This window comes from Pseudophryne corroboree, unplaced genomic scaffold, assembly GCF_028390025.1.
Source record: "Pseudophryne corroboree isolate aPseCor3 unplaced genomic scaffold, aPseCor3.hap2 scaffold_505, whole genome shotgun sequence".
In the NCBI taxonomy this organism is placed as follows: Eukaryota; Metazoa; Chordata; class Amphibia; order Anura; family Myobatrachidae; genus Pseudophryne; species Pseudophryne corroboree.
In genome coordinates, this window is record NW_026970110.1 from 158,941 (window position 1) to 303,119 (window position 144,179).

The window sequence follows — 144,179 nt, forward strand, 5'->3', positions numbered from 1 at the left end:
CCCTATCGACTATGTGTGTCATTACCTGAAGGTTGTAGAGATGAAGATAAGACATAATTATGGTAAATGCAGTGGTATTCTATGTCAGGTTAATGAACATTTGTCGGTTGAAGTCTTGTTCGGTGTCTGTTGAATGCAGTCTTCTTTGTGCTTTTGCCAAAAGGCGTGGGCAAAAAGCTTTGTCAATGTCCATAGACTTACAAAAAGTGTTGGGCTAGCGTAATTTTAAAATTTCTAGGGAAACTGGGGGTCTATGGCATAGTTCATCAAATCTCTGTGTATAAGGTTGTCAAAACTTCTTCTTTAATCCACCAGTTGTCTGTATACAGGATCATCAAATTCCTCGTCAAACGTAGGTCTTTTTACCTTGGAGAAACCGGAAAAACAGGTGAAAGAAACGGACCGTATAATCGCATTTTCATCACATCATTGTTTCTACAGTTGGGTCATAAATCAAATCCATTGGAATTACAATTTCCTCACTCCTTAGACTCATTACCCTGGTACTACGTTTGCACTTCATTAAAGCCTGACCGCATCTAAATATCAAACCAATCGTTATGACAACACCTAAGATACATAGGAGAAACTTCCCTACATCCATTATGACTCCTTGAGCCCATTCTCCTAAACCAGAGAACCAATTTCGCGGGTTCAACCATGACACCCAACTAGTCAGCTCATTACTCACAGCAGCAAGGGTGAGATTGTGTCTCCTGCGGAATTCCCATTTTAATTGGAGAATGTCGTCCATCTTTTGGTCTATGACCTCGACCGGGTCCTCTGTACTATTTGTAATATATGTGCAACATTTCACGCCGTACTGCGTTGCCAGTGTGACACAATATCCACCTGTTACTGCTGTGAGATAATTGAGAACCATTCTATGCTGAACTAGTTCTGTTTTATAAGCTTGAAGTTCTCTTCCAGTATACCTAAACGTGTCATCATACATTTCTGTGATATTATCTAACAAATTTGCAAGCGCAGAGATGTATCTATAGTTCAGCACTCCTCTAGCGGTGCGAGTGATATCTAACGCGATTAGAAACTGAATCCCGGTGGATTCATGGATCATGTCAGAGGCCGGATGCTCTGTTCTTTCTATCAGGTGCCGTTTAACTACGTGCTCATAATGAGTATGAGTATAAGGAGTTTGGGCACCACGGTGAATATCTTTCATTTTGGCATGTGATACAGTCATTACTTCAGGCAGTACTTTTCCAATATAACACAATCCTTCAGAGTTTGGGGCAAGCCACTTATACGCCTTCCTCCCGCATATGAAATATGCATCATCGGGGAGAACATATGGGACGGAGTAGGACATAACCATATTACACATCTTCCATGTGAAATCTCCTAACCCTAATTCTCCCATCTGTCTAGTACACGTACCAGTTTGTACGATATGTGCACAGTATCCTGGTGATACCTCTCCAACTCTCGTAATCCTATTTCCTAGGGTATACCTATATCGGAAAGACTTTTCTCTACTGGCTATGTGGCGTATAAGCTCTGTATCTGTAGGCATTCTATCTGCCCTATATGAAAGGGTCATGGTTTGGTTACTCCATGACACTTCCCAATTTCCCGGCTTTCGGGGATTGGTAATGTTAAAACATATTAGGGATCTATCCACATGATATTGGTGGAGCTTCAAACTAGGAGGACTGGAGATAAAAAACCTCCTGTCCACCGGTCTCCCACCCTTTAGCTCAAGTACCTCCCCTACCGTTAAAGGAAATGGTACTAGTCCTGATTTGCTATGACCTTGAGGTACTTGAGAGCATACCCAACAATCTGTTTGATTTAACGCACTACCCACTAAGGAGTGATAGTCACTCAAGGGATGCCGGTCCATGTGGATATTAAAACTGGATTGGCATTTCTTGATGCACCCATCCTCAACTACATTGTCACAGAGCCTACAGATACAGTTTTCTTCAGCTAACAATCCTTCACAATTCCTTCTATTGTCAATGCTATCGGATCGTTTTCTGATACTCGCCTTTACTTGTTGGTTAAGTTGTTCTTGGAAAACTACGCCTCCATCTCTGTCATCAGAACCCATTCCAGAACCTCTCTCGACCTCCATGGTACTCTCGCCGGAACAGACTGCTCTGGTCAACATCATGGTCAACAGGAAAATCCGGATCACAGTCTCTTGAGGCAAGTCCATCTTAGGAGGAAACGAAGAAGAATGAGAAGGGGGAAAAATAATTTGAGGGAGAGGGGATGGGAAGTGGAGAAAAACAATAAAAGGGAACAGGGAATCGACAACTGCTTTTGATCTTGTGATTCTCGATGCTCAGGTGCCGCCTCAGTCCTCCTGGAACAGACACTCCAGTGATACAACTTCCTCTACCGTCTGTTCCTTATCACGGGACCTCTCTGGATCAGCAACCTTCTTACAATGGGACAAATGAACCCAAGTCTCTCTCTCGGCAACTTTCAATGCTGTAGTGCTAGTCAATAAGACCTGGTATGGTCCTTCCCATCTGTCAATAAGGCAACCTGAGCGTAGAAAATTTCGTATCATTACATAATCCCCAGGTTCAATGTCATGACAATTACTATCTGGCAAATCAGGAATCACTAACTTCAAATTATCATTTTGATTCCTTAGCTGTTTACTCATGTTAACCAGGTACTTTACAGTCACTTCATTGTTACACTTCAAATCATCCTGAGGGTTAATCATAACATGCGGTTGTCGACCAAACAAGATTTCAAAGGGAGACAGATTAAGAGGGGACCTGGGAGTGGTTCTGATGCTGTACAGTACAATGGGTAAAGCTTCTGGCCATGTCAATCCTGTCTCTGCCATAACTTTGCTCAGTTTATTTTTAATAGTGCTGTTCACTCTTTCCACCTTCGCACTCGCCTGTGGACGGTATGGAGTGTGCAGCTTGCTATCAATTCCCATCAACTTACACATTCCTTGAAAGACATCACCTGTAAAATGGGTACCCCTATCACTTTCGATTATTCTAGGGATACCATATCTACATACAAATTCCTGCACAATTTTCTTAGCAGTAAACATAGCGGTATTTGTGGCCGCAGGAAATGCTTCGACCCAATTTGAGAATACATCTATACAAACAAGTACATATTTCGAATTTCGACAAGGGGGTAATTGAATAAAGTCAATCTGTATTACCTGAAAAGGACCGCCTGTAGGTGGGATATGAGATGGTTCTGTTGGTATTGCCTTTCCGATATTCTTTCTCAGACAGGTAAGGCATGACATTGCTCTCTTACTTGCATGAGATGAAAATCCTGGGGCGCACCAATATGCTCTTACCAACTTGCACATTCCTTCCTTGCCCAGATGAGTCAGCCCGTGAGCTGCCTCAGCTAAACATGGAAGATATGCTCTGGGGGCCACCGGTTTACCTTGTCCATCTGTCCAGAGTCCTGAGGACTCCTGGCCATATCCCTTTGCCTTCCAGACTGCCTTTTCCTGTGTGGAACACAAATTTTGCATCTCACACAACTTCTGTGTGTTGATGGTATTAAATACCATCAGTTGTGTGGTGTCTGTCTGTCTGGGGGTACCAGCTGCTAATTTAGCAGCTTCGTCTGCTCGGCTGTTACCAAGTGATACTGGGTCTTGGCTATATGTGTGTGCTTTACACTTGATAACAGCCACTCTGTCGGGTTCCTGTATCGCTGTTAGAAGCCTTTTGATGTGAGCTGCATGCGCTACCGGTGTACCAGCTGCCGTCATGAAGTTTCTGAGGCGCCATAGGGCTCCGAAATCATGGACTACCCCGAATGCGTATCTAGAGTCGGTGTAGATATTGGCTGATTTGCCCTTAGCCAATTCACATGCTCTGGTTAGGGCGACCAGTTCAGCAACCTGGGCTGAGTGAGGTGGGCCTAGCGGTTCCGCTTCTATGGTGCCTTGGTCATCTACGACTGCGTATCCAGTACACAAGTCTCCCGAGTCTGACTGTCTGTGACAACTACCGTCCGTGTAGAAAGTTAGATCTACATCTTCCAGTGGGTTGTCACTGATGTCAGGCCTTGCGGTAAAATTTTGGGTCAAATATTCCATACAATCATGTGTGTCCTCCTTTGTATTAAATTCTCCTTCCCCACCACTCTCATCCTCCACCCTTTGTGCCTGTCCAGGCACACCTGGGAGATATGTTGCAGGATTTAATGCACTGCATCTCCTTATGGTGATGTTTACGGGGGCCATTAGTGCCAATTCCCATCTTGTAAACCGCGCTGATGAGACGTGCCTGGTTTGGGCAGAATTTAGCAAGGCTGACACTGCATGTGGTGTATGAATTGTGAGGTTGTGACATAGCACTACATCTTCGCTTTTCGTTACTAGCAATGCTATCGCAGCAACGCTTCGCAAGCATGTGGGGAGGGATCGCGCTACCGTGTCTAGCTGAGCGCTGTAGTATGCTACTGGTCTGCTGGCATCACCGTGCTTTTGGGTTAGGACGCCTGCTGCGCAACCAGCGCTTTCTGTTCCGTACAGCTCAAAGGGTTTCCCATAGTCTGGCATACCTAATGCTGGTGCCTGCGTTAGGCACTGTTTAAGTCTCTCAAATGCCATCTCAGACTCGTCTGTATGCGAAATCCGATCAGGCTTGTTTGAGGAAACCATCTCCTGCAAAGGTAATGCTAGAATGGAAAATCCTGGGATCCAGTTACGGCAATACCCACACATTCCTAAAAACGTTCTGATCTGTTGCTGGGTTTGTGGCAGAGTCATGTCTCTAATTGCTTGAATTCTATCAGCGGTCAGGTGTCTCAGTCCTTGTGTTAGACAGTGTCCCAAATACTTTACCTTAGTTTGGCATAATTGCAACTTGTCTTTGGAAACCTTGTGTCCAGTGTCTGAAAGATGAAACAGGAGCTGTTTCGTATCCTTCAGGGATGCTTCCAATGAATCAGAACACAGTAGTAGATCATCCACGTACTGTATTAATACTGATCCACTCTCTGGTTGGAAAGACTGTAAACAATCATGCAAAGCCTGGGAAAATATACTTGGACTGTCTATGAAACCTTGTGGTAATCGGGTCCATGTGTATTGGACTCCTCTGTATGTAAATGCAAACAAATACTGGCTGTCAGGGTGCAGAGGTACCGAAAAGAAAGCGGAGCAGAGGTCAATAACAATGAAAAATTTCGCAGTGGGAGGGATTTGCATAAGGATGACAGCTGGATTTGGCACTACGGGGAACTGACTCTCAACTATTTTGTTAATCCCCCTTAGATCCTGCACTAGCCTGTAACCCCTCCCCCCACTCTTTTTAACAGGGAAGATGGGACTGTTGGCAGTGCTGGACGTTCTTACCAGGATGCCCTGTTGTAGCAAGCGCTCTATTACTGGGTAAACTCCTAACTCCACCTCTGGTTTCAGAGGGTACTGTGGGATTTTTGGAGCTATCCTACCATCTTTTACTTGCACAACTACTGGAGCTACGTTTGCCATCAATCCAGTGTCTTGTCCGTCTTTAGTCCACAGTGACTCTGGTATCTGGGATGTCATTTCTTCTACTTGGGATGGAGTCCTATTTGTCATAATGGTATGTGACATTAATTTTGATGGGGAGTCTAACATGTCTCGCACTTCCTGAGCGTGATTCTCAGGTATGTCCAAGAATACACCTTCAGGAGTACAATAAATGACGCACCCCATTTTACACAATAAGTCTCTTCCCAGGAGATTAGTCGGTGCCGATGCAGCCAGCAAAAAGGAATGCTTGGTATGTAAAGGCCCTACTGTGATCTCGGCTGGTTTGCTAACAGGGTAGTGCTGGACTACTCCCGTTACTCCCATGGCTGGAATTGTCTTACCAGTGGTTCTCATGCCCACTGTCGAATTTATCACTGATTTGGCCGCCCCCGTATCTACAAGGAAGTTTAATGTTTTACCAGCTACATTAATTGCAATTTCGGGTTCACTCCCAAGACTTGCAATCAATTTTACTGGCTGCAGATTACAGGTATGGCCACACCCCTATTGGGTATGGTGACCTCCCTGAATCCCGCTGGCAGCAACTACTTGTGAAGGGGTTAAATGGGAACTACCAGAGGCTTGCCAGTCTCTGTTCGGGGGGTATCTTTTTGTTTCCCCTGCATGTGGCTCATAACTCCGTTTCTGCGGACCCTGCTCCCAATGTCGTGTGTCGTGTCGTTGTCTAGGGGGTTGATATGAGTTTTGTGAATGTTTCACTCTACAGCAGGCATTCCCAACCACGCTCCTCAAGGCACACCAACAGTGCAGGTTTTAGTGATATCCAGGCTGCAGCACAGATGGTTAAATCAAAATAACTGAGCTACTAATTAAGTCACCTGTGCTGAGGCCTGGATATCACTAAAACATGCACTGTTAGTGTGCCTTGAGGACCGTGGTTGGGAATGCCTGCTCTACAGTCTCGTGCCATGTGTCCCTGTCTATGACAAGAAAAACAAGTTACCACATTTGACTTACCCACAGGGTTTGGTGATTTATACAAAGGCTGCCTTGTGGTCAGGGCCTGTATACTTACGGCCATTAACTTATCACCTTGTGATTCCCTGTGTCTGGTGATATTCCGATCGTGATCCACAGCTGCCTCTCTCAAAGTAGCCACCGACAGACTTCGCCAACATGGTTGCGTGGTCTGTACCCTTGTCTTTAATGTCTCTTTTAAACCATCCATCAGTACAGATACTGCTACTTCTCGATGGTTTATGTTTGTTTTAATGTCCTCTATACCTGTGTATTTTGCCATATCTAGTAATGCCCTGTGAAAATATTCTGCAGCAGTTTCTGACTCTTTCTGTTTAATGGAGAAAATCTTGTTCCATTTAACTACTGCTGAAAAATACTCCTTTAATTGTAAATTTATTCTTTTTACATAATCTTTGTTGTACACATCTGTAAGAGGTACATCCTGATCCAATCCACAGTCAGCTAAAAATTGAGCTGCGTCGACATTGGAGGGTAAACATGCCCTCAGCAATATCTGCCAGTCTTTGTTATTGGGCTCTAAAGTGTTCCCTAGGTCTCTGATGTATTTCTGGCTGGCAACTAAATCTTTCCTAGGGTCAGGGAATTCGGACACTATGGTTCTTAATTCCATTCGGGAAAATGGGCTGTACATGGCAATGTTCCTAACAGGAGTGATTCCTGTTGTGTCAGTTTTCCCATTTGGCACTGCTATTACCCTAACAGGATTAAGTCTACTAACATCATTCTGTGTAGATTCTACAGCCTGTGGTGAAATGGTTTCAGCATAGTGTATGGTGCCGTACTTACCCGTAGATACGACCTCACCTGTCCCTCCGCTAGGGGCCTTTGTTACTAATCTTAAGGGTTGGGCCGTGCCTACTGTTGTTTCTGATATGGTGGCTGCTAGAGAGAGCGCTGATATTGTTGCCGATTCGTCCTCTTGATCACACTCCTGGGGAAAGTTCAAAACAGGGTACAACTTGCACGGGTTAGTACTTGCATTGGTTAACTTATTAACATTTACGCAGTTGCTAAGTGTTTGTTTGTTACACCCTAATGCGTCATTCTCCGCAACCAATTTCTCTCCCGATATGTATGGTGGCGGCGGGGCCGTGGCTATCAATTTCTTGACAGGATTAGATCCCGCCGCCAGAGCCAATCCTCTCTGTATTTCACCCTCCTGTTGCCATAACTGCAAATAATCATAATGTTGGATTCGTCTCTTTGTTGATTTAATGAGACATATCCTCCTCCTTAAATTTTGTAACACTTCTGGGCTAAAGCTACCTACTCTTGGGAATTTCTCCCCGTCATGCACAGTCATTCTCTCCCATTCATCACATAAAACCTCTGTGTGTGAACCATATTTTTCACACATTACGTACCTTGCCGACCCGACTGGTCGGTTTACTGAATCAACCCGAACCGAGGTTGATCGCCCCCTTCCTGAACAATTGGCCCCCATAACTTGCAGGCGTTGCTTTCACCACCTCTGACCTTCAATCAGGGTCTTCAGCGAACCCTTACAATAACCAAAATGTTCACGATAGGCTGACGGTGGCGGTTTACCGAGTACCCCACTCACTCGCCCACGCCGACCAATACGACCTACACACTGCCCTAGTGCTGGCGTACTCGACCCAGGGCCCCTATGAACCTTCGTTTACTGGAACATGTGAGTGTGTTCCGCAGAGCATTGACCCTTTCCAGTAACTGTTGGTTGTTGGACAATTCCTGAGTGACCAGCGAACTTCCCTTCAGAAAATAAAAAATTACACAAATCACGTCAGAATGTACAAATAGTTTTATAACCGGTTGCGTACACAAATGGTACTGGTCAGATTAACTAATGCACACAATTACGTGCGGTACAATCGTTCAGCACATAAGCAACTAATCTTATGTACTGAGCGACCAGTGGAATCGAAAATTTCGGCTGCGAATTCCTTCAGCCAGAGCTTTATTGGCCTATATGGGTTTTGCACCAACCCCCTGGGTTGTGCCCTTTTCTCTTATTTATAGCGGACTTCTTTGTCTGCTGTACCTGGACCTCCTGGTCTGTTCTGGACCTCCTGGTCTGTGCTACAGTATGACCTCCTGGTCTGCTATACTCTACTGCTCAAATTTTATATTTAACAAGGGATGCCTCCCTCGCCACCATGTACGACACTTACATGCATGTACCTCTGCGAGAACTCGACTTCTTGTGGTTCAACCTTGAAAATTGTATAAACTTATATATACAAAAACACTCACTCACCACATATATACTTTTGTTTCTATTTCTATTTCTGCGCAGACATTTTCTTTAAACCAGATGTGTTGTGAATTTGGAGAAGGATCTGTTAGTCTAAATTTCGGACACTAAAATAAACTTGCGCCATTTATCGCGTTCCCACCTTTTCGCCTGTTAAAATAACACTACCGTGTGATTTGAGTTACGTGAGCGTGCCCGGATGCTCCGTTTGCGTAATATACGCTGCGTGCGTCGGCCTTTGAGTTGCGTACGCGAGTCTCACCCTTTGTTAGAGACACGTGTACGCAAAGCAAATCTCCACCGTAACACAACTAACACGTTTATCAATGTAGATGATCCTCGATCGTCTACCGCCCACCACACCAATCTCTCCTTGTACCTTTAGGTAGAGTTGCGTGTGTGCTTTTACACTTTATCCCTTAATATATTACTTTTACACTTTAACTATGAAATAGCGACAAATCTCTCTTAGCACGTTTTATCAATTATAAAATGGCAAACAGGAGAGTGATATGAAAATACACGAATGAAAAAGAAATGCAGATATGTGCGTGCGTACGCAAGACAGAAATAAACAGTTTTAAAAGACACTAGCTTTTGTTCTTACCTCCGGTTCCGGATTCCTTCAGCACCCTTTACTAAGCGAAGCAGACGCTTAGCCAGACAGCACTACGGGGAATATGATCTCCCGCCCTTTGCTGATGGATAATGTCTGCTGAAATTACCTAGCAGAGATATGTGAAGGACGGACGAGCCGCCAATTGATAAAGCTAAATATTTATCTTATTTAAAACCCTTTAAGAGGTCTAAGAACACTGTACGCTATTGACGTATGGAGTACCGTAAGGGTACACACGTTGCATAACAATCGCTTAGCCGTAGTCGAGACGCTCAAGCGTCACGTTCGCTTACGGCCAAGAGATCACAGGCAGGCACGCTATTGGCTGCCGACTAACGTAATGATTCGCTATAGCGATGCGAACGCTCAGGACCACGAGGAGATCACCAGCGGCGCAAACGCTCACAATGTTAAACCCTTATAACTATACCATAAAACAGTGTATTATGCAGTAAACCTTGGTGTAGAGATAGAGTGTGGATGCAACACAGTGTAACCTTATTAACTAAAAAGCGTTCTGAGAATACTTAACACTATAAGAAATACACAGATACCGTGCTTAGGGTCTAACGCCTTATATGAATGTTATACTTGAAAAAAGAATAATACAATACAAGTCATACACTACAATATAACATAGACTAACTAACCAGATAACTACACAGTAAAATACAATACAATACAATTACGTTTTAAGGGAAAATGAGAGAAAAAGGAGAAGAGAGAGAGAGAGAGAGATATGGCCCATAATAACGAGAAAGACAATATGATTGCGGAGAAAACTTACGCACAAAGGGAACGATCGCATGCGCCTCTGGACATCCAGCTCCCGATTATCAGCAATGAGAACCGTTGAAGAGTGAGAGCTGGATGTGGTCGGCTTGTCTATTTATGCCTCACACACAATACAATTCAATGGTCCCTACAATCTCATTGTTCATTGGACACAGGAATTCCTCTTCGCATTATAACAAAAGGTCATAGGTTGATTCATACAGGTGGGCTGTGACAATTTCCAACTGCTCAGGTGGGTGGGAAACTAGGTTTCCCGCCGCATGGATAAGTAAGTGCAAATAATAGTAAATGGACATAAACTTCTTATGTCCATAACTATTCGCACGAGCGATTAATCTGTTTCAAACCAACACCGGAATATTGCTAATTAAATACTCTTCCGATGGATACTAAACACCACTGTATTACTCCTGTCTGACCCTTCGTATCAAACAAAGAGGGATCTCTCTGTCCATGAACATGCTACATTAACCAAACTTTCAGATTCTATCAAAGGGACCATTATCTACAAAATACATTATATAGTTAAAATATGTTATGAACGAGTCGCCCGCTAGACGCACACGAACTCTACCGTAAATGCGCATACCGTGCGCCTGCGGGTGCCCGCAACAGCGAGTATGCGCACGCACGGGAGAGCGCACGCATGCGCAGCAGGGACACATATGAGGTGCAAATATGGCAGTGTGCATCGTGATATTTTTCTGACTTTGACAAACCCAATAAAGAGGCTTATGCCTCTGTGCTCGTCGGCGACGATATAACAACCACAACGCAATAATACGTTTGCGATCCATGTGATAATGCTGCTCAGTCACACACACACTGTGAAATGCTGCTGCTGCTGCTGCTGCACATGCCTACTTCATCCCAATTTAGAACCACAGCATTAAAACCGGCTAAAAGCTGTTGCATGTGAAAGGCTCAGCCGGCCGGCAAAAAACCGGACAGCTTTTGTCCGGCTTATTGCCGTCCGGCCAAAACCGGGTAGTGTGTTACAGCCCTTAGGCAAGTAAAAGGGTGTGGGCCCTGCAGCTCTACCTGTAGTTCGCATTGTGCGTTGGAAGGCACAAAGTAAGCAGACGGGAGAAGTCAGGATAGTGCGCAAGGGCATAGAAGGGAGCGGCTCAAGAAAAGAGAAGTGGAAACAGACAGCAAACTAGGCTGGAGAGAGACCTGAGACAAAGAGATCTGAATTATACGAGAGCCGACCAGGGGAAACACAAATTATGCAGTCAAGTTTCCCACATTTGGGGAAATCGCAGGAGCAGCACACCCAGAGTGCAATGGGTGAGCCTTGCCCTGGGAGAAGCACCTTCATGATCATAGTATCTCACGTGGCAGGTAAGCAGGAGTTGGGCAAGAGCTGAGGAGGGTCGCTGCTCGGGCACCCCCCTGTCAAGTGAAGGAGATCCAACTGAGGCAGCACAAGAGAACTCTCGAAAGAAGAACAAAGCTAGAGGAAGATCTGAGACAAAGAAATCTGGCTTTTACCAGAGCTGACCAGAGGAAAGCACAAACACAGTCCCCCACTACCACAAATAATGCAGTCGAGTTTCCCACATTTGGGGAAATCACAGGGGTCAGCATACCCAGAATGCAATGTATGAACCTCACCCTGGGAGAACAATCTTCATGACCATGGTATCTCCTATGCAAAATAAGTATGATTTGGGATAGGGCTGGGGAGGGCCGCTGCTCAGGCACATCTCTGTCAAGTAAAGGAGATTCAACTGAGGCAGCACAAGGGAACTCTCATCTGGGGACAATAACTGCAGGGAGAACACATATTTTCAGATGAACATGGGAGGGCAGAAGGCTGCCTAATACTGAAGCACCCCCAAACAACAAACCAAATGCAACAACTAGTACAAGCATTCCTGGGGGAAGGCCTGCAGCAGATGGATTTTCATATGGTGATGTCAGCCAAGCAGTGGGCCAAAGTTGTCTGGAACCCTCATCTGCATATGAAAAGAGAAAAGGGGTATGCAGGGCATGGCGGCCTTTTGCGGCGCTTGGATGACCCCTAGTTCGCATTAAACACCCCCACCCTCCTTCGGTGTGGGGCTCATGTTGGCCATGCCCCAGCCCCTGAAGCATTCAAGCTGATTTCTTGCAGCAGCTGGGCACTGTAACAGCTCCAGAGCTGCTCTGTAAGGCAACTAAAAGGGTGTGGGCCCTGCAGCACTACCTGTAGTTCGCATTGTGCGTTGGAAGGCACAAAGTACGCAGACGGGAGAAGTCAGGATAGTGCGCAAGGGCATAGAAGGGAGCGGCTCAAGAAAAGAGAAGTGGAAACAGACAGCAAACTAGGCTGGAGAGAGACCTGAGACAAAGAGATCTGAATTCTACGAGAGCCGACCAGGGGAAACACAAATTATGCAGTCAACTTTCCCACATTTGGGGAAATCGCAGGAGCAGCACACCCAGAGTGCAATGGATGAGCCTTGCCCTGGGAGAAGCACCTTCATGATCATCCAAGCGCCGCAAAAGGCCGCCATGCCCTGCATACCCCTTTTCTATTTTCATATGCAGATGAGGGTTCCAGCCAACTTTGGCCCACTGCTTGGCTGACATCACCGTATGCAAATCCATCTTCTGCAGACCTTCCCTGAGGAATGCTTGCACTAGTTGATGCATTTGGTTTGTTGTTTGGGGGTGCTTCAGTATTAGGCAGCATTCTGCCCTCCCATGTTCATCTGAAAATATGTGTTCTCCCTGCAGTTGTTGTCCCCAGATGAGAGTTCCCTTGTGCTGCCTCAGTTGAATCTCCTTTACTTGACAAGGGAGGCATTTTGGATTTTTTCTTTGGGTACCCTTACACCTGATGGTCTGAATGAGAGCATCGAACTTAACAACATTGGCAGTCTCTGAAGATTTTATCTATTGATTTACCTAATATATTATTTATTGAATATACATTTATTGTATGTTTAATAAATAAACAAAATTATTAGAAGTAGCTATTTTGGGAACAGCTTTCCTCTTAGGATGAAACTGTATAATCCTGTTGTGTGTGTTCCTTTAAAGTTCTTTAGTAAAATCCACTAGTAATGATGAACATCAGATTTCTTCCTCCATCCTCTTTTTACACTTTCTCTTGGTTCTATATATATATATTTTTATTTTTATTTTTTTCCCCTCCTTCTCCCAAAAGGCCCCCCTCCCTCCCCCCCCCCCTCCCTGTTTTAAATTTTAAAATCTTTAAATCTTTAAATCTTCGAATCCTTAAATTGTCTGTTTAATATTTATTTTTTATTCAATTCTTTTTGTTGTTTAAGCAGCAATGTAATTATTCCAGGGGTTAAAATAATGAAATATAGAAATAATATTAACAAAAATTAAAGGTAAAAATGAATTGATAGAATGATCCCATTAAAAGTAAATAAATAATATGGATGTTAAGCTGAGCCGGTTGGATTCTAACATGGGACTCGCTGCATAGAGTGCAGGTGATGTTTCCCCTGCGCCACAAGAGCAGCTTTAGTAGTGGCCTGGATTTATGTTACCCTAAAAGGTTTTATATAAGTAAATGGGGATCCTTAGTGCTGAGTCTCTGAATTATGTATATGTGATTATAGATATGAGGTATTGATTGAAAGATTAGAGGTTAATCTGTATATAGATTATATATTTTCTGTTATTTTTTAAACCACCTTGTTGCTTATTTTATTATTATTTTTAATCACCATGTTGCTTATTTTTATATTATGAAATGCCTTTATATGTGCAATTGCTATTAGAAAGTTGTTCCATATATGAGTCATTACATGTATGCATCCAATTAGTATATGTATGTATCCAATCAACTAATTAGTAATGCTATTGGTCCGGTGCATTTTAAAAAGAGCCTGCTAGGCTGCTGATGTATCCTCTGACGAAACCGCTCTTGGATAACAGCGGAGAAACGCGTAAGGAAGGTGACTACCGGACACTCTGATTGCTGAGATATAAGCCCGTTCATGAACGAGGTACATCACGGCGGACGTCTGATGCAAAGACAGCGGTGAAGGGGAAAAAGCAATTTGAGAGCGAGCAAAAGGAGGTCTCTACCCCACGGCAGGGAGGAATATCCCGACCGCAAGTGCCAATAAGATCCAGCCACGGTTAACGGGGGTCGTAGCATACCGCTGTGTTTCACCAACCATCACAGCGCTCTCCCCCTGTTTTCTTTCATTACTCACGTGAATTACATATGAACTTTAACTGCAGTAAATAAGAGGCGTTGGTTACAACTGTTGCTGTTCATCCACAAGAAGGAATTTAATGTATCAATTACAATTGGAAAGTAACGATTAAATTACAACAGCTGTATCCAGGAGGATTTTTTGGACACTTTAATAGACATTCCGTTGTCATCAAGGGCAATATGAAATAGATACTGATTACATTTAGATATGGATAGTGGTGCCTATATATGTTGACTCCATTGTATTTTATTGAATGTAGGTTTCTTCTGTCTATATATATTTTTTAAAAATAAAGAGCTTGTATATTTTATTTTTTGCGCTCCCTTGATAACAAGTGTGATTATCTTTAAAATTTGGTTTATTATTGGTAGAACAGTACTACCTATGGGAGCAGCATTTTATAATATATGGTGAAAATTAATAGATGTATAAAGATGAAATAAGCAACAAATTGGTGAAATAGATACGTTTTGATAGGAGCGCTGGGTTCTATATATATATATTGACATTTGGTTATATATATGTATAGACTTTATAAATTCTTGACAGAGATGTGCCTGAGCAGCGGCCCTCCCCAGCCCTATCCCAAATCATACTTATTTTGCATAGGAGATACCATGGTCATGAAGATTGTTCTCCCAGGGTGAGGCTCATTCATTGCATTCTGGGTATGCTGATCCCTGTGATTTCCCCAAATGTGGGAAACTGGACTGCATTATTTGTGGTAGTGAGGGACTGTGTTTGTGCTTTCCTCTGGTCAGCTCTGGTAAAAGTCAGATTTCTTTGTCTCAGATCTTCCTCTAGCCTTGTTCTTCTTTCGAGAGTTCCCTTGTGCTGCCTCTGTTGGATCTCCTTCACTTGACAGGGGGGTGCCCGAGCAGCGACCCTCCCCAGCTCTAACCCAACTCCTACTTACCTGCCAGGTGAGATACTATGATCATGAAGGTGCTTCTCCCAGGGTAAGGCTCACCCATTGCACTCTGGGTGTGCTGCTCCTGCGGTTTTCCCAAATGTTGGACACTTGACTGCATAATTTGTGTTTCCCCTGGTCGGCTCTCGTATAATTCAGATCTCTTTGTCTCAGGTCTCTCTCCAGCCTAGTTTGCTGTCTGTTTCCACTTCTCTTTTCTTGAGCCGCTCCCTTCTATGCCCTTGCGCACTATCCTGACTTCTCCCGTCTGCTTACTTTGTGCCTTCCAATGCACAATGCAAACTACAGGTAGTGTTGCAGGGCCCATGCCCTTTTACTTGCCTTACAGAGCAGCTCTGGAGCTGTTACAGTGCCCAGCTGCTGCAAGAAATCAGCTTGAATGCTTCAGGGGTTGGGGCATAGCCAACATGAGCCCCACACCGAAGGAGGGTGGAGGTGTTTAATGCGAACTAGGGGTCATCCAAGCGCCGCAAAAGGCCGCCATGCCCTGCACGCCCCTTTTCTCTTTTCATATGCAGACGAGGGTTGAAGCCAACTTTGACCCACTGCTTGGATGACATCACCATATGCAAATCCATCTGCTGCATGCCTTCCCCCGGGAATGCTTGCACTAGTTGTTGCATTTGGTTTGTTGTTTGGGGGTGCTTCAGTATTAGGCAGCCTTCTGCCCTACCATGTTCATCTGAAAATATGTGTTCTCCCTGCAGTTGTTGTCCCCAGATGAGAGTTCCCTTGTGCTGCCTCAGTTGAATCTCCTTTACTTGACAGAGATGTGCCTGAGCAGCGGCCCTCCCCAGCCCTATCCCAAATCATACTTATTTTGCATAGGAGATACCATTTTCATGAAGATTGTTCTCCCAGGGTGAGGTTCATTCATTGCATTCTGGGTATGCTGACCCCTGTGATTTCCCCAAATGTGGGAAACTCGACTGCATTATTTGTGGTAGTGGGGGACTGTGTTTGTGCTTTCCTCTGGTCAGCTCTGGTAAAAGTCAGATTTATTTGTCTCAGATCTTCCTCTAGCCTTGTTCTTCTTTCGAGAGTTTCCTTGTGCTGCCTCAGTTGGATCTCCTTCACTTGACAGGGGGGGCCCGAGCAGCGACCCTCCCCAGCTCTATCCCAAATCCTACTTACCTGCCAGGTGAGATACTATGATCATGAAGGTGCGTCTCCCAGGGCAAGGCTCACCCATTGCACTCTGGGTGTGCTGCTCCTGCGATTTCCCCAAATGTGGGAAACTTGACTGCATAATTTGTGTTTCCCCTGGTCGGCTTTCGTATAATTCAGATCTCTTTGTCTCAGGTCTCTCTCCAGCCTAGTTTGCTGTCTATTTCCACTTCTCTTTTCTTGAGCCGCTCCCTTCTATGCCCTTGCGCACTATCCTGACTTCTCCCGTCTGCTTACTTTGTGCCTTCCAACGCACAAAGGCTTGAATGGCCTTTTGCTGCTCCTCCATCCTCTGAAGCATATAGAGGGTTGAATTCCACCTCGTTACCACCTCTTGCTTCAGAGGATGGCAGGGCAGGTTCAGGAATGTTTGGTGGTGCTCCAGTCTTCGGCACGCGGTGGCTGAATGCAGAAAGTGGCCCGCAATTCTTCGGGCCACCGACAGCATCTCTTGCACGCCCCTGTCGTTTTTTTAAATAATTCTGCACCACCAAATTCAATGTATGTGCAAAACATGGGACGTGCTGGAATTTGCCCAGATGTAATGCACGCACCATATTGGTGGCATTGTCCGATGTCACAAATCCCCAGGAAAGTCCAATTGGGGTAAGCCATTCTGCGATGATGTTCCTCAGTTTCCGTAAGAGGTTGTCAGCTGTGTGCCTCTTATGGAAAGCGGTGATACAAAGCGTAGTCTGCCTAGGAACGAGTTGACATTTGCGAGATGCTGCTACTGGGGCCGCCGCTGCTGTTCTTGCTGCGGGAGGCAATACATCTACCCAGTGGGCTGTCACAGTCATATAGTCCTGAGTCTGCCCTGCTCCACTTAACCACGGACATGTGGACTAGTGGACCTTGGGTACAACTGCATTTTTTAGGACACTGGTGACTCTTTTTCTGAGGTCTGTGTACATTTTCGGTATCGCCTGCCTAGAGAAATGGAACCTAGATGGCATTTGGTACCGGGGACACAGTACCTCAATCAAGTCTCTAGTTGCCTCTGAATTAACGATGGATACCGGAACCACGTTTCTCACCACCCAGGCTGACAAGACCTGAGTTATCCGCTTTGCAGCAGGATGACTGCTGTGATATTTCATCTTCCTCGCAAAGGACTGTTGGACAGTCAATTGCCTACTGGAAGTAGTACAAGTGGTCTTCCAACTTCCCCTCTGGGATGACGATCGACTCCCAGCAGCAACAACAGCAGCGCCAGCAGCAGTAGGCGTTACACTCAAGGATGCATCGGAGGAATCCCAGGCAGGAGAGGATTCGTCAGACTTGCCAGTGACATGGCCTGCAGGACTATTGGCTTTCCTGTCTAAGGAGGAAATTGACACTAAGGGAGTTGGTGGTGTGGTTTGCAGGAGCTTGGTTACAAGAGGAAGGGATTTAGTGGTCAGTGGACTGCTTCCGCTGTCATCCAAAGTTTTTGAACTTGTCACTGACTTATGATTAATGCGCTGCAGGTGACGTATAAGTGAGGATGTTCTGAGGTGGTTAACGTCCTTACCCCTACTTATTACAGCTTGACAAAGGCAACACACGGCTTGACACCTGTTGTCCGCATTTATGTACAGGATGCATACCTTCATGTCCCCATTTATCCATCTCATCAGGCGTACCTCAGATTTGCGGTACAGGACTGTCATTGCCAATTTCAGACGTTGCTGTTTGGTCTCTCCACGGCCCAGAGAATTTTCACCAAGGTAATGGCGGAAATGATGGTTCTCCTGCGTAAGCAAGGTGTCACAATTATCCCGTACTTGAGCGATCTCATAAAAGCGAGATCAAGAGAGCAGTTGCTGAACAGCGTATCACTTTCACTGAAAGTGTTACAGCAACACGGCTGGATTTTCAATATCCCAAAGTCGCAGTTGGTTTCTACGACTCGTCTGTCTTTCTTGGGCATGATTCTGGACACAGACCAGAAGAGAGTTTATCTCCCGATAGGAAAGGCCAAGGAACTCATGACTCTTGTCAGGAACCTATTGAAACCAAAACTTGTGTCAGTGCATCACTGCACTTGAGTCCTGGGAAAGATGGTGGCATCATACGAAGCCATTCCATTCGGCAGGTTCCATGCGAGGACTTTCCAATGGGACCTACTGGACAAGTGGTCTGGGTCACATTTACAGATGCATTGGTTGATCACCCTGTCCCCCAGGGTCAGGGTATCACTCCTGTGGTGGCTGCAGAGTGCTCACCTTCTCGAGTGACGCAGATTCGGCATTCAGGACTGGATCCTGGTGACCACAGAGGCAAGCCTCCAAGGTTGGGGAGCAGTCACACAGGGAAGAAATATCCAAGGTCTTTGGTCAAGTCAAGAGACTTGTCTTCACATCAACATCCTGAAACTAGAGGCCATATACAATGCTCCGTCATGCGGAGACCTTACTTCGGGACCAACCGGTTCTGATCCAGTCAGACAACGTCACCGCAGTGGCTCATGTAAACCGCCAAGGCGGCACAAGGAGCAGAGTGGCGATGGCACAAGCCACAAGAATTCTTCGCTGGGTGGAGAATCACGCAAGCGCACTGTCAGCAGTGTTCATTCTGGGAGTGGACAACTGGGAAGCAGACTTCCTCAGCAGACACGACCTACATCCGGGAGAGTGGGGACTTCATCAGGAAGTCTTTGCACAGATTACAAGTCGGTGGGAACTGCCACAGATAGACATGATGGCGTCCCGGCTCAACAAAAAGCTACAGAGGTATTGCGCAAGGTCAAGAGACCCTCAGGCAGTAGCTGTAGACACCCTAGTGACACCGTGGGTGTTCCGGCCGGTCTATGTATTTCCTCCTCTTCCTCTCATATCCAAGGTGTTAAGGATAATAAGACAAAGAGGAGTGAGAACTATCCTCATTGTTCCAGATTGGCCACGGAGGACCTGGTATCCGGATCTGCAGGAAATGCTCACAGAAGATCCGTGGCCTCTTCCTCTAAGACAGGACCTGTTGCATCAGGGGCCCTGTCTGTTCCAAGACTTACCGCAGCTGCATTTGACGGCATGGCGGTTGAATGCCGGATCCTAGCAGTGAAAGGCACTCCGGTTGAGGTCATCCCTACGCTGATAAAGACTAGGAAGGATGTAACGTCAAAACATTACACCGTATATGGCGAAATTATATTTCTTGGTGTGAGGCCAGGAATGCTCCTACGGAAGAATTCCATCTGGGCCGTTTCCTTCACTTCCTACAAACTGGAGTGAATTTGGGCCTAAAATTAGGCTCTATTAAGGTCCAGATTTCGGCCTTATCCATTTTCTTTCAAAAAGAATTGGTTTCTCTTCCAGAAGTTCAGACTTTTGTAAAAGGAGTGCTGCATATTCAGCCTCCTTTTGTGCCTCCGGTGGCACCTTGGGACCTTAACGTGGTGTTAAGTTTTCTAAAATCACACTGGTTTGAACCACTTAAAACGGTGGAGTTAAAATATCTCACATGGAAGGTGGTCATGTTATTAGCCTTGGCTTCGGCTAGGCGAGTGTCGGAATTAGCGGCTTTGTCACATAAAAGCCCATATTTGGTGTACCATGTGGATAGAGCAGAATTGCGGACCCGTCCTCAATTCCTACCAAAAGTGGTCTCATCTTTTCATATGAACCAACCTATTGTGGTGCCTTTGGCTACGCGTGACTTGGAGGATTCCGAGTTACTTGATGTGGTCAGGGCTTTGAAAATTTACGTGGCCAGGACGGCTAGAGTCAGGAAAACTGAAGCGCTGTTTGTCCTGTATGCAACCAACAAGATTGGTGCCCCTGCTTCAAAGCAGGCTATTGCTCGCCGGATTTGTAACACGATTCATCAAGCGCATTCTATGGCTGGATTGCAGTTACCGAAATCGGTCTAGGCCCATTCCACGAGGAAAGTGGGCTCTTCTTGGGCGGCTGCCCGAGGGGTCTCGGCACTACAGCTGTGTCGAGCTGCTACTTGGTCAGGTTCAAACACCTTTTCAAAATACTATAAGTTTGATACCCTGGCTGAGGAGGAACTCATGTTTGCTCAATCGGTGCTGCAGAGTCATCCGCACTCTCCCGCCCGTTTTGGAGCTTTGGTATAATCCCCATGGTCCTTACGGAGTCCCCAGCATCCTCTAGGACGTTAGAGAAAATAAGATTTTAAACCTACCGGTAAATCTTTTTCTCGTAGTTCGTAGAGGATGCTGGGCGCCCGTCCCAAGTGCGGACTACTTCTGCAATACTTGTATATATATAGTTATTGCTTCAATAAGGGTTATGTTATAGTTGCATCGGTCCTGCACTGATGCTACAGTATGTTGTTTTTTCGTACTCATAACTGGGTAGTTTATCACAAGTTATACGGTGTGATTGGTGTGGCTGGTATGAATCTTGCCCTGGATTAACAAAATCCTTTCCTCATACTGTCAGTCTCCTCTGGGCACAGTTTCTCTAACTGTGGCATAGAGGGGCATAGAGGGAGGAGCCAGTGCACACCCAGAACTAAAGTCTTTCTTAAAGTGCCCATGTCTCCTGCGGAGCCCGTCTATCCCCATGGTCCTTACGGAGTCCCCAGCATCCTCTACGGACTACGAGAAAAAGATTTACCGGTAGGTTTAAAATCTTATTTTCTACTTTATTATTTTCTATCCTAGTTTATTACGACCAACTTTCATCCAAGGAGTTTGATATTCTACTACCTGCGTGCAATTTAAATTGCTTAAATTGTTTATATGGTTGATTTGTCCTTCACAATCCATAATCTGCAACTTGGATGTACTTGTGTCATTGAAAATCTTATAATAAAAATGTTTATATATTGAAAAAAAAAGTTATAAGACATATGCCTACCTACTAAATGGGGTAAAATTAGGGGATTCTGTACTGGAAAAGGACTTAGGTGTCCTCATAGATAGCAAGCTAAGCAGTAGTACCCAAAGTAGGACTGCAGCAAAGAAGGCTAATAAGATATTAGCATGCATAAAACGGGGTATTGATGCTAGGGACGAGAGTATTATACTCCCGTTATATAAATCACTAGTGAGGCCACACCTTGAATACTGTGTACAGTTCTGGGCACCGTACTACAAAAAGGATATCCTGGAGCTTGAAAAGGTACAGAGGAGGGCGACCAAACTAATTAAGTGCATGGAGATGATGGAATACAAGGAAAGGCTTGAAAGACTAGGCATGTTTACATTGGAAAAGCGGAGACTAAGAGGGGATATGATCAACATCTACAAATATGTAAGGGGACAATACACAGAGCTTGCGCTGGACCTGTTTCTGGTTAGATCAACACAGAGGACTCGTGGACACTCGCTCAGTTTTTGTAAGATGTTTCTTCCATCAACCAACGAAGAAACACATTGGTACTTTCCCATGATGAGTGAGTGCTTCAGGATCTCTTGCACTTACATGTGCAGCAGAGTACAGCAATGGAAGCATGCTGGGCCCATAACCCAGAGGTAGGCAGATTGAAACTATCCTTTGCTATATGCATTTTTTTTGTTAATTAAAGTAATCCAAAACTGGGATTGATATTTTGGCTCTTTTATTTTTACTTAAAGTACAATAACTTTTACCATTTTAATTTGTTTTGATAGTATATTGACAGTATTGTTTTCTTTCAAAAATCCACTTAATTTTCTTTACCCTATTATTAAAATGGTAATTGACAAAAACAAACTACATTGTCACCAGAAGAGCAATACAAAATGTACAAGTGATATATTAAAATCATCTTTCCAGCTTGAATTTCAATGATGCATTGGGGCAACGATTTTGTGAGAAACATCTTCCCCCTTAAATAAAGATTTTCTTAATTCCTTACCTGTGTGCTAATTAGATATCACCTTGTTTTCACATTAAACAGACTTCCACATGAGAAAGCAGCAAGGATGCATTGGCGTTAATGTTTCCTGGTGTCAACCTGTATTATTTCAGTAGACATTGAAATGAGGATGCATCTTGCTGCCTTTCCAATGAAGCAAGTTTAATTTAGTAATAGGTGAAAAACCATCCCTACAAAGGTGTTAATCAGAGACTTGGTTTTGTGGACACTTTTCAGAGAACAAATTTGTTAGCATAAAAATAAAGCCAGAAAATGAAGAGCTGTTTAATCACTCAATTGTATTTTTTTGCCAGCATATTTTTTTTATCTGCAACCCACTGCTAAATTGTGCTTCCTAGCTGTTTTTTTATAAAATCACTGAATCAAATCTAACTCTGATTACATCAGAGAAGGCCAGGTACCCTAAACCATAACAGGGGGTTTGAAATTTTGACTTGTCTACTTAAAGATCACCAAAATCTGATCACAAGGTCAATTACGTTCCTGGGTGTGATTGAACCACCAACCTTTTGGTTAGTAGCCGTACACACTAACTGATTGCGCCACAGAGACACTTTGCAGAAGTAGTTACTGACAAAGGCTAATAAGCATTCATCTAAAACGTTTCCTAGAAAAACTTTAAAAAGTCAATAATCTGGAGAGTTTTTGTAAGATGTTTCTTCCATCAACCAACGAAGAAACACATTGGTACTTTCCCATGATGAGTGAGTGCTTCAGGATCTCTTGCACTTACATGTGCAGCAGAGTACAGCAATGGAAGCATGCTGGGCCCATAACCCAGAGGTAGGCAGATTGAAACTATCCTCTGCTATATGCATTTTTTTTTGTTAATTAAAGTAATCCAAAACTGGGATTGATATTTTGGCTCTTTTATTTTTACTTAAAGTACAATAACTTTTACCATTTTTATTTGTTTTAATAGTATATTGACAGTATTGTTTTCTTTCAAAAATCAACTTAATTTTCTTTACCCTATTATTAAAATGGTAATTGACAAAAACAAACTACATTGTCACCAGAAGAGCAATACAAAATGTACAAGTGATATATTAAAATCATCTTTCCAGCTTGAATTTCAATGATGCATTGGGGCAACGATTTTGTGAGAAACATCTTCACCCTTAAATAAAGATTTTCTTAATTCCTTACTTGTGTGCTAATTAGATTTCACCTTGTTTTCACATTAAACAGACTTCCACATGAGAAAGCAGCAAGGATGCAGTGGCGTTAATGTTTCCTGGTGTCAACTTGTATTATTTCAGTAGACATTGAAATGAGGATGCATCTTGCTGCCTTTCCAATGAAGCAAGTTTAATTTAGTAATATGTGAAAAACCATCCCTACAAAGGTGTTAATCAGAGACTTGGCTTTGTGGACACTTTTCAGAGAACAAATTTGTTAGCATAAAAATAAAGCCAGAAATGAAGAGCTGTTTAATCACTCAATTGGATTTTTTTGCCAGCATATTTCTTTTTCTCTGCAACCCACTGCTAAATTGTGCTTCCTAGCTGTTTTTATAAAATCACTGAATCAAATCTAACTCTGATTACATCAGAGAAGGCTAGGTACCCTACACAATAAGAGGGGGTTTGAAATTTTGACTTGTCTACTTAAATATCACCAAAATCTGATCACAAGGTCAATTACGTCCCTGGGTAGGATTTAACCACCAACCTTTTGGTTAATAGCCGTACACACTAACCAATTGCGCCACAGAGACACTTTGCAAAAAGTACATACTGACAAAGGCTAATAAGCATTCATCTAGAACGTTTCCTAGAAAAACTTTAAAAAGTCAATAATCTGGAGAGTTTTTGTAAGATGTTTCTTCCATCAACCAACGAAGAAACACATTGGTACTTTCCCATGATGAGTGAGTGCTTCAGGATCTCTTGCACTTACATGTGCAGCAGAGTACTGCAATGGAAGCATGCTGGGCCCATAACCCAGAGGTAGGCAGATTGAAACTATCCTTTGCTATATGCATTTTTTTTGTTAATTAAAGTAATCCAAAACTGGGATGGATATTTTTGCTCTTTTATTTTTAATTAAAGTACAATAACTTTTACCATTTTAATTTGTTTTAATAGTATATTGACAGTATTGTTTTCTTTCAAAAATCCACTTAATTTTCTTTACCCTATTATTAAAATGGTAATTGACAAAAACAAACTACATTGTCACCAGAAGAGCAATACAAAATGTACAAGTGATATATTAAAATCATCTTTCCAGCTTGAATTTCAATGATGCATTGGGGCAACGATTTTGTGAGAAACATCTTCACCCTTAAATAAAGATTTTCTTAATTCCTTACCTGTGTGCTAATTAGATATCACCTTGTTTTCACATTAAACAGACTTCCACATGAGAAAGCAGCAAGGATGCAGTGGCGTTAATGTTTCCTGGTGTCAACCTGTATTATTTCAGTAGACATTGAAATGAGGATGCATCTTGCTGCCTTTCCAATGAAGCAAGTTTAATTTAGTAATAGGTGAAAAACCATCCTTACAAAGGTGTTAATCAGAGACTTGGCTTTGTGGACACTTTTCAGAGAACAAATTTGTTAGCATAAAAATAAAGCCAGAAAATGAAGAGCTGTTTAATCACTCAATTGGATTTTTCTGCCAGCATATTTTTTTTCTCTGCAACCTACTGCTAAATTGTGCTTCCTAGCTGTTTTTATAAAATCACTGAATCAAATCTAACTCTGATTACATCAGGGAAGGCCAGGTACCCACACCATTACAGGGCGTTTGAAATTTTGACTTGTCTACTTAAATATCACCAAAATCCAATCACAAGGTCAATTACATCCCTGGGTGGGATTGAACCACCAACCTTTTGGTTAATAGCCGAACACACTAACCGATTGCGCCACAGAGACACTTTGCAAAAAGTACATACTGACAAAGGCTAATAAGCATTCATCTAGAACGTTTCCTAGAAAAACTTTAAAAAGTCAATAATCTGGAGAGTTTTTGCAAGATGTTTCTTCCATCAACCAACGAAGAAACACATTGGTACTTTCCCATGATGAGTGAGTGCTTCAGGATCTCTTGCACTTACATGTGCAGCAGAGTACTGCAATGGAAGCATGCTGGGCCGATAACCCAGAGGTAGGCAGATTGAAACTATCCTCTGCTATATGCATTTTTTTTTAATTAAAGTAATCCAAAATTGGGATTGATATTTTAGCTCTTTTAATTTTACTTAAAGTACAATAACTTTTACCATTTTAATTTGTTTAATAGTATATTGACAGTATTGTTTTCTTTCAAAAATCCACTTAATTTTCTTTACCCTATTATTAAAATGGTAATTGACAAAAACAAACTACATTGTCACCAGAAGAGCAATACAAAATGTACAAGTGATATATTAAAATCATCTTTCCAGGTTGAATTTCAATGATGCATTGGGGCAACGATTTTGTGAGAAACATCTTCACCCTTAAATAAAGATTTTCTTAATTCCTTACCTGTGTGCTAATTAGATATCACCTTGTTTTCACATTAAACAGACTTCCACAAGAAAAAGCAGCAAGGATGCAGTGGCGTTAATGTTTCCTGGTGTCAACCTGTATTATTTCAGTAGACATTGAAATGAGGATGCATCTTGCTGCCTTTCCAATGAAGCAAGTTTAATTTAGTAATAGGTGAAAAACCATCCTTACAAAGGTGTTAATCAGAGACTTGGCTTTGTGGACACTTTTCAGAGAACAAATTTGTTAGCATAAAAATAAAGCCAGAAAATGAAGAGCTGTTTAATCACTCAATTGGATTTTTCTGCCAGCATATTTTTTTTCTCTGCAACCTACTGCTAAATTGTGCTTCCTAGCTGCTTTTATAAAATCACTGAATCAAATCTAACTCTGATTACATCAGAGAAGGCTAGGTACCCTACACAATAAGAGGGGGTTTGAAATTTTGACTTGTCTACTTAAATATCACCAAAATCTGATCACAAGGTCAATTACGTCCCTGGGTAGGATTTAATCACCAACCTTTTGGTTAATAGCCGTACACACTAACCAATTGCGCCACAGAGACACTTTGCAAAAAGTACATACTGACAAAGGCTAATAAGCATTCATCTAGAACGTTTCCTAGAAAAACTTTAAAAAGTCAATAATCTGGAGAGTTTTTGTAAGATGTTTCTTCCATCAACCAACGAAGAAACACATTGGTACTTTCCCATGATGAGTGAGTGCTTCAGGATCTCTTGCACTTACATGTGCAGCAGAGTACTGCAATGGAAGCATGCTGGGCCCATAACCCAGAGGTAGGCAGATTGAAACTATCCTTTGCTATATGCATTTTTTTTGTTAATTAAAGTAATCCAAAACTGGGATGGATATTTTTGCTCTTTTATTTTTACTTAAAGTACAATAACTTTTACCATTTTAATTTGTTTTAATAGTATATTGACAGTATTGTTTTCTTTCAAAAATCCACTTAATTTTCTTTACCCTATTATTAAAATGGTAATTGACAAAAACAAACTACATTGTCACCAGAAGAGCAATACAAAATGTACAAGTGATATATTAAAATCATCTTTCCAGCTTGAATTTCAATGATGCATTGGGGCAACGATTTTGTGAGAAACATCTTCACCCTTAAATAAAGATTTTCTTAATTCCTTACCTGTGTGCTAATTAGATATCACCTTGTTTTCACATTAAACAGACTTCCACATGAGAAAGCAGCAAGGATGCAGTGGCGTTAATGTTTCCTGGTGTCAACCTGTATTATTTCAGTAGACATTGAAATGAGGATGCATCTTGCTGCCTTTCCAATGAAGCAAGTTTAATTTAGTAATAGGTGAAAAACCATCCTTACAAAGGTGTTAATCAGAGACTTGGCTTTGTGGACACTTTTCAGAGAACAAATTTGTTAGCATAAAAATAAAGCCAGAAAATGAAGAGCTGTTTAATCACTCAATTGGATTTTTCTGCCAGCATATTTTTTTTCTCTGCAACCTACTGCTAAATTGTGCTTCCTAGCTGTTTTTATAAAATCACTGAATCAAATCTAACTCTGATTACATCAGGGAAGGCCAGGTACCCACACCATAACAGGGCGTTTGAAATTTTGACTTGTCTACTTAAATATCACCAAAATCCGATCACAAGGTCAATTACATCCCTGGGTGGGATTGAACCACCAACCTTTTGGTTAATAGCCGAACACACTAACCGATTGCGCCACAGAGACACTTTGCAAAAAGTACATACTGACAAAGGCTAATAAGCATTCATCTAGAACGTTTCCTAGAAAAACTTTAAAAAGTCAATAATCTGGAGAGTTTTTGTAAGATGTTTCTTCCATCAACCAACGAAGAAACACATTGGTTCTTTCCCATGATGAGTGAGTGCTTCAGGATCTCTTGCACTTACATGTGCAGCAGAGTACTGTAATGGAAGCATGCTGGGCCGATAACCCAGAGGTAGGCAGATTGAAACTATCCTCTGCTATATGCATTTTTTTTTAATTAAAGTAATCCAAAATTGGGATTGATATTTTAGCTCTTTTAATTTTACTTAAAGTACAATAACTTTTACCATTTTAATTTGTTTAATAGTATATTGACAGTATTGTTTTCTTTCAAAAATCCACTTAATTTTCTTTACCCTATTATTAAAATGGTAATTGACAAAAACAAACTACATTGTCACCAGAAGAGCAATACAAAATGTACAAGTGATATATTAAAATCATCTTTCCAGGTTGAATTTCAATGATGCATTGGGGCAACGATTTTGTGAGAAACATCTTCACCCTTAAATAAAGATTTTCTTAATTCCTTACCTGTGTGCTAATTAGATATCACCTTGTTTTCACATTAAACAGACTTCCACATGAGAAAGCAGCAAGGATGCAGTGGCGTTAATGTTTCCTGGTGTCAACCTGTATTATTTCAGTAGATATTGAAATGACGATGCATCTTGCTGCCTTTCCAATGAAGCAAGTTTAATTTAGTAATAGGTGAAAAACCATCCCTACAAAGGTGTTAATCAGATACTTGGCTTTGTGGACACTTTTCAGAGAACAAATTTGTTAGCATACTTCATTGGTTGATGGAAGAAACATCTTACAAAAACTCTCCAGATTATTGACTTTTTAAAGTTTTTCTAGGAAACGTTCTTGATGAATGCTTATTAGCCTTTGTCAGTATAGACTTTTTGCAAAGTGTCTCTGTGGTGCAATTGGTTAGTGTGTAAGGCTATTAACCAAAAGGTTGGTGGTTCAATCCCACCCAGGAACGTAATTGACCTTGTGATCAGATTTTGGTGATATTTAAGTAGACAAGTCAAAATTTCAAACCCCCTCTTATTGTGTAGGGTACCTGGCCTTCTCTGATGTAATCAGAGTTAGATTTGATTCAGTGATTTTATAAAAAAAAGCTAGGAAGCACAATTTAGCAGTGGGTTGCAGAGAAAAAAAATATGCTGGCAAAAAAAATCCAATTGAGTGATTAAACAGCTCTTCATTTTCTGGCTTTATTTTTATGCTAACAAATTTGTTCTCTGAAAAGTGTCCACAAAGCCAAGTCTCTGATTAACAGGGAGATAGTGGGCTGCATATCTCTGCCTCACTGCAGCAGCACATTCCTGCTTCAATGACAGCAGCACATCCCTACCTCACTTATAGCAGCACATCCCTGCCTCGCTGACAGCAGCACATCCCTGCCTCGCTGACAGCAGCACATCCCTGCCTCGCTGACAGCAGCACATCCCTGCTTCGCTGACAGCAGCACATCCCTGCTTCGCTGACAGCAGCACATCCCTGCTTCGCTGACAGCAGCACATCCCTGCCTCGCTGACAGCAGCACATCCCTGTCTCGCTGACAGCAGCACAGCACTGCTTCGCTGACAGCAGCACATCACTGCTTCACTACCAGCAGCACATCCCTGCCTCACTGGCAGCAGCACATCCCTGCCTTACTGACAGCTGTATATAGGGCCTAATTCAGACCTGATCCCTGCTGTGCATATTCACACAACAGGAGATCAGGTCTGAAGTGCGTGTGTGCTGGTGCCGCAGTGCACCGGCACATGCCAGAGATGCGATCAGCATCTCTGCCCAAGTGAGCGCCTCTGCCTGATTGACAGGCAGAGGCGGTCACTGGGCAGGAGGAGTCGGGCCAGCGGCGTTGTGCCGCCATTTTGGGGGCACAGTCAGGACAACGCAGACATGACCGGACCGTATGGGGGCGTGCCGTGACGGCTGCGTGACCCGGACAGCAACGGGCCTTATTTACTAAAATCTCAGATAAATTTTATGGCATTTATGTGCAGTCTAGTTTGCACAGTTGATAGAGTGTTGATCTTGCACTATCAATGTAAGCCTCACATAGGTTTGATACACATGTAAGTTTGTTTTTATTTTACTACATTGTGGTTTGTGGCTCTATACCATGTAATGCATGTCTTTTAACAGTAGTCAAGTCTTCCAATGTGCTTGTTAGTGAAACCCAATAGATAGCTTTATTTTATTTTGTTTCTTCAAATATTGAATGCATATGTCTTATAACTTTTTTTTTTTTCAATATACAGGTTGAGTATCTGTATATACATTTTTATTATAAGATTTTCAATGACACAAGTACATCCAAGTTGCAGATTATGGATTGTGAAGGACAAATCAACCATATAAACAATTTAAGCAATTTAAATTGCATGCAGGTAGTAGAATATCAAACTCCTTGGATGAGAGTTGGTCGTAATAAACTAGCATAGAAAAGAATAAAGTAGAAAATAAGATTTTAAACCTACCGGTAAATCTTTTTCTCGTAGTCCGTAGAGGATGCTGGGGACTCCGTAAGGACCATGGGGATAGACGGGCTCCACAGGAGACATGGGCACTTTAAGAAAGACTTTAGTTCTGGGTGTGCACTGGCTCCTCCCTCTATGCCACAGTTAGAGAAACTGTGCCCAGAGGAGACGGACAGTATGAGGAAAGGATTTTGTTAATCCAGGGCAAGATTCATACCAGCCACACCAATCACACCGTATAACTTGTGATAAACTACCCAGTTATCAGTATGAAAAAACAACATAGCATCAGTGCAGGACCGATGCAACTATAACATAACCCTTATTGAAGCAATAACTATATACAAGTATTGCAGAAGTAGTCCGCACTTGGGACGGGCGCCCAGCATCCTCTACGGACTACGAGAAAAAGATTTACCAGTAGGTTTAAAATCTTATTTTCTCTAACGTCCTAGAGGATGCTGGGGACTCCGTAAGGACCATGGGGATTATACCAATGCTCCAAAACGGGCGGGAGAGTGCGGATGACTCTGCAGCACCGATTGAGCAAACATGAGTTCCTTCTCAGCCAGGGTATCAAACTTATAGTATTTTGCAAAGGTGTGTGAACCCGACCAAGTAGCAGCTTGACACAGCTGTAGTGCCGAGACCCCTCGGGCAGCCGCCCAAGAAGAGCCAACTTTCCTCGTGGAATGGGCCTTGACCGATTTCAGTAACTGCAATCCAGCCATAGAATGCGCTTGCTGAATCGTGTTACAAATCCGGCGAGCAATAGCCTGCTTTGAAGCAGGGGCACCAATCTTGTTGGTTGCATACAGTTTTTCCTGACTCTAGCCGTCCTGGCCACGTAAATTTTCAAAGCCCTAACCACATCAAGTAACTCGGAATCCTCCAAGTCACGCGTAGCCACAGGCACCACAATAGGTTGGTTCATATGAAAAGATGAGACCACTTTTGGTAGGAATTGAGGACGGGTCTGCAATTCCGCTCTATCCACATGGAATACCAAATATGGGCTTTTATGTGACAAAGCCGCTAATTCCGACACTCGCCTAGCCGAAGCCAAGGCTAATAAAATGACCACCTTCCATGTGAGATATTTTAACTCCACTGTTTTAAGTGGTTCAAACCAGTGTAATTTTAGAAAACTTAACACCACGTTAAGGTCCCAAGGTGCCACCGGAGGCACAAAAGGAGGCTGAATATGCAGCACTCCTTTTACAAAAGTCTGAACTTCTGGAAGAGAAGCCAATTCTTTTTGAAAGAAAATGGATAAGGCCGAAATCTGGACCTTAATAGAGCCTAATTTTAGGCCCAAATTCACTCCAGTTTGTAGGAAGTGAAGGAAACGGCCCAGATGGAATTCTTCCGTAGGAGCATTCCTGGCCTCACACCAAGAAACATAATTTCGCCATATACGGTGTAATGTTTTAACGTTACATCCTTCCTAGCCTTTATCAGCGTAGGGATGACCTCAACCGGAATGCTAGGATCCGGCATTCAACCGCCATGCCGTCAAACGCAGCCGCTGTAAGTCTTGGAACAGACAGGGCCCCTGATGCAACAGGTCCTGTCTTAGAGGGAGAGGCCACAGATCTTCTGTGAGCATTTCCTGCAGATCCGGATACCAGGTCCTCCGTGGCCAATCTGGAACAATGAGGATTGTTCTCACTCCTCTTTGTCTTATTATCCTCAACACCTTGGGTATGAGAGGAAGAGGAGGAAATACATAGACCGACCGGAACACCCACGGTGTCACTAGGGCGTCTACAGCTACTGCCTGAGGGTCTCTTGACCTTGCGCAATACCTCTGTAGCTTTTTGTTGAGCCGGGACGCCATCATGTCTATCTGTGGCAGTTCCCACCGACTTGTAATCTGTGCAAAGACTTCCTGATGAAGTCCCCACTCTCCCGGATGTAGGTCGTGTCTGCTGAGGAAGTCTGCTTCCCAGTTGTCAACTCCCGGAATGAACACTGCTGACAGTGCGCTTGCGTGATTCTCCACCCAGCGAAGAATTCTGGTGGCTTGTGCCATCGCCACTCTGCTTCTTGTGCCGCCTTGGCGGTTTACATGAGCCACTGCGGTGACGTTGTCTGACTGGATCAGAACCGGTTGGTCGCAAAGTAAGGTCTCCGCTTGACGTAGGGCATTGTATATGGCCCTTAGTTCCAGGATGTTGATGTGAAGACAAGTCTCTTGACTTGACCAAAGACCTTGGAAATTTCTTCCCTGTGTGACTGCTCCCCAACCTTGGAGGCTTGCGTCTGTGGTCACCAGGATCCAGCCCTGAATGCTGAATCTGCGTCCCTCGAGAAGGTGAGCACTCTGCAGCCACAAGAGTGATACCCTGACCCTGGGGGACAGGGTGATCAACCAATGCATCTGTAAATGTGACCCGGACCACTTGTCCAGTAGGTCCCATTGGAAAGTCCTTGCATGGAACCTGCCGAATGGAATGGCCTCGTATGATGCCACCATCTTTCCCAGGACTCGAGTGCAGTGATGCACTGACACCTGTTTTGGTTTCAATAGGTTCCTGACAAGAGACATGAGTTCCTGGGCCTTTTCTATCAGGAGATAAACCCTCTTCTGGTCTGTGTCCAGAATCATGCCCAAGAAAGACAGACGAGTAGTAGGAATCAACTGCGACTTCGGGATATTGAGAATCCAGCCGTGTTGCTGTAACACTTTCAGTGAAAGTGATACGCTGTTCAGCAACTGCTCTCTTGATCTCGCTTTTATGAGATCGCCCAAGTACGGGATAATTGTGACACCTTGCTTGCACAGGAGCACCATCATTTCCGCCATTACCTTGGTGAAAATTCTCAGGGCCATGGAGAGACCAAACAGCAACGTCTGAAATTGGCAATGACAGTCCTGTACCGCAAATCTGAGTTACGCCTGATGAGGTGGATAAATGGGGACATGAAGGTATGCATCCTGTACACAAATGCGGACAACAGGTGTCAAGCCGTGTGTTGCCTTTGTCAAGCTGTAATAAGTAGGGATAAGGACGTTAACCACCTCGGAACATCCTCCCTTATACGTCACCTGCAGCGCATTCATCATAAGTCAGTGACAAGTTCAAAAACTTTGGATGACAGCAGAAGCAGTCCACTAACCACTAAATCCCTTCCTCTTGTAACCAAGCTCCTGCAAACCACACCACCAACTCCCTCAGTGTCAATTTCCTCCTTAGACAGGAGAGCCAATAGTCCTGCAGGCCATGTCACTGGCAAGTCTGACGAGTCCTCTCCTGCCTGGGATTCCTCCGATGCATCCTTGAGTGTAACGCCTACTGCTGCTGGCGCTGCTGTTGTTGCTGCTGGGAGTCGATCGTCATCCCAGAGGGGAAGTCGGAAGACCACTTGTACTTCTTCCAGTAAGCAATTGACTGTCCAACAGTCCTTTGCGAGGAAGATGAAATATCACAGCAGTCATCCTGCTGCAAAGCGGATAACTCAGGTCTGGGTGGTGAGAAACGTGGTTCCGGTATCCATCGTTAATTTAGAGGCAACTAGAGACTTGATTGAGGTACTGTGTCCCCGGTACCAAATACCCTCTAGGTTCCATTTCTCTAGGCAGGCGATACCGAAAATGTACACAGACCTCAGAAAAAGAGTCACCAGTGTCCTAAAAAATGCAGTTGTACCCAATGTCCACTTGTCTGTGGTTAAGTGGAGCAGGGCAGACTCAGGACTATATGACTGTGACAGCCCACTGGGTAGATGTATTGCCTCCCGCAGCAAGAACAGCAGCGGCGGCACCAGTAGCAGCATCTCGCAATTGCCAACTCGTTCCTAGGCAGGCTACGCTTTGTATCACCGCTTTCCATAAGAGGCACACAGCTGACAACCTCTTACGGAAACTGAGGAACATCATCGCAGAATGGCTTACCCCAATTGAACTCTCCTGGGGATTTGTGACACCGGACAACGCCACCAATATTGTGCGTGCATTACATCTTGGCAAATTCCAGCACGTCCCATGTTTTGCACATACATTGAACTTGGTGGTGCAGAATTATTTAAAAAACGACAGGGGCGTGCAAGAGATGCTGTCGGTGGCCCGAAGAATTGCGGGCTACTTTCTGCCTTCAGCCACCGCATGCCGAAGACTGGAGCACCACCAAACATTCCTGAACCTGCCCTGCCATCATCTGAAGCAAGAGGTGGTAACGAGGTGGAATTCAACCCTCTATATGCTTCAGAGGATGGAGGAGCAGCAAAAGGCCATTCAAGCCTATACATCTGCCCACGATATAGGCAAAGGAGGGGGAATGCACCTGACTCAAGCGCAGTGGAGAATGATTTCAACGTTGTGCAAGGTTCTGCAACCCTTTGAACTTTCCACACGTGAAGTCAGTTCAGACACTGCCAGCCTGAGTCAGGTCATTCCCCTCATCAGGCTTTTGCAGAAGAAGCTGGAGACATTGAAGGAGGAGCTAAAACAGAGCGATTCAACTAGGCATGTGGGACTTGTGGATGGAGCCCTTAATTCGCTTAACCAGGATTCAATCTGTTGAAATCAGAGCACTACATTTTGGCCGCCGTGCTCGATCCTAGATTTAAAACCTACATTGTATCTCTCTTTCCGGCAGACACAAGTCTGCAGAGGTTCAAAGACCTGCTGGTGAGAAAATTGTCAAGTCAAGCGGAACGTGACCCGTCAACAGCTCCTCCTTCACATTCTCCCGCAACTGGGGGTGCGAGGAAAAGGCTAAGAATTCCGAGCCCACCCGCTGGCGGTGATGCAGGGCAGTCTGGAGTGAGTGCTGACATCTGGTCCAGACTGAAGGACCTGGCAACGATTACTGACATGTCGTCTACTGTCACTGCATATGATTCTGTCACCTTTGAAAGAATGGTGGAGAAAAAGAGGCAATTTGGAGGCCCTTGCACAAACTGGCTTTATTCTACCTAAGTTGCCCTCCCTCCAGTGTGTACTCCGAAAGAGTGTTTAGTGCTGCCGCTCACCTTGTCAGCAATCGGTGTACAAGGTTACTTCCAGAAAATGTGGAGAAGATGATGATCATCAAAATTAATTATAATCAATTCCTCCGTGGAGACATTCACCAGCAATTGCCTCCAGAAAGTACACAGGGATCTGAGATGGTGGATTCCAGTGGGGACGAATTAATAATCTGTGAGGAGGGGGATGTACACAGTGAAAGGGGTGAGGAATCGGAGGATGAGGAGGTGGACATCTTGCCTCTGTAGAGCCAGTTTGTGCAAGGAGAGATTGATTGATTGATTCTTTTTTGGTGGGGGCCCAAACCAACCAGTCATTTCAGTCAGTCGTGTGGCAGACCCTGTCGCTGAAATGATGGGTTCGTCAATGTTTTTCTTTTCAATCTAAGCCCCTGCAGTTTTCTGTAAGCATCTGCTTCGCTATGATGATCAACAAGTCACAAGGGAAAACACTCAGGGCTGGAGGTGTAGATCTTAGGACCAGCTGCTACAAGCATGGCAGAGGTGTCACTATCACTGGTGACACCCAGAGAGGCGGCGAGGGAGATTGTAATGCAGTGCACGCAGATAAGCAGCGCAATGGTAAAAAGGAGGCATGGTCTCATAGGTAGGGGCGTGGCCTGAATCACCATTTTGTTGCTCCGGGTATCCCGGGGGTTGGGGGCTGTACCCGGGGACTAGTGTGTGAGTGGTGCTGGCTCCTGCACAGTGACAGAAACTGGGTGTTGCACGTAATGTCACAGTGAAACACCCATATTCTGTCACTGAAGAAGAGCCGGCACTTTGGTGTCACCCCACTTGGCGGGTGACACTCGGGTGTGTGCCGCAACCCCGTTGTGATGCCACTGACCCATGGGAAGCTTTACGTGGCTTACCCATGTGTTAGTAGCCCCAAGCATCTTTTGTGTTAGTCCCTGAAGAAAAACTTCAAATATTGTTTACAATTTTGTAATCAATGGCCTAATTCAGTAAGGATTGCAAATTCTGCTAAGTAACAGAATTTGCAATCCTTTGGTTCGCATGCTGGGGCCACCCATCACAGGGCATGGCCACCCAGCATGCCGCCTCCCTTCTTGACCACGCTGAAATTGCAGTCTCAGTGCAGTTCAGCGTGATCATAAAAAATGGGTTAGCCTCCTGTTGGTGCAGACTGTACGTGTGCGCAGGAAGCCGCCACCATTTTTGTGATCGCAACGGCTGCATGTGATGTCATGCAGCCGCTCTGACCACGCCTCCTGTTTCTCCGTTGAAGCCCTGCCCCCGCACCGCTCCATCTTCGACTTTGAAATGGAGTGTTGCTGACCACCCCCCCCCCCCCCCCCGCACCGATTGACAGTCACAGAAAATGCAGGCGCATGCGTATGCTCTTAGCAATTTTTGCAGTTGGATTGCTTATTGTGATTGCAATCCAACCTGAATCAGGCTCTATTACCTATCACAATGCACTGCAGGTAGTACAAAATGGGGTTAATATAGGAGAAAAAACCCCAGAGCTGTGCTCCTTAACTGTCCCTGGTGGCTAGTGGAGCGGCTGCCCAGTAATCAGTGTCCACGCCAGTGCGCACACGGCCCGCCCCCTACAGCCACGCTGGATCACGGTATAGTGTGGGCACAGAAGCCCCTTACCTCCCTTTCATCAGCGGCCTCGTGATCCCGGAGGGCGGTGTGTGTGTGACTGACCTTAGGAAGAAACCGGAGCCTCCGCTGCAGTGACCCAGCAACCAGGGCGCGGGAGTATACTGCGCCGCTGGGAGTGATGGAGCTGCAGTAAAGATGTCTATTAGACCTAGCCTGCTGCAGCCCTTGTACATTCTTATAAAAAAAGTTCTTCTTTTCTTGTCAAAATTAATAGCTAAGTATAGGCTGCCTGAGGCAGCCCCCTGTTAAGTGTCCTGCTACTGAAGGCACCAACTACAAACTGAGCTCCATGTTCATGGAAGCGAGGTTATAGAGCAGGGGGCGCTGAGCATCTTGGGAACAGTCAAAAGCTTTGAGCCTGTTGGTGCCTCAGATCAAGATCCTACTCTACACCCCAATGTGAATCCTTGTGGAGTCCAGTGTACCCCACAGAAGAAATGAATGTGTCACACCCATTGGCAGCAACATTAGAATAGCTGCTGATGGGCACAATTGAGAAAGGAAGGGGGGAAAACATTTGAATCCAGCACATATATGTAATTTGAATATGTAATTTGTACCTTCCTACTTTAAAATGTAATGGATGAACCTCACCCTGTGAGAACTATCTTCATGATCAAGAGATCTCATATGCAAGATAAGTATGTGTTGGCAGAGGCGCTCACTGGGCAGAGATGCTGATCGCATCTCTGGCATGTGCCGGTGCACTGCGGCACCAGCACACACACACACACTTCAGACCTGATCTCCTGTTGTGTGAATATGCACAGCAGAGATCAGGTCTGAATTAGGCCCTATATACAGCTGTCAGTAAGGCAGGGATCTGCTGCTGCCAGTGAGGCAGGGATGTGCTGCTGTCAGTGAAGCAGTGATCTGCTGCTGCCAGTGAGGCAGGGATCTGCTGCTGCCAGTGAGGCAGGGATGTGCTGCTATAAGTGAGGCAGGTATGTGCTGCTGTCAATGAGGCAGGGATGTACTGCTGTCAGTGAAGCAGGGATGTGCTGCTGTCAGCGAGGCAGTGATCTGCTGCCCACTATCTCCCTATCACCCCTGCCTGAGTCACACACTTTCCCTGTTACCCCTGCCCCAGTTACCCACTATCTCCCAGTCACCGCTGCCTCAGTTAACCACTATACCTGCGACCCCTGCCTCAGTCACCCACTATACCAGTCACCCCTGCTTTAGTCACCCACTATCTCTGTCACCCCTGCCTCAGTCAACCACTATCTCCATATCACCCCTACCTCAGTCACCCACTATCCCTGTCACCTCTGCCTCAGTCACCCACTGTCACCCTATCACCCCTGCCTCAGTCACCCACTATCCCTGTCACCCCTGCCTCAGTCTCCTACTGTCCCTGTCACCCCTGCCACAGTCATCCACTATATCCCTATCACCCCTGCCTTAGTCACTGACTATCTCCCAGTCACCCCGGCCTCAGTCACCCACTATCTCCCAGTCATACATGCTTCAGTCACCCACTATCTCCCAGTCATCCCTGCCTCAGTCACCTACTGACACCAGTGCAGACATTTCTGCTGCGGCCTCTCCACTCTCCAGCGTGAACGTACTGACGACTGAGGAAATCCGCTTCCCAGTTGAGGACTCCGGGAATGAACACTGCCGATATTGCTGGCAGATGACGTTCTACCCAACTGAGGATTTTTGATACTTCCAGCTTTGCCATGCAATTTCGAGTGCCGCCTTGATGATTTGTGTACACTACCGTGGTCTCGTTGTCCGATTGTACTTGAACAGGCCTGTTCTGTACTAGAGGCAGGGCCAGTGTCAATGAATTGAACACTGCCCGCAATTCCAGAATGTTTATCGGGAGGAGAGATTCCTCCCTGGTCCACCGATGGTGAAGGGTCGTCATCACGGCCATGACCTTGGTGAATTTCCGAGGTGCCGTGGCCAAACCAGAAGGCAGGACCTGAAATCCAAAAACTAACCAGGCACAACACTGCTTAGCTTCCAACATCAGATGAGATTGGACATATCCAGTGTGATGCGGCTGTAGATGATTTTTGCTGTTTCTAACTTCTACTTCTAACTACTGGTACATCAATGAATAAGTTTCAAAATATAATGCATCAAGAGAACGGTGTTGGTAGTATAAAACTACCTACAGCACCTGGTATTCCCAGGTGGTCTCACATCCAAGAACAAACCAGGCCTAAAATCAGGTGATATTGGGCATATACAGTGTGGTGTGGCTGTAGATGAGCTTAGTGGTTTCTGTTAGAGTTCTTCTACTTCTAACTACTCGTACATAAATGAGTAAGCAGCCGATTTATTAAACCTGGTGAAATGATAATTTGCATGGTGATAAAGTACCAGCCAATCAGCTCCTAATTGCCATGTCACAGGCTGGGTTTGAAAAATGACAGTTAGGAGCTGACTGGCTGGTACTTTATCACCTTGCACTTTATCAGTTCACCAGGCTTAATAGATCTGCCCCAATGTTTCAAAATGGAATGCATCAAGAGAACGGTGTTAGTATTGTAAAAATACACACAGCTCCTGGTATTTCCTTGTGGTCTCCCATCCAAGTACTAAAACCAGGACCAACACTGCTCAGCTTCCATGATCAGGAGAGATTGGGCAAATCCAGTGTGCTGTGGCTGTAGATGAGCTGGTGGTTTCTGTTACAGCTCTTCTACTTCTAACTTCTGGTACATAAAAGAATACATGTAAAAATTAAATGTACCAAGAAAATGGTGTTGGTAGTTTAAAAACACCTGACTTCTCCCGTCTGCTTACTTTGTGCCTTCCAACGCACAATGCAAACTACAGGTAGTGCTGCAGGGCCCACACCCTTTTACTTGCCTTAAAGAGCAGCTCTGGAGCTGTTACAGTGCCCAGCTGCTGCAAGAAATCAGCTTGAATGCTTCAGGGGCTGGGGCATGGCCAACATGAGCCCTACACCGAAGGAGGGTGGGGGTGTTTAATGCGAACTAGGGGTCATCCAAGCGCCGCAAAAGGCCGCCATGCCCTGCATACCCCTTTTCTCTTTTCATATGCAGATGAGGGTTCCAGCCAACTTTGGCCCACTGCTTGGATGACATCACTGTATGCAATCCGTCTTCTGCAGACCTTCCCCCAGGAATGCTTGTACTAGTTGTTGCATTTGGTTTGTTGTTTGGGGGTGCATCAGTATTAGGCAGCCTTCTGCCCTCCCATGTTCATCTGAAAATATGTGTTCTCCCTGCAGTTGTTGTCCCCAGATGAGAGTTCCCTTGTGCTGCCTCAGTTGAATCTCCTTTACTTGACAGAGATGTGCCTGAGCAGCGGCCCTCCCCAGACCTATCCCAAATCATACTTATTTTGCATAGGAGATACCATGGTCATGAAGATTGATCTCCCAGGGTGAGGTTCATTCATTGCATTCTGGGTATGCTGACCCCTATGATTTCCCCAAATGTGGGAAACTCGACTGCATTATTTGTGGTAGTGGGGGACTGTGTTTGTGCTTTCCTTTGGTCAGCTCTGGTAAAAGTCAGATTTCTTTGTCTCAGATCTTCCTCTAGCCTTGTTCTTCTTTCGAGAGTTCCCTTGTGCTGCCTCAGTTGGATCTCCTTCACTTGACAGGGGGGTGCATGTAGGGAGTTATTCGAGGAGATAAGCTGCAGACCTAGGTGAACCCCCTCACAATTCACCTGGTCAAAGCGTTTCCCGACTTGTTCGGACAATTACGAGCAAAATGTCCCTTACCCCCACAGTACAGACAAAGACCAGAATTTTGCCTTCTGGCTCTTTCTTCAGGAGACAGCCGGGAGAGACCCATCTGCATGGTCTCCTCTACGTCTTCAGGAATGGAATATACACACGGACTTGACCTTACAGGTGCTCCTTTTTCAGCCCTCCGCTCTCTGAGACGACGATCAATCTTAATAGAAAGCTCCATGAGTTTATCGAGAGTCTCAGGAGCGGGGTACTGAAGGAGACTGTCTTTTATAGACTCTGATAAGCCGAGGCGAAACTGACTGCGCAGGGCTGGGTCATTCCAGCCACAGTCGTTCGACCAACGGCGAAACTCCGTACAATAAACCTCTGCAGGATTTCTACCCTGTCTGAGAGCGCGCAACTGACTTTCAGCGGACGCCTCTCTATCAGGGTCATCATACAAAAGCCCTAAAGACTAAAAAAAAGCGTCAACTGACAACAATGCCGGATCCTCTGCTCTTAAACCAAATGCCCAGGTCTGAGGATCCCCCTGGAGCAAAGAAATAATAAACCCGACCCGCTGAGATTCAGTACCCGAGGAAGTCGGTCTTAAACGAAAATAAAGTTTACAGGATTCTTTAAAATTAAAAAACTCTTTTCTATCACCAGAAAAACGGTCAGGCAAATGCATCTTTGGTTCAGGGACTACCCTTGGGGAAGCTCGCAAAAGATCTTCCTGCGACTTCACCCGAAGAGAAAGATCCTGAACCATCTGAGTAAGTTCTTGAATCTGGCTGACTAAGAGCTGACCAGGATTTGGCCCTAAACCTGTTGGATTCATGAGGCCGATAAACTCTCACAAAACTGAATGAGAAAAAATTAAACCAGAGGTGACCAGAGGAAAGCACAAACACTGGAGAGTTTTTGTAAGATGTTTCTTCCATCAACCAATGAAGAAACACATTGGTACTTTCCCATGATGAGTGAGTGCTTCAGGATCTCTTGCACTTACATGTGCAGCAGAGTACTGCAATGGAAGCAGATTGTAGGCAGATTGAAACTATCCTCTGCTATATGCATTTTTTTTGTTAATTAAAGTAATCCACAACTGGGATTGATATTTTAGCTCTTTTATTTTTACTTAAAGTACAATAACTTTTACCATTTTAATTTGTTTTAATAGTATATTGACAGTATTGTTTTCTTTCAAAAATCCACTTAATAGTATCTCACCTGGCAGGTAAGTAGGAGTTAGGCTAGAGCTGGGGAGGGTCGCTGCTCGGGCACCCCCCTGTCAAGTGAAGGAGATCCAACTGAGGCAGCACAAGGGAACTCTCGAAAGAAGAACAAGGCTAGAGGAAGATCTGAGACAAAGAAATCTGACTTTTACCAGAGCTGACCAGAGGAAAGCACAAACACAGTCCCCCACTACCACAAATAATGCAGTCGAGTTTCCCACATTTGGGGAAATCACAGGGGTCAGCATACCCAGAATGCAATGAATGAACCTCATCCTGGGAGAACAATCTTCATGACCATGGTATCTCCTATGCAAAATAAGTATGATTTGGGATAGGGCTGGGGAGGGCCGCTGCTCAGGCACATCTCTGTCAAGTAAAGGAGATTCAACTGAGGCAGCACAAGGGAACTTTCATCTGGGGACAACAACTGCAGGGAGAACACATATTTTCAGATGAACATGGGAGGGCAGAAGGCTGCCTAATACTGAAGAACCCCCAAACAACAAACCAAATGCAACAACTAGTACAAGCATTCCTGGGGGAAGGTCTGCAGAAGACGGATTTGCATACGGTGATGTCATCCAAGCAGTGGGCCAAAGTTGGCTGGAACCCTCGTCTGCATATGAAAAGAGAAGAGGGGTGTGCAGGGCATGGCGGCCTTTTGCGGCGCTTGGATGACCCCTAGTTCGCATTAAACACCTCCACCCTCCTTCGGTGTGGGGCTCATGTTGGCTATGCCCCAGCCCCTGAAGCATTCAAGCTGATTTCTTGCAGCAGCTGGGCACTGTAACAGCTCCAGAGCTGCTCTGTAAGGCAAATTAAAGGGTGTGGGACCTGCAGCACTACCTGTAGTTCGCATTGTGCGTTGGAAGGCACAAAGTAAGCAGACGGGAGAAGTCAGGATAGTGCGCAAGGGCATAGAAGGGAGCGGCTCAATAAAAGAGAAGTGGAAACAGACAGCAAACTAGGCTGGAGAGAGACCTGAGACAAAGAGATCTGAATTATACTAGAGCCGACCAGAGGAAACACAAATTATGCAGTCAAGTGTCCCACATTTGGGGAAATCAGAGAAGCAGCACACCCAGAGTGCAATGGGTGAGCCTTGCCCTGGGAGAAGCACCTTCCTGATCATAGTATCTCACCTGGCAGGTAAGTAGGAGATGGGCTAGAGCTGGGGAGGGTCGCTGCTCGGGCACCCCCCTGTCAAGTGAAGGAGATCCAACTGAGGCAGCACAAGGGAACTTTCGAGAGTTCCCTTGTGCTGCCTCAGTTGGATCTCCTTCACTTGACAGGGGGGTGCCCGAGCAGCTACCCTCCCCAGCTCTAGCCCATCTCCTACTTACCTGCCAGGTGAGATACTATGATCAGGAAGGTGCTTCTCCCAGGGCAAGGCTCACCCATTGCACTCTGGGTGTGCTGCTTCTCTGATTTCCCCAAATGTGGGACACTTGACTGCATAATTTGTGTTTCCTCTGGTCGGCTCTAGTATAATTCAGATCTCTTTGTCTCAGGTCTCTCTCCAGCCTAGTTTGCTGTCTGTTTCCACTTCTCTTTTATTGAGCCGCTCCCTTCTATGCCCTTGCGCACTATCCTGACTTCTCCCGTCTGCTTACTTTGTGCCTTCCAACGCACAATGCGAACTACAGGTAGTGCTGCAGGTCCCACACCCTTTAATTTGCCTTACAGAGCAGCTCTGGAGCTGTTACAGTGCCCAGCTGCTGCAAGAAATCAGCTTGAATGCTTCAGGGGCTGGGGCATAGCCAACATGAGCCCCACACCGAAGGAGGGTGGAAATGTTTAATGCGAACTAGGGGTCATCCAAGCGCCGCAAAAGGCCGCCATGCCCTGCACACCCCTCTTCTCTTTTCATATGCAGACGAGGGTTCCAGCCAACTTTGGCCCACTGCTTGGATGACATCACCGTATGCAAATCCGTCTTCTGCAGACCTTCCCCCAGGAATGCTTGTACTAGTTGTTGCATTTGGTTTGTTGTTTGGGGGTTCTTCAGTATTAGGCAGCCTTCTGCCCTCCCATGTTCATCTGAAAATATGTGTTCTCCCTGCAGTTGTTGTCCCCAGATGAAAGTTCCCTTGTGCTGCCTCAGTTGAATCTCCTTTACTTGACAGAGATGTGCCTGAGCAGCGGCCCTCCCCAGCCCTATCCCAAATCATACTTATTTTGCATAGGAGATACCATGGTCATGAAGATTGTTCTCCCAGGGTGAGGTTCATTCATTGCATTCTGGGTATGCTGACCCCTGTGATTTCCCCAAATGTGGGAAACTCGACTGCATTATTTGTGGTAGTGGGGGACTGTGTTTGTGCTTTCCTCTGGTCAGCTCTGGTAAAAGTCAGATTTCTTTGTCTCAGATCTTCCTCTAGCCTTGTTCTTCTTTCGAGAGTTCCCTTGTGCTGCCTCAGTTGGATCTCCTTCACTTGACAGGGGGGTGCCCGAGCAGCGACCCTCCCCAGCTCTAGCCTAACTCCTACTTACCTGCCAGGTGAGATACTATTAAGTGGATTTTTGAAAGAAAACAATACTGTCAATATACTATTAAAACAAATTAAAATGGTAAAAGTTATTGTACTTTAATAAAAATAAAAGAGCTAAAATATCAATCCCAGTTGTGGATTACTTTAATTAACAAAAAAAATGCATATAGCAGAGGATAGTTTCAATCTGCCTACAATCTGCTTCCATTGCAGTACTCTGCTGCACATGTAAGTGCAAGAGATCCTGAAGCACTCACTCATCATGGGAAAGTACCAATGTGTTTCTTCGTTGGTTGATGGAAGAAACATCTTACAAAAATTCTCCAGTGTTTGTGCTTTCCTCTGGTCACCTCTGGTTTAATTTTTTCTCATTCAGTTTTGTGAGAGTTTATCGGCCTCATGAATCCAACAGGTTTAGGGCCAAATCCTGGTCAGCTCTTAGTCAGCCAGATTCAAGAACTTACTCAGATGGTTCAGGATCTTTCTCTTCGGGTGAAGTCGCAGGAAGATCTTTTGCGAGCTTCCCCAAGGGTAGTCCCTGAACCAAAGATGCATTTGCCTGACCGTTTTTCTGGTGATAGAAAAGAGTTTTTTAATTTTAAAGAATCCTGTAAACTTTATTTTCGTTTAAGACCGACTTCCTCGGGTACTGAATCTCAGCGGGTCGGGTTTATTATTTCTTTGCTCCAGGGGGATCCTCAGACCTGGGCATTTGGTTTAAGAGCAGAGGATCCGGCATTGTTGTCAGTTGACGCTTTTTTTTAGTCTTTAGGGCTTTTGTATGATGACCCTGAAAGAGAGGCGTCCGCTGAAAGTCAGTTGCGCGCTCTCAGACAGGGTAGAAATCCTGCAGAGGTTTATTGTACGGAGTTTCGCCGTTGGTCGAACGACTGTGGCTGGAATGACCCAGCCCTGCGCAGTCAGTTTCGCCTCGGCTTATCAGAGTCTATAAAAGACAGTCTCCTTCAGTACCCCGCTCCTGAGACTCTCGATAAACTCATGGAGCTTTCTATTAAGATTGATCGTCGTCTCAGAGAGCGGAGGGCTGAAAAAGGAGCACCTGTAAGGTCAAGTCCGTGTGTATATTCCATTCCTGAAGACGTAGAGGAGACCATGCAGATGGGTCTCTCCCGGCTGTCTCCTGAAGAAAGAGCCAGAAGGCAAAATTCTGGTCTTTGTCTGTACTGTGGGGGTAAGGGACATTTTGCTCGTAATTGTCCGAACAAGTCGGGAAACGCTTTGACCAGGTGAATTGTGAGGGGGTTCACCTAGGTCTGCAGCTTATCTCCTCGAATAACTCCCTACATGCACCCCCCTGTCAAGTGAAGGAGATCCAACTGAGGCAGCACAAGGGAACTCTCGAAAGAAGAACAAGGCTAGAGGAAGATCTGAGACAAAGAAATCTGACTTTTACCAGAGCTGACCAAAGGAAAGCACAAACACAGTCCCCCACTACCACAAATAATGCAGTCGAGTTTCCCACATTTGGGGAAATCATAGGGGTCAGCATATCCAGAATGCAATGAATGAACCTCACCCTGGGAGATCAATCTTCATGACCATGGTATCTCCTATGCAAAATAAGTATGATTTGGGATAGGGCTGGGGAGGGCCGCTGCTCAGGCACATCTCTGTCAAGTAAAGGAGATTCAACTGAGGCAGCACAAGGGAACTCTCATCTGGGGACAACAACTGCAGGGAGAACACATATTTTCAGATGAACATGGGAGGGCAGAAGGCTGCCTAATACTGATGCACCCCCAAACAACAAACCAAATGCAACAACTAGTACAAGCATTCCTGGGGGAAGGTCTGCAGAAGACGGATTGCATACAGTGATGTCATCCAAGCAGTGGGCCAAAGTTGGCTGGAACCCTCATCTGCATATGAAAAGAGAAAAGGGGTATGCAGGGCATGGCGGCCTTTTGCGGCGCTTGGATGACCCCTAGTTCGCATTAAACACCCCCACCCTCCTTCGGTGTAGGGCTCATGTTGGCCATGCCCCAGCCCCTGATGCATTCAAGCTGATTTCTTGCAGCAGCTGGGCACTGTAACAGCTCCAGAGCTGCTCTTTAAGGCAAGTAAAAGGGTGTGGGCCCTGCAGCACTACCTGTAGTTTGCATTGTGCGTTGGAAGGCACAAAGTAAGCAGACGGGAGAAGTCAGGTGTTTTTAAACTACCAACACCATTTTCTTGGTACATTTAATTTTTACATGTATTCTTTTATGTACCAGAAGTTAGAAGTAGAAGAGCTGTAACAGAAACCACCAGCTCATCTACAGCCACAGCACACTGGATTTGCCCAATCTCTCCTGATCATGGAAGCTGAGCAGTGTTGGTCCTGGTTTTAGTACTTGGATGGGAGACCACAAGGAAATACCAGGAGCTGTGTGTATTTTTACAATACTAACACCGTTCTCTTGATGCATTCCATTTTGAAACATTGGGGCAGATCTATTAAGCCTGGTGAACTGATAAAGTGCAAGGTGATAAAGTACCAGCCAGTCAGCTCCTAACTGTCATTTTTCAAACCCAGCCTGTGACATGGCAATTAGGAGCTGATTGGCTGGTACTTTATCACCATGCAAATTATCATTTCACCAGGTTTAATAAATCGGCTGCTTACTCATTTATGTACGAGTAGTTAGAAGTAGAAGAACTCTAACAGAAACCACTAAGCTCATCTACAGCCACACCACACTGTATATGCCCAATATCACCTGATTTTAGGCCTGGTTTGTTCTTGGATGTGAGACCACCTGGGAATACCAGGTGCTGTAGGTAGTTTTATACTACCAACACCGTTCTCTTGATGCATTCCATTTTGAAACATTGGGGCAGATCTATTAAGCCTGGTGAACTGATAAAGTGCAAGGTGATAAAGTACCAGCCAGTCAGCTCCTAACTGTCATTTTTCAAACCCAGCCTGTGACATGGCAATTAGGAGCTGATTGGCTGGTACTTTATCACCATGCAAATTATCATTTCACCAGGTTTAATAAATCGGCTGCTTACTCATTTATGTACGAGTAGTTAGAAGTAGAAGAACTCTAACAGAAACCACTAAGCTCATCTACAGCCACACCACACTGTATATGCCCAATATCACCTGATTTTAGGCCTGGTTTGTTCTTGGATGTGAGACCACCTGGGAATACCAGGTGCTGTAGGTAGTTTTATACTACCAACACCGTTCTCTTGATGCATTATATTTTGAAACTTATTCATTGATGTACCAGTAGTTAGAAGTAGAAGTTAGAAACAGCAAAAATCATCTACAGCCGCATCACACTGGATATGTCCAATCTCATCTGATGTTGGAAGCTAAGCAGTGTTGTGCCTGGTTAGTTTTTGGATTTCAGGTCCTGCCTTCTGGTTTGGCCACGGCACCTCGGAAATTCACCAAGGTCATGGCCGTGATGACGACCCTTCACCATCGGTGGACCAGGGAGGAATCTCTCCTCCCGAAAAACATTCTGGAATTGCGGGCAGTGTTCAATTCATTGACACTGGCCCTGCCTCTAGTACAGAACAGGCCTGTTCAAGTACAATCGGACAACGACACCACGGTAGTGTACACAAATCATCAAGGCGGCACTCGAAATTGCATGGCAAAGCTGGAAGTATCAAAAATCCTCAGTTGGGTAGAACGTCATCTGCCAGCAATATCGGCAGTGTTCATTCCCGGAGTCCTCAACTGGGAAGCGGATTTCCTCAGTCGTCAGTACGTTCACGCTGGAGAGTGGAGAGGCCGCAGCAGAAATGTCTGCACTGGTGTCAGTAGGTGACTGAGGCAGGGATGACTGGGAGATAGTGGGTGACTGAAGCATGTATGACTGGGAGATAGTGGGTGACTGAGGCCGGGGTGACTGGGAGATAGTCAGTGACTAAGGCAGGGGTGATAGGGATATAGTGGATGACTGTGGCAGGGGTGACAGGGACAGTAGGAGACTGAGGCAGGGGTGACAGGGATAGTGGGTGACTGAGGCAGGGGTGATAGGGTGACAGTGGGTGACTGAGGTAGAGGTGACAGGGATAGTGGGTGACTGAGGTAGGGGTGATATGGAGATAGTGGTTGACTGAGGCAGGGGTGACAGAGATAGTGGGTGACTAAAGCAGGGGTGACTGGTATAGTGGGTGACTGAGGCAGGGGTCGCAGGTATAGTGGTTAACTGAGGCAGCGGTGACTGGGAGATAGTGGGTAACTGGGGCAGGGGTAACAGGGAAAGTGTGTGACTCAGGCAGGGGTGATAGGGAGATAGTGGGCAGCAGATCACTGCCTCGCTGACAGCAGCACATCCCTGCTTCACTGACAGCAGCACATCCCTGCCTCATTGACAGCAGCACATACCTGCCTCACTTATAGCAGCACATCCCTGCCTCACTGGCAGCAGCAGATCCCTGCCTCACTGGCAGCAGCAGATCACTGCTTCACTGACAGCAGCACATCCCTGCCTCACTGGCAGCAGCAGATCCCTGCCTTACTGACAGCTGTATATAGGGCCTAATTCAGACCTGATCTCTGCTGTGCATATTCACACAACAGGAGATCAGGTCTGAAGTGTGTGTGTGTGTGTGTGTGTGTGCTGGTGCCGCAGTGCACCGGCACATGCCAGAGATGCGATCAGCATCTCTGCCCAGTGAGCGCCTCTGCCAACACATACTTATCTTGCATATGAGATCTCTTGATCATGAAGATAGTTCTCACAGGGTGAGGTTCATCCATTACATTTTAAAGTAGGAAGGTACAAATTACATATTCAAATTACATATATGTGCTGGATTCAAATGTTTTCCCCCCTTCCTTTCTCAATTGTGCCCATCAGCAGCTATTCTAATGTTGCTGCCAATGGGTGTGACACATTCATTTCTTCTGTGGGGTACACTGGACTCCACAAGGATTCACATTGGGGTGTAGAGTAGGATCTTGATCTGAGGCACCAACAGGCTCAAAGCTTTTGACTGTTCCCAAGATGCTCAGCGCCCCCTGCTCTATAACCTCGCTTCCATGAACATGGAGCTCAGTTTGTAGTTGGTGCCTTCAGTAGCAGGACACTTAACAGGGGGCTGCCTCAGGCAGCCTATACTTAGCTATTAATTTTGACAAGAAAAGAAGAACTTTTTTTTTATAAGAATGTACAAGGGCTGCAGCAGGCTAGGTCTAATAGACATCTTTACTGCAGCTCCATCACTCCCAGCGGCGCAGTATACTCCCGCGCCCTGGTTGCTGGGTCACTGCAGCGGAGGCTCCGGTTTCTTCCTAAGGTCAGTCACACACACACCGCCCTCCGGGATCACGAGGCCGCTGATGAAAGGGAGGTAAGGGGCTTCTGTGCCCACACTATACCGTGATCCAGCGTGGCTGTAGGGGGCGAGCCGTGTGCGCACTGGCGTGGACACTGATTACTGGGCATCCGCTCCACTAGCCACCAGGGACAGTTAAGGAGCACAGCTCTGGGGTTTTTTCTCCTATATTAACCCCATTTTGTACTACCTGCAGTGCATTGTGATAGGTAATAGAGCCTGATTCAGGTTGGATTGCAATCACAATAAGCAATCCAACTGCAAAAATTGCTAAGAGCATACGCATGCGCCTGCATTTTCTGTGACTGTCAATCGGTGCGGGGGGGGGGGGTCAGCAACACTCCATTTCAAAGTCGGAGATGGAGCGGTGCGGGGGCAGGGCTTCAACGGAGAAACAGGAGGCGTGGTCAGAGCGGCTGCATGACATCACATGCAGCCGTTGCGATCACAAAAATGGTGGCGGCTTCCTGCGCACACGTACAGTCTGCACCAACAGGAGGCTAACCCATTTTTTATGATCACGCTGAACTGCACTGAGACTGCAATTTCAGCGTGGTCAAGAAGGGAGGCGGCATGCTGGGCGGCCATGCCCTGTGATGGGTGGCCCCAGCATGCGAACCAAAGGATTGCAAATTCTGTTACTTAGCAGAATTTGCAATCCTTACTGAATTAGGCCATTGATTACAAAATTGTAAACAATATTTGAAGTTTTTCTTCAGGGACTAACACAAAAGATGCTTGGGGCTACTAACACATGGGTAAGCCACGTAAAGCTTCCCATGGGTCAGTGGCATCACAACGGGGTTGCGGCACACACCCGAGTGTCACCCGCCAAGTGGGGTGACACCAAAGTGCCGGCTCTTCTTCAGTGACAGAATATGGGTGTTTCACTGTGACATTACGTGCAACACCCAGTTTCTGTCACTGTGCAGGAGCCAGCACCACTCACACACTAGTCCCCGGGTACAGCCCCCAACCCCCGGGATACCCGGAGCAACAAAATGGTGATTCAGGCCACGCCCCTACCTATGAGACCATGCCTCCTTTTTACCATTGCGCTGCTTATCTGCGCGCACTGCATTACAATCTCCCTCGCCGCCTCTCTGGGTGTCACCAGTGATAGTGACACCTCTGCCATGCTTGTAGCAGCTGGTCCTAAGATCTACGCCTCCAGCCCTGAGTGTTTTCCCTTGTGACTTGTTGATCATCATAGCGAAGCAGATGCTTACAGAAAACTGCAGGGGCTTAGATTGAAAAGAAAAACATTGACGAACCCATCATTTCAGCGACAGGGTCTGCCACACGACTGACTGAAATGACTGGTTGGTTTGGGCCCCCACCAAAAAAGAATCAATCAATCAATCTCTCCTTGCACAAACTGGCTCTACAGAGGCAAGATGTCCACCTCCTCATCCTCCGATTCCTCACCCCTTTCACTGTGTACATCCCCCTCCTCACAGATTATTAATTCGTCCCCACTGGAATCCACCATCTCAGATCCCTGTGTACTTTCTGGAGGCAATTGCTGGTGAATGTCTCCACGGAGGAATTGATTATAATTAATTTTGATGATCATCATCTTCTCCACATTTTCTGGAAGTAACCTTGTACACCGATTGCTGACAAGGTGAGCGGCAGCACTAAACACTCTTTCGGAGTACACACTGGAGGGAGGGCAACTTAGGTAGAATAAAGCCAGTTTGTGCAAGGGCCTCCAAATTGCCTCTTTTTCTCCACCATTCTTTCAAAGGTGACAGAATCATATGCAGTGACAGTAGACGACATGTCAGTAATCGTTGCCAGGTCCTTCAGTCTGGACCAGATGTCAGCACTCACTCCAGACTGCCCTGCATCACCGCCAGCGGGTGGGCTCGGAATTCTTAGCCTTTTCCTCGCACCCCCAGTTGCGGGAGAATGTGAAGGAGGAGCTGTTGACGGGTCACGTTCCGCTTGACTTGACAATTTTCTCACCAGCAGGTCTTTGAACCTCTGCAGACTTGTGTCTGCCGGAAAGAGAGATACAATGTAGGTTTTAAATCTAGGATCGAGCACGGCGGCCAAAATGTAGTGCTCTGATTTCAACAGATTGAATCCTGGTTAAGCGAATTAAGGGCTCCATCCACAAGTCCCACATGCCTAGTTGAATCGCTCTGTTTTAGCTCCTCCTTCAATGTCTCCAGCTTCTTCTGCAAAAGCCTGATGAGGGGAATGACCTGACTCAGGCTGGCAGTGTCTGAACTGACTTCACGTGTGGAAAGTTCAAAGGGTTGCAGAACCTTGCACAACGTTGAAATCATTCTCCACTGCGCTTGAGTCAGGTGCATTCCCCCTCCTTTGCCTATATCGTGGGCAGATGTATAGGCTTGAATGGCCTTTTGCTGCTCCTCCATCCTCTGAAGCATATAGAGGGTTGAATTCCACCTCGTTACCACCTCTTGCTTCAGATGATGGCAGGGCAGGTTCAGGAATGTTTGGTGGTGCTCCAGTCTTCGGCATGCGGTGGCTGAAGGCAGAAAGTGGCCCGCAATTCTTCGGGCCACCGACAGCATCTCTTGCACGCCCCTGTCGTTTTTTAAATAATTCTGCACCACCAAGTTCAATGTATGTGCAAAACATGGGACGTGCTGGAATTTGCCAAGATGTAATGCACGCACAATATTGGTGGCGTTGTCCGGTGTCACAAATCCCCAGGAGAGTTCAATTGGGGTAAGCCATTCTGCGATGATGTTCCTCAGTTTCCGTAAGAGGTTGTCAGCTGTGTGCCTCTTATGGAAAGCGGTGATACAAAGCGTAGCCTGCCTAGGAACGAGTTGGCAATTGCGAGATGCTGCTACTGGTGCCGCCGCTGCTGTTCTTGCTGCGGGAGGCAATACATCTACCCAGTGGGCTGTCACAGTCATATAGTCCTGAGTCTGCCCTGCTCCACTTAACCACAGACAAGTGGACATTGGGTACAACTGCATTTTTTAGGACACTGGTGACTCTTTTTCTGAGGTCTGTGTACATTTTCGGTATCGCCTGCCTAGAGAAATGGAACCTAGAGGGTATTTGGTACCGGGGACACAGTACCTCAATCAAGTCTCTAGTTGCCTCTAAATTAACGATGGATACCGGAACCACGTTTCTCACCACCCAGACCTGAGTTATCCGCTTTGCAGCAGGATGACTGCTGTGATATTTCATCTTCCTCGCAAAGGACTGTTGGACAGTCAATTGCTTACTGGAAGAAGTACAAGTGGTCTTCCGACTTCCCCTCTGGGATGACGATCGACTCCCAGCAGCAACAACAGCAGCGCCAGCAGCAGTAGGCGTTACACTCAAGGATGCATCGGAGGAATCCCAGGCAGGAGAGGACTCGTCAGACTTGCCAGTGACATGGCCTGCAGGACTATTGGCTCTCCTGTCTAAGGAGGAAATTGACACTGAGGGAGTTGGTGGTGTGGTTTGCAGGAGCTTGGTTACAAGAGGAAGGGATTTAGTGGTTAGTGGACTGCTTCTGCTGTCATCCAAAGTTTTTGAACTTGTCACTGACTTATGATGAATGCGCTGCAGGTGACGTATAAGGGAGGATGTTCCGAGGTGGTTAACGTCCTTATCCCTACTTATTACAGCTTGACAAAGGCAACACACGGCTTGACACCTGTTGTCCGCATTTGTGTACAGGATGCATACCTTCATGTCCCCATTTATCCACCTCATCAGGCGTAACTCAGATTTGCGGTACAGGACTGTCATTGCCAATTTCAGACGTTGCTGTTTGGTCTCTCCATGGCCCTGAGAATTTTCACCAAGGTAATGGCGGAAATGATGGTGCTCCTGTGCAAGCAAGGTGTCACAATTATCCCGTACTTGGGCGATCTCATAAAAGCGAGATCAAGAGAGCAGTTGCTGAACAGCGTATCACTTTCACTGAAAGTGTTACAGCAACACGGCTGGATTCTCAATATCCCGAAGTCGCAGTTGATTCCTACTACTCGTCTGTCTTTCTTGGGCATGATTCTGGACACAGACCAGAAGAGGGTTTATCTCCTGATAGAAAAGGCCCAGGAACTCATGTCTCTTGTCAGGAACCTATTGAAACCAAAACAGGTGTCAGTGCATCACTGCACTCGAGTCCTGGGAAAGATGGTGGCATCATACGAGGCCATTCCATTCGGCAGGTTCCATGCAAGGACTTTCCAATGGGACCTACTGGACAAGTGGTCCGGGTCACATTTACAGATGCATTGGTTGATCACCCTGTCCCCCAGGGTCAGGGTATCACTCTTGTGGCTGCAGAGTGCTCACCTTCTCGAGGGACGCAGATTCAGCATTCAGGGCTGGATCCTGGTGACCACAGACGCAAGCCTCCAAGGTTGGGGAGCAGTCACACAGGGAAGAAATTTCCAAGGTCTTTGGTCAAGTCAAGAGACTTGTCTTCACATCAACATCCTGGAACTAAGGGCCATATACAATGCCCTACGTCAAGCGGAGACCTTACTTTGCGACCAACCGGTTCTGATCCAGTCAGACAACGTCACCGCAGTGGCTCATGTAAACCGCCAAGGCGGCACAAGAAGCAGAGTGGCGATGGCACAAGCCACCAGAATTCTTCGCTGGGTGGAGAATCACGCAAGCGCACTGTCAGCAGTGTTCATTCCGGGAGTGGACAACTGGGAAGCAGACATCCTCAGCAGACACGACCTACATCCGGGAGAGTGGGGACTTCATCAGGAAGTCTTTGCACAGATTACAAGTCGGTGGGAACTGCCACAGATAGACATGATGGCGTCCCGGCTCAACAAAAAGCTACAGAGGTATTGCGCAAGGTCAAGAGACCCTCAGGCAGTAGCTGTAGACGCCCTAGTGACACCGTGGGTGTTCCGGTCGGTCTATGTATTTCCTCCTCTTCCTCTCATACCCAAGGTGTTGAGGATAATAAGACAAAGAGGAGTGAGAACAATCCTCATTGTTCCAGATTGGCCACGGAGGACCTGGTATCCGGATCTGCAGGAAATGCTCACAGAAGATCTGTGGCCTCTCCCTCTAAGACAGGACCTGTTGCATCAGGGGCCCTGTCTGTTCCAAGACTTACCGCGGCTGCGTTTGACGGCATGGCGGTTGAATGCCGGATCCTAGCATTCCGGTTGAGGTCATCCCTACGCTGATAAAGGCTAGGAAGGATGTAACGTTAAAACATTACACCGTATATGGCGAAATTATGTTTCTTGGTGTGAGGCCAGGAATGCTCCTACGGAAGAATTCCATCTGGGCCGTTTCCTTCACTTCCTACAAACTGGAGTGAATTTGGGCCTAAAATTAGGCTCTATTAAGGTCCAGATTTCGGCCTTATCCATTTTCTTTCAAAAAGAATTGGCTTCTCTTCCAGAAGTTCAGACTTTTGTAAAAGGAGTGCTGCATATTCAGCCTCCTTTTGTGCCTCCGGTGGCACCTTGGGACCTTAACGTGGTGTTAAGTTTTCTAAAATTACACTGGTTTGAACCACTTAAAACAGTGGAGTTAAAATATCTCACATGGAAGGTGGTCATGTTATTAGCCTTGGCTTCGGCTAGGCGAGTGTCGGAATTAGCGGCTTTGTCACATAAAAGCCCATATTTGGTATTCCATGTGGATAGAGCGGAATTGCAGACCCGTCCTCAATTCCTACCAAAAGTGGTCTCATCTTTTCATATGAACCAACCTATTGTGGTGCCTGTGGCTACGCGTGACTTGGAGGATTCCGAGTTACTTGATGTGGTTAGGGCTTTGAAAATTTACGTGGCCAGGACGGCTAGAGTCAGGAAAACTGAAGCGCTGTTTGTCCTGTATGCAACCAACAAGATTGGTGCCCCTGCTTCAAAGCAGGCTATTGCTCGCCGGATTTGTAACACGATTCAGCAAGCGCATTCTATGGCTGGATTGCAGTTACTGAAATCGGCCAAGGCCCATTCCACGAGGAAAGTGGGCTCTTCTTGGGCGGCTGCCCGAGGGGTCTCGGCACTACAGCTGTGTCAAGCTGCTACTTGGTCGGGTTCACACACCTTTGCAAAATACTATAAGTTTGATACCCTGGCTGAGAAGGAACTCATGTTTGCTCAATCGGTGCTGCAGAGTCATCCGCACTCTCCCGCCCGTTTTGGAGCATTGGTATAATCCCCATGGTCCTTACGGAGTCCCCAGCATCCTCTAGGACGTTAGAGAAAATAAGATTTTAAACCTACTGGTAAATCTTTTTCTCGTAGTCCGTAGAGGATGCTGGGCGCCCGTCCCAAGTGCGGACTACTTCTGCAATACTTGTATATAGTTATTGCTTCAATAAGGGTTATGTTATAGTTGCATCGGTCCTGCACTGATGCTATGTTGTTTTTTCATACTGATAACTGGGTAGTTTATCACAAGTTATACGGTGTGATTGGTGTGGCTGGTATGAATCTTGCCCTGGATTAACAAAATCCTTTCCTCATACTGTCCGTCTCCTCTGGGCACAGTTTCTCTAACTGTGGCATAGAGGGAGGAGCCAGTGCACACCCAGAACTAAAGTCTTTCTTAAAGTGCCCATGTCTCCTGTGGAGCCCGTCTATCCCCATGGTCCTTACGGAGTCCCCAGCATCCTCTACGGACTACGAGAAAAAGATTTACCGGTAGGTTTAAAATCTTATTTTCTACTTTATTCTTTTCTATGCTAGTTTATTACGACCAACTCTCATCCAAGGAGTTTGATATTCTACTACCTGCATGCAATTTAAATTGCTTAAATTGTTTATATGGTTGATTTGTCCTTCACAATCCATAATCTGCAACTTGGATGTACTTGTGTCATTGAAAATCTTATAATAAAAATGTATATACAGATACTCAACCTGTATATTGAAAAAAAAAAAAGTTATAAGACATATGCATTCAATATTTGAAGAAACAAAATAAAATAAAGCTATCTATTGGGTTTCACTAACAAGCACATTGGAAGACTTGACTACTGTTAAAAGACATGCATTACATGGTATAGAGCCACAAACCACAATGTAGTAAAATAAAAACAAACTTACATGTGTATCAAACCTATGTGAGGCTTACATTGATAGTGCAAGATCAACACTCTATCAACTGTGCAAACTAGACTGCACATAAATGCCATAAAATTTATCTGAGATTTTAGTAAATAAGGCCCGTTGCTGTCCGGGTCACGCAGCCGTCACGGCCCGCCCCCATACGGTCCGGTCATGTCTGCGTTGTCCTGACTGTGCCCCCAAAATGGCGGCACAACGCCGCTGGCCCGACTCCTCCTGCCCAGTGACCGCCTCTGCCTGTCAATCAGGCAGAGGCGCTCACTTGGGCAGAGATGCTGATCGCATCTCTGGCATGTGCCGGTGCACTGCGGCACCAGCACACACGCACTTCAGACCTGATCTCCTGTTGTGTGAATATGCACAGCAGGGATCAGGTCTGAATTAGGCCCTATATACAGCTGTCAGTAAGGCAGGGATGTGCTGCTGCCAGTGAGGCAGGGATGTGCTGCTGGTAGTGAAGCAGTGATGTGCTGCTGTCAGCGAAGCAGTGCTGTGCTGCTGTCAGCGAGACAGGGATGTGCTGCTGTCAGCGAGGCAGGGATGTGCTGCTGTCAGCGAAGCAGGGATGTGCTGCTGTCAGCGAAGCAGGGATGTGCTGCTGTCAGCGAAGCAGGGATGTGCTGCTGTCAGCGAGGCAGGGATGTGCTGCTGTCAGCGAGGCAGGGATGTGCTGCTGTCAGCGAGGCAGGGATGTGCTGCTATAAGTGAGGTAGGGATGTGCTGCTGTCATTGAAGCAGGAATGTGCTGCTGCAGTGAGGCAGAGATATGCAGCCCACTATCTCCCTGTTAATCAGAGACTTGGCTTTGTGGACACTTTTCAGAGAACAAATTTGTTAGCATAAAAATAAAGCCAGAAAATGAAGAGCTGTTTAATCACTCAATTGGATTTTTTTTGCCAGCATATTTTTTTTCTCTGCAACCCACTGCTAAATTGTGCTTCCTAGCTTTTTTTTATAAAATCACTGAATCAAATCTAACTCTGATTACATCAGAGAAGGCCAGGTACCCTACACAATAAGAGGGGGTTTGAAATTTTGACTTGTCTACTTAAATATCACCAAAATCTGATCACAAGGTCAATTACGTTCCTGGGTGGGATTGAACCACCAACCTTTTGGTTAATAGCCTTACACACTAACCAATTGCACCACAGAGACACTTTGCAAAAAGTACATACTGACAAAGGCTAATAAGCATTCATCAAGAACGTTTCCTAGAAAAACTTTAAAAAGTCAATAATCTGGAGAGTTTTTGTAAGATGTTTCTTCCATCAACCAATGAAGTATGCTAACAAATTTGTTCTCTGAAAAGTGTCCACAAAGCCAAGTATCTGATTAACACCTTTGTAGGGATGGTTTTTCACCTATTACTAAATTAAACTTGCTTCATTGGAAAGGCAGCAAGATGCATCGTCATTTCAATATCTACTGAAATAATACAGGTTGACACCAGGAAACATTAACGCCACTGCATCCTTGCTGCTTTCTCATGTGGAAGTCTGTTTAATGTGAAAACAAGGTGATATCTAATTAGCACACAGGTAAGGAATTAAGAAAATCTTTATTTAAGGGTGAAGATGTTTCTCACAAAATCGTTGCCCCAATGCATCATTGAAATTCAACCTGGAAAGATGATTTTAATATATCACTTGTACATTTTGTATTGCTCTTCTGGTGACAATGTAGTTTGTTTTTGTCAATTACCATTTTAATAATAGGGTAAAGAAAATTAAGTGGATTTTTGAAAGAAAACAATACTGTCAATATACTATTAAACAAATTAAAATGGTAAAAGTTATTGTACTTTAAGTAAAATTAAAAGAGCTAAAATATCAATCCCAATTTTGGATTACTTTAATTAAAAAAAAATGCATATAGCAGAGGATAGTTTCAATCTGCCTACCTCTGGGTTATCGGCCCAGCATGCTTCCATTACAGTACTCTGCTGCACATGTAAGTGCAAGAGATCCTGAAGCACTCACTCATCATGGGAAAGTACCAATGTGTTTCTTCGTTGGTTGATGGAAGAAACATCTTACAAAAACTCTCCAGATTATTGACTTTTTAAAGTTTTTCTAGGAAACGTTCTAGATGAATGCTTATTAGCCTTTGTCAGTATGTACTTTTTGCAAAGTGTCTCTGTGGCGCAATCGGTTAGTGTGTTCGGCTATTAACCAAAAGGTTGGTGGTTCAATCCCACCCAGGGATGTAATTGACCTTGTGATCGGATTTTGGTGATATTTAAGTAGACAAGTCAAAATTTCAAACGCCCTGTTATGGTGTGGGTACCTGGCCTTCCCTGATGTAATCAGAGTTAGATTTGATTCAGTGATTTTATAAAAACAGCTAGGAAGCACAATTTAGCAGTAGGTTGCAGAGAAAAAAAATATGCTGGCAGAAAAATCCAATTGAGTGATTAAACAGCTCTTCATTTTCTGGCTTTATTTTTATGCTAACAAATTTGTTCTCTGAAAAGTGTCCACAAAGCCAAGTCTCTGATTAACACCTTTGTAAGGATGGTTTTTCACCTATTACTAAATTAAACTTGCTTCATTGGAAAGGCAGCAAGATGCATCCTCATTTCAATGTCTACTGAAATAATACAGGTTGACACCAGGAAACATTAACGCCACTGCATCCTTGCTGCTTTCTCATGTGGAAGTCTGTTTAATGTGAAAACAAGGTGATATCTAATTAGCACACAGGTAAGGAATTAAGAAAATCTTTATTTAAGGGTGAAGATGTTTCTCACAAAATCGTTGCCCCAATGCATCATTGAAATTCAACCTGGAAAGATGATTTTAATATATCACTTGTACATTTTGTATTGCTCTTCTGGTGACAATGTAGTTTGTTTTTGTCAATTACCATTTTAATAATAGGGTAAAGAAAATTAAGTGGATTTTTGAAAGAAAACAATACTGTCAATATACTATTAAACAAATTAAAATGGTAAAAGTTATTGTACTTTAAGTAAAATTAAAAGAGCTAAAATATCAATCCCAATTTTGGATTACTTTAATTAAAAAAAAATGCATATAGCAGAGGATAGTTTCAATCTGCCTACCTCTGGGTTATCGGCCCAGCATGCTTCCATTGCAGTACTCTGCTGCACATGTAAGTGCAAGAGATCCTGAAGCACTCACTCATCATGGGAAAGTACCAATGTGTTTCTTCGTTGGTTGATGGAAGAAACATCTTACAAAAACTCTCCAGATTATTGACTTTTTAAAGTTTTTCTAGGAAACGTTCTAGATGAATGCTTATTAGCCTTTGTCAGTATGTACTTTTTGCAAAGTGTCTCTGTGGCGCAATCGGTTAGTGTGTTCGGCTATTAACCAAAAGGTTGGTGGTTCAATCCCACCCAGGGATGTAATTGACCTTGTGATCGGATTTTGGTGATATTTAAGTAGACAAGTCAAAATTTCAAACGCCCTGTTATGGTGTGGGTACCTGGCCTTCCCTGATGTAATCAGAGTTAGATTTGATTCAGTGATTTTATAAAAACAGCTAGGAAGCACAATTTAGCAGTAGGTTGCAGAGAAAAAAAATATGCTGGCAGAAAAATCCAATTGAGTGATTAAACAGCTCTTCATTTTCTGGCTTTATTTTTATGCTAACAAATTTGTTCTCTGAAAAGTGTCCACAAAGCCAAGTCTCTGATTAACACCTTTGTAAGGATATTTTTTCACCTATTACTAAATTAAACTTGCTTCATTGGAAAGGCAGCAAGATGCATCCTCATTTCAATGTCTACTGAAATAATACAGGTTGACACCAGGAAACATTAACGCCACTGCATCCTTGCTGCTTTCTCATGTGGAAGTCTGTTTAATGTGAAAACAAGGTGATATCTAATTAGCACACAGGTAAGGAATTAAGAAAATCTTTATTTAAGGGTGAAGATGTTTCTCACAAAATCGTTGCCCCAATGCATCATTGAAATTCAACCTGGAAAGATGATTTTAATATATCACTTGTACATTTTGTATTGCTCTTCTGGTGACAATGTAGTTTGTTTTTGTCAATTACCATTTTAATAATAGGGTAAAGAAAATTAAGTGGATTTTTGAAAGAAAACAATACTGTCAATATACTATTAAACAAATTAAAATGGTAAAAGTTATTGTACTTTAAGTAAAATTAAAAGAGCTAAAATATCAATCCCAATTTTGGATTACTTTAATTAAAAAAAAATGCATATAGCAGAGGATAGTTTCAATCTGCCTACCTCTGGGTTATCGGCCCAGCATGCTTCCATTACAGTACTCTGCTGCACATGTAAGTGCAAGAGATCCTGAAGCACTCACTCATCATGGGAAAGTACCAATGTGTTTCTTCGTTGGTTGATGGAAGAAACATCTTACAAAAACTCTCCAGATTATTGACTTTTTAAAGTTTTTCTAGGAAACGTTCTAGATGAATGCTTATTAGCCTTTGTCAGTATGTACTTTTTGCAAAGTGTCTCTGTGGCGCAATCGGTTAGTGTGTTCGGCTATTAACCAAAAGGTTGGTGGTTCAATCCCACCCAGGGATGTAATTGACCTTGTGATTGGATTTTGGTGATATTTAAGTAGACAAGTCAAAATTTCAAACGCCCTGTTATGGTGTGGGTACCTGGCCTTCCCTGATGTAATCAGAGTTAGATTTGATTCAGTGATTTTATAAAAACAGCTAGGAAGCACAATTTAGCAGTAGGTTGCAGAGAAAAAAAATATGCTGGCAGAAAAATCCAATTGAGTGATTAAACAGCTCTTCATTTTCTGGCTTTATTTTTATGCTAACAAATTTGTTCTCTGAAAAGTGTCCACAAAGCCAAGTCTCTGATTAACACCTTTGTAAGGATGGTTTTTCACCTATTACTAAATTAAACTTGCTTCATTGGAAAGGCAGCAAGATGCATCCTCATTTCAATGTCTACTGAAATAATACAGGTTGACACCAGGAAACATTAACGCCACTGCATCCTTGCTGCTTTCTCATGTGGAAGTCTGTTTAATGTGAAAACAAGGTGATATCTAATTAGCACACAGGTAAGGAATTAAGAAAATCTTTATTTAAGGGTGAAGATGTTTCTCACAAAATCGTTGCCCCAATGCATCATTGAAATTCAACCTGGAAAGATGATTTTAATATATCACTTGTACATTTTGTATTGCTCTTCTGGTGACAATGTAGTTTGTTTTTGTCAATTACCATTTTAATAATAGGGTAAAGAAAATTAAGTGGATTTTTGAAAGAAAACAATACTGTCAATATACTATTAAACAAATTAAAATGGTAAAAGTTATTGTACTTTAAGTAAAATTAAAAGAGCTAAAATATCAATCCCAATTTTGGATTACTTTAATTAAAAAAAAATGCATATAGCAGAGGATAGTTTCAATCTGCCTACCTCTGGGTTATCGGCCCAGCATGCTTCCATTGCAGTACTCTGCTGCACATGTAAGTGCAAGAGATCCTGAAGCACTCACTCATCATGGGAAAGTACCAATGTGTTTCTTCGTTGGTTGATGGAAGAAACATCTTACAAAAACTCTCCAGATTATTGACTTTTTAAAGTTTTTCTAGGAAACGTTCTAGATGAATGCTTATTAGCCTTTGTCAGTATGTACTTTTTGCAAAGTGTCTCTGTGGCGCAATCGGTTAGTGTGTTCGGCTATTAACCAAAAGGTTGGTGGTTCAATCCCACCCAGGGATGTAATTGACCTTGTGATCGGATTTTGGTGATATTTAAGTAGACAAGTCAAAATTTCAAACGCCCTGTTATGGTGTGGGTACCTGGCCTTCCCTGATGTAATCAGAGTTAGATTTGATTCAGTGATTTTATAAAAACAGCTAGGAAGCACAATTTAGCAGTAGGTTGCAGAGAAAAAAAATATGCTGGCAGAAAAATCCAATTGAGTGATTAAACAGCTCTTCATTTTCTGGCTTTATTTTTATGCTAACAAATTTGTTCTCTGAAAAGTGTCCACAAAGCCAAGTCTCTGATTAACACCTTTGTAAGGATATTTTTTCACCTATTACTAAATTAAACTTGCTTCATTGGAAAGGCAGCAAGATGCATCCTCATTTCAATGTCTACTGAAATAATACAGGTTGACACCAGGAAACATTAACGCCACTGCATCCTTGCTGCTTTCTCATGTGGAAGTCTGTTTAATGTGAAAACAAGGTGATATCTAATTAGCACACAGGTAAGGAATTAAGAAAATCTTTATTTAAGGGTGAAGATGTTTCTCACAAAATCGTTGCCCCAATGCATCATTGAAATTCAACCTGGAAAGATGATTTTAATATATCACTTGTACATTTTGTATTGCTCTTCTGGTGACAATGTAGTTTGTTTTTGTCAATTACCATTTTAATAATAGGGTAAAGAAAATTAAGTGGATTTTTGAAAGAAAACAATACTGTCAATATACTATTAAAACAAATTAAAATGGTAAAAGTTATTGTACTTTAAGTAAAAATAAAAGAGCAAAAATATCCATCCCAGTTTTGGATTACTTTAATTAACAAAAAAAATGCATATAGCAAAGGATAGTTTCAATCTGCCTGCCTCTGGGTTATGGGCCCAGCATGCTTCCATTGCAGTACTCTGCTGCACATGTAAGTGCAAGAGTTCCTGAAGCACTCACTCATCATGGGAAAGTACCAATGTGTTTCTTCGTTGGTTGATGGAAGAAACATCTTACAAAAACTCTCCAGATTATTGACTTTTTAAAGTTTTTCTAGGAAACGTTTTAGATGAATGCTTATTAGCCTTTGTCAGTAATTACTTCTGCAAAGTGTCTCTGTGGCGCAATCAGTTAGTGTGTACGGCTACTAACCAAAAGGTTGGTGGTTCAATCACACCCAGGAACGTAATTGACCTTGTGATCAGATTTTGGTGATCTTTAAGTAGACAAGTCAAAATTTCAAACCCCCTGTTATGGTTTAGGGTACCTGGCCTTCTCTGATGTAATCAGAGTTAGATTTGATTCAGTGATTTTATAAAAACAGCTAGGAAGCACAATTTAGCAGTGGGTTGCAGAGAAAAAGAAATATGCTGGCAAAAAAATCCAATTGAGTGATTAAACAGCTCTTCATTTTCTGGCTTTATTTTTATGCTAACAAATTTGTTCTCTGAAAAGTGTCCACAAAGCCAAGTCTCTGATTAACACCTTTGTAGGGATGGTTTTTCACCTATTACTAAATTAAACTTGCTTCATTGGAAAGGCAGCAAGATGCTTCCTCATTTCAATGTCTACTGAAATAATACAGGTTGACACCAGGAAACATTAACGCCACTGCATCCTTGCTGCTTTCTCATGTGGAAGTCTGTTTAATGTGAAAACAAGGTGATATCTAATTAGCACACAGGTAAGGAATTAAGAAAATCTTTATTTAAGGGTGAAGATGTTTCTCACAAAATCGTTGCCCCAATGCATCATTGAAATTCAAGCTGGAAAGATGATTTTAATATATCACTTGTACATTTTGTATTGCTCTTCTGGTGACAATGTAGTTTGTTTTTGTCAATTACCATTTTAATAATAGGGTAAAGAAAATTAAGTGGATTTTTGAAAGAAAACAATACTGTCAATATACTATTAAAACAAATTAAAATGGTAAAAGTTATTGTACTTTAAGTAAAAATAAAAGAGCAAAAATATCAATCCCAGTTTTGGATTACTTTAATTAACAAAAAAAATGCATATAGCAAAGGATAGTTTCAATCTGCCTACCTCTGGGTTATGGGCCCAGCATGCTTCCATTGCAGTACTCTGCTGCACATGTAAGTGCAAGAGATCCTGAAGCACTCACTCATCATGGGAAAGTACCAATGTGTTTCTTCGTTGGTTGATGGAAGAAACATCTTACAAAAACTCTCCAGATTATTGACTTTTTAAAGTTTTTCTAGGAAACGTTCTAGATGAATGCTTATTAGCCTTTGTCAGTATGTACTTTTGCAAAGTGTCTCTGTGGCGCAATTGGTTAGTGTGTAAGGCTATTAACCAAAAGGTTGGTGGTTCAATCCCACCCAGGAATGTAATTGACCTTGTGATCAGATTTTGGTGATATTTAAGTAGACAAGTCAAAATTTCAAACCCCCTCTTATTGTGTAGGGTACCTGGCCTTCTCTGATGTAATCAGAGTTAGATTTGATTCAGTGATTTTATAAAAAAACAGCTAGGAAGCACAATTTAGCAGTGGGTTGCAGATAAAAAAAATATGCTGGCAAAAAAATACAATTGAGTGATTAAACAGCTCTTCATTTTCTGGCTTTATTTTTATGCTAACAAATTTGTTCTCTGAAAAGTGTCCACAAAACCAAGTCTCTGATTAACACCTTTGTAGGGATGGTTTTTCACCTATTACTAAATTAAACTTGCTTCATTGGAAAGGCAGCAAGATGCATCCTCATTTCAATGTCTACTGAAATAATACAGGTTGACACCAGGAAACATTAACGCCACTGCATCCTTGCTGCTTTCTCATGTGGAAGTCTGTTTAATGTGAAAACAAGGTGATATCTAATTAGCACACAGGTAAGGAATTAAGAAAATCTTTATTTAAGGGTGAAGATGTTTCTCACAAAATCGTTGCCCCAATGCATCATTGAAATTCAACCTGGAAAGATGATTTTAATATATCACTTGTACATTTTGTATTGCTCTTCTGGTGACAATGTAGTTTGTTTTTGTCAATTACCATTTTAATAATAGGGTAAAGAAAATTAAGTGGATTTTTGAAAGAAAACAATACTGTCAATATACTATTAAACAAATTAAAATGGTAAAAGTTATTGTACTTTAAGTAAAATTAAAAGAGCTAAAATATCAATCCCAATTTTGGATTACTTTAATTAAAAAAAAATGCATATAGCAGAGGATAGTTTCAATCTGCCTACCTCTGGGTTATCGGCCCAGCATGCTTCCATTGCAGTACTCTGCTGCACATGTAAGTGCAAGAGATCCTGAAGCACTCACTCATCATGGGAAAGTACCAATGTGTTTCTTCGTTGGTTGATGGAAGAAACATCTTACAAAAACTCTCCAGATTATTGACTTTTTAAAGTTTTTCTAGGAAACGTTCTAGATGAATGCTTATTAGCCTTTGTCAGTATGTACTTTTTGCAAAGTGTCTCTGTGGCGCAATCGGTTAGTGTGTTCGGCTATTAACCAAAAGGTTGGTGGTTCAATCCCACCCAGGGATGTAATTGACCTTGTGATCGGATTTTGGTGATATTTAAGTAGACAAGTCAAAATTTCAAACGCCCTGTTATGGTGTGGGTACCTGGCCTTCCCTGATGTAATCAGAGTTAGATTTGATTCAGTGATTTTATAAAAACAGCTAGGAAGCACAATTTAGCAGTAGGTTGCAGAGAAAAAAAATATGCTGGCAGAAAAATCCAATTGAGTGATTAAACAGCTCTTCATTTTCTGGCTTTATTTTTATGCTAACAAATTTGTTCTCTGAAAAGTGTCCACAAAGCCAAGTCTCTGATTAACACCTTTGTAAGGATATTTTTTCACCTATTACTAAATTAAACTTGCTTCATTGGAAAGGCAGCAAGATGCATCCTCATTTCAATGTCTACTGAAATAATACAGGTTGACACCAGGAAACATTAACGCCACTGCATCCTTGCTGCTTTCTCATGTGGAAGTCTGTTTAATGTGAAAACAAGGTGATATCTAATTAGCACACAGGTAAGGAATTAAGAAAATCTTTATTTAAGGGTGAAGATGTTTCTCACAAAATCGTTGCCCCAATGCATCATTGAAATTCAACCTGGAAAGATGATTTTAATATATCACTTGTACATTTTGTATTGCTCTTCTGGTGACAATGTAGTTTGTTTTTGTCAATTACCATTTTAATAATAGGGTAAAGAAAATTAAGTGGATTTTTGAAAGAAAACAATACTGTCAATATACTATTAAAACAAATTAAAATGGTAAAAGTTATTGTACTTTAAGTAAAAATAAAAGAGCAAAAATATCCATCCCAGTTTTGGATTACTTTAATTAACAAAAAAAATGCATATAGCAAAGGATAGTTTCAATCTGCCTACCTCTGGGTTATGGGCCCAGCATGCTTCCATTGCAGTACTCTGCTGCACATGTAAGTGCAAGAGTTCCTGAAGCACTCACTCATCATGGGAAAGTACCAATGTGTTTCTTCGTTGGTTGATGGAAGAAACATCTTACAAAAACTCTCCAGATTATTGACTTTTTAAAGTTTTTCTAGGAAACGTTCTAGATGAATGCTTATTAGCCTTTGTCAGTATGTACTTTTTGCAAAGTGTCTCTGTGGCGCAATTGGTTAGTGTGTACGGCTATTAACCAAAAGGTTGGTGGTTAAATCCTACCTAGGGACGTAATTGACCTTGTGATCAGATTTTGGTGATATTTAAGTAGACAAGTCAAAATTTCAAACCCCCTCTTATTGTGTAGGGTACCTAGCCTTCTCTGATGTAATCAGAGTTAGATTTGATTCAGTGATTTTATAAAAACAGCTAGAAAGCACAATTTAGCAGTGGGTTGCAGAGAAAAAGAAATATGCTGGCAAAAAAATCCAATTGAGTGATTAAACAGCTCTTCATTTCTGGCTTTATTTTTATGCTAACAAATTTGTTCTCTGAAAAGTGTCCACAAAGCCAAGTCTCTGATTAACACCTTTGTAGGGATGGTTTTTCACATATTACTAAATTAAACTTGCTTCATTGGAAAGGCAGCAAGATGCATCCTCATTTCAATGTCTACTGAAATAATACAAGTTGACACCAGGAAACATTAACGCCACTGCATCCTTGCTGCTTTCTCATGTGGAAGTCTGTTTAATGTGAAAACAAGGTGAAATCTAATTAGCACACAAGTAAGGAATTAAGAAAATCTTTATTTAAGGGTGAAGATGTTTCTCACAAAATCGTTGCCCCAATGCATCATTGAAATTCAAGCTGGAAAGATGATTTTAATATATCACTTGTACATTTTGTATTGCTCTTCTGGTGACAATGTAGTTTGTTTTTGTCAATTACCATTTTAATAATAGGGTAAAGAAAATTAAGTGGATTTTTGAAAGAAAACAATACTGTCAATATACTATTAAAACAAATTAAAATGGTAAAAGTTATTGTACTTTAAGTAAAAATAAAAGAGCCAAAATATCAATCCCAGTTTTGGATTACTTTAATTAACAAAAAAAAATGCATATAGCAAAGGATAGTTTCAATCTGCCTACCTCTGGGTTATGGGCCCAGCATGCTTCCATTGCTGTACTCTGCTGCACATGTAAGTGCAAGAGATCCTGAAGCACTCACTCATCATGGGAAAGTACCAATGTGTTTCTTCGTTGGTTGATGGAAGAAACATCTTACAAAAACTCTCCAGATTATTGACTTTTTAAAGTTTTTCTAGGAAACGTTTTAGATGAATGCTTATTAGCCTTTGTCAGTAATTACTTCTGCAAAGTGTCTCTGTGGCGCAATCAGTTAGTGTGTACGGCTACTAACCAAAAGGTTGGTGGTTCAATCACACCCAGGAACGTAATTGACCTTGTGATCAGATTTTGGTGATCTTTAAGTAGACAAGTCAAAATTTCAAACCCCCTGTTATGGTTTAGGGTACCTGGCCTTCTCTGATGTAATCAGAGTTAGATTTGATTCAGTGATTTTATAAAAACAGCTAGGAAGCACAATTTAGCAGTGGGATGCAGAGAAAAAGAAATATGCTGGCAAAAAAATCCAATTGAGTGATTAAACAGCTCTTCATTTTCTGGCTTTATTTTTATGCTAACAAATTTGTTCTCTGAAAAGTGTCCACAAAGCCAAGTCTCTGATTAACACCTTTGTAGGGATGGTTTTTCACCTATTACTAAATTAAACTTGCTTCATTGGAAAGGCAGCAAGATGCATCCTCATTTCAATGTCTACTGAAATAATACAGGTTGACACCAGGAAACATTAACGCCACTGCATCCTTGCTGCTTTCTCATGTGGAAGTCTGTTTAATGTGAAAACAAGGTGATATCTAATTAGCACACAGGTAAGGAATTAAGAAAATCTTTATTTAAGGGTGAAGATGTTTCTCACAAAATCGTTGCCCCAATGCATCATTGAAATTCAAGCTGGAAAGATGATTTTAATATATCACTTGTACATTTTGTATTGCTCTTCTGGTGACAATGTAGTTTGTTTTTGTCAATTACCATTTTAATAATAGGGTAAAGAAAATTAAGTGGATTTTTGAAAGAAAACAATACTGTCAATATACTATTAAAACAAATTAAAATGGTAAAAGTTATTGTACTTTAAGTAAAAATAAAAGAGCAAAAATATCAATCCCAGTTATGGATTACTTTAATTAACAAAAAAAATGCATATAGCAAAGGATAGTTTCAATCTGCCTACCTCTGGGTTATGGGCCCAGCATGCTTCCATTGCAGTACTCTGCTGCACATGTAAGTGCAGGAGATCCTGAAGCACTCACTCATCATGGGAAAGTACCAATGTGTTTCTTCGTTGGTTGATGGAAGAAACATCTTACAAAAACTCTCCAGATTATTGACTTTTTAAAGTTTTTCTAGGAAACGTTCTAGATGAATGCTTATTAGCCTTTGTCAGTATGTACTTTTGCAAAGTGTCTCTGTGGCGCAATTGGTTAGTGTGTAAGGCTATTAACCAAAAGGTTGGTGGTTCAATCCGACCCAGGAATGTAATTGACCTTGTGATCAGATTTTGGTGATATTTAAGTAGACAAGTCAAAATTTCAAACCCCCTCTTATTGTGTAGGGTACCTGGCCTTCTCTGATGTAATCAGAGTTAGATTTGATTCAGTGATTTTATAAAAACAGCTAGGAAGCACAATTTAGCAGTGGGTTGCAGATAAAAAAAATATGCTGGCAAAAAAATACAATTGAGTGATTAAACAGCTCTTCATTTTCTGGCTTTATTTTTATGCTAACAAATTTGTTCTCTGAAAAGTGTCCACAAAACCAAGTCTCTGATTAACACCTTTGTAGGGATGGTTTTTCACCTATTACTAAATTAAACTTGCTTCATTGGAAAGGCAGCAAGATGCATCCTCATTTCAATGTCTACTGAAATAATACAGGTTGACACCAGGAAACATTAACGCCACTGCATCCTTGCTGCTTTCTCATGTGGAAGTCTGTTTAATGTGAAAACAAGGTGATATCTAATTAGCACACAGGTAAGGAATTAAGAAAATCTTTATTTAAGGGTGAAGATGTTTCTCACAAAATCGTTGCCCCAATGCATCATTGAAATTCAAGCTGGAAAGATGATTTTAATATATCACTTGTACATTTTGTATTGCTCTTCTGGTGACAATGTAGTTTGTTTTTGTCAATTACCATTTTAATAATAGGGTAAAGAAAATTAAGTGGATTTTTGAAAGAAAACAATACTGTCAATATACTATCAAAACAAATTAAAATGGTAAAAGTTATTGTACTTTAAGTAAAAATAAAAGAGCCAAAATATCAATCCCAGTTTTGGATTACTTTAATTAACAAAAAAAATGCATATAGCAAAGGATAGTTTCAATCTGCCTACCTCTGGGTTATGGGCCCAGCATGCTTCCATTGCTGTACTCTGCTGCACATGTAAGTGCAAGAGATCCTGAAGCACTCACTCATCATGGGAAAGTACCAATGTGTTTCTTCGTTGGTTGATGGAAGAAACATCTTACAAAAACTGAGCGAGTGTCCACGAGTCCTCTGTGTTGATCTAACCAGAAACAGGTCCAGCGCAAGCTCTGTGTATTGTCCCCTTACATATTTGTAGATGTTGATCATATCCCCTCTTAGTCTCCACTTTTCCAATGTAAACATGCCTAGTCTTTCAAGCCTTTCCTTGTATTCCATCATCTCCATGCCCTTAATTAGTTTGGTCGCCCTCCTCTGTACCTTTTCAAGCTCCAGGATATCCTTTTTGTAGTACGGTGCCCAGAACTGTACACAGTATTCAAGGTGTGGCCTCACTAGTGATTTATATAACGGGAGTATAATACTCTCGTCCCTAGCATCAATACCCCGTTTTATGCATGCTAATATCTTATTAGCCTTCTTTGCTGCAGTCCTACTTTGGGTACTACTGCTTAGCTTGCTATCTATGAGGACACCTAAGTCCTTTTCCAGTACAGAATCCCCTAATTTTACCCCATTTAGTAGGTAGGCATATGTCTTATAACTTTTTTTTTCAATATATAAACATTTTTATTATAAGATTTTCAATGACACAAGTACATCCAAGTTGCAGATTATGGATTGTGAAGGACAAATCAACCATATAAACAATTTAAGCAATTTAAATTGCACGCAGGTAGTAGAATATCAAACTCCTTGGATGAAAGTTGGTCGTAATAAACTAGGATAGAAAATAATAAAGTAGAAAATAAGATTTTAAACCTACCGGTAAATCTTTTTCTCGTAGTCCGTAGAGGATGCTGGGGACTCCGTAAGGACCATGGGGATAGACGGGCTCCGCAGGAGACATGGGCACTTTAAGAAAGACTTTAGTTCTGGGTGTGCACTGGCTCCTCCCTCTATGCCCCTCTATGCCACAGTTAGAGAAACTGTGCCCAGAGGAGACTGACAGTATGAGGAAAGGATTTTGTTAATCCAGGGCAAGATTCATACCAGCCACACCAATCACACCGTATAACTTGTGATAAACTACCCAGTTATGAGTACGAAAAAACAACATACTGTAGCATCAGTGCAGGACCGATGCAACTATAACATAACCCTTATTGAAGCAATAACTATATACAAGTATTGCAGAAGTAGTCCGCACTTGGGACGGGCGCCCAGCATCCTCTACGAACTACGAGAAAAAGATTTACCGGTAGGTTTAAAATCTTATTTTCTCTAACGTCCTAGAGGATGCTGGGGACTCCGTAAGGACCATGGGGATTTTACTAAAGCTCCAAAACGGGCGGGAGAGTGCGGATGACTCTGCAGCACCGATTGAGCAAACATGAGTTCCTCCTCAGCCAGGGTATCAAACTTATAGTATTTTGAAAAGGTGTTTGAACCTGACAAAGTAGCAGCTCGACACAGCTGTAGTGCCGAGACCCCTCGGGCAGCCGCCCAAGAAGAGCCCACTTTCCTCGTGGAATGGGCCTTGACCGATTTCAGTAACTGCAATCCAGCCATAGAATGCGCTTGCTGAATCGTGTTACAAATCCGGCGAGCAATAGCCTGCTTTGAAGCAGGGGCACCAATCTTGTTGGTTGCATACAGGACAAACAGCGCTTCAGTTTTCCTGACTCTAGCCGTCCTGGCTACGTAAATTTTCAAAGCCCTAACCACATCAAGTAACTCGGAATCCTCCAAGTCACGCGTAGCCAAAGGCACCACAATAGGTTGGTTCATATGAAAAGATGAGACCACTTTTGGTAGGAATTGAGGACGGGTCCGCAATTCCGCTCTATCCACATGGTACACCAAATATGGGCTTTTATGTGACAAAGCCGCTAATTCCGACACTCGCCTAGCCGAAGCCAAGGCTAATAACATGACCACCTTCCATGTGAGATATTTAAACTCCACCGTTTTAAGTGGTTCAAACCAGTGTGAGTTTAGAAAACTTAACACCACGTTAAGGTCCCAAGGTGCCACCGGAGGCACAAAAGGAGGCTAAATATGCAGCACTCCTTTTACAAAAGTCTGAACTTCTGGAAGAGAAACCAATTCTTTTTGAAAGAAAATGGATAAGGCCGAAATCTGGACCTTAATAGAGCCTAATTTTAGGCCCAAATTCACTCCAGTTTGTAGGAAGTGAAGGAAACGGCCCAGATGGAATTCTTCCGTAGGAGCATTCCTGGCCTCACACCAAGAAATATAATTTCGCCATATTCGGTGTAATGTTTTGACGTTACATCCTTCCTAGTCTTTATCAGCGTAGGGATGACCTCAACCGGAGTGCCTTTCACTGCTAGGATCCGGCATTCAACCGCCATGCCGTCAAACGCAGCTGCGGTAAGTCTTGGAACAGACAGGGCCCCTGATGCAACAGGTCCTGTCTTAGAGGAAGAGGCCACGGATCTTCTGTGAGCATTTCCTGCAGATCCGGATACCAGGTCCTCCGTGGCCAATCTGGAACAATGAGGATAGTTCTCACTCCTCTTTGTCTTATTATCCTCAACACCTTGGATATGAGAGGAAGAGGAGGAAATACATAGACCGGCCGGAACACCCACGGTGTCACTAGGGTGTCTACAGCTACTGCCTGAGGGTCTCTTGACCTTGCGCAATACCTCTGTAGCTTTTTGTTGAGCCGGGACGCCATCATGTCTATCTGTGGCAGTTCCCACCGACTTGTAATCTGTGCAAAGACTTCCTGATGAAGTCCCCACTCTCCCGGATGTAGGTCGTGTCTGCTGAGGAAGTCTGCTTCCCAGTTGTCCACTCCCAGAATGAACACTGCTGACAGTGCGCTTGCGTGATTCTCCACCCAGCGAAGAATTCTTGTGGCTTGTGCCATCGCCACTCTGCTCCTTGTGCCGCCTTGGCGGTTTACATGAGCCACTGCGGTGACGTTGTCTGACTGGATCAGAACCGGTTGGTCCCGAAGTAAGGTCTCCGCATGACGGAGCATTGTATATGGCCTCTAGTTTCAGGATGTTGATGTGAAGACAAGTCTCTTGACTTGACCAAAGACCTTGGATATTTCTTCCCTGTGTGACTGCTCCCCAACCTTGGAGGCTTGCCTCTGTGGTCACCAGGATCCAGTCCTGAATGCCGAATCTGCGTCACTCGAGAAGGTGAGCACTCTGCAGCCACCACAGGATCGATACCCTGACCCTGGGGGACAGGGTGATCAACCAATGCATCTGTAAATGTGACCCAGACCACTTGTCCAGTAGGTCCCATTGGAAAGTCCTCGCATGGAACCTGCCGAATGGAATGGCTTCGTATGATGCCACCATCTTTCCCAGGACTCAAGTGCAGTGATGCACTGACACAAGTTTTGGTTTCAATAGGTTCCTGACAAGAGTCATGAGTTCCTTGGCCTTTCCTATCGGGAGATAAACTCTCTTCTGGTCTGTGTCCAGAATCATGCCCAAGAAAGACAGACGAGTCGTAGAAACCAACTGCGACTTTGGGATATTGAAAATCCAGCCGTGTTGCTGTAACACTTTCAGTGAAAGTGATACGCTGTTCAGCAACTGCTCTCTTGATCTCGCTTTTATGAGATCGCTCAAGTACGGGATAATTGTGACACCTTGCTTACGCAGGAGAACCATCATTTCCGCCATTACCTTGGTGAAAATTCTCTGGGCCGTGGAGAGACCAAACAGCAACGTCTGAAATTGGCAATGACAGTCCTGTACCGCAAATCTGAGGTACGCCTGATGAGATGGATAAATGGGGACATGAAGGTATGCATCCTGTACATAAATGCGGACAACAGGTGTCAAGCCGTGTGTTGCCTTTGTCAAGCTGTAATAAGTAGGGGTAAGGACGTTAACCACCTCAGAACATCCTCACTTATACGTCACCTGCAGCGCATTAATCATAAGTCAGTGACAAGTTCAAAAACTTTGGATGACAGCGGAAGCAGTCCACTGACCACTAAATCCCTTCCTCTTGTAACCAAGCTCCTGCAAACCACACCACCAACTCCCTTAGTGTCAATTTCCTCCTTAGACAGGAAAGCCAATAGTCCTGCAGGCCATGTCACTGGCAAGTCTGACGAATCCTCTCCTGCCTGGGATTCCTCCGATGCATCCTTGAGTGTAACGCCTACTGCTGCTGGCGCTGCTGTTGTTGCTGCTGGGAGTCGATCGTCATCCCAGAGGGGAAGTTGGAAGACCACTTGTACTACTTCCAGTAGGCAATTGACTGTCCAACAGTCCTTTGCGAGGAAGATGAAATATCACAGCAGTCATCCTGCTGCAAAGCGGATAACTCAGGTCTTGTCAGCCTGGGTGGTGAGAAACGTGGTTCCGGTATCCATCGTTAATTCAGAGGCAACTAGAGACTTGATTGAGGTACTGTGTCCCCGGTACCAAATGCCATCTAGGTTCCATTTCTCTAGGCAGGCGATACCGAAAATGTACACAGACCTCAGAAAAAGAGTCACCAGTGTCCTAAAAAATGCAGTTGTACCCAAGGTCCACTAGTCCACATGTCCGTGGTTAAGTGGAGCAGGGCAGACTCAGGACTATATGACTGTGACAGCCCACTGGGTAGATGTATTGCCTCCCGCAGCAAGAACAGCAGCGGCGGCCCCAGTAGCAGCATCTCGCAAATGTCAACTCGTTCCTAGGCAGACTACGCTTTGTATCACCGCTTTCCATAAGAGGCACACAGCTGACAACCTCTTACGGAAACTGAGGAACATCATCGCAGAATGGCTTACCCCAATTGGACTCTCCCCTGGGGATTTGTGACATCGGACAATGCCACCAATATGGTGCGTGCATTACATCTGGGCAAATTCCAGCACGTCCCATGTTTTGCACATACATTGAATTTGGTGGTGCAGAATTATTTAAAAAAACGACAGGGGCGTGCAAGAGATGCTGTCGGTGGCCCGAAGAATTGCGGTCCACTTTCTGCATTCAGCCACCGCGTGCCAAAGACTGGAGCACCACCAAACATTCCTGAACCTGCCCTGCCATCCTCTGAAGCAAGAGGTGGTAACGAGGTGGAATTCAACCCTCTATATGCTTCAGAGGATGGAGGAGCAGCAAAAGGCCATTCAAGCCTTTGTGCGTTGGAAGGCACAAAGTAAGCAGACGGGAGAAGTCAGGATAGTGCGCAAGGGCATAGAAGGGAGCGGCTCAAGAAAAGAGAAGTGGAAACAGACAGCAAACTAGGCTGGAGAGAGACCTGAGACAAAGAGATCTGAATTATACGAAAGCCGACCAGGGGAAACACAAATTATGCAGTCAAGTTTCCCACATTTGGGGAAATCGCAGGAGCAGCACACCCAGAGTGCAATGGGAGAGCCTTGCCCTGGGAGACGCACCTTCATGATCATAGTATCTCACCTGGCAGGTAAGTAGGATTTGGGATAGAGCTGGGGAGGGTCGCTGCTCGGGCACCCCCCTGTCAAGTGAAGGAGATCCAACTGAGGCAGCACAAGGAAACTCTCGAAAGAAGAACAAGGCTAGAGGAAGATCTGAGACAAATAAATCTGACTTTTACCAGAGCTGACCAGAGGAAAGCACAAACACAGTCCCCCACTACCACAAATAATGCAGTCGAGTTTCCCACATTTGGGGAAATCACAGGGGTCAGCATACCCAGAATGCAATGAATGAACCTCACCCTGGGAGAACAATCTTCATGAAAATGGTATCTCCTATGCAAAATAAGTATGATTTGGGATAGGGCTGGGGAGGGCCGCTGCTCAGGCACATCTCTGTCAAGTAAAGGAGATTCAACTGAGGCAGCACAAGGGAACTCTCATCTGGGGACAACAACTGCAGGTAGAACACATATTTTCAGATGAACATGGTAGGGCAGAAGGCTGCCAAATACTGAAGCACCCCCAAACAACAAACCAAATGCAACAACTAGTGCAAGCATTCCCGGGGGAAGGCATGCAGCAGATGGATTTGCATATGGTGATGTCATCCAAGCAGTGGGTCAAAGTTGGCTTCAACCCTCGTCTGCATATGAAAAGAGAAAAGGGGCGTGCAGGGCATGGCGGCCTTTTGCGGCGCTTGGATGACCCCTAGTTCGCATTAAACACCTCCACCCTCCTTCGGTGTGGGGCTCATGTTGGCTATGCCCCAACCCCTGAAGCATTCAAGCTGATTTCTTGCAGCAGCTGGGCACTGTAACAGCTCCAGAGCTGCTCTGTAAGGCAAGTAAAAAGGCATGGGCCCTGCAACACTACCTGTAGTTTGCATTGTGCATTGGAAGGCACAAAGTAAGCAGACGGGAGAAGTCAGGATAGTGCGCAAGGGCATAGAAGGGAGCGGCTCAAGAAAAGAGAAGTGGAAACAGACAGCAAACTAGGCTGGAGAGAGACCTGAGACAAAGAGATCTGAATTATACGAGAGCCGACCAGGGGAAACACAAATTATGCAGTCAAGTGTCCAACATTTGGGAAAACCGCAGGAGCAGCACACCCAGAGTGCAATGGGTGAGCCTTACCCTGGGAGAAGCACCTTCATGATCATAGTATCTCACCTGGCAGGTAAGTAGGAGTTGGGCTAGAGCTGGGGAGGGTCGCTGCTCGGGCACCCCCCTGTCAAGTGAAGGAGATCCAACAGAGGCAGCACAAGGGAACTCTCGAAAGAAGAACAAGGCTAGAGGAAGATCTGAGACAAAGAAATCTGACTTTTACCAGAGCTGACCAGAGGAAAGCACAAACACAGTCCCTCACTACCACAAATAATGCAGTCCAGTTTCCCACATTTGGGGAAATCACAGGGATCAGCATACACAGAATGCAATGAATGAGCCTCACCCTGGGAGAACAATCTTCATGACCATGGTATCTCCTATGCAAAATAAGTATGATTTGGGATAGGGCTGGGGAGGGCCGCTGCTCAGGCACATCTCTGTCAAGAATTTATAAAGTCTATACATATATATAACCAAATGTCAATATATATATATAGAACCCAGCGCTCCTATCAAAACGTATCTATTTCACCAATTTGTTGCTTATTTCATCTTTATACATCTATTAATTTTCACCATATATTATAAAATGCTGCTCCCATAGGTAGTACTGTTCTACCAATAATAAACCAAATTTTAAAGATAATCACACTTGTTATCAAGGGAGCGCAAAAAATAAAATATACAAGCTCTTTATTTTTAAAAAATATATATAGACAGAAGAAACCTACATTCAATAAAATACAATGGAGTCAACATATATAGGCACCACTATCCATATCTAAATGTAATCAGTATCTATTTCATATTGCCCTTGATGACAACGGAATGTCTATTAAAGTGTCCAAAAAATCCTCCTGGATACAGCTGTTGTAATTTAATCGTTACTTTCCAATTGTAATTGATACATTAAATTCCTTCTTGTGGATGAACAGCAACAGTTGTAACCAACGCCTCTTATTTACTGCAGTTAAAGTTCATATGTAATTCACGTGAGTAATGAAAGAAAACAGGGGGAGAGCGCTGTGATGGTTGGTGAAACACAGCGGTATGCTACGACCCCCGTTAACCGTGGCTGGATCTTATTGGCACTTGCGGTCGGGATATTCCTCCCTGCCGTGGGGTAGAGACCTCCTTTTGCTCGCTCTCAAATTGCTTTTTCCCCTTCACCGCTGTCTTTGCATCAGACGTCCGCCGTGATGTACCTCGTTCATGAACGGGCTTATATCTCAGCAATCAGAGTGTCCGGTAGTCACCTTCCTTACGCGTTTCTCCGCTGTTATCCAAGAGCGGTTTCGTCAGAGGATACATCAGCAGCCTAGCAGGCTCTTTTTAAAATGCACCGGACCAATAGCATTACTAATTAGTTGATTGGATACATACATATACTAATTGGATGCATACATGTAATGACTCATATATGGAACAACTTTCTAATAGCAATTGCACATATAAAGGCATTTCATAATATAAAAATAAGCAACATGGTGATTAAAAATAATAATAAAATAAGCAACAAGGTGGTTTAAAAAATAACAGAAAATATATAATCTATATACAGATTAACCTCTAATCTTTCAATCAATACCTCATATCTATAATCACATATACATAATTCAGAGACTCAGCACTAAGGATCCCCATTTACTTATATAAAACCTTTTAGGGTAACATAAATCCAGGCCACTACTAAAGCTGCTCTTGTGGCGCAGGGGAAACATCACCTGCACTCTATGCAGCGAGTCCCATGTTAGAATCCAACCGGCTCAGCTTAACATCCATATTATTTATTTACTTTTAATGGGATCATTCTATCAATTCATTTTTACCTTTAATTTTTGTTAATATTATTTCTATATTTCATTATTTTAACCCCTGGAATAATTACATTGCTGCTTAAACAACAAAAAGAATTGAATAAAAAATAAATATTAAACAGACAATTTAAGGATTCGAAGATTTAAAGATTTAAAGATTTTAAAATTGAAAACAGGGAGGGGGGGGGGAAGGGAGGGGGGCCTTTTGGGAGAAGGAGGGGAAAAAAATAAAAATAAAAATATATATATATAGAACCAAGAGAAAGTGTAAAAAGAGGATGGAGGAAGAAATCTGATGTTCATCATTACTAGTGGATTTTACTAAAGAACTTTAAAGGAACACACACAACAGGATTATACAGTTTCATCCTAAGAGGAAAGCTGTTCCCAAAATAGCTACTTCTAATAATTTTGTTTATTTATTAAACATACAATAAATGGATATTCAATAAATAATATATTAGGTAAATCAATAGATAAAATCTTCAGAGACTGCCAATGTTGTTAAGTTCGATGCTCTCATTCAGACCATCAGGTGTAAGGGTACCCAAAGAAAAAATCCAAAATGCCTCCCTTGTCAAGTAAAGGAGATTCAACTGAGGCAGCACAAGGGAACTCTCATCTGGGGACAACAACTGCAGGGAGAACACATATTTTCAGATGAACATGGGAGGGCAGAATGCTGCCTAATACTGAAGCACCCCCAAAACAACAAACCAAATGCATCAACTAGTGCAAGCATTCCTCGGGGAAGGTCTGCAGAAGATGGATTTGCATACGGTGATGTCAGCCAAGCAGTGGGCCAAAGTTGGCTGGAACCCTCATCTGCATATGAAAAGAGAAAAGGGGTATGCAGGGCATGGCGGCCTTTTGCGGCGCTTGGATGATCATGAAGGTGCTTCTCCCAGGGCAAGGCTCATCCATTGCACTCTGGGTGTGCTGCTCCTGCGATTTCCCCAAATGTGGGAAAGTTGACTGCATAATTTGTGTTTCCCCTGGTCGGCTCTCGTAGAATTCAGATCTCTTTGTCTCAGGTCTCTCTCCAGCCTAGTTTGCTGTCTGTTTCCACTTCTCTTTTCTTGAGCTGCTCCCTTCTATGCCCTTGCGCACTATCCTGACTTCTCCCGTCTGCGTACTTTGTGCCTTCCAACGCACAATGCGAACTACAGGTAGTGCTGCAGGGCCCACACCCTTTTAGTTGCCTTACAGAGCAGCTCTGGAGCTGTTACAGTGCCCAGCTGCTGCAAGAAATCAGCTTGAATGCTTCAGGGGCTGGGGCATGGCCAACATGAGCCCCACACCGAAGGAGGGTGGGGGTGTTTAATGCGAACTAGGGGTCATCCAAGCGCCGCAAAAGGCCGCCATGCCCAGCATACCCCTTTTCTCTTTTCATATGCAGATGAGGGTTCCAGCCAACTTTGGCCCACTGCTTGGCTGACATCACCATATGCAAATCCATCTGCTGCAGGCCTTCCCCCAGGAATGCTTGTACTAGTTGTTGCATTTGGTTTGTTGTTTGGGGGTGCTTCAGTATTAGGCAGCCTTCTGCCCTCCCATGTTCATCTGAAAATATGTGTTCTACCTGCAGTTATTGTCCCCAGATGAGAGTTCCCTTGTGCTGCCTCAGTTGAATCTCCTTTACTTGACAGAGATGTGCCTGAGCAGCGGCCCTCCCCAGCCCTATCCCAAATCATACTTATTTTGCATAGGAGATACCATGGTCATGAAGATTGTTCTCCCAGGGTGAGGTTCATACATTGCATTCTGGGTATGCTGACCCCTGTGATTTCCCCAAATGTGGGAAACTCGACTGCATTATTTGTGGTAGTGGGGGACTGTGTTTGTGCTTTCCTCTGGTCAGCTCTGGTAAAAGCCAGATTTCTTTGTCTCAGATCTTCCTCTAGCTTTGTTCTTCTTTCGAGAGTTCTCTTGTGCTGCCTCAGTTGGATCTCCTTCACTTGACAGGGGGGTGCCCGAGCAGCGACCCTCCTCAGCTCTTGCCCAACTCCTGCTTACCTGCCACGTGAGATACTATGATCATGAAGGTGCTTCTCCCAGGGCAAGGCTCACCCATTGCACTCTGGGTGTGCTGCTCCTGTGATTTCTCCAAATGTGGGAAACTTGACTGCATAATTTGTGTTTCCCCTGGTCGGCTCTCGTATAATTCAGATCTCTTTGTCTCAGGTCTCTCTCCAGCCTAGTTTGCTGTCTGTTTCCACTTTTCTTTTCTTGAGCCGCTCCCTTCTATGCCCTTGCGCACTATCCTGACTTCTCCCGTCTGCTTACTTTGTGCCTTCCAACGCACAATGCGAACTACAGGTAGAGCTGCAGGGCCCACACCCTTTTACTTGCCTAAGGGCTGTAACACACTACCCGGTTTTGGCCGGACGGCAATAAGCCGGACAAAAGCTGTCCGGTTTTTTGCCGGCCGGCTGAGCCTTTCACATGCAACAGCTTTTAGCCGGTTTTAATGCTGTGGTTCTAAATTGGGATGAAGTAGGCATGTGCAGCAGCAGCAGCAGCAGCATTTCACAGTGTGTGTGTGACTGAGCAGCATTATCACATGGATCGCAAACGTATTATTGCGTTGTGGTTGTTATATCGTCGCCGACGAGCACAGAGGCATAAGCCTCTTTATTGGGTTTGTCAAAGTCAGAAAAATATCACGATGCACACTGCCATATTTGCACCTCATATGTGTCCCTGCTGCGCATGCGTGCGCTCTCCCGTGCGTGCGCATACTCGCTGTTGCGGGCACCCGCAGGCGCACGGTATGCGCATTTACGGTAGAGTTTGTGTGCGTCTAGCGGGCGACTCGTTCATAACATATTTTAACTATATAATGTATTTTGTAGATAATGGTCCCTTTGATAGAATCTGAAAGTTTGGTTAATTTAGCATGTTCATGGACAGAGAGATCCCTCTTTGTTTGATACGAAGGGTCAGACAGGAGTAATACAGTGGTGTTTAGTATCCATCGGAAGAGTATTTAATTAGCAATATTCCGGTGTTGGTTTGAAACAGATTAATCGCTTGTGCGAATAGTTATGGACATAAGAAGTTTATGTCCATTTACTATTATTTGCACTTACTTATCCATGCGGCGGGAAACCTAGTTTCCCACCCACCTGAGCAGTTGGAAATTGTCACAGCCCACCTGTATGAATCAACCTATGACCTTTTGTTATAATGCGAAGAGGAATTCCTGTGTCCAATGAACAATGAGATTGTAGGGACCATTGAATTGTATTGTGTGTGAGGCATAAATAGACAAGCCGACCACATCCAGCTCTCACTCTTCAACGGTTCTCATTGCTGATAATCGGGAGCTGGATGTCCAGAGGCGCATGCGATCGTTCCCTTTGTGCGTAAGTTTTCTCCGCAATCATATTGTCTTTCTCGTTATTATGGGCCATATCTCTCTCTCTCTCTCTCTTCTCCTTTTTCTCTCATTTTCCCTTAAAACGTAATTGTATTGTATTGTATTTTACTGTGTAGTTATCTGGTTAGTTAGTCTATGTTATATTGTAGTGTATGACTTGTATTGTATTATTCTTTTTTCAAGTATAACATTCATATAAGGCGTTAGACCCTAAGCACGGTATCTGTGTATTTCTTATAGTGTTAAGTATTCTCAGAGCGCTTTTTAGTTAATAAGGTTACACTGTGTTGCATCCACACTCTATCTCTACACCAAGGTTTACTGCATAATACACTGTTTTATGGTATAGTTATAAGGGTTTAACATTGTGAGCGTTTGCGCCGCTGGTGATCTCCTCGTGGTCCTGAGCGTTCGCATCGCTATAGCGAATCATTACGTTAGTCGGCAGCCAATAGCGTGCCTGCCTGTGATCTCTTGGCCGTAAGCGAACGTGACGCTTGAGCGTCTCGACTACGGCTAAGCGATTGTTACGCAACGTGCGTACCCTTACGGTACTCCATACGTCAATAGCGTACAGTGTTCTTAGACCTCTTAAAGGGTTTTAAATAAGATAAATATTTAGCTTTATCAATTGGCGGCTCGTCCGTCCTTCACATATCTCTGCTAGGTAATTTCAGCAGACATTATCCATCAGCAAAGGGCGGGAGATCATATTCCCCGTAGTGCTGTCTGGCTAAGCGTCTGCTTCGCTTAGTAAAGGGTGCTGAAGGAATCCGGAACCGGAGGTAAGAACAAAAGCTAGTGTCTTTTAAAACTGTTTATTTCTGTCTTGCGTACGCACGCACATATCTGCATTTCTTTTTCATTCGTGTATTTTCATATCACTCTCCTGTTTGCCATTTTATAATTGATAAAACGTGCTAAGAGAGATTTGTCGCTATTTCATAGTTAAAGTGTAAAAGTAATATATTAAGGGATAAAGTGTAAAAGCACACACGCAACTCTACCTAAAGGTACAAGGAGAGATTGGTGTGGTGCGTGGTAGACGATCGAGGATCATCTACATTGATAAACGTGTTAGTTGTGTTACGGTGGAGATTTGCTTTGCGTACACGTGTCTCTAACAAAGGGTGAGACTCGCGTACGCAACTCAAAGGCCGACGCACGCAGCGTATATTACGCAAACGGAGCATCCGGGCACGCTCACGTAACTCAAATCACACGGTAGTGTTATTTTAACAGGCGAAAAGGTGGGAACGCGATAAATGGCGCAAGTTTATTTTAGTGTCCGAAATTTAGACTAACAGATCCTTCTCCAAATTCACAACACATCTGGTTTAAAGAAAATGTCTGCGCAGAAATAGAAATAGAAACAAAAGTATATATGTGGTGAGTGAGTGTTTTTGTATATATAAGTTTATACAATTTTCAAGGTTGAACCACAAGAAGTCGAGTTCTCGCAGAGGTACATGCATGTAAGTGTCGTACATGGTGGCGAGGGAGGCATCCCTTGTTAAATATAAAATTTGAGCAGTAGAGTATAGCAGACCAGGAGGTCATACTGTAGCACAGACCAGGAGGTCCAGAACAGACCAGGAGGTCCAGGTACAGCAGACAAAGAAGTCCGCTATAAATAAGAGAAAAGGGCACAACCCAGGGGGTTGGTGCAAAACCCATATAGGCCAATAAAGCTCTGGCTGAAGGAATTCGCAGCCGAAATTTTCGATTCCACTGGTCGCTCAGTACATAAGATTAGTTGCTTATGTGCTGAACGATTGTACCGCACGTAATTGTGTGCATTAGTTAATCTGACCAGTACCATTTGTGTACGCAACCGGTTATAAAACTATTTGTACATTCTGACGTGATTTGTGTAATTTTTTATTTTCTGAAGGGAAGTTCGCTGGTCACTCAGGAATTGTCCAACAACCAACAGTTACTGGAAAGGGTCAATGCTCTGCGGAACACACTCACATGTTCCAGTAAACGAAGGTTCATAGGGGCCCTGGGTCGAGTACGCCAGCACTAGGGCAGTGTGTAGGTCGTATTGGTCGGCGTGGGCGAGTGAGTGGGGTACTCGGTAAACCGCCACCGTCAGCCTATCGTGAACATTTTGGTTATTGTAAGGGTTCGCTGAAGACCCTGATTGAAGGTCAGAGGTGGTGAAAGCAACGCCTGCAAGTTATGGGGGCCAATTGTTCAGGAAGGGGGCGATCAACCTCGGTTCGGGTTGATTCAGTAAACCGACCAGTCGGGTCGGCAAGGTACGTAATGTGTGAAAAATATGGTTCACACACAGAGGTTTTATGTGATGAATGGGAGAGAATGACTGTGCATGACGGGGAGAAATTCCCAAGAGTAGGTAGCTTTAGCCCAGAAGTGTTACAAAATTTAAGGAGGAGGATATGTCTCATTAAATCAACAAAGAGACGAATCCAACATTATGATTATTTGCAGTTATGGCAACAGGAGGGTGAAATACAGAGAGGATTGGCTCTGGCGGCGGGATCTAATCCTGTCAAGAAATTGATAGCCACGGCCCCGCCGCCACCATACATATCGGGAGAGAAATTGGTTGCGGAGAATGACGCATTAGGGTGTAACAAACAAACACTTAGCAACTGCGTAAATGTTAATAAGTTAACCAATGCAAGTACTAACCCGTGCAAGTTGTACCCTGTTTTGAACTTTCCCCAGGAGTGTGATCAAGAGGACGAATCGGCAACAATATCAGCGCTCTCTCTAGCAGCCACCATATCAGAAACAACAGTAGGCACGGCCCAACCCTTAAGATTAGTAACAAAGGCCCCTAGCGGAGGGACAGGTGAGGTCGTATCTACGGGTAAGTACGGCACCATACACTATGCTGAAACCATTTCACCACAGGCTGTAGAATCTACACAGAATGATGTTAGTAGACTTAATCCTGTTAGGGTAATAGCAGTGCCAAATGGGAAAACTGACACAACAGGAATCACTCCTGTTAGGAACATTGCCATGTACAGCCCATTTTCCCGAATGGAATTAAGAACCATAGTGTCCGAATTCCCTGACCCTAGGAAAGATTTAGTTGCCTGCCAGAAATACATCAGAGACCTAGGGAACACTTTAGAGCCCAATAACAAAGACTGGCAGATATTGCTGAGGGCATGTTTACCCTCCAATGTCGACGCAGCTCAATTTTTAGCTGACTGTGGATTGGATCAGGATGTACCTCTTACAGATGTGTACAACAAAGATAATGTAAAAAGAATAAATTTACAATTAAAGGAGTATTTTTCAGCAGTAGTTAAATGGAACAAGATTTTCTCCATTAAACAGAAAGAGTCAGAAACTGCTGCAGACTATTTTCACAGGGCATTACTAGATATGGCAAAATACACAGGTATAGAGGACATTAAAACAAACATAAACCATCGAGAAGTAGCAGTATCTGTACTGATGGATGGTTTAAAAGAGACATTAAAGACAAGGGTACAGACCACGCAACCATGTTGGCGAGGTCTGTCGGTGGCTACTTTGAGAGAGGCAGCTGTGGATCACGATCGGAATATCACCAGACACAGGGAATCACAAGGTGATAAGTTAATGGCCGTAAGTATACAGGCCCTGACCACAAGGCAGCCTTTGTATAAATCACCAAACCCTGTGGGTAAGTCAAATGTGGTAACTTGTTTTTCTTGTCATAGACAGGGACACATGGCACGAGACTGTAGAGCAGGCATTCCCAACCACGGTCCTCAAGGCACACTAACAGTGCATGTTTTAGTGATATCCAGGCCTCAGCACAGGTGACTTAATTAGTAGCTCAGTTATTTTGATTTAACCATCTGTGCTGCAGCCTGGATATCACTAAAACCTGCACTGTTGGTGTGCCTTGAGGAGCGTGGTTGGGAATGCCTGCTGTAGAGTGAAACATTCACAAAACTCATATCAACCCCCTAGACAACGACACGACACACGACATTGGGAGCAGGGTCCGCAGAAACGGAGTTATGAGCCACATGCAGGGGAAACAAAAAGATACCCCCCGAACAGAGACTGGCAAGCCTCTGGTAGTTCCCATTTAACCCCTTCACAAGTAGTTGCTGCCAGCGGGATTCAGGGAGGTCACCATACCCAATAGGGGTGTGGCCATACCTGTAATCTGCAGCCAGTAAAATTGATTGCAAGTCTTGGGAGTGAACCCGAAATTGCAATTAATGTAGCTGGTAAAACATTAAACTTCCTTGTAGATACGGGGGCGGCCAAATCAGTGATAAATTCGACAGTGGGCATGAGAACCACTGGTAAGACAATTCCAGCCATGGGAGTAACGGGAGTAGTCCAGCACTACCCTGTTAGCAAACCAGCCGAGATCACAGTAGGGCCTTTACATACCAAGCATTCCTTTTTGCTGGCTGCATCGGCACCGACTAATCTCCTGGGAAGAGACTTATTGTGTAAAATGGGGTGCGTCATTTATTGTACTCCTGAAGGTGTATTCTTGGACATACCTGAGAATCACGCTCAGGAAGTGCGAGACATGTTAGACTCCCCATCAAAATTAATGTCACATACCATTATGACAAATAGGACTCCATCCCAAGTAGAAGAAATGACATCCCAGATACCAGAGTCACTGTGGACTAAAGACGGACAAGACACTGGATTGATGGCAAACGTAGCTCCAGTAGTTGTGCAAGTAAAAGATGGTAGGATAGCTCCAAAAATCCCACAGTACCCTCTGAAGCCAGAGGTGGAGTTAGGAGTTTACCCAGTAATAGAGCGCTTGCTACAACAGGGCATCCTGGTAAGAACGTCCAGCACTGCCAACAGTCCCATCTTCCCTGTTAAAAAGAGTGGGGGGAGGGGTTACAGGCTAGTGCAGGATCTAAGGGGGATTAACAAAATAGTTGAGAGTCAGTTCCCCGTAGTGCCAAATCCAGCTGTCATCCTTATGCAAATCCCTCCCACTGCGAAATTTTTCATTGTTATTGACCTCTGCTCCGCTTTCTTTTCGGTACCTCTGCACCCTGACAGCCAGTATTTGTTTGCATTTACATACAGAGGAGTCCAATACACATGGACCCGATTACCACAAGGTTTCATAGACAGTCCAAGTATATTTTCCCAGGCTTTGCATGATTGTTTACAGTCTTTCCAACCAGAGAGTGGATCAGTATTAATACAGTACGTGGATGATCTACTACTGTGTTCTGATTCATTGGAAGCATCCCTGAAGGATACGAAACAGCTCCTGTTTCATCTTTCAGACACTGGACACAAGGTTTCCAAAGACAAGTTGCAATTATGCCAAACTAAGGTAAAGTATTTGGGACACTGTCTAACACAAGGACTGAGACACCTGACCGCTGATAGAATTCAAGCAATTAGAGACATGACTCTGCCACAAACCCAGCAACAGATCAGAACGTTTTTAGGAATGTGTGGGTATTGCCGTAACTGGATCCCAGGATTTTCCATTCTAGCATTACCTTTGCAGGAGATGGTTTCCTCAAACAAGCCTGATCGGATTTCGCATACAGACGAGTCTGAGATGGCATTTGAGAGACTTAAACAGTGCCTAACGCAGGCACCAGCATTAGGTATGCCAGACTATGGGAAACCCTTTGAGCTGTACGGAACAGAAAGCGCTGGTTGCGCAGCAGGCGTCCTAACCCAAAAGCACGGTGATGCCAGCAGACCAGTAGCATACTACAGCGCTCAGCTAGACACGGTAGCGCGATCCCTCCCCACATGCTTGCGAAGCGTTGCTGCGATAGCATTGCTAGTAACGAAAAGCGAAGATGTAGTGCTATGTCACAACCTCACAATTCATACACCACATGCAGTGTCAGCCTTGCTAAATTCTGCCCAAACCAGGCACGTCTCATCAGCGCGGTTTACAAGATGGGAATTGGCACTAATGGCCCCCGTAAACATCACCATAAGGAGATGCAGTGCATTAAATCCTGCAACATATCTCCCAGGTGTGCCTGGACAGGCACAAAGGGTGGAGGATGAGAGTGGTGGGGAAGGAGAATTTAATACAAAGGAGGACACACATGATTGTATGGAATATTTGACCCAAAATTTTACCGCAAGGCCTGACATCAGTGACAACCCACTGGAAGATGTAGATCTAACTTTCTACACGGACGGTAGTTGTCACAGACAGTCAGACTCGGGAGACTTGTGTACTGGATACGCAGTCGTAGATGACCAAGGCACCATAGAAGCGGAACCGCTAGGCCCACCTCACTCAGCCCAGGTTGCTGAACTGGTCGCCCTAACCAGAGCATGTGAATTGGCTAAGGGCAAATCAGCCAATATCTACACCGACTCTAGATACGCATTCGGGGTAGTCCATGATTTCGGAGCCCTATGGCGCCTCAGAAACTTCATGACGGCAGCTGGTACACCGGTAGCGCATGCAGCTCACATCAAAAGGCTTCTAACAGCGATACAGGAACCCGACAGAGTGGCTGTTATCAAGTGTAAAGCACACACATATAGCCAAGACCCAGTATCACTTGGTAACAGCCGAGCAGACGAAGCTGCTAAATTAGCAGCTGGTACCCCCAGACAGACAGACACCACACAACTGATGGTATTTAATACCATCAACACACAGAAGTTGTGTGAGATGCAAAATTTGTGTTCCACACAGGAAAAGGCAGTCTGGAAGGCAAAGGGATATGGCCAGGAGTCCTCAGGACTCTGGACAGATGGACAAGGTAAACCGGTGGCCCCCAGAGCATATCTTCCATGTTTAGCTGAGGCAGCTCACGGGCTGACTCATCTGGGCAAGGAAGGAATGTGCAAGTTGGTAAGAGCATATTGGTGCGCCCCAGGATTTTCATCTCATGCAAGTAAGAGAGCAATGTCATGCCTTACCTGTCTGAGAAAGAATATCGGAAAGGCAATACCAACAGAACCATCTCATATCCCACCTACAGGCGGTCCTTTTCAGGTAATACAGATTGACTTTATTCAATTACCCCCTTGTCGAAATTCGAAATATGTACTTGTTTGTATAGATGTATTCTCAAATTGGGTCGAAGCATTTCCTGCGGCCACAAATACCGCTATGTTTACTGCTAAGAAAATTGTGCAGGAATTTGTATGTAGATATGGTATCCCTAGAATAATCGAAAGTGATAGGGGTACCCATTTTACAGGTGATGTCTTTCAAGGAATGTGTAAGTTGATGGGAATTGATAGCAAGCTGCACACTCCATACCGTCCACAGGCGAGTGCGAAGGTGGAAAGAGTGAACAGCACTATTAAAAATAAACTGAGCAAAGTTATGGCAGAGACAGGATTGACATGGCCAGAAGCTTTACCCATTGTACTGTACAGCATCAGAACCACTCCCAGGTCCCCTCTTAATCTGTCTCCCTTTGAAATCTTGTTTGGTCGACAACCGCATGTTATGATTAACCCTCAGGATGATTTGAAGTGTAACAATGAAGTGACTGTAAAGTACCTGGTTAACATGAGTAAACAGCTAAGGAATCAAAATGATAATTTGAAGTTAGTGATTCCTGATTTGCCAGATAGTAATTGTCATGACATTGAACCTGGGGATTATGTAATGATACGAAATTTTCTACGCTCAGGTTGCCTTATTGACAGATGGGAAGGACCATACCAGGTCTTATTGACTAGCACTACAGCATTGAAAGTTGCCGAGAGAGAGACTTGGGTTCATTTGTCCCATTGTAAGAAGGTTGCTGATCCAGAGAGGTCCCGTGATAAGGAACAGACGGTAGAGGAAGTTGTATCACTGGAGTGTCTGTTCCAGGAGGACTGAGGCGGCACCTGAGCATCGAGAATCACAAGATCAAAAGCAGTTGTCGATTCCCTGTTCCCTTTTATTGTTTTTCTCCACTTCCCATCCCCTCTCCCTCAAATTATTTTTCCCCCTTCTCATTCTTCTTCGTTTCCTCCTAAGATGGACTTGCCTCAAGAGACTGTGATCCGGATTTTCCTGTTGACCATGATGTTGACCAGAGCAGTCTGTTCCGGCGAGAGTACCATGGAGGTCGAGAGAGGTTCTGGAATGGGTTCTGATGACAGAGATGGAGGCGTAGTTTTCCAAGAACAACTTAACCAACAAGTAAAGGCGAGTATCAGAAAACGATCCGATAGCATTGACAATAGAAGGAATTGTGAAGGATTGTTAGCTGAAGAAAACTGTATCTGTAGGCTCTGTGACAATGTAGTTGAGGATGGGTGCATCAAGAAATGCCAATCCAGTTTTAATATCCACATGGACCGGCATCCCTTGAGTGACTATCACTCCTTAGTGGGTAGTGTGTTAAATCAAACAGATTGTTGGGTATGCTCTCAAGTACCTCAAGGTCATAGCAAATCAGGACTAGTACCATTTCCTTTAACGGTAGGGGAGGTACTTGAGCTAAAGGGTGGGAGACCGGTGGATAGGAGGTTTAATATCTCCAGTCCTCCTAGTTTGAAGCTCCACCAATATCATGTGGATAGATCCCTAATATGTTTTAACATTACCAATCCCCGAAAGCCGGGAAATTGGGAAGTGTCATGGAGTAACCAAACCATGACCCTTTCATATAGGGCAGATAGAATGCCTACAGATACAGAGCTTATACGCCACATAGCCAGTAGAGAAAAGTCTTTCCGATATAGGTATACCCTAGGAAATAGGATTACGAGAGTTGGAGAGGTATCACCAGGATACTGTGCACATATCGTACAAACTGGTACGTGTACTAGACAGATGGGAGAATTAGGGTTAGGAGATTTCACATGGAAGATGTGTAATATGGTTATGTCCTACTCCGTCCCATATGTTCTCCCCGATGATGCATATTTCATATGCGGGAGGAAGGCGTATAAGTGGCTTGCCCCAAACTCTGAAGGATTGTGTTATATTGGAAAAGTACTGCCTGAAGTAATGACTGTATCACATGCCAAAATGAAAGATATTCACCGTGGTGCCCAAACTCCTTATACTCATACTCATTATGAGCACGTAGTTAAACGGCACCTGATAGAAAGAACAGAGCATCCGGCCTCTGACATGATCCATGAATCCACCGGGATTCAGTTTCTAATCGCGTTAGATATCACTCGCACCGCTAGAGGAGTGCTGAACTATAGATACATCTCTGCGCTTGCAAATTTGTTAGATAATATCACAGAAATGTATGATGACACGTTTAGGTATACTGGAAGAGAACTTCAAGCTTATAAAACAGAACTAGTTCAGCATAGAATGGTTCTCAATTATCTCACAGCAGTAACAGGTGGATATTGTGTCACACTGGCAACGCAGTACGGCGTGAAATGTTGCACATATATTACAAATAGTACCGAGGACCCGGTCGAGGTCATAGACCAAAAGATGGACGACATTCTCCAATTAAAATGGGAATTCCGCAGGAGACACAATCTCACCCTTGCTGCTGTGAGTAATGAGCTGACTAGTTGGGTGTCATGGTTGAACCCGCAAAATTGGTTCTCTGGTTTAGGAGAATGGGCTCAAGGAGTCATAATGGATGTAGGGAAGTTTCTCCTATGTATCTTAGGTGTTGTCATAACGATTGGTTTGATATTTAGATGCGGTCAGGCTTTAATGAAGTGCAAACGTAGTACCAGGGTAATGAGTCTAAGGAGTGAGGAAATTGTAATTCCAATGGATTTGATTTATGACCCAACTGTAGAAACAATGATGTGATGAAAATGCGATTATACGGTCCGTTTCTTTCACCTGTTTTTCCGGTTTCTCCAAGGTAAAAAGACCTACGTTTGACGAGGAATTTGATGATCCTGTATACAGACAACTGGTGGATTAAAGAAGAAGTTTTGACAACCTTATACACAGAGATTTGATGAACTATGCCATAGACCCCCAGTTTCCCTAGAAATTTTAAAATTACGCTAGCCCAACACTTTTTGTAAGTCTATGGACATTGACAAAGCTTTTTGCCCACGCCTTTTGGCAAAAGCACAAAGAAGACTGCATTCAACAGACACCGAACAAGACTTCAACCGACAAATGTTCATTAACCTGACATAGAATACCACTGCATTTACCATAATTATGTCTTATCTTCATCTCTACAACCTTCAGGTAATGACACACATAGTCGATAGGGAATACAGGCACAGATACCAGCAATCACATATCCCCCCCATTCATGTATCATCAACTAAAATGTGCTCCCCATTTTGTTGCAACCAAAAGCCGAAGAGAGCTCGGTAAAGTTTGACAGCCCATCCACAGACCCGTACCACGGGATAAGAAGGAATTCAAATGTATACTTCGCAATACCTCGTAGCTTGATTTAAAACACGTACGGCACGATGATACATGACCCCCCAAAACACGGATTCATACACACATGCTTCTGCTATCTCACTAGGTCATACCCTTTTCTCACCTCCTCCTCTCCTCCCCTACCCAACCATAGAAATATTTACACATGACATATATTTTTCTCTTTTTGAAATGTTTTAGGAAGTGGCAGTTATTGCTGACTGCCAAAGGGTGGACTGTCAAAGTCAGAAAAATATCACGATGCACACTGCCATATTTGCACCTCATATGTGTCCCTGCTGCGCATGCGTGCGCTCTCCCGTGCGTGCGCATACTCGCTGTTGCGGGCACCCGCAGGCGCACGGTATGCGCATTTACGGTAGAGTTCGTGTGCGTCTAGCGGGCGACTCGTTCATAACATATTTTAACTATATAATGTATTTTGTAGATAATGGTCCCTTTGATAGAATCTGAAAGTTTGGTTAATGTAGCATGTTCATGGACAGAGAGATCCCTCTTTGTTTGATACGAAGGGTCAGACAGGAGTAATACAGTGGTGTTTAGTATCCATCGGAAGAGTATTTAATTAGCAATATTCCGGTGTTGGTTTGAAACAGATTAATCGCTCGTGCGAATAGTTATGGACATAAGAAGTTTATGTCCATTTACTATTATTTGCACTTACTTATCCATGCGGCGGGAAACCTAGTTTCCCACCCACCTGAGCAGTTGGAAATTGTCACAGCCCACCTGTATGAATCAACCTATGACCTTTTGTTATAATGCGAAGAGGAATTCCTGTGTCCAATGAACAATGAGATTGTAGGGACCATTGAATTGTATTGTGTGTGAGGCATAAATAGACAAGCCGACCACATCCAGCTCTCACTCTTCAACGGTTCTCATTGCTGATAATCGGGAGCTGGATGTCCAGAGGCGCATGCGATCGTTCCCTTTGTGCGTAAGTTTTCTCCGCAATCATATTGTCTTTCTCGTTATTATGGGCCATATCTCTCTCTCTCTCTCTTCTCCTTTTTCTCTCATTTTCCCTTAAAACGTAATTGTATTGTATTGTATTTTACTGTGTAGTTATCTGGTTAGTTAGTCTATGTTATATTGTAGTGTATGACTTGTATTGTATTATTCTTTTTTCAAGTATAACATTCATATAAGGCGTTAGACCCTAAGCACGGTATCTGTGTATTTCTTATAGTGTTAAGTATTCTCAGAGCGCTTTTTAGTTAATAAGGTTACACTGTGTTGCATCCACACTCTATCTCTACACCAAGGTTTACTGCATAATACACTGTTTTATGGTATAGTTATAAGGGTTTAACATTGTGAGCGTTTGCGCCGCTGGTGATCTCCTCGTGGTCCCGAGCGTTCGCATCGCTATAGCGAATCATTACGTTAGTCGGCAGCCAATAGCGTGCCTGCCTGTGATCTCTTGGCCGTAAGCGAACGTGACGCTTGAGCGTCTCGACTACGGCTAAGCGATTGTTACGCAACGTGCGTACCCTTACGGTACTCCATACGTCAATAGCGTACAGTGTTCTTAGACCTCTTAAAGGGTTTTAAATAAGATAAATATTTAGCTTTATCAGGTTCACCCAATAAACTTAAGAAGAGATGAACTGAATACATTCAACTCACTATTTGAAGACCTAAGAGCAGATGAGAATAAATTCTTCAATTATTTCCGCATGTCCTTGTCATCTTTTGACGAATTACATATGCGGCTGAGAGCCCATATTCAACATGAGAACACTACAATGCAAAATTGTATTCCACCTGTTCAAATGTTAGCAGTTACACTGAGGTAAGTAAATCAAAGACATTTGAAAGTACAATGTTTTTATTTCACACTGAAAATGGACATATTTAAAGTATGAGCAATATTTGCAATTAACTTATATCCAAAACATTAGGTAACAAATGTAACAAACAGCCAACGGTGGAAATTAAATTGCATGTGTTATGCACCATGTGTGTGATTTGTAACAAATTTGGTTGAATCAGGGCTAGATTGGTATTTATAATGGGTGCAGTGATGAAAAGTCCACGGAACTGTATGAACCAGAAGACGGTGCAGGGGATGGAGTTTGAGAGGGACAACTTTGAGGGCTATTTATTGGAGGCATGTTTCCAAAATGTGGGTACAATTGAGATGTTAGCGGAGGTTGGGCTTGTTGCATAGGATTTTGGCCATAAGGTTGTTGTAGAGGCATTGCTTGCAATAGTGTTTGGTGCATTGGCATAGACTGATAAGGCAGGGGCGAAGGCTGCAAGGATCTCCGCTTCTGCTGATTTATATTAGAAATCAGTTGAAGAACCCCCATTTGGAACTGTAATATTTCATCTTCGTCTAATTTCTCTAAAGCAGGCATGATCCCCTGAAAGAAAGATATATGACGATTTGGCTTTTCAGGTTCCAGAGCCTTTAGCAGTTTTAATTCTACTTCATCTGGCTTACGGCGGCGTGTTTGTGGTCGAAAAACCACCATGTGTGGCACTGGCTGCTGGTGTTAGTAGAGTCTCTGTTGTATTTTTGGGCTCATTTTCAGGAACTGAGTTTTCCCTCACAGCATCTTCAACTGGGTTATCTGGTATGACATCCTCCAGAGTGAATTTTCTTCAGTATCCCGACACACATACAATTTTTTTAAGAATTGCATCTGGTCATGAAACACATATTTCCTATGCTTCACTGCCCCAGCTCCAGATCTCTTGCTTTCTTCGATTTTTTTGAAAGACTTTGCAAAGGAGTCTCGAATATTGCTCCATCTTCTCATGACTTCTTTACCTAGAACAATATCATTCAATAACAATATAAATGTTTTACATTTTGTAATGTTTACCAAAGACCTACTGACCAATTACTCATAGTTTGCATTTGTTCTTTTCAGATATCTGGCAAGTGGGTGCACTTTTACTGATCTACACTATAGTTATCGAATTGGAATTTCAACTGTAAATCAGATAATTAAAGAAGTTTGCCGAGCCATTTGGTCAGTCATGCAATCAGAATGCCTACCTACACCTACAAAAGAACACTGGCAATCGATAGCAGCTGATTTTGAGAAAAACGCAAACTTCCCACATTGCATAGGGGCATTAGATGGCAAACATATCCGACTAATTTGTCCATCCAGCAGCGGCTCAATGTACTTCAATTACAAAGATTACTATTCTGTAGTGTTAATGGCCATTGCAGACTCCAAATACCGCTTTGTCTACGTGAATATAGGAAGTTTTGGTAAAGACTGCGACTCTGCTATCTGGAAAAGATCTAGTCTGTGGAGGTCAATTATAACAAACACACACCAACTTCCAGACGAGAAATGTCTACCAGGAACAGAAAGTCCTAAAGTGCCATATGTGTTTGTGGGTGACGAAGCATTTGCACTTCATAAGCATCTACTCCGACCTTATGGTGGGCCAAACCTGACGCAAGACAAAAGAATTTTTAACTACCGCCTGAGTCGAGCCCGTAGATATGTGGAATGCTCATTTGGCATTCTAACTAATAAGTGGAGAATTTTCCATAGACCAATTAATGTCAATCCCGATTTTGCCGTTGACATTGTCAAGACTTGTATAATTCTCCATAATTTTGTTAGGGCTAGAGATGGGTTTCAGATTGAGGACACTACATCAATAACAGGCTTGGAAGATTGGCAACGTGAACCCACAGCACGAGGAGGCATGACCGCAAACAACGTCAGACAAATATTTGCCAAATACTTTGTAACAGACATTGGAGCTGTGTCCTGGCAAATGTCAAAAATCTGACTGTAGTCATTTTCATTAAACTGTGCTAAAAATGTAAACACAACAGGAGATTTATGGTCAGCTGGGCCCCAGTCGTGTTTCGCACAGTCCTCCCGCACCTTGTTTGATGACGTTCACCTGTCACATCAATGACCCGTGGTGCTCCCCAGTTTTGGTTTTGGTTATGCACAATGTCAGCAACAAGTGATATGTGTGCAAACTGAGTATTGCATATATACCTTATATACCCGCAAAGTCACTGTTCTACATGTGCGTTTTTTTATGCACAATTTGTGCGCACCTTAAAATTGTTTAAGTTGCCATACTAATGTCGCTCATCTGTGTTGTGCTTTTGTTTAATAAATCACGAAGATGTTGCGTTGTGCACCTAAACGTAGATGTGCTGCCTCATGTTACTTTGTGAATAAATTCCTTTGTGTTCCCAAAAGCCTCTGAGTGCCATCACTTCTACAATTGATCACTTTTCAAGCCTAGTACATGCTGGACCAGGCCAGGATATCAGGGTAACTTGCGTGCATCTGAGTACCGAACTACCTGTAAGTGTGTGTATGTATGTATATATATATATATATATATATATATATATATACACACACACACAACGAAGTCTGGTGCCACTAAAGGGTCTGCACAGTTAGTCCGACAGACAGTAGATCTTGTAGATCAACGTTTCCATTTCATGTCTAAATCGGCCTCAGTTTCACATCCTGATGACGATTTAGTCATTAAATCAAAACGTTGATTTACAAGATCCACTGTCTGTTGTACTAACTGCAGAGACCCTTGAGTGGCACCCGAGTTCGTAGTGTATTTGTGAGGTATCTTACCTGGGTGAGCACCTGGCCGGTACGGACTTTAGTGGGAGTAACGGTGGATGTACATTGTGTGTGTGTGTGTGTATGTGTGTGTCAGTGCCGTAACTAGGCATTTTAGCGCTGTGTGCAAGAAACGATAGTGGCGCCCCCCCCAATGTAAGATAGGGGCAGTGCACGCCTAACGTGCGCAAAAAATTTATAGGGGCGTGGCTTAAAGGGGAAGGGTGCGTGGCCACAAAATAATAGCAATTCATACTACGGTGCACAGTAATCTACATTATTCAAATTTCGCTGCACAGTAGCGCCCCTTTTATACATTACAATAGACAGCGTCCCCCTTTTTACACATTACAGCAGCCAGTCCCCCTTTTTACACATTGCGGCAGCCAGTCCCCCTTTTTACACATTGCGGCAGCCAGGCCCCCTTTTTACACATTGCGGCATCCAGGCCCCCTTTTTACACATTGCGGCAGCCAGTCCCCATTTTTACACATTGCGGCAGACGGGACCCCTTTTTACACATTGCGGCAGACGGTGACCAAGAGAGAGAGAGAGAGAGAGAGAGAATATACTTACTTTCTCCCCGCTGACAGGCTCCTCGTGCAGCTTCCTCTCGGTGCAGGCTGTGTGAGATGAGAAGGAGGAGGAAAGAGGGGGAGCAGGGAGCCGCAGCAGCGCTATTTGATTGGTAGTAAGCGCCGCTGCAGCATCCCCCTCTCCTCCTGTATTGGTTGCCTGGCGCTGCTGTGGATGCTGGGAAACCGCATCCCAGCATCCTTAGCAGCGCCGGGTAGCCAATACAGGAGGAGAGGGGGATGCTGCAGCGGCGCTTACTACCAATCAAATAGCGCTGCTGCGGCTCACTGCTCCCCCTCCTTCCTCCTCCTTCTCTCCGCTGCCCGGCGCTGGTCCTCTTCTCCCTACACAGCGGGGCGCACGGCGCAGACTTCGGCGGCATGTAATGAGTCAATTTGACTCATTACATGCCGCTGGCCGTTGCGCCCTCAGGGCAACTGCGCTGTGTGCCAAGCCCCCTTGGCACACACGTAGTTACGGCCCTGGTGTGTGTGTATATATATATATATATATATATATATATATATGTAGGATGCGGTCAAGATACCGCCGACGGAATCCCAACTGCCACAATCCCAACATATTCTCCCTCCGTGGGTGTCCAGGACACCCATAGAGGGAGAATATAATAGTGTGCCGAGCGTAGCGAGGCACCGTGCCCGCAGTGTGGCGAGCGAAGCTAGCCCGCAAGGGGCTGCGTTCCGCTCGCCACCCCTGTCGGCATTGTGTTGTTGGGATTCCGGCGTCGGTAAGTCATCAGCGGCATTGTAATGAGTCACTACAAGCCGCCTGTGTGCGTGTGCTGCCGCCGGAGAGGAGCAGCTCCGGGGGCAGGGGAGGAGTAGGGGGACTCTGGAGCTGCAGCAGCGCAGTGTAATTGTTGGTGGCGCTGCTGCAGTTGTCCCTCTCCTTCTGCATTGTCTGGACGCCGCCGCTGTGAATGCTGGGATGCGCCTCCCTCATCCCAGCATTCACAGCGGCGGCGGCCAGCCAATGCGGAAGGAGAGGGACAGCTGCATGTGACGCTGCCACCAATTACATAGCGCTGCTATTTGTCTGTCTATCTATCTATCTTTCTATCTATCTATCTATCTATCTATCTATCTATCTATCTATCTATCTATCTATCTCTCTCTCTCTCCTGTTTACCTAATGTATGAAAGGTGGACTGGCTGCCGTAATGTGGAAAAAGGGAAATCCTGTGTGCCAGAATGTGTGAAAAGGGGGACTGGCTGCCGTAATGTGCTTAAACAGGGATTGTCTTCCGTAATGTGTAAAAGGGGGGACTCTAGGGGTCATTACAAGTTGTTCGATCGCTAGGAAATTTTTGCAGCGCTGTGATCATGTTAAAACTTGGCCAAACTGTGCATGCATATGCACTGCAATGCGCAGGCGCGTCCTACGGGTACAAAGAGGATCGGTGCTGGCCGATAGATTTTACGAAGAATCCATTCGCACAGTCGATCGCAAGGTGATTGCCAGGAAGAGGGTGTTTATGGTTGGCAACTGTCCGTTTTCTGGGAGTGTTTGCAAAAACGCAGGCGTGTCCAAGCGTTTGCAAGGCGGGTGTCTGACGTCAATTCCACGACCAAAAAGACTAAAGTGATCGCAGTGGCTGAGTAAGTCCAGAGCTACTCAGAAACTGCAAAAACTGTTTTGGGGCCACTCAGCTGCAAAGGCGTTCCCACACTTGCCAAGTGAAAATACACTCCCCCATAGGCGGCGACTCTATGATCGCAGCGCACCCAAAAGTTGCTAGTGAGCGATCAAATCCGAATGACCCCCCTCTGTCTGCCGTAATGTGTAAAAAGGGGAATCTATCAGCCGTACTGTGTAAAAGGGGCTCTACCTGGTGTAGTGGCGCTACTGTGCGGTGTAATTTAAATAATAGAGACTACTGTGCACCGTAGTATGAATTGGGATTCTTTTGTGGCCACACACCTTCCCCATGAAGCCATGACCCTATATTTTTTGGAACGGCTGCGGCGCACACTGCCCTTATATTACATAAGTGTGGGGGCCGCTGATGCTGTTTTTTGCACACAGCGCTAAAATGTCTAGTTACGGCACTGGTGCACAGTTGCTTGACACAGAAAACTACAACAAAAAAGTATTCCCAGTTTGGCCCAATAGAAAGTTGATTAGAAAAATGTACTGAGTCCGAAAAGAACACAAACACACACATATACATAGACATATATATATATAAATGACACAACTGTATTATAAATCGAAACAATAAATCAAATACTAACCAAACAGTTCTTTATCATTCTCAGCAAGCTCATTGAAATCAGCTTTCAAATCACAGCAAAGCTCGTGCCAAGCCTTTCTGGTGGCATTTCTGTCTTTATAAACTTCAAGAGTTTTATCCCACAAAACTGGTCTGATTTCTACCAAGGAAATCAGTCTCTCAGTGTCAATATCTAGCTCTGCCATTTTCTCCAAACTACGCCTGCAGTGAGTGCACTGATGTGGGCGGGTTGTAGTGTTTTTATCAATAAACCATGTGATGTATGGGTGAGGAAACACATCGTTCCCGGCGAATAGCTGTTGTGTGTGTAAGCACTCATTGACAGTGCTTATACACTGAATCAGACAGACGGCAGGAGCACGGGCCGGCAGCCGGACTATTCAGTGGTGAGTCCCGGCTGTTACCCGGCAGCTGGGCCGGCACCGTGCCGTGTGTAAGGACACATTGCGCTGCATGTGTCTTTACATCACGGCAGCAGTTAAAAGCCGGCCGTGTGTTTGCCGGGCGGCGACAGCCGCCTCGTGTGTTTTAGCACTTACAGAGCAGCTCTGGAGCTGTTACAGTGCCCAGCTGCTGCAAGAAATAAGCTTGAATGCTTAAGGGGCTGGGGCATAGCCAACATGAGCCCTACACCGAAGGAGGGTGGAGGTGTTTAATGCGAACTAGGGGTCATCCAAGCGCCGCAAAAGGCCGCCATGCCCTGCACGCCCCTTTTCTCTTTTCATATGCAGACGAGGGTTGAAGCCAACTTTGACCCACTGCTTGGATGACATCACCATATGCAAATCCATCTGCTGCAGGCCTTCCCCCAGGAATGCTTGCACTAGTTGTTGCATTTGGTTTGTTGTTTGGGGGTGCTTCAGTATTAGGCAGCCTTCTGCCCTCCCATGTTCATCTGAAAATATGTGTTCTCCCTGCAGTTGTTGTCCCCAGATGAGAGTTCCCTTGTGCTGCCTCAGTTGAATCTCCTTTACTTGACAGAGATGTGCCTGAGCAGCGGCCCTCCCCAGCCCTATCCCTAATCATACTTATTTTGCATAGGAGATACCATGGTCATGAAGGTTGTTCTCCCAGGGTGAGGTTCATTCATTGCATTCTGGGTATGCTGACCCCTGTGATTTCCCCAAATGTGGGAAACTCGACTGCATTATTTGTGGTAGTGGGGGACTGTGTTTGTGCTTTCCTCTAGTCAGCTCTGGTAAAAGTCAGATTTCTTTGTCTCAGATCTTCCTCTAGCCTTGTTCTTCTTTCGAGAGTTCCCTTGTGCTGCCTCAGTTGGATCTCCTTCACTTGACAGGGGGGTGCCCGAGCAGCGACCCTCCCCAGCTCTAGCCCAACTCCTACTTACCTGCCAGGTGAGATACTATGATCATGAAGGTGCTTCTCCCAGGGCAAGGCTCACCCATTGCACTCTGGGTGTGTTGCTCCTGCGATTTCCCCAAATGTGGGAAACTTGACTGCATAATTTGTGTTTCCCCTGGTCGGCTCTCGTATAATTCAGATCTCTTTGTCTCAGGTCTCTCTCCAGCCTAGTTTGCTGTCTGTTTCCACTTCTTTTTTTTTGAGCCACTCCCTTCTATACCCTTGTGCACTATCCTGACTTCTCCTCCTGTCTGCTTACTTTGTGCCTTCCAATGCACAATGCAAACTACAGGCAGTGCTGCAGGGCCCACACCCTTTTACTTGCCTTACAGAGCAGCTCTGGAGCTGTTACAGTGCCAAGCTGCTGCAAGAAATCAGCTTGAATGCTTCAGGGGCTGGGGCATTGCCAACATGAGCCCCACACCGAAGGAGGGTGGGGGTGTTTAATGCGAACTAAGGGTCATCCAAGCGCCGCAAAAGACCGCCATGCCCTGCATACCCCTATTCTCTTTTCATATGCAGATGAGGGTTCCCGCCAACTTTGGCCCACTGCTTGGATGACATCACTGTATGCAAATCCGTCTTCTGCAGACCTTCCCCCTGGAATGCTTGTACTAGTTGTTGCATTTGGTTTGTTGTTTGGGGGTGCTTCAGTATTAGGCAGCCTTCTGCCCTCCCATGTTCATTTGAAAATATGTGTTCTCCCTGCAGTTGTTGTCCCCAGATGAGAGTTCCCTTGTGCTGCCTCAGTTGAATCTCCTTTACTTGACAGAGATATGCCTGAGCAGCGGCCCTCCCCAGCCCTATCCCAAATCATACTTATTTTGCATAGGATATACCATGGTCATGAAGATTGTTCTCCCAGGGTGAGGTTCATTCATTGCATTCTGGGTATGCTGACCCCTGTGATTTCCCCAAATGTGGGAAACTCGACTGCATTATTTGTGGTAGTGGGGGACTGTTTGTGCTTTCCTCTGGTCAGCTCTGGTAACAGTCAGATTTCTTTGTCTCAGATCCTCCTCTAGCCTTGTTCTTCTTTCGAGAGTTCCCTTGTGCTGCCTCAGTTGGATCTCCTTCACTTGACAGGGGGGTGCCCGAGCAGCGACCCTCCCCAGCTCTAGCGCAACTCCTACTTACCTGCCAGGTGAGATACTATGATCAGGAAGGTGCTTCTCCCAGGGCAAGGCTCACCCATTGCACTCTGGGTGTGCTGCTCCTGTGATTTCCCCAAATGTGGGACACTTGACTGCATAATTTGTGTTTCCCCTGGTCGGCTTTCATTTAATTCAGATCTCTTTGTCTCAGGTCTCTCTCCAGCCTAGTTTGCTGTCTGTTTCCACTTCTTTTTTTTTGAGCCCCTCCCTTCTATACCCTTGTGCACTATCCTGACTTCTCCTCATGTCTGTTTACTTTGTGCCTTCCAACGGACAATGCGAACTACAGGTAGTGCTGCAGGGCCCACACCCTTTTACTTGCCTTACAGAGCAGCTCTGGAGCTGTTACAGTGCCAAGCTGCTGCAAGAAATCAGCTTGAATGCTTCAAGGGCTGGGGCATTGCCAACATGAGCCCCACACCGAAGGAGGGTGGAGGTGTTTAATGCGAACTAGGGGTCATCCAAGCCGCAAAAGGCCGCCATGCCCTGCATACCCCTTTTCTCTTTTCAGATGCAGACGAGGGTTGAAGCCAACTTTGACCCACTGCTTGGATGACATCACCATATGCAAATCCATCTGCTGCAGGCCTTCCCCCAGGAATGCTTGCACTAGTTGTTGCATTTGGTTTGTTGTTTGGGGGTGCTTCAGTATTAGGCAGCCTTCTGCCCTCCCATGTTCATCTGAAAATATGTGTTCTCCCTGCAGTTGTTGTCCCCAGATGAGAGTTCCCTTGTGCTGCCTCAGTTGAATCTCCTTTACTTGACAGAGATGTGCCTGAGCAGCGGCCCTCCCCAGCCCTATCCCAAATCATACTTATTTTGCATAGGAGATACCATGGTCATGAAGATTGTTCTCCCAGGGTGAGGTTCATTCATTGCATTCTGGGTATGCTGACCCCTGTGATTTCCCCAAATGTGGGAAACTCGACTGCATTATTTGTGGTAGTGGGGGACTGTGTTTGTGCTTTCCTCTGGTCACCTCTGGTAAAAGTCAGATTTCTTTGTCTCAGATCTTCCTCTAGCCTTGTTCCTCTTTTGAGAGTTCCCTTGTGCTGCCTCAGTTGGATCTCCTTCACTTGACAGGGGGGTGCTTGAGCAGCGACCATCCCCAGCTCTAGCCCAACTCCTACTTACCTGCCAGGTAAGATACTATGATCATGAAGGTGCTTCTCCCAGGGCAAGGCTCACCCATTGCACTCTGGGTGTGCTGCTCCTGTGATTTCCCCAAATGTGGGACACTTGACTGCATAATTTGTGTTTCCCCTGGTCGGCTTTCATTTAATTCAGATCTCTTTGTCTCAGGTCTCTCTCCAGCCTAGTTTGCTGTCTGTTTCCACTTCTTTTTTTTTGAGCCCCTCCCTTCTATACCCTTGTGCACTATCCTGACTTCTCCTCCTATCTGCTTACTTTGTGCCTTCCAACGGACAATGCGAACTACAGGTAGTGCTGCCGGGCCCACACCCTTTTACTTGCCTTACAGAGCAGCTCTGGAGCTGTTACAGTGCCAAGCTGCTGCAAGAAATCAGCTTGAATGCTTCAAGGGCTGGGGCATTGCCAACATGAGCCCCACACCGAAGGAGGGTGGAGGTGTTTAATGCGAACTAGGGGTCATCCAAGCGCCGCAAAAGGCTGCTATGCCCTGCACGCCCCTTTTCTCTTTTCATATGCAGACGAGGGTTGAAGCCAACTTTGACCCACTGCTTGGATGACATCACCATATGCAAATCCATCTGCTGCAGGCCTTCCCCCAGGAATGCTTGCACTAGTTCTTGCATTTGGTTTGTTGTTTGGGGGTGCTTCAGTATTAGGCAGCCTTCTGCCCTCCCATGTTCATCTGAAAATATGTGTTCTCCCTGCAGTTGTTGTCCCCAGATGAGAGTTCCCTTGTGCTGCCTCAGTTGAATCTCCTTTACTTGACAGAGATGTGCCTGAGCAGCGGCCCTCCCCAGCCCTATCCCAAATCATACTTATTTTGCATAGGAGATACCATGGTCATGAAGATTGTTCTCCCAGGGTGAGGTTCATTCATTGCATTCTGGGTATGCTGACCCCTGTCATTTCCCCAAATGTGGGAAACTCTACTGCATTATTTGTGGTAGTGGGGGACTGTGTTTGTGCTTTCCTCTGGTCACCTCTGGTAAAAGTCAGATTTCTTTGTCTCAGATCTTCCTCTAGCCTTGTTCCTCTTTCGAGAGTTCCCTTGTGCTGCCTCAGTTGGATCTCCTTCACTTGACAGGGGGGTGCTTGAGCAGCGACCCTCCCCAGCTCTAGCCCAACTCCTACTTACCTGCCAGGTAAGATACTATGATCATGAAGGTGCTTCTCCCAGGGCAAGGCTCACCCATTGCACTCTGGGTGTGCTGCCCCTGTGATTTCCCCAAATGTGGGAAACTTGACTGCATAATTTGTGTTTCCACTGGTCGGCTTTCATATAATTCAGATCTCTTTGTCTCAGGTCTTTCTCCAGCCTAGTTTGCTGTCTGTTTCCACTTCTTTTTTTTATGAGCCCCTCCCTTCTATACCCTTGTGCACTATCCTGACTTCTCCTCCTGTCTGCTTACTTTGTGCCTTCCAATGCACAATGCAAACGACAGGTAGTGCTGCAGGGCCCACACCCTTTTACTTGCATAACAGAGCAGCTCTGGAGCTGTTACAGTGCCAAGCTGCTGCAAGAAATCAGCTTGAATGCTTCAGGGGCTGGGGCATTGCCAACATGAGCCCCACACCGAAGGAGGGTGGGGGTGTTTAATGCGAACGAAGGGTCATCCAAGCGCCGCAAAAGGCCGCCATGCCCTGCATATCCCTAATCTCTTTTCATATGCAGATGAGGGTTCCAGCCAACTTTGGCCCACTGCTTGGATGACATCACTGTATGCAAATCCGTCTTCTGCAGACCTTCCCCCAGAAATGCTTGTACTAGTTGTTGCATTTGGTTTGTTGTTTGGGGGTGCTTCAGTATTAGGCAGCCTTCTGCCCTCCCATGTTCATTTGAAAATATGTGTTCTCCCTGCAGTTGTTGTCCCCAGATGAGAGTTCCCTTGTGCTGCCTTAGTTGAATCTCCTTTACTTGACAGAGATATGCCTGAGCAGCGGCCCTCCCCAGCCCTATCCCAAATCATACTTATTTTGCATAGGAGATACCATGGTCATGAAGATTGTTCTCCCAGGGTGAGGTTCATTCATTGCATTCTGGGTATGCTGACCCCTGTGATTTCCCCAAATGTGGGAAACTCGACTGCATTATTTGTGGTAGTGGGGGACTGTTTGTGCTTTCCTTTGGTCAGCTCTGGTAACAGTCAGATTTCTTTGTCTCAGATCCTCCTCTAGCCTTGTTCTTCTTTCGAGAGTTCCCTTGTGCTTCCTCAGTTGGATCTCCTTCACTTGACAGGGGGGTGCCCGAGCAGCGACCCTCCCCAGCTCTAGCGCAACTCCTACTTACCTGCCAGGTGAGATACTATGATCAGGAAGGTGCTTCTCCCAGGGCAAGGCTCACCCATTGCACTCTGGGTGTGCTGCTCCTGTGATTTCCCCAAATGTGGGACACTTGACTGCATAATTTGTGTTTCCCCTGGTCGGCTTTCATTTAATTCAGATCTCTTTGTCTCAGGTCTCTCTCCAGCCTAGTTTGCTGTCTGTTTCCACTTCTTTTTTTTTGAGCCCCTCCCTTCTATACCCTTGTGCACTATCCTGACTTCTCCTCCTGTCTGCTTACTTTGTGCCTTCCAACGGACAATGCGAACTACAGGTAGTGCTGCAGGGCCCACACCCTTTTACTTGCCTTACAGAGCAGCTCTGGAGCTGTTACAGTGCCAAGCTGCTGCAAGAAATCAGCTTGAATGCTTCAAGGGCTGGGGCATTGCCAACATGAGCCCCACACCGAAGGAGGGTGGAGGTGTTTAATGCGAACTAGGGGTCATCCAAGCGCCGCAAAAGGCCGCTATGCCCTGCACGCCCCTTTTCTCTTTTCATATGCAGACGAGGGTTGAAGCCAACTTTGACCCACTGCTTGGATGACATCACCATATGCAAATCCATCTGCTGCAGGCCTTCCCCCAGGAATGCTTGCACTAGTTGTTGCATTTGGTTTGTTGTTTGGGGGTGCTTCAGTATTAGGCAGCCTTCTGCCCTCCCATGTTCATCTGAAAATATGTGTTCTCCCTGCAGTTGTTGTCCCCAGATGAGAGTTCCCTTGTGCTGCCTCAGTTGAATCTCCTTTACTTGACAGAGATGTGCCTGAGCAGCGGCCCTCCCCAGCCCTATCCCAAATCATACTTATTTTGCATAGGAGATACCATGGTCATGAAGATTGTTCTCCCAGGGTGAGGTTCATTCATTGCATTCTGGGTATACTGACCCCTGTGATTTCCCCAAATGTGGGAAACTCGACTGCATTATTTGTGGTAGTGGGGGACTGTTTGTGCTTTCCTTTGGTCAGCTCTGGTAACAGTCAGATTTCTTTGTCTCAGATCCTCCTCTAGCCTTGTTCTTCTTTCGAGAGTTCCCTTGTGCTTCCTCAGTTGGATCTCCTTCACTTGACAGGGGGGTGCCCGAGCAGCGACCCTCCCCAGCTCTAGCGCAACTCCTACTTACCTGTCAGGTGAGATACTATGATCAGGAAGGTGCTTCTCCCAGGGCAAGGCTCACCCATTGCACTCTGGGTGTGCTGCTCCTGTGATTTCCCCAAATGTGGGACACTTGACTGCATAATTTGTGTTTCCCCTGGTCGGCTTTCATTTAATTCAGATCTCTTTGTCTCAGGTCTCTCTCCAGCCTAGTTTGCTGTCTGTTTCCACTTCTTTTTTTTTGAGCCCCTCCCTTCTATACCCTTGTGCACTATCCTGACTTCTCCTCCTGTCTGCTTACTTTGTGCCTTCCAACGGACAATGCGAACTACAGGTAGTGTTGCAGGGCCCACACCCTTTTACTTGCCTTACAGAGCAGCTCTGGAGCTGTTACAGTGCCAAGCTGCTGCAAGAAATCAGCTTGAATGCTTCAAGGGCTGGGGCATTGCCAACATGAGCCCCACACCGAAGGAGGGTGGGGGTGTTTAATGCGAACTAGGGGTCATCCAAGCACCGCAAAAGGCCGCTATGCCCTGCACGCCCCTTTTCTCTTTTCATATGCAGACGAGGGTTGAAGCCAACTTTGACCCACTGCTTGGATGACATCACCATATGCAAATCCATCTGCTGCAGGCCTTCCCCCAGGAATGCTTGCACTAGTTGTTGCATTTGGTTTGTTGTTTGGGGGTGCTTCAGTATTAGGCAGCCTTCTGCCCTCCCATGTTAATCTGAAATTATGTGTTCTCCCTGCAGTTGTTGTCCCCAGATGAGAGTTCCCTTGTGCTGCCTCAGTTGAATCTCCTTTACTTGACAGAGATGTGCCTGAGCAGCGTTCCTCCCCAGCCCTATCCCAAATCATACTTATTTTGCATAGGAGATACCATGGTCATGAAGATTGTTCTCCCAGGGTGAGGTTCATTCATTGCATTCTGGGTATGCTGACCCCTGTGTTTTCCAAATTAATTAGGTCGTCGCCAAACAAGGCTTCACCTTCATAGGGAAGAGACTCCCTTTCTTCTTGGAGTCAGCATCAGCATTCCCTTGGTGAATCCACAATGCCCTCCTATCCGAGACTGCCATGAAATTGGCCCGTGAGCACTTGTGCCCGGTGTAGGATTTTTAAATATGTGTAGTTTACTGTATGCACGGGTTTAAAACCTTTTAGGAACTGAGATCTAAGGTGTATTACATGTAGTTTAAAAAAAACAAAAAAGGTTTATTTTATGGCAGTAGTTTCCAAACTGGGGTTCTTGCACTGGTAGCATAGTTTGGTGGTCCAGGACCAATTAAAATTATTTATACTTTATTAAATTGGCAAAACCATTCCCTCACAACATAACTGAACCTGAGGATGACATGCTATAAACACAATTTACTTAATTTTATATTTTTTTCTGAATTTCTCAATAAAAAAAACTTTGGCCTAGGGGTGCCGTGAAACAAATTTTGATACTCTAGGGCAGGGGTGTCAATCCCATGGGCCGCATGCCGCCCCCAATGCATCCTTTTGTGGCCCACAGGCCGGGGTCCGACAGGGGTCCTTTTGTGGCCCGATCACCTTGCTTAGAGCGAGGGCAGGAGAGTGCAGCCAGAGTCTTTGCTTTCTATGTGCGGCACCATCTTCCCGAAGAGATCACAGGGAAGATAGTGCCCCTTCCACTGGCTACAGCACAGGTATACTGGGGTGGGGTAGCAAACTGGGGGCCCCAATGGGCCCCTCCAGCAGTCCCTCTACCAAAACACGTCTTTTGGTGGTTTTGCGGTGTTGTTATAACTACATGGTGACGATACTGTAGCACAGAGATTTTCAACCATTTACAACTCACGTCACACAGAACAAGATTTAAATATTGACAAGGCACACTGAAATATAATGGTGATGCATGGTGCAGTATCGTGTCCTAGGATGTCATGTCGCAGCTTCTCCATAGGTAACGCCTGAACAGGCCCGGTGACAGGGGGGACAAAGGGGACACTTGTTCAGGGCTCCAAGTATTAAGAACAGAAATAATGGGGCCACAGTGCCAATATTGCTTTTTAAAGTGTATCCACCAACTGCTCAATTTAAGCAGGAAAACAATTAACAGGCCAACTAAACCCTCCCCCCTCCTTTTACCCCATCACTTTGTCCAGTCCCTGTGGTCCATACTGTATTGCCATTATTATGCATGTTGCTGTGCTGGCCCTTTTCTGAATGTCCCTGCCACCGCCACCGAAGAGCTGGATAGCCCAGTATGAAAACCACCTGCCAGCCTCACTGACGGTCCGAGTCAAAGGCTCCATTTTTTTTAAAGATCCCTCTGCCAAGTTAAGGGGGGGTTGAGGGGGCCCCAGAGATATCAGTGCACTGGGCCCCGAGATTTCTGTTGCTGGCCCTGACCCTCAGGGGCGTATCTACCCCTTGGCCAGGATGGCACTTGCCAGGGGCACCATCCAGCTGTGCCAACCGTGGCTAAGGGATAGAGTTCTGCAGTCTCGAAAGGGCGCTATGGCAATCAGCGTGGGACTGACCAATTAGACGGTGAGGGAAGGATACTGAAATTGTCCCAACCCTGTTACAGTTTGAAACGCCCCTCAACTGCTGTCCACTGCTTCACTCCTAGCTCTGCCCCTTTGAAATTATTAATCCCTACCCCCCGGTAGGCGGAGTTCTCCAGGCCCATACTCAGGAGTCACCACTGCTGTACATTATGTGCCGGTTGTAGAGGCAGAGCGGGGAACATCAGAGAATGCCACAAATTACACAGTGGGCAAGGAGATGGCTGGAGACAGCTGCACAGCCATGCCTTGCAAGTTCGAGAGAGCTGTTGAATTTCAGCACTTCAAGTCAGAGCCTGCCCCCTGCTGCCCAAGCAGTCCGTGACAGTTAGTGTCGAGGAGGGGGGGATTTGTGCATGTGTGCCATCAGTGTGTGTGTGGGGGGGTGGAGGATGTGTGTGACTGTGAGGGAGCTGTCAGTGTCAGTGGGGAGAGGAGCAGGAGGGAGTTGTCAGTGTGTGGAAGTGATGAGAGTCAGTACTGGGGAAATGTGTGTGTGTGTGTGTGTGTGTGTGTGTGTGTGTGTGTGTGTACTAGATTTAGGAGTGTGTGTTTGTGAGAGGTTTCAGTTGGGGAATTAGAGTTCATACAGTAATTAAATGTTTTCATATTGAGAACTACATCTCCCAGCATATACAGTGTGCTGGGGATGCTAACAAGCTTTATTTAAAAGTTTAAAAAACATTGCTTTTATGACTGCAATGGTTAAAAAGGGAGAGCTATAAATCAATTTATCAGTGAATGATCGCAGTTTGAGCTGTTACATTTTACTGAACCACCTATCCCTCCACACTCACTACCTGTCCTCAGGATACATTTACCATCCCGGCAGACGGTATACCGGCGGTCATTTGACCGATGTTGGAATCCTGACACCACTTGGGAGACTGGTGCCGGCACACAGACAGCCAACATCCCGAAGGCGAGTATTGGAGGGAGGGTTAGGACCGGGGGAGCGGGTGTTAGGGAAGGCACTAGGAGGGGGGGGGGGTTAGTCCTAGCTGCCACCCCCTGAGGGTTAGCCCTATCCGCCACCCCCCCAGAGGGTTAGGATTAGGTATCATGTGACTGCTGGAATCCAGAGCGCCGGATGCCATACCCAACCCCCTTTACTTTTTCAGGCATTTCTATCTCTCCTCTCTCTATGGTGTTCCGATTGCCCACTTTCCCTTGTGCTTTTCTCTCTCTCTCTCTCTCCTTTGTTTAGAGCATCAGTTTCTGTAGTCCACTTTATCCTTATTTTTTCCAGTGTTTCACTATCTCTCTGATGTAATGAGGATGTATGGTCTAGAGGGATCAGTAATGCATTGTACTGTATAGAGGCGTCAGGGATGTAGCGTAGGGTATAGAGGCGTCAGGGATGTAGCGTAGGTTATAGAGGCATCAGGAATGTAGCGTAGGGAATAGAGGCATCAGGGATGTAGCGTAGGGTATAGAGGCGTCAGGGATGTAGCATAGGGAATAGAGGCGTCAGGGATGTAGCGTAGGGAATAGAGGCGTCAGGGATTTAGCTTAGGGAATATAGGCATCAGGGATGTACTAGCAGGTATATAGAGGTCAGTGTACTGTATAGAGGGGTCAGTAATGCAGTGATGGTTATAGAAAGGTCAGTGATGTAGTCAGGGCCGGTGCAAGGTTTCTCGGCACCCTAGGCAAAACTTCAGCCTCCCTCCCTCCGCCCCCCTCCCCAAACCCCAACCCCCCCCCACCACCCCCATTGGGCACCACAGGAAAAAATAAAACACATTGGCATCCACAGGAAAATGTATAACAAATACATTGGCCCCTTTCAGGAAAAAAACACTTTGGCCTCCACACAATAAAAAAACATACACATTTGCTCCCCAGTACATAATTTGCATTTACCCCTTTATTATTGACAGAACAGCAAATTAATGTCCTCCTGCTAAGTACAAAGGGAAAATGTGATGGCTTCTCCAACATGTGTGCAAGGCCCTATCTTAAAGTATCAAAACTATTGTTATTGTTTACTTAGATAGTGCCACTAATTTGCACAGCGCTGTACACATAACAACATCAGAATTCGTATCACTCCCTGTCCCACTGGAATGAGAGTGATATTCCCTAAAATAAAAACACACACAGACAAATCCACATAACCTTCCCATATGTTTTTGGAGTGTGGGAGGAAACAGGAATACCCAGAGGAAACCCACACAAAAAGAAAATGCAAACTCCGCACATTCAGGCCATGACCAGGAATTGAACTAATGACCTGAGTGCTGAGGCGGTAATGCTTACCCTATGCCACTGTCCCGCGGATTGGATTATAACGTATAAAAAATGTTGCAGGCTGCATAGAGAATACACCCTACAGCAGGTTGGGAAAGGGATCCTGCCGCTTAGAATCCCAACACCTCGTTGGAAAGTATGCTAATCCTCTCCCCTTCCCTCCCCTTCCTGCAGCCTAACCCTAACTTCCCCCCTGCAACCTAACTACCCTCCCCAGCACACTTACATTCAGTATGCTGACTCTTGTGATTCCGGCATCGGGATTCTGAGCGTTGTCGGGCAGCACCTTTTTTTAGTGTGTGCAGTTAGATTTCAGTACTAATATACTGTATGGCAAAAAAATAGAACACGACAAATTGACAAATGCGTTTTCTAAGCAACAGGTACGGATGTCTTGTTCAGCCATACACTATATATCTGGTGATATACTATGTTGGTGCATTAACAAACAGTTTTTATTTGCAAATATAGGGAAATGTGCCCCCCCAGCCAATGTGGAAATACGAGTCCCAGCATATCCTGCTAAAAAGAAGCAGGTCATACTGGGAAATGTAGTTTCACATTAGCTACAGATGACACATGGAAAAAAAACTCCACTACCTACTTGTAAGGAGGAGAAACCATCAGATGGAGAAGCAATCAGTCAGCATCCATCACAGCCTATGGACCTACAGGTGTTCCGTAGCTCTGTAGGACAAAGTAAAAAAAAGTCTGTAGTAGGATCACAGGCTGGTGCTGGTCCCACAGTGACAGTGGGATTAGGCGGCAGACACATAAACCACTGGACCACTAGGGCACTTTCTGTAAAGGAGGCGACAAAGGACATACTGAGAGACACACACACACACACACTCATACTGAGACACACACACACTGACACTCATACTAAGGCAGAGGCACACGCACACACACTCATACTGAGACTGAGACACACTCACACTGACACTCATACGGAGTCAGAGGCACAGACATTCATACTGGAGCACACACACACTGACACTTATACTGAGGCAGAGGCACACATACACTCATACTGAGGCAGAGGCACACACACTCATACTGAGACTGAGACACACTCACACTGAGGCAGAGGCACACACACACACTCATACTGATACACACACACACACACACACACACACACACACATACTGACACTCATACTGAGGCAGAGGCACACACACACACTGAAACTGAGACACGCTCATACTGAGGCAGAGGCACACACACTCATACTGAGACACACACACAGTGATACTGAGACATACACACTGACACTCATACTGAGGCAGAGACACACATACATTCATACTGAGACACACACAGTGAAACGGAGACACACACACTCATACTGATACACACACACAGTGATACTGAGACACACACACAGTGACAGAGAGACACACACACACTCATACTGAGACACACACAGTGACAGAGAGACACACACACACACTCATACTGAGACACACACAGTGATACTGAGACACACAGTGACAGAGACACACACTCATACTGAGACACACAGTGATACTGAGTCAGAGGCACATGTACACTCACATTGAGGCACACAAACACACACTCACACTGAGGAACACACACACTCATTCTGAGGCACACACTGATATTGAGAGACACACACGCACTGACACATATACTAAGGCAGAGGCACACACACTCATACTGAGACACCCACAGTGACAGACACACACACACACACACTGATACTGAGACACACACTGATACTCATACTGAGGCAGAGGCACACATACACTCATACTGAGGCAGAGGCACACACACACTCATTCTGAGGCACACACACTCATACTGAGGCACACACTGATATTGAGAGACACACACGCACTGACACATATACTGAGGCAGAGGCACACACACTCATACTGAGACACCCACAGTGATAGAGAGACACACACACACACACACACACACACACACACTCATACTGAGACACACACTGATACTCATACTGAGGCAGAGGCACACATACACTCATACTGAGACTGAGACACACTCATACTGAGGCAGAGGCATACACACACTCAAACTGAGACTGAGACACACTCACACTGACACTCATACTGAGGCAGAGGCACACACATACACACACACTCATACTGAGACACACACACAGTGACAGAGAGACACACACACACACACACACACACACACACACACTCATACTGAGACACACAGTGATACTGAGACACACACTGACACACAAAGTGACAGAGAGAGACACACACTCATACTGAGACCCACAGTGATACTGAGTCAGAGGCACATGTACACTCACATTGAGGCACACAAACACACACTCACACTGAGGAACACACACACTCATTCTGAGGCACACACTGATATTGAGAGACACACACGCACTGACACACATACTGAGGCAGAGGCACACACGCTCATACTGAGACTGAGACACACTCACACTGAGGCAGAGGCACACACACACTCATACTGATACACACACACACACACATACTGACACTCATACTGAGGCAGAGGCACACACACACACTGAAACTGAGACACGCTCATACTGAGGCAGAGGCACACACACTCATACTGAGACACACACACAGTGATACTGAGACATACACACTGACACTCATACTGAGGCAGAGACACACATACATTCATACTGAGACACACACACAGTGAAACGGAGACACACACACTCATACTGATACACACACACAGTGATACTGAGATACACACAGTGACAGAGACACACACACACACACACACACACACACACACACACACACACACACACACTCATACTGAGACACACACAGTGATACTGAGACACACAGTGACAGAGAGACACACACACACACACTCATACTGAGACACACACAGTGATACTGAGACACACAGTGACAGAGAGACACACACACACACACTCATACTGAGACACACACAGTGATACTGAGACACACACAGTGACACTGAGACACACACAGTGACAGAGACACACACAGTGACAGAGACACACACAGTGACAGAGACACACACAGTGACAGAGACACACACTCATACTGAGACACACAGTGATACTGAGTCAGAGGCACATGTACACTCACATTGAGGCACACAAACACACACTCACACTGAGGAACACACACACTCATTCTGAGGCACACACTGATATTGAGAGACACACACGCACTGACACATATACTAAGGCAGAGGCACACACACTCATACTGAGACACCCACAGTGACAGACACACACACACACACACACACACACACACACACACACACACACTGATACTGAGACACACACTGATACTCATACTGAGGCAGAGGCACACATACACTCATACTGAGACTGAGACACACACTGACACTCATACTGAGGCAGAGGCACACACACACTCATTCTGAGGCACACACACTCATACTGAGGCACACACGCACTGACACATATACTGAGGCAGAGGCACACACACTCATACTGAGACACCCACAGTGATAGAGAGACACACACACACTCATACTGAGACACACACAGTGATACTGAGACACACACTGATACTCATACTGAGGCAGAGGCACACATACACTCATACTGAGACTGAGACACACTCATACTGAGGCAGAGGCATACACACACTCATACTGAGACACACACACAGTGATACTGAGACACGCTGACACTCATACTGAGGCAGAGGCACACACACACTCAAACTGAGACTGAGACACACTCACACTGACACTCATACTGAGGCAGAGGCACACACATACACACACACTCATACTGAGACACACACAGTGACAGAGACACACACACACACACACACACACACACACACTCATACTGAGACACACAGTGATACTGAGACACACACTGACACACAAAGTGACAGAGAGAGACACACACTCATACTGAGACCCACAGTGATACTGAGTCAGAGGCACATGTACACTCACATTGAGGCACACAAACACACACTCACACTGAGGCACACTCATACTGAGGCACACACTGATATTGAGAGACACACGCACTGACACACATACTGAGGCAGAGGCACACACGCTCATACTGAGACACACAGTGACAGAGAGACACACACACTCATACTGAGACACACACAGTGATACTGATACACACACTGATACTCATACTGAGGCAGAGGCACACATACACTCATACTGAGACTGAGACACACTGACACTCATACTGAGGCAGAGGCATACACACACTCATACTGAGACACACACACACACACACAGTGATACTGAGACACGCACAGTGATACTGAGACACACTGACACTCATACTGAGGCAGAGGCACACACACACTCAAACTGAGACTGAGACACACTCACACTGACACTCATACTGAGGAAGAGTCACACACACTCATACTGAGACACACACACACAGTGATACTGAGACACACACACTGACACTCATACTTAGTCAGAGGCACACGTACACTCACATTGAGGCACACAAATACACACTCACACTGGGGCACACACACTCATACTGAGGCACACACTGATATTGAGAGACACACACGCACTGACACATATACTAAGGCAGAGGCACACACACTCATACTGAGACAAACACAGTGACAGACACACACACACACACACACACACACTGATACTGAGACACACACTGATACTCATACTGAGGCAGAGGCACACATACACTCATACTGAGACTGAGACACACACTGACACTCATACTGAGGCAGAGGCACACACACACTCATTCTGAGGCACACACACTCATACTGAGGCACACACGCACTGACACATATACTGAGGCAGAGGCACACACACTCATACTGAGACACCCACAGTGATAGAGAGACACACACACACTCATACTGAGACACACACTGATACTCATACTGAGGCAGAGGCACACATACACTCATACTGAGACTGAGACACACTCATACTGAGGCAGAGGCATACACACACTCAAACTGAGACTGAGACACACTCACACTGACACTCATACTGAGGCAGAGGCACACACATACACACACACTCATACTGAGACACACACACAGTGACAGAGAGACACACACACACACACACACACACACACACACACACACACTCATACTGAGACACACAGTGATACTGAGACACACACTGACACACAAAGTGACAGAGAGAGACACACACTCATACTGAGACCCACAGTGATACTGAGTCAGAGGCACATGTACACTCACATTGAGGCACACAAACACACACTCACACTGAGGAACACACACACACTCATTCTGAGGCACACACTGATATTGAGAGACACACACGCACTGACACACATACTGAGGCAGAGGCACACACGCTCATACTGAGACTGAGACACACTCACACTGAGGCAGAGGCACACACACACTCATACTGATACACACACACACACTGACACTCATACTGAGGCAGAGGCACACACACACACTGAAACTGAGACACGCTCATACTGAGGCAGAGGCACACACACTCATACTGAGACACACACACAGTGATACTGAGACATACACACTGACACTCATACTGAGGCAGAGACACACATACATTCATACTGAGACACACACACAGTGAAACGGAGACACACACACTCATACTGATACACACACACAGTGATACTGAGATACACACAGTGACAGAGAGACACACACACACACACACACACACACACACACACACACACACACACACACACACACACACTCATACTGAGACACACACAGTGATACTGAGACACACACAGTGACAGAGAGACACACACACACACACACACACACACACACTCATACTGAGACACACACAGTGATACTGAGACACATACAGTGACAGAGACACACACAGTGACAGAGACACACACAGTGACAGAGACACACACTCATACTGAGACACACAGTGATACTGAGTCAGAGGCACATGTACACTCACATTGAGGCACACAAACACACACTCACACTGAGGAACACACACACTCATTCTGAGGCACACACTGATATTGAGAGACACACACGCACTGACACATATACTAAGGCAGAGGCACACACACTCATACTGAGACACCCACAGTGACAGACACACACACACACACACACACACACACACACACACACACACACACACACACACTGATACTGAGACACACACTGATACTCATACTGAGGCAGAGGCACACATACACTCATACTGAGACTGAGACACACACTGACACTCATACTGAGGCAGAGGCACACACACACTCATTCTGAGGCACACACACTCATACTGAGGCACACACGCACTGACACATATACTGAGGCAGAGGCACACACACTCATACTGAGACACCCACAGTGATAGAGAGACACACACACACACACTCATACTGAGACACACACAGTGATACTGAGACACACACTGATACTCATACTGAGGCAGAGGCACACATACACTCATACTGAGACTGAGACACACTCATACTGAGGCAGAGGCATACACACACTCATACTGAGACACACACACACAGTGATACTGAGACACGCTGACACTCATACTGAGGCAGAGGCACACACACACTCAAACTGAGACTGAGACACACTCACACTGACACTCATACTGAGGCAGAGGCACACACATACACACACACTCATACTGAGACACACACACACACACACACTCATACTGAGACACACAGTGATACTGAGACACACACTGACACACAAAGTGACAGAGAGAGACACACACTCATACTGAGACCCACAGTGATACTGAGTCAGAGGCACATGTACACTCACATTGAGGCACACAAACACACACTCACACTGAGGCACACTCATACTGAGGCACACACTGATATTGAGAGACACACGCACTGACACACATACTGAGGCAGAGGCACACACGCTCATACTGAGACACACAGTGACAGAGAGACACACACACTCATACTGAGACACACACAGTGATACTGATACACACACTGATACTCATACTGAGGCAGAGGCACACATACACTCATACTGAGACTGAGACACACTGACACTCATACTGAGGCAGAGGCATACACACACTCATACTGAGACACACACACACACAGTGATACTGAGACACGCACAGTGATACTGAGACACACTGACACTCATACTGAGGCAGAGGCACACACACACTCAAACTGAGACTGAGACACACTCACACTGACACTCATACTGAGGAAGAGTCACACACACTCATACTGAGACACACACACACAGTGATACTGAGACACACACACTGACACTCATACTTAGTCAGAGGCACACGTACACTCACATTGAGGCACACAAATACACACTCACACTGGGGCACACACACTCATACTGAGGCACACACTGATATTGAGAGACACACACGCACTGACACACATACTGAGGCAGAGGCACCCACAGACTCATACTGAGACACACATAATTACACACACTTATACCGAGAGACACACACACAGTAGCACAGTAGTAACCTTCAGGCAGCTCAGATCACAGGAGCCAGTCTCCGAAAGAGTAGGCATGCCAGGCAGCAGAGCCACAGAGACAGACTATGGAGAACCTAGCATACTCAGGGGCGTGGCCTAATCATGGAGGTGTGGCCACGCCCCTTTTTTAAAAAACCCATCAAGCAGCAGGCTATAGAGCTACCCGGTAGAGAGGAAACACCGGACTGGCCGAGGGGGAAACCACCTCTCTGCTCACACTACATAGTGGAGCGGTGGTGAATGAAAGAAAATCACTGGTGGATCCCAGGACACAGGGTAGTGTATAGTGCATCAGCTGCCTGTCAGTCCACTTAGCAGAATTGCAGGACTACCCGCAGCGTTGCTATGTGTGTCTATGACGCCGGGTGCCCTGCTGCTGCTATTGCGTGGGGGCTATATGGCGGGGGAGGGGGGGCAGCCTCAGCGTACCGCCCACTCAGGTCCAGGCGCCCATAGGCAGCTGCCTAAAGCTGCCTAATGGAAGCGCCGGCCCTGGATGTAGTGTAGGGTATAGAGGGGTCAGTTATGTAATGTGGGGTAAAGAGGGGTCAGTAAAGATACTAAGCTGAAGTACTTAGAACACTTCTTGAATTAAGACACAACCTGCAAGAAAAAGTATGCAATATGGGTGAAAAGGCAAATGTCAGAGGTCTGATACAAGTAACCAGCTCCACACCTTGCACCACATAGCGTTATGTTAAACTGGGATATGTTCTTTTTTGGTGTGTGTGTGTGTGTGTGTATGTGTGTGGGGGGGGGGGTGCCAAAGGAAATTTTTGCCATTGGCTCCTTTGGTCTAGAACCAGCCCTGATCACAAAATATTTTTGTCTAAGCAGACTGGACACTGATCAGCGTTGGCTCATTCTCAGCCCCCCGCCCAGCCTCTGCTGCCAACAGACTGCTATTAGCTAGTTAACCTTCTGCCTTCCCTATCTATGACACAGACTGCTGCTAATGCTACCAGACTGTTCCCAGTGGCTTCACACCAACAGTGAATCCCAGCCGATGATGTAGGGCAGCGTGTGGGGGAGGGGGTCAGTTGCTGTGGCTCCAACATGGTAACCGCCAATGGACTGCAATGCTTTATCGAAAGGGGGGGCGCCAGTCCCTTACTTTGCCAGGGGCGCTTGGACCCCTAGCTACACCTCTGTTGACCCTAACCGATACCCCTAAACTAACCATAATTCCTGCAGTAAAAATCCATGTTTCTATGTATATAGGGGGTCATTCCGAGTTGATCGCATGCTGCCGTTGTTCGCTGCGTAGCAATCAGTTGAAAAAAAATGGCTAATCTGTGCATGCGCATGCTCCGTAATGTGCATGCGCATCATACGGGTACAAAGTCCATTGTGGTTTTGCACTAGTTCTAGCGATTATTCCAATCACAGAACAGGCCACAAGGAGATTGACAGAAAGAGGGCGTTTCTGGGTGGCAACTGACCGTTTTCAGGGAGTGCTTGGAAAAATGCAGGCGTGGCAGAAGAAATGCAGACGTGGCTGGGCATTCGCTGGATGGGTGTGTGACATCAAAAGCCGTCCCTCGGTTGTTAGAATCAACGCACACGAAGTGTAACTACAGTGCTGGTCTTATTTTGAAACGATTTTGCAGGCGCTCTGCTGCTCAAGTGTTCGCACTTCTCCAAAGTGAATATACACTCTCCAGTGGGCAGCGACAATGCGTTTGCATGGCTGCTAAAAACTGCTAGCGAGCAATCAACTCAGAATGACCCCCATAGTGTATTGCAAGAAAATATCTGTAAATCCAATGGTACCGTAAGTGCGGTATATACTCGCACTTCTTTGCGGGGTGAGAACATCTCCCCTAAGTGAAGTCAGCCCTATGAATAGAGTTTGTGTGATCCCTGTGCAGCAGTCACAGAAAGGGTTCATCTCTGCAGTTTGTCACTCAAATTACATTGCTGCATTTTTTCTAGAAGTGGATCTGAGAGCTGTTACCCGCAGACCAGCTACAATAATTATCCTGGGTACTCACTAGACCAGTGGTTCTCAAACTGCACCCTGGGGTGCCTCAGGACACTTGCAGGGGTGCCTTGGATTGGTGGTCCAGGACCAATTCAAAATATTTATAGTTAGTGTTATAGGCAAAACCAGTGCTGTTGGCTGGCAATCATAACATATGTGCACAAGCAGAAGCAAATCCTGTCCCCTACCAAAGGGCCAGTGCTAGGGTGTTTGGCGCCTCCCTGCAAACTATTAATTTGGGCCCTCTCTCCAATACTTAATAAAGGGACAGTGCGCTCCTTAAAAAAAGAAGGTGTGGTATCACAAGGAAGGGGCATGGCCACACAATAGCACCCCAAATCAAAATACGCCACACAGTAGCACTATCTTATTGTCATTACACCGCATATAATAATAATAATAATAATAATAATAATAATAATACCCACAGTCGCAGTGCCCTTTATACACATAACCACCATATCAGTGCAGCTTACACACATAATGCCAACAGTAGCAGTGCCCCTTCTACACATGCCCACGGTGGCAATCCTTTACATGGCAAATATCAACCTGGTTTTGCCATGTAAAGGATTGCCACTTTAAAAACAAACAATCAAACAAAAAAAAAAAAAAACAACAGGAAAAAACACAAAATCTCTCACTTTCTGATTCTCACACCCTATTACATTCCTCCCTATATATTTAAATGTTTCTATTACTGTATGTTCCCTCTTCCCTTCTCCAAACTATACACATCAACATTTTTTAGTATTTCCAGGTAAGTTTTGTGATGTAGGCCATGCACAATTTTAGTTGCCCTAATGTATTTACAGCCTTCTGGAGATATGGCTTCTGGAACTGAACACAGGATTCTAAATGTGGCTGTACCAAGGACCTATACAGTGGCATTACAGGTTGAGTATCCCTTATCCAAAATGCTTGGGACCAGAGGAATTTTGGATATCGGATTTTTCTGTATTTTGGAATAATTGCATACCATAACGAGATATTATGGTGATGGGACCTAAATCTAAGCACAGAAGGCATTTATGTTTCATATACACCTTATACACACAGCCTGAAGGTCATTTTAGGCAATATTTTTTATAACTTTGTGCATTAAACAAAGTGTGTGTACATTCACAGAATTCATTTATGTTTCATATACACCTTATACACACAGTCTGAAGTTCATTTAATACAATATTTTTAATAACTTTGAGTATTAAACAAAGTTTGTGTACACTGAGCCATCAAAACACAAAGGTTTCACTATCTCAGTCTCACTCAAAAAAGTCTGTATTTCGGAATATTCCGTATTTCGGAATATTTTGATATGGGATACTCAACCTGTATTACTTTTTTCTGCTACTGGTTCTTTAACCTATGCAAACAAGCATCTGACTTGCCTTTCCTATTGCTTTGTTACATTGCTTACCTGAAATAGTAATACTTAGATAGCTTTCCTCTTGCCATTATAATGCCCTTAATATTATAGTTAGCCTTTGCATTTTTGAGACGTGTATGATTTTGCATTTTTTGGCATTAAATGTTGCCATGTTCTTGACCATTCCTCTAGTCCAGGGGCGGAACTGCCAGAGACAACGGAGTCAGTTGCCGCCGGGCTCCAGCCCTAAAGGGGCTTCCTCCATTGCCCCCCGGCTGTTACGTGCCCTTCCTACTAAATAGACAAAGGCGCTACCAGCAGGGTCTCGCAGTTTGTACATTCCATGCCGTAACACCCTTCTTTCCACCTTCACAATGAAGCTATTGGTACTTTGCAAAAAAAAAAATTATTAGCATTGCAACTCAGCAGATCAATGCAGTGTGCAGCCACACACTCCATATATCTGCTCAGCCACAAAGCTGATTATTTCTTCACAAAGTACAAGGTGAGCTCCAAATAGAATTCTCTAGCTTAGATTATACCTTTCTATGCAAGGGTAAATAGCTCAATTGTTTGACTGCAATGCCACAGGAAATGGTTTGGATCCAAGACAGTGTGACTGAATAATAAAGAAACCTTAAGATGAGTTCATGAATGTTGTATAAGTATTAGTGAGAGAAGGGGTCAGGAGCATGCTAGGCTGCAAAAAATAAGGTAGGCTGCAAGTGAAAGTAATGATCTCCTATATATTTTCCCAGATCTGTCACTCTGTGTGGCTAACTCTGGGGGAAGTCACAGCAATGGGCGGAGACGGCAACTGCAGGACGATACACCAGTGCCAGCAGCAGACCGTAACAAAGTGACAGATCAGGGAGAATATATAGGAGGTAGGGAGGTGGCTGGCCAAGGGACACTAGCTCATGTACCCCTTTACCACTGAGGCTGGCCACCAAGGATGGACCTGTCACCAGTGCACATGCAATAACCTCTTCTGCTGCCCTCTTTGCAACTCAGATTGCCCAGTGCTCCCCTTCGCTAACAGTCCACAAAGTTTCCCCATCTCACGATCTGCCTCCTCACCCCCACTTTCATCTCTACAGCACACGCGCATATCATACAAGATCCCATCATGCGTACGTAGGTCTGAAATGCAAGAGGGAGGTTGGGGGGAGATTGGCATGCGCCAGCAACACCACACAGCTCACTGTGACCACAGTGGAGAGGCGCTGCAACATGACAATACACCAACCTCGGAGCAAGGAACTGCGTCGGTCAGGAGGAGAACTATTTCAATAGCATAAAAAGGTTAATGCGTCCCACCCTATGGACACCAGACTCATCAAGTCACTGTTGCCAGAGTCTCATACAATGACTCTGAACCTCTAAGCACACTATTTGACTGTCCACACCCTGCTGTGCCTATTACCCATCTCCTCCACCACCCTCAACACTGACCCACACATCATTCACCCACAAAGATACAATAAAGGTAGTTTGGATAAATTAGCTAAATGAAATGGATTTAACCAATTTATCTAAATGACCATTTTTGGATGTTTTCCAGTGTTTGTGAGCAAATGGTCAATTGTAATTTGCTGCCACATATTAGCATAATTTTGTTTCAACTAGAAAAAAAAATTGGACAGATAATCTAAGTGTGGATCCAGTTTAAAGGTCCGTATTCACGGCCCGATTTTGGGGAGAGATGTGTGCTGAGCGAACTGCTCAGCACACATCTCTCCCCCCGCTCAGCACAGCGTGATGTGTGCTGAGCGTACGGGGGGTGGGGGGGGGCGCTCATTTCACCCCCTGTGTAGGGCATTCTGTGTGTATCCAGCTTAACAGGTGTGAGCATCATACAACTACTGACTTGCGAGTAACTATACAGCAGCTCCATACCTTGTGACTTGAAGAAACACCAGTTAACCCCGGGAATGCTGCAGTCAAAGCAACAATTCCTCTTCTTACATTCCGCTGCACTTATTGTGGGGTAGCCGCAATCCCTTCTGCTGTACGGTTCCACATTACATTGTTTCTTGTCACTTCCTGTTGATGCAGTAAGGAAACATCCAGGAATTACAGCAGCTTAGTTTTTTTTTTTTTTTTAACTGGGGCAATTTAGCTAGATCACAGGGCAATTTAGCTCCTTTGGTCCTTTTTTAGGACCAGTTAATCAGACAGTTGAGCAAACTGAAAAACAGCTAACAGGAAATTTCCACTTAAATGGTATTTTCTAATCTTATCTGACCATGACTAAGAATAAAGGATACACAAGATAAACTCTTAGAGCCATGGACCTTATCCATGTTTAAGCTCCATCAAATCTGTAATCAATAGCACTACATGCTCCCACTTTACCACTGTACTATATACTCTACCTGTGTTTTTAAGGTAAAAACACCATTTAACCCCAGTGACACTTGAATTAAAGCAGCAGCCTCTGGAATAGCATTCCTTAGCATTAATCCCAGGAAATCTGCAATCTTCACGCTCTTTGATAGCCATGCTACATTGCTGTTTACTTGGATGGAGCAGAGAGCACAACATCAGGACATAGGAAATATTACAATGCATGATAAGAAAGGTGTGAGCTCTACAGCAAGGCCTCTAACCCTTTGCCAGTGCCAAATACATAGGGCTTAACTCAGATCTGATCACAGCAGCAAATTTATTAGCTAAAACCATGTACACTGCAGGGGGGGGGGTGTATAATATGTGCAGAGAGAGTTAGATTTTGGTGCGGTGTGTTCAAACTGAAATCTAAATTGCAGTGTAAAAACAAAACAGCCAGTATTTACCCTGCACACAAACAATATAACCCACCTAAATCTCTCTGCAAATGTTATATCTGCCCCCCCATCCCTGCAGTGCACATGGTTTTGCCCACTAGCTAACAAATTTGCTGCATCTGGGAATTACAGCAGCTTAATATTTCTTTTTACAGAAGGTTCAGCAAATTAAATTATTTAGTGAAATACTGTAATCATAACAGTTACAGGGATATTGTAGGTAGATTTATTGTCAGTGGATAAATGTAAAAATTAAACCCTTAGGCATAGTTCCAAAATGCTGTCATTGCAATCCAGATTTTAAGGATATCATGCTTGAGCACAGGTGACTTAATTAGAACTTCGGTCAATGTGAATTAACCATTGGACTCAACCATGGTTATCCTTAAAACCCAGGGGTCTATTTAAGATCGATCTTAATCGATGTTGGGCTTCCAGGTTGAAAAAAACACACACATTTACTAACATTTTAAAATTTATATAAAAAAATCATCTGTTCGTAAATGCAGTGCACATGGGCCCTCATTCCGAGTTGGTCGGTCGCAAGGCGAATTTAGCAGAGTTGCTCACGCTAAGCCGCCGCCTACTGGGAGTGAATCTTAGCTTCTTAAAATTGCGACCGATGTATTCGCAATATTGCTATTACAAACTACTTCGCAGTTTCAGAGTAGCTCCAGACTTACTCTGCCTGTGCGATCAGTTCAGTGCTTGTCGTTCCTGGTTGACGTCACAAACACACCCAGCGTACGCCCAGGCACTCCCACCGTTTCTCCAGCCACTCCTGCGTTTTTTCCGGAAACGGTAGCGTTTTCAGCCACACGCCCCTAAAACGCCGTGTTTCCGCCCAGTAACACCCATTTCCTGTCAATCACATTACGTTCGCCGGAGCGAAGAAAAAGCCGTGAGTAAAAATACTTTCTTCATAGTAAAGTTACTTGGCGCAGTCGCAGTGCGAACTTTGCGCATGCGTACTAAGCGGATTTTCACTGCGATGCGATGAAAAAGAACGAGCGAACAACTCGGAATGAGGGCCATGGTTTTGCCCAACTGCTAACAAAAATCCTGCTGCGATCAACTCAGAATTACCCCCCATGGCCCTCATTCCGAGTTGTTCGCTCGCAAGCTGCTTTTAGCAGCATTGCACACGCTAAGCTGCCGCCTACTGGGAGTGAATCTTAGCATCTTAAAATTGCGAACGAAAGATTTGCAATATTGCGATAAGACATCTCTGTGCAGTTTCTGAGTAGCTCGAGACTTACTCTGCCAGTGCGATCAGTTCAGTGCTTGTCGTTCCTGGTTTGACGTCACAAACACACCCAGCGTTCGCCCAGACACTCCTCCGTTTCTCCAGCCACTCCCGCGTTTTTCCCAGAAACGGTAGCATTTTTCCCACACGCCCCTAAAGCGGCCTGTTTCCGCCCAGAAACACCCACTTCCTGTCAATCACATTACGATCACCAGAACGATGAAAAAACCGTGAGTAATATTCCTAACTGCATAGCAAATTTACTTGGCGCAGTCGCAGTGTGAACATTGCGCATGCGCATTAAGCGGAAAATCGCTGCGATGCGAAGAAAATTACCGAGCGAACAACTCGGAATGACCACCTATGTGCACTGCAGGGAAGGCAGATTTAACATGTGCAGAGAGAGTTAGATTTGGGTGTGGTGTGTTCAATCTGCAATCTAATTTGCAGTGTAAAAATAAAGCAGTCAGTATTTACCCTGCACAGAAACAAAATAACTCACCCAAATCTAACTCTTTCTGCACATGTTATATCTGCCTCCCCTGCAGTACACATGGTTTTGCCCAACTGCTAACAAAATTCCTGCTGCGATCATCTTGGAATTACCCCCATCGATTGATGTTTTCACACTGCTCGTGTATATAAGACATATAGGGCCTAATTCAGTTTGGATCGTAATACGCGTTCCAACCGCAAAAACTATGAAGAGGATGGGGGCATATACGCAGGGTCCATCCTGTGCGTGTGCCTACATTTTCTCCGGGTGCCCCGCAGAAAATGCGAATGCCTCTGCCTGTCAATCAGTAGAGGGCGTACCTTCGCAGGTATATCGCGATCATGAGCCATGTCTCCCATTTTTGTCATTATAGGTGCTCTGTGAGCTGCTGGCCATGCCCCAGCCCCTCTGTCTCCCGTGAATAGACATTGAGGCTTATTCAGACCAGATCGCTTCAATTTATTTTCACCCAGCGGGCAATCTGGTCTGCACTGCACATGCGTATGCGCCACAATGCGTAAGTGCGACGGTCCGGAGATCACAAGAAGATTGACAAGAAGAGGGTGTTTGTGTGGGTGGCAACTGAATGTTTCTAGGGAGTGTCCGGAAAAACACTGGAGGGACCCGGCGTTTTGTGGGAGGATTTGTGACGTCACCTCAATGGCTGAGTAAGTGCTGAGCTGTGCAGCTCTTGTGCACATGTGATCACACACCTGCACAGCAAATTTTCCCTTCCGCTGTAGGCGGCAACTACCTGATTACAGGGATGCAAAAAACACACCCTAGCGATCAGGTCTGAATTACCCACAATTAGAGATGAGCGGGTTCGGTTTCTCTGAATCCGAACCCGCACGAACTTCATGTTTTTTTTCACGGGTCCGAGCGACTCGGATCTTCCCGCCTTGCTCGGTTAACCCGAGCGCGCCCGAACGTCATCATGACGCTGTCGGATTCTCGCGAGACTCGGATTCTATATAAGGAGCCGCGCGTCGCCGCCATTTTCACACGTGCATTGAGATTGATAGGGAGAGGACGTGGCTGGCGTCCTCTCCATTTAGATTAGGAGAGAGAGAGAGAGAGAATGACCTGAGGCTGATACTGTAGAAGAGAGTGCAGAGTTTAGTGACTGACCACAGTGACCACCAGCAGTGCAGTTGTTTTATTTAATATATCCGTTCTCTGCCTGAAAAAAAGGTACACACAGTGACTCAGTCACATACCATATCTGTGTGCACTGCTCAGCCCAGTGTGCTGCATGCCTGCATCATCTATGTATATATTATATATCTGACTGTGCTCAGCTCACACAGCTTATAATTGTGGGGGAGACTGGGGAGCACTGCAGTGCCAGTTATAGGTTATAGCAGGAGCCAGGAGTACAAGACAGTCACATACCATATCTGTGTGCACTGCTCAGCCCAGTGTGCTGCATCATCTATGTATATATTATATATCTGACTGTGCTCAGCTCACACAGCTTATAATTGTGGGGGAGACTGGGGAGCACTGCAGTGCCAGTTATAGGTTATAGCAGGAGCCAGGAGTACATATTATATTAAAATTAAACAGTGCACACTTTTGCTGCAGGAGTGCCACTGCCAGTGTGACTGACCAGTGACCTGACCACACTGACCACCAGTATAGTTAGTAGTATACTATATTGTGATTGCCTGAAAAAGTTAAACACTCGTCGTGTGACTTCACTTGTGTGGTGTTTTTTTTTTTATTCTATAAAAAACTCATTCTGCTGACAGACAGTGTCCAGCAGGTCCGTCATTATATAATATATATACCTGTCCGGCTGCAGTAGTGATATATATATATTTTTTATATCATTATTTATCATCCAGTCGCAGCAGACACAGTACGGTAGTTCACGGCTGTAGCTACCTCTGTGTCGGCACTCGGCAGTCCATCCATAATTGTATACCACCTACCCGTGGTTTTTTTTTCTTTCTTCTTTATACATACATACTACTACATCTCTTTATCAACCAGTCTATATTAGCAGCAGACACAGTACAGTACGGTAGTTCACGGCTGTGGCTACCTCTGTGTCGGCACTCGGCAGTCCGTCCATAATTGTATACCACCTAACCGTGGTTTTTTTTTCTTTCTTCTTTATACATACATACTACGACATCTCTTTATCAACCAGTCTATATTAGCAGCAGACACAGTACAGTACGGTAGTTCACGGCTGTGGCTACCTCTGTGTCGGCACTCGGCAGTCCGTCCATAATTGTATACCACCTAACCGTGGTTTTTTTTTCTTTCTTCTTCATACATACATACTACGACATCTCTTTATCAACCAGTCTATATTAGCAGCAGACACAGTACAGTACGGTAGTTCATGGCTGTGGCTACCTCTGTGTCGGCACTCGGCAGTCCGTCCATAATTGTATACCACCTAACCGTGGTTTTTTTTTTTTTCTTCTTTATACATACATACTACGACATCTCTTTATCAACCAGTCTATATTAGCAGCAGACACAGTACAGTACGGTAGTTCACGGCTGTGGCTACCTCTGTGTCGGCACTCGGCAGTCCGTCCATAATTGTATACCACCTAACCGTGGTTTTTTTTTCTTTCTTCTTCATACATACATACTACGACATCTCTTTATCAACCAGTCTATATTAGCAGCAGACACAGTACAGTACGGTAGTTCACGGCTGTGGCTACCTCTGTGTCGGCACTCGGCAGTCCGTCCATAATTGTATACCACCTACCCGTGGTTTTTTTTTCTTTCTTCTTTATACATACATACTACTACATCTCTTTATCAACCAGTCTATATTAGCAGCAGACACAGTACAGTACGGTAGTTCACGGCTGTGGCTACCTCTGTGTCGGCACTCGGCAGTCCGTCCATAATTGTATACCACCTACCCGTGGTTTTTTTTTCTTTCTTCTTCATACATACATACTACGACATCTCTTTATCAACCAGTCTATATTAGCAGCAGACACAGTACAGTACGGTAGTTCACGGCTGTGGCTACCTCTGTGTCGGCACTCGGCAGTCCGTCCATAATTGTATACCACCTAACCGTGGTTTTTTTTTCTTTCTTCTTCATACATACATACTACGACATCTCTTTATCAACCAGTCTATATTAGCAGCAGACACAGTACAGTACGGTAGTTCACGGCTGTGGCTACCTCTGTGTCGGCACTCGGCAGTCCGTCCATAATTGTATACTAGTATCCATCCATCTCCATTGTTTACCTGAGGTGCCTTTTAGTTGTGCCTATTAAAATATGGAGAACAAAAATGTTGAGGTTCCAAAATTAGGGAAAGATCAAGATCCACTTCCACCTCGTGCTGAAGCTGCTGCCACTAGTCATGGCCGAGACGATGAAATGCCAGCAACGTCGTCTGCCAAGGCCGATGCCCAATGTCATAGTACAGAGCATGTCAAATCCAAAACACCAAATATCAGTAAAAAAAGGACTCCAAAACCTAAAATAAAATTGTCGGAGGAGAAGCGTAAACTTGCCAATATGCCATTTACCACACGGAGTGGCAAGGAACGGCTGAGGCCCTGGCCTATGTTCATGGCTAGTGGTTCAGCTTCACATGAGGATGGAGGCACTCAGCCTCTCGCTAGAAAAATGAAAAGACTCAAGCTGGCAAAAGCAGTAGCACCGCAAAGAACTGTGCGTTCTTCGAAATCCCAAATCCACAAGGAGAGTCCAATTGTGTCGGTTGCGATGCCTGACCTTCCCAACACTGGACGTGAAGAGCATGCGCCTTCCACCATTTACACGCCCCCTGCAAGTCTGGAAGGAGCACCCGCAGTCCAGTTCCTGATAGTCAGATTGAAGATGTCAGTGTTGAAGTACACCAGGATGAGGAGGATATGGGTGTTGCTGGCGCTGGGGAGGAAATTGACCAGGAGGATTCTGATGGTGAGGTGGTTTGTTTAAGTCAGGCACCCGGGGAGACACCTGTTGTCCGTGGGAGGAATATGGCCGTTGACATGCCTGGTGAAAATACCAAAAAAATCAGCTCTTCAGTGTGGAGGTATTTCAACAGAAAAGCGGACAACAGGTGTCAAGCCATGTGTTGCCTTTGTCAAGCTGTAATAAGTAGGGGTAAGGATGTTAACCACCTCGGAACATCCTCCCTTATACGTCACCTGCAGCGCATTCATAATAAGTCAGTGACAAGTTCAAAAACTTTGGGTGACAGCGGAAGCAGTCCACTGACCAGTAAATCCCTTCCTCTTGTAACCAAGCTCACGCAAACCACCCCACCAACTCCCTCAGTGTCAATTTCCTCCTTCCCCAGGAATGCCAATAGTCCTGCAGGCAATGTCACTGGCAATTCTGACGAGTCCTCTCCTGCCTGGGATTCCTCCGATGCATCCTTGCGTGTAACGCCTACTGCTGCTGGCGCTGCTGTTGTTGCTGCTGGGAGTCGATGGTCATCCCAGAGGGGAAGTCGTAAGCCCACTTGTACTACTTCCAGTAAGCAATTGACTGTTCAACAGTCCTTTGCGAGGAAGATGAAATATCACAGCAGTCATCCTGCTGCAAAGCGGATAACTGAGGCCTTGACAACTATGTTGGTGTTAGACGTGCGTCCGGTATCCGCCGTTAGTTCACAGGGAACTAGACAATTTATTGAGGCAGTGTGCCCCCGTTACCAAATACCATCTAGGTTCCACTTCTCTAGGCAGGCGATACCGAGAATGTACACGGACGTCAGAAAAAGACTCACCAGTGTCCTAAAAAATGCAGTTGTACCCAATGTCCACTTAACCACGGACATGTGGACAAGTGGAGCAGGGCAGGGTCAGGACTATATGACTGTGACAGCCCACTGGGTAGATGTATGGACTCCCGCCGCAAGAACAGCAGCGGCGGCACCAGTAGCAGCATCTCGCAAACGCCAACTCTTTCCTAGGCAGGCTACGCTTTGTATCACGGGTTTCCAGAATACGCACACAGCTGAAAACCTCTTACGGCAACTGAGGAAGATCATCGCGGAATGGCTTACCCCAATTGGACTCTCCTGTGGATTTGTGGCATCGGACAACGCCAGCAATATTGTGTGTGCATTAAATATGGGCAAATTCCAGCACGTTCCATGTTTTGCACATACCTTGAATTTGGTGGTGCAGAATTATTTAAAAAACGACAGGGGCGTGCAAGAGATGCTGTCGGTGGCCAGAAAAATTGCGGGACACTTTCGGCGTACAGGCACCACGTACAGAAGACTGGAGCACCACCAAAAACTACTGAACCTGCCCTGCCATCATCTGAAGCAAGAAGTGGTAACGAGGTGGAATTCAACCCTCTATATGCTTCAGAGGTTGGAGGAGCAGCAAAAGGCCATTCAAGCCTATACAATTGAGCACGATATAGGAGGTGGAATGCACCTGTCTCAAGCGCAGTGGAGAATGATTTCAACGTTGTGCAAGGTTCTGATGCCCTTTGAACTTGCCACACGTGAAGTCAGTTCAGACACTGCCAGCCTGAGTCAGGTCATTCCCCTCATCAGGCTTTTGCAGAAGAAGCTGGAGACATTGAAGGAGGAGCTAACACGGAGCGATTCCGCTAGGCATGTGGGACTTGTGGATGGAGCCCTTAATTCGCTTAACAAGGATTCACGGGTGGTCAATCTGTTGAAATCAGAGCACTACATTTTGGCCACCGTGCTCGATCCTAGATTTAAAGCCTACCTTGGATCTCTCTTTCCGGCAGACACAAGTCTGCTGGGGTTGAAAGACCTGCTGGTGAGAAAATTGTCAAGTCAAGCGGAACGCGACCTGTCAACATCTCCTCCTTCACATTCTCCCGCAACTGGGGGTGCGAGGAAAAGGCTCAGAATTCCGAGCCCACCCGCTGGCGGTGATGCAGGGCAGTCTGGAGCGACTGCTGATGCTGACATCTGGTCCGGACTGAAGGACCTGACAACGATTACGGACATGTCGTCTACTGTCACTGCATATGATTCTCTCACCATTGAAAGAATGGTGGAGGATTATATGAGTGACCGCATCCAAGTAGGCACGTCACACAGTCCATACTTATACTGGCAGGAAAAAGAGGCAATTTGGAGGCCATTGCACAAACTGGCTTTATTCTACCTAAGTTGCCCTCCCACAAGTGTGTACTCCGAAAGAGTGTTTAGTGCCGCCGCTCACCTTGTCAGCAATCGGCGTACGAGGTTACATCCAGAAAATGTGGAGAAGATGATGTTCATTAAAATGAATTATAATCAATTCCTCCGCGGAGACATTGACCAGCAGCAATTGCCTCCACAAAGTACACAGGGAGCTGAGATGGTGGATTCCAGTGGGGACGAATTGATAATCTGTGAGGAGGGGGATGTACACGGTGATATATCGGAGGGTGATGATGAGGTGGACATCTTGCCTCTGTAGAGCCAGTTTGTGCAAGGAGAGATTAATTGCTTCTTTTTTGGGGGGGGTCCAAACCAACCCGTCATATCAGTCACAGTCGTGTGGCAGACCCTGTCACTGAAATGATGGGTTGGTTAAAGTGTGCATGTCCTGTTTTGTTTATACAACATAAGGGTGGGTGGGAGGGCCCAAGGACAATTCCATCTTGCACCTCTTTTTTCTTTTATTTTTCTTTGCGTCATGTGCTGTTTGGGGAGGGTTTTTTGGAAGGGACATCCTGCGTGACACTGCAGTGCCACTCCTAAATGGGCCTGGTGTTTGTGTCGGCCACTAGGGTCGCTAATCTTACTCACACAGTCAGCTACCTCATTGCGCCTCTTTTTTTCTTTGCGTCATGTGCTGATTGGGGAGGGTTTTTTGGAAGGGACATCCTGCGTGACACTGCAGTGCCACTCCTAAATGGGCCCGGTGTTTGTGTCGGCCACTAGGGTCGCTAATCTTACTCACACAGTCAGCTACCTCATTGCGCCTCTTTTTTTCTTTGCGTCATGTGCTGATTGGGGAGGGTTTTTTGGAAGGGACATCCTGCGTGACACTGCAGTGCCACTCCTAAATGGGCCCGGTGTTTGTGTCGGCCACTAGGGTCGCTAATCTTACTCACACAGTCAGCTACCTCATTGCGACTCTTTTTTTCTTTGCGTCATGTGCTGATTGGGGAGGGTTTTTTGGAAGGGACATCCTGCGTGACACTGCAGTGCCACTCCTAAATGGGCCCGGTGTTTGTGTCGGCCACTAGGGTCGCTAATCTTACTCACACAGTCAGCTACCTCATTGCGCCTCTTTTTTTCTTTGCGTCATGTGCTGATTGGGGAGGGTTTTTTGGAAGGGACATCCTGCGTGACACTGCAGTGCCACTCCTAAATGGGCCCGGTGTTTGTGTCGGCCACTAGGGTCGCTAATCTTACTCACACAGTCAGCTACCTCATTGCGCCTCTTTTTTTCTTTGCGTCATGTGCTGATTGGGGAGGGTTTTTTGGAAGGGACATCCTGCGTGACACTGCAGTGCCACTCCTAAATGGGCCCGATGTTTGTGTCGGCCACTAGGGTCGCTAATCTTACTCACACAGTCAGCTACCTCATTGCGCCTATTTTTTTCTTTGCGTCATGTGCTGATTGGGGAGGGTTTTTTGGAAGGGACATCCTGCGTGACACTGCAGTGCCACTCCTAAATGGGCCCGGTGTTTGTGTCGGCCACTAGGGTCGCTAATCTTACTCACACAGTCAGCTACCTCATTGCGCCTCTTTTTTTCTTTGCGTCATGTGCTGATTGGGGAGGGTTTTTTGGAAGGGACATCCTGCGTGACACTGCAGTGCCACTCCTAAATGGGCCCGGTGTTTGTGTCGGCCACTAGGGTCGCTTATCTTACTCACACAGTCAGCTACCTCATTGCGCCTCTTTTTTTCTTTGCGTCATGTGCTGATTGGGGAGGGTTTTTTGGAAGGGACATCCTGTGTGACACTGCAGTGCCACTCCTAGATGGGCCAGGTGTTTGTGTCGGCCACTAGTGTCGCTTAGCTTAGTCATCCAGCGACCTTGGTGCAAATTTTAGGACTAAAAATAATATTGTGAGGTGTGAGGTATTCAGAATAGAGTGAAAATGAGTGGAAATTATGGTTTTTGAGGTTAATATTAATATGGGATCAAAATGACCCCCAAATTCTATGATTTAAGCTGTTTTTAAGTGTTTTTTTAAAAAAACACCCGAATCCAAAACACACCCGAATCCGACAAAAAAAATTCGGTGAGGTTTTGCCAAAACGCGGTCGAACCCAAAACACGGCCGCGGAACCGAACCCAAAACCAAAACACAAAACCCGAAAAATTTCAGGCGCTCATCTCTACCCACAATGTGCATATTTGCAGAGCAACAAGCTACAGGGAGCCTTCCACCCCCCCCCCCCTTCCCCATGGGAAGGGGGGGGGGTTGTTTGGGTTAGCTGGACATTCCCCAAAAAAGTGACTGTCCTGCAAAAATTGGGATAGTTGGGAGGTATGTTCAAATACATTTATTGTTTTGCATGCAGGGTAAATACTGGCTTCTTTGACATTTAGCCACAAATGCTGCACAGCTGAATTACAGTATTACACTGCAATTAACAGTTATGCTAGGACATTCCCCCTCCCAAATCTACCTCTCTCTGCATGTTACATCTGTCCCACAGTGGCGTGCGGTGAGGTCAGTGGCTAGTGAGGCACTACAGCCATAATGTCCGCCGAATCCTGCCGATGACCCTTAGCCAATGCCCGCTACTGCCTCTGAGCCGATACCCGCTGCCACCGCCAATGGCTTACAAACTCGCCCACAATCAACTGACCCAGCCCTCCACCACTAATTTCTATCTCAGTCCGATGCCGCCAATGCCCGCTGCCTGCCTGCTCATTGTTCTCGTTATATATTATAAATTTTTAATGAAAAAAAAATGAGTGTTTGGGACTGGGAAGGGTGAGGGAGGAGGACATGAATGCAATTTTGTTGTCCAGGGCTTCCATTAACTTAAAGGAGAAGGGTCTGAATGGGTAAAAAAAAAATGCGTGAGGTCCCCCCTCCTTAGTATAACCAGCCTCGGGCTCTTTGAGCCGGTCCTGGTTATTTAAATACTGGGGGAAAAATTGGACAGGGGTTCCCCGTATTTAGACAACTAGCACCGGGCTCTTAGACCGGTCCAGGTTCCAAAAATACGTGGGACAATAGATGTAGGGGTCCCCCATATTTTTAAAACCAGCACCGGGCTCCACTAGCCAGAGAGATAATGCCACAGCCGGGGGACACTTTTATGTAGGTCCCTGCGGCCCTGGCATTACCCCTCCAACTAGTCACCCCTGGCCGGGGTTCCCTGGAGGAGTGGGGACCCCTTAAATCAAGAGGTTCCTCCCCTCGAGGCACCCAAGGGCCAGGGGTGAAGCCCGAGGCTGTCCCCAGCACCCCTGGGTGGTGGGTGCCGGGCTGATAGCCATGTGTGTAAAAAAAGAATATTGTTTTTTCGTTGTGGAACTACAAGGCCCAGCAAGCCTCCCCCGCTTGCTGGTACTTGGAGAACCTCAAGTACCAGCAGGCGGGGAAATAATGGGCTTGCTGGTACCTGTAGTTCTACAACAACAAAAAATACCCAAATAAAAACACAAACACACACAGCGTGACAGTAAAATTATTGAGACAGGCTGTAGCATGTGGGTGCATGCAACCCTATAAAAGTGATGGGTTGGGTGACTATTACAATACCCACTGTTGCTGTCTGAAAAATGATGGATTTATAGATTGCTCTGCCGAGACATGTTTTTTTCTAAAATGCACCACAGGTATGGATGGATAGTATACTTGACGACACAGAGGTAGGTAGAGCAGTGGCCTACTGTACCGTAATGCTATATATTATATTATTTATAATTATTATTATTATCCTTTATTTATATGGCGCCACAAGGGTTCCGCAGTGCCCAATTACAGAGTACATAAACAAATAATCAAACAGGAAAACAGCAACTTACAGTTGACGACAATATAGGACAAGTACAGGGTAAATAAACATAGCTACATCAGCAGATGACACTGGAATAAGTATCAGGTGGCAGAAGACTGCTGGATTTGGTGCAGCTGAAGATTATTAAAGTAAGAAAAGAGTAAGCACATGAGGGAAGAGGGCCCTGCTCGTGAGAGCTTACATTCTAAAAGGGAGGGGTAGACAGACAGGGGTGAGACAGATGGGGTACATAGAGAGCATGGAACAGAGGTTTAGGATGAGATTTGGCTGGGTTTGGTGAAGAAGTGGGTCTTGAGAGCCCGTTTGAAGTTTTGTAGAGAGGTGGAGAGTCTGAGGGGGAGAGGTAGGGAATTCCAGAGAAGTGGTGCAGCACGTGAAAAATCTTGGAGGTAGGAGTGGGAGGAAGTAATCCGTAGGCAGGAGAGTCGGTGTGCATTAGCAGAGCGAAGAGGACGGGTGGGAGTGTAAAGCGAGATAAGATCAGAGATGTAGATGGGAGAGGAGTGGGTGAGGGCTTTGTAAGCAAGTGTGAGAAGCTTGAAATGGATTCTGAAAGGGAAGGGGAGCCAGTGAAGGACTAGTAAGAGAGGAGAGGTGGACGTAGTGCGTTTGGTGAGGAAAATGAGCCGGGCAGCAGCATTGAGGATAGATTGGAGTGGAGAGAGGTATTTGTCAGGAATGCCAGTCAGGAAGAGATTACAGCAGTCCAGTCTGGAGATGACCAGTGAGTGGATAAGAGTCTTAGTAGCATCCTGGGTCAGAAAAAGTCTGATCCTGGAAATATTTTTTAGATGAAAACGGCAGGTTTGTGAGAGGTGCTGAATGTGTGGTTTGAAGGAGAGGGAGGAGTCAAGGATTACTCCAAGACAGCGCGCTTGGGGGGTAGAGGAGATAGTAGTGCCATCAATAGATAATGAGATTGTAGGAGGTGAGATTATGCGGGAGGGAGGGAAGATGATCAGCTCGGTCTTAGACATGTTAAGTTTAAGAAAGCGCTGGGACATCCAGGAAGAGATAGCAGAGAGACAGTTGGAGATACGAGTGAGGAGAGTAGGGGAGAGGTCTGGAGAGGAAAGATAGATTTGAGTGTCATCAGCATAGAGATGATATTGGAAACCAAAAGAACTAATGAGCTTACCTAGTGAGGACGTATAGAGAGAGAAGAGAAGAGGACCAAGGACAGAACCTTGGGGTACCCCTACAGTTAGTGGAAGTGAGGGGGAGGTGGAGTCATGAGAGGAGACAGAGAATGAACGGTCAGAAAGGTAGGACGACAACCAAGAGAGGGCAGTGTTACGCAGACCAATGGAGTGAAGGATTTGCAGTAGGAGAGGATGGTCCACAGTGTCAAAAGCAGCAGAGAGATCAAGTAGAATAAGTAGAGAGTAGTGTCCCTTAGATTTAGCAGCATGGAGGTCATTGCATACTTTTGTAAGGGCAGTTTCAGTGGAGTGGAGAGGATGGAAGCCAGACTGGAATGGGTCAAGCAGTGAGTGTGAGGAAAGAAAGGAAGTAAGGCGGTTGTAGACAATACGCTCAAGGAGTTTGGAGGCAAAAGGGAGGAGAGAGATGGGTCGGTAGTTGGAGAGAGTGTTTGGATCAAGGGTAGGTTTTTTAAGAATAGGAGAGATGAGAGCGTGCTTGAAGGCAGAGGGGACAGTGCCTGATGAGAGGGAGAGATTGAGAAGGTGGGAAAGATGGGAACAAGCAGAAGAAGAGAGGTGGCAAAGGAGGCGGGAGGGGATAGGGTCAAGTGGGGAGGTGGTGAGGGGACAGGAACGAATGAGGGCCATGACTTCCTCTCCAGATGCATGGGAGAAAGATGACAGAGTTGGTGCGAGGGATGGGGAGGGTTGGTAAGGGATGGGAGAAGGCTGGTTACTGATAGTCTGGTGTGATGTGATGTCCTGACGTATGGAGTCAATTTTGGATGTGAAGTAAGTGGCAAAGTCAAGAGCAGAGAGTGAGGAAGGGAGACGAGGTGGAGGTGGGCAGAGGAGTGAGTTGAGAGTGGCAAAGAGGCGCCGGGGTTGAGAGTGGCAAAGAGGCGCCGGGGGTTGGAAGACTGGGAGGAGATGAGGTTCTTGAAGTATGACTGTTTAGCAAGAGAAAGGGCAGCACTGAAGGATGAGAGCATAAGTTTGAAATGGAGGAAGTCTGCCCTAGAGCGTGATTTCCTCCAGTGTCGCTCAGCAGTACATGAGCATTTTTGCAGATATCTGGTGCATTTGGTGTGCCAGGGTTGAGGTGTTAATTTGCAAGGGTGAATAGTGGTTGGTGGAGCAACAGAGTCAAGAGCAGAAGTAAGGGAAGCATTGTATGTGGAAGTGGCTTGTTCAGGGCATGAGAGAGAGAGAATAGGAGAGAGAAGTGAGTCAAACAGGGAGGAAAGGAATGTGGTGTCAATAGCTTCAATGTTACGCTTAGTGATGGTAGCCTTAGGAGGTAGAGATGGGGAAGTCGAGAGAGATAGGTTGAAGGAGAGCAGGTGGTGGTCAGAGAGGGGAAATGGGGAGTTGGAAAAATCAGAAATATCACAGCGGTGAGTGAAGACCAGATCCAGTGAGCTCCCATTCACATGGGAGGGTGAGGAGGTCCACTGGGAGAGACAGGGGTGACAGGGATAGTGGCTGACTGAGGCAGGGGTGACTGGGAGATAGTGGGTGACTGAGGCAGGATTGACAGGGATAGTGGGTGACTGAAGCAGGGGTGATAGGGTGACAGTGGGTGACTAAAGCAGGGGTGACTGGTATAGTGGGTGACTGAGGCAGGGATCGCAGATATAGTGGTTGACTGAGGCAGCGGTGACTGGGAGATAGTGGGTAACTGAGGCAGGGGTGACAGGGAAAGTGTGTGACTCAGGCAGGGGTGATAGGGAGATAGTGGGCTGCATATCTCTGCCTCACTGCAGCAGCACATTCCTGCTTCAATGACAGCAGCACATCCCTACCTCACTTATAGCAGCACATCCCTGCCTCGCTGACAGCAGCACATCCCTGCCTCGCTGACAGCAGCACATCCCTGCCTCGCTGACAGCAGCACATCCCTGCTTCGCTGACAGCAGCACATCCCTGCTTCGCTGACAGCAGCACATCCCTGCTTCGCTGACAGCAGCACATCCCTGCCTCGCTGACAGCAGCACATCCCTGTCTCGCTGACAGCAGCACAGCACTGCTTCGCTGACAGCAGCACATCACTGCTTCACTACCAGCAGCACATCCCTGCCTCACTGGCAGCAGCACATCCCTGCCTTACTGACAGCTGTATATAGGGCCTAATTCAGACCTGATCCCTGCTGTGCATATTCACACAACAGGAGATCAGGTCTGAAGTGCGTGTGTGCTGGTGCCGCAGTGCACCGGCACATGCCAGAGATGCGATCAGCATCTCTGCCCAGTGAGCGCCTCTGCCTGATTGACAGGCAGAGGCGGTCACTGGGCAGGAGGAGTCGGGCCAGCGGCGTTGTGCCGCCATTTTGGGGGCACAGTCAGGACAACGCAGACATGACCGGACCGTATGGGGGCGGGCCGTGACGGCTGCGTGACCCGGACAGCAACGGGCCTTATTTACTAAAATCTCAGATAAATTTTATGGCATTTATGTGCAGTCTAGTTTGCACAGTTGATAGAGTGTTGATCTTGCACTATCAATGTAAGCCTCACATAGGTTTGATACACATGTAAGTTTGTTTTTATTTTACTACATTGTGGTTTGTGGCTCTATACCATGTAATGCATGTCTTTTAACAGTAGTCAAGTCTTCCAATGTGCTTGTTAGTGAAACCCAATAGATAGCTTTATTTTATTTTGTTTCTTCAAATATTGAATGCATATGTCTTATAACTTTTTTTTTTTTTTAATATACAGGTTGAGTATCTGTATATACATTTTTATTATAAGATTTTCAATGACACAAGTACATCCAAGTTGCAGATTATGGATTGTGAAGGACAAATCAACCATATAAACAATTTAAGCAATTTAAATTGCATGCAGGTAGTAGAATATCAAACTCCTTGGATGAGAGTTGGTCGTAATAAACTAGGATAGAAAAGAATAAAGTAGAAAATAAGATTTTAAACCTACCGGTAAATCTTTTTCTCGTAGTCCGTAGAGGATGCTGGGGACTCCGTAAGGACCATGGGGATAGACGGGCTCCACAGGAGACATGGGCACTTTAAGAAAGACTTTAGTTCTGGGTGTGCACTGGCTCCTCCCTCTATGCCACAGTTAGAGAAACTGTGCCCAGAGGAGACGGACAGTATGAGGAAAGGATTTTGTTAATCCAGGGCAAGATTCATACCAGCCACACCAATCACACCGTATAACTTGTGATAAACTACCCAGTTATCAGTATGAAAAAACAACATAGCATCAGTGCAGGACCGATGCAACTATAACATAACCCTTATTGAAGCAATAACTATATACAAGTATTGCAGAAGTAGTCCGCACTTGGGACGGGCGCCCAGCATCCTCTACGGACTACGAGAAAAAGATTTACCAGTAGGTTTAAAATCTTATTTTCTCTAACGTCCTAGAGGATGCTGGGGACTCCGTAAGGACCATGGGGATTATACCAATGCTCCAAAACGGGCGGGAGAGTGCGGATGACTCTGCAGCACCGATTGAGCAAACATGAGTTCCTCCTCAGCCAGGGTATCAAACTTATAGTATTTTGCAAAGGTGTGTGAACCCGACCAAGTAGCAGCTTGACACAGCTGTAGTGCCGAGACCCCTCGGGCAGCCGCCCAAGAAGAGCCCACTTTCCTCGTGGAATGGGCCTTGACCGATTTCAGTAACTGCAATCCAGCCATAGAATGCGCTTGCTGAATCGTGTTACAAATCCGGCGAGCAATAGCCTGCTTTGAAGCAGGGGCACCAATCTTGTTGGTTGCATACAGGACAAACAGCGCTTCAGTTTTCCTGACTCTAGCCGTCCTGGCCACGTAAATTTTCAAAGCCCTAACCACATCAAGTAACTCGGAATCCTCCAAGTCACGCGTAGCCACAGGCACCACAATAGGTTGGTTCATATGAAAAGATGAGACCACTTTTGGTAGGAATTGAGGACGGGTCTGCAATTCCGCTCTATCCACATGGAATACCAAATATGGGCTTTTATGTGACAAAGCCGCTAATTCCGACACTCGCCTAGCCGAAGCCAAGGCTAATAACATGACCACCTTCCATGTGAGATATTTTAACTCCACTGTTTAAGTGGTTCAAACCAGTGTAATTTTAGAAAACTTAACACCACGTTAAGGTCCCAAGGTGCCACCGGAGGCACAAAAGGAGGCTGAATATGCAGCACTCCTTTTACAAAAGTCTGAACTTCTGGAAGAGAAGCCAATTCTTTTTGAAAGAAAATGGATAAGGCCGAAATCTGGACCTTAATAGAGCCTAATTTTAGGCCCAAATTCACTCCAGTTTGTAGGAAGTGAAGGAAACGGCCCAGATGGAATTCTTCCGTAGGAGCATTCCTGGCCTCACACCAAGAAACATAATTTCGCCATATACGGTGTAATGTTTTAACGTTACATCCTTCCTAGCCTTTATCAGCGTAGGGATGACCTCAACCGGAATGCTAGGATCCGGCATTCAACCGCCATGCCGTCAAACGCAGCCGCGGTAAGTCTTGGAACAGACAGGGCCCCTGATGCAACAGGTCCTGTCTTAGAGGGAGAGGCCACAGATCTTCTGTGAGCATTTCCTGCAGATCCGGATACCAGGTCCTCCGTGGCCAATCTGGAACAATGAGGATTGTTCTCACTCCTCTTTGTCTTATTATCCTCAACACCTTGGGTATGAGAGGAAGAGGAGGAAATACATAGACCGACCGGAACACCCACGGTGTCACTAGGGCGTCTACAGCTACTGCCTGAGGGTCTCTTGACCTTGCGCAATACCTCTGTAGCTTTTTGTTGAGCCGGGACGGCATCATGTCTATCTGTGGCAGTTCCCACCGACTTGTAATCTGTGCAAAGACTTCCTGATGAAGTCCCCACTCTCCCGGATGTAGGTCGTGTCTGCTGAGGATGTCTGCTTCCCAGTTGTCCACTCCCGGAATGAACACTGCTGACAGTGCGCTTGCGTGATTCTCCACCCAGCGAAGAATTCTGGTGGCTTGTGCCATCGCCACTCTGCTTCTTGTGCCGCCTTGGCGGTTTACATGAGCCACTGCGGTGACGTTGTCTGACTGGATCAGAACCGGTTGGTCGCAAAGTAAGGTCTCCGCTTGACGTAGGGCATTGTATATGGCCCTTAGTTCCAGGATGTTGATGTGAAGACAAGTCTCTTGACTTGACCAAAGACCTTGGAAATTTCTTCCCTGTGTGACTGCTCCCCAACCTTGGAGGCTTGCGTCTGTGGTCACCAGGATCCAGCCCTGAATGCTGAATCTGCGTCCCTCGAGAAGGTGAGCACTCTGCAGCCACCACAAGAGTGATACCCTGACCCTGGGGGACAGGGTGATCAACCAATGCATCTGTAAATGTGACCCGGACCACTTGTCCAGTAGGTCCCATTGGAAAGTCCTCGCATGGAACCTGCCGAATGGAATGGCCTCGTATGATGCCACCATCTTTCCCAGGACTCGAGTGCAGTGATGCACTGACACCTGTTTTGGTTTCAATAGGTTCCTGACAAGAGTCATGAGTTCCTGGGCCTTTTCTATCAGGAGATAAACCCTCTTCTGGTCTGTGTCCAGAATCATGCCCAAGAAAGACAGACGAGTAGTAGGAATCAACTGCGACTTCGGGATATTGAGAATCCAGCCGTGTTGCTGTAACACTTTCAGTGAAAGTGATACGCTGTTCAGCAACTGCTCTCTTGATCTCGCTTTTATGAGATCGCCCAAGTACGGGATAATTGTGACACCTTGCTTGCACAGGAGCACCATCATTTCCGCCATTACCTTGGTGAAAATTCTCAGGGCCATGGAGAGACCAAACAGCAACGTCTGAAATTGGCAATGACAGTCCTGTACCGCAAATCTGAGTTACGCCTGATGAGGTGGATAAATGGGGACATGAAGGTATGCATCCTGTACACAAATGCGGACAACAGGTGTCAAGCCGTGTGTTGCCTTTGTCAAGCTGTAATAAGTAGGGATAAGGACGTTAACCACCTCGGAACATCCTCCCTTATATGTCACCTGCAGCGCATTCATCATAAGTCAGTGACAAGTTCAAAAACTTTGGATGACAGCGGAAGCAGTCCACTAACCACTAAATCCCTTCCTCTTGTAACCAAGCTCCTGCAAACCACACCACCAACTCCCTCAGTGTCAATTTCCTCCTTAGACAGGAGAGCCAATAGTCCTGCAGGCCATGTCACTGGCAAGTCTGACGAGTCCTCTCCTGCCTGGGATTCCTCCGATGCATCCTTGAGTGTAACGCCTACTGCTGCTGGCGCTGCTGTTGTTGCTGCTGGGAGTCGATCGTCATCCCAGAGGGGAAGTCGGAAGACCACTTGTACTTCTTCCAGTAAGCAATTGACTGTCCAACAGTCCTTTGCGAGGAAGATGAAATATCACAGCAGTCATCCTGCTGCAAAGCGGATAACTCAGGTTTGGGTG

The 144,179-nt window shown here is 45.2% G+C and overlaps 30 non-coding genes across 30 annotated transcripts; 21 read left to right on the plus strand and 9 right to left on the minus strand.

Annotated features, from left to right (window-relative positions):
* Nucleotides 1-11,332: 11,332 nt before the first annotated feature.
* Nucleotides 11,333-11,495, minus strand: LOC135030816 (U1 spliceosomal RNA). The gene has a single exon (XR_010226751.1). It is a non-coding gene; the product is annotated as a U1 spliceosomal RNA (small nuclear RNA).
* Nucleotides 11,496-11,647: 152 nt separating this feature from the next.
* On the minus strand, nucleotides 11,648-11,811 carry LOC135030860 (U1 spliceosomal RNA). Its single transcript, XR_010226789.1, has one exon. It is a non-coding gene; the product is annotated as a U1 spliceosomal RNA (small nuclear RNA).
* A 3,114-nt stretch (nucleotides 11,812-14,925) lies between these two features.
* LOC135030711 (U1 spliceosomal RNA) lies at nucleotides 14,926-15,089 on the plus strand. Its single transcript, XR_010226655.1, has one exon. It is a non-coding gene; the product is annotated as a U1 spliceosomal RNA (small nuclear RNA).
* A 152-nt stretch (nucleotides 15,090-15,241) lies between these two features.
* Nucleotides 15,242-15,404, plus strand: LOC135030818 (U1 spliceosomal RNA). Its single transcript, XR_010226752.1, has one exon. It is a non-coding gene; the product is annotated as a U1 spliceosomal RNA (small nuclear RNA).
* Nucleotides 15,405-16,075: 671 nt separating this feature from the next.
* On the plus strand, nucleotides 16,076-16,239 carry LOC135030870 (U1 spliceosomal RNA). The gene has a single exon (XR_010226799.1). It is a non-coding gene; the product is annotated as a U1 spliceosomal RNA (small nuclear RNA).
* A 151-nt stretch (nucleotides 16,240-16,390) lies between these two features.
* Nucleotides 16,391-16,553, plus strand: LOC135030761 (U1 spliceosomal RNA). Its single transcript, XR_010226702.1, has one exon. It is a non-coding gene; the product is annotated as a U1 spliceosomal RNA (small nuclear RNA).
* A 23,396-nt stretch (nucleotides 16,554-39,949) lies between these two features.
* Nucleotides 39,950-40,113, plus strand: LOC135030688 (U1 spliceosomal RNA). Its single transcript, XR_010226632.1, has one exon. It is a non-coding gene; the product is annotated as a U1 spliceosomal RNA (small nuclear RNA).
* A 1,584-nt stretch (nucleotides 40,114-41,697) lies between these two features.
* On the minus strand, nucleotides 41,698-41,861 carry LOC135030880 (U1 spliceosomal RNA). Its single transcript, XR_010226809.1, has one exon. It is a non-coding gene; the product is annotated as a U1 spliceosomal RNA (small nuclear RNA).
* Nucleotides 41,862-42,532: 671 nt separating this feature from the next.
* LOC135030807 (U1 spliceosomal RNA) lies at nucleotides 42,533-42,695 on the minus strand. The gene has a single exon (XR_010226742.1). It is a non-coding gene; the product is annotated as a U1 spliceosomal RNA (small nuclear RNA).
* Nucleotides 42,696-42,873: 178 nt separating this feature from the next.
* Nucleotides 42,874-43,036, plus strand: LOC135030808 (U1 spliceosomal RNA). Its single transcript, XR_010226743.1, has one exon. It is a non-coding gene; the product is annotated as a U1 spliceosomal RNA (small nuclear RNA).
* Nucleotides 43,037-43,707: 671 nt separating this feature from the next.
* Nucleotides 43,708-43,871, plus strand: LOC135030857 (U1 spliceosomal RNA). The gene has a single exon (XR_010226786.1). It is a non-coding gene; the product is annotated as a U1 spliceosomal RNA (small nuclear RNA).
* Nucleotides 43,872-45,454: 1,583 nt separating this feature from the next.
* LOC135030687 (U1 spliceosomal RNA) lies at nucleotides 45,455-45,618 on the minus strand. Its single transcript, XR_010226631.1, has one exon. It is a non-coding gene; the product is annotated as a U1 spliceosomal RNA (small nuclear RNA).
* A 29,630-nt stretch (nucleotides 45,619-75,248) lies between these two features.
* LOC135030771 (U1 spliceosomal RNA) lies at nucleotides 75,249-75,411 on the minus strand. The gene has a single exon (XR_010226710.1). It is a non-coding gene; the product is annotated as a U1 spliceosomal RNA (small nuclear RNA).
* Nucleotides 75,412-75,563: 152 nt separating this feature from the next.
* On the minus strand, nucleotides 75,564-75,727 carry LOC135030871 (U1 spliceosomal RNA). Its single transcript, XR_010226800.1, has one exon. It is a non-coding gene; the product is annotated as a U1 spliceosomal RNA (small nuclear RNA).
* Nucleotides 75,728-76,398: 671 nt separating this feature from the next.
* Nucleotides 76,399-76,561, minus strand: LOC135030819 (U1 spliceosomal RNA). Its single transcript, XR_010226753.1, has one exon. It is a non-coding gene; the product is annotated as a U1 spliceosomal RNA (small nuclear RNA).
* Nucleotides 76,562-76,713: 152 nt separating this feature from the next.
* On the minus strand, nucleotides 76,714-76,877 carry LOC135030724 (U1 spliceosomal RNA). Its single transcript, XR_010226667.1, has one exon. It is a non-coding gene; the product is annotated as a U1 spliceosomal RNA (small nuclear RNA).
* Nucleotides 76,878-79,992: 3,115 nt separating this feature from the next.
* Nucleotides 79,993-80,156, plus strand: LOC135030861 (U1 spliceosomal RNA). Its single transcript, XR_010226790.1, has one exon. It is a non-coding gene; the product is annotated as a U1 spliceosomal RNA (small nuclear RNA).
* Nucleotides 80,157-80,308: 152 nt separating this feature from the next.
* LOC135030843 (U1 spliceosomal RNA) lies at nucleotides 80,309-80,471 on the plus strand. The gene has a single exon (XR_010226773.1). It is a non-coding gene; the product is annotated as a U1 spliceosomal RNA (small nuclear RNA).
* Nucleotides 80,472-100,425: 19,954 nt separating this feature from the next.
* LOC135030810 (U1 spliceosomal RNA) lies at nucleotides 100,426-100,589 on the plus strand. Its single transcript, XR_010226745.1, has one exon. It is a non-coding gene; the product is annotated as a U1 spliceosomal RNA (small nuclear RNA).
* Nucleotides 100,590-100,741: 152 nt separating this feature from the next.
* Nucleotides 100,742-100,904, plus strand: LOC135030764 (U1 spliceosomal RNA). The gene has a single exon (XR_010226704.1). It is a non-coding gene; the product is annotated as a U1 spliceosomal RNA (small nuclear RNA).
* A 674-nt stretch (nucleotides 100,905-101,578) lies between these two features.
* Nucleotides 101,579-101,740, plus strand: LOC135030733 (U1 spliceosomal RNA). The gene has a single exon (XR_010226675.1). It is a non-coding gene; the product is annotated as a U1 spliceosomal RNA (small nuclear RNA).
* Nucleotides 101,741-101,892: 152 nt separating this feature from the next.
* On the plus strand, nucleotides 101,893-102,055 carry LOC135030787 (U1 spliceosomal RNA). Its single transcript, XR_010226726.1, has one exon. It is a non-coding gene; the product is annotated as a U1 spliceosomal RNA (small nuclear RNA).
* A 672-nt stretch (nucleotides 102,056-102,727) lies between these two features.
* Nucleotides 102,728-102,891, plus strand: LOC135030858 (U1 spliceosomal RNA). Its single transcript, XR_010226787.1, has one exon. It is a non-coding gene; the product is annotated as a U1 spliceosomal RNA (small nuclear RNA).
* Nucleotides 102,892-103,043: 152 nt separating this feature from the next.
* LOC135030823 (U1 spliceosomal RNA) lies at nucleotides 103,044-103,206 on the plus strand. The gene has a single exon (XR_010226757.1). It is a non-coding gene; the product is annotated as a U1 spliceosomal RNA (small nuclear RNA).
* Nucleotides 103,207-103,880: 674 nt separating this feature from the next.
* LOC135030703 (U1 spliceosomal RNA) lies at nucleotides 103,881-104,044 on the plus strand. The gene has a single exon (XR_010226647.1). It is a non-coding gene; the product is annotated as a U1 spliceosomal RNA (small nuclear RNA).
* Nucleotides 104,045-104,196: 152 nt separating this feature from the next.
* Nucleotides 104,197-104,359, plus strand: LOC135030800 (U1 spliceosomal RNA). The gene has a single exon (XR_010226737.1). It is a non-coding gene; the product is annotated as a U1 spliceosomal RNA (small nuclear RNA).
* A 675-nt stretch (nucleotides 104,360-105,034) lies between these two features.
* Nucleotides 105,035-105,196, plus strand: LOC135030719 (U1 spliceosomal RNA). The gene has a single exon (XR_010226662.1). It is a non-coding gene; the product is annotated as a U1 spliceosomal RNA (small nuclear RNA).
* Nucleotides 105,197-105,348: 152 nt separating this feature from the next.
* Nucleotides 105,349-105,511, plus strand: LOC135030788 (U1 spliceosomal RNA). The gene has a single exon (XR_010226727.1). It is a non-coding gene; the product is annotated as a U1 spliceosomal RNA (small nuclear RNA).
* A 674-nt stretch (nucleotides 105,512-106,185) lies between these two features.
* On the plus strand, nucleotides 106,186-106,347 carry LOC135030707 (U1 spliceosomal RNA). The gene has a single exon (XR_010226651.1). It is a non-coding gene; the product is annotated as a U1 spliceosomal RNA (small nuclear RNA).
* A 152-nt stretch (nucleotides 106,348-106,499) lies between these two features.
* On the plus strand, nucleotides 106,500-106,662 carry LOC135030778 (U1 spliceosomal RNA). The gene has a single exon (XR_010226717.1). It is a non-coding gene; the product is annotated as a U1 spliceosomal RNA (small nuclear RNA).
* The last annotated feature ends 37,517 nt before the right edge of the window (nucleotides 106,663-144,179 follow it).